This window comes from Melozone crissalis, unplaced genomic scaffold, assembly GCF_028551555.1.
Source record: "Melozone crissalis strain CALT ecotype California unplaced genomic scaffold, PUWL_Pcris_2 ptg000009l_1, whole genome shotgun sequence".
NCBI lineage: Eukaryota > Metazoa > Chordata > Aves > Passeriformes > Passerellidae > Melozone > Melozone crissalis.
In genome coordinates this window covers 16,250,573-16,370,429 of record NW_026535787.1, presented here as the reverse complement: position 1 = coordinate 16,370,429, position 119,857 = coordinate 16,250,573, and the positions used below count along the sequence as shown (strand labels likewise).

The 119,857-nt window shown below is 52.9% G+C and overlaps 3 protein-coding genes across 3 annotated transcripts; 2 read left to right on the top strand and 1 right to left on the bottom strand.

Annotated features, from left to right (window-relative positions):
* The first annotated feature begins 12,397 nt into the window (after positions 1–12,397).
* On the top strand, positions 12,398–54,310 carry PDE2A (phosphodiesterase 2A). Its single transcript, XM_054270503.1, has 31 exons — positions 12,398–12,598; positions 30,898–30,949; positions 42,122–42,211; positions 42,695–42,783; positions 43,219–43,328; positions 43,811–43,866; positions 43,941–44,000; positions 44,098–44,257; positions 44,345–44,397; positions 44,889–44,963; positions 45,074–45,115; positions 45,201–45,269; positions 45,384–45,514; positions 45,643–45,754; positions 45,841–45,880; positions 46,317–46,380; positions 46,471–46,549; positions 46,633–46,810; positions 47,907–48,019; positions 48,267–48,344; positions 48,544–48,666; positions 48,879–48,949; positions 49,306–49,428; positions 49,532–49,619; positions 49,729–49,776; positions 49,884–49,958; positions 50,115–50,214; positions 50,445–50,557; positions 50,816–50,854; positions 51,000–51,106; positions 51,315–54,310. Exons 1-31 carry the CDS (start codon positions 12,531–12,533, stop codon positions 51,538–51,540), a joined length of 2,832 nt encoding a protein of 943 aa, XP_054126478.1. The 5' UTR covers positions 12,398–12,530; the 3' UTR covers positions 51,541–54,310.
* Positions 54,311–56,258: 1,948 nt separating this feature from the next.
* On the top strand, positions 56,259–69,738 carry ARRB1 (arrestin beta 1). Its single transcript, XM_054270329.1, has 16 exons — positions 56,259–56,519; positions 61,812–61,842; positions 62,421–62,481; positions 62,883–62,927; positions 63,288–63,484; positions 64,193–64,252; positions 64,372–64,439; positions 64,879–65,014; positions 65,094–65,178; positions 65,269–65,341; positions 65,657–65,794; positions 65,990–66,073; positions 66,270–66,293; positions 67,139–67,209; positions 67,583–67,634; positions 68,269–69,738. The coding sequence occupies exons 1-16, from the start codon at positions 56,500–56,502 to the stop codon at positions 68,378–68,380; spliced, it is 1,257 nt and encodes a 418-aa protein (XP_054126304.1). The 5' UTR covers positions 56,259–56,499; the 3' UTR covers positions 68,381–69,738.
* A 3,494-nt stretch (positions 69,739–73,232) lies between these two features.
* WDR73 (WD repeat domain 73) lies at positions 73,233–79,132 on the bottom strand. The gene is made up of 8 exons (XM_054270468.1): positions 79,083–79,132; positions 78,942–79,009; positions 78,501–78,589; positions 77,717–77,805; positions 76,562–76,629; positions 75,742–75,915; positions 74,230–74,604; positions 73,233–73,643 (listed from the first exon to the last, which is right to left on the bottom strand). The coding sequence occupies exons 1-8, from the start codon at positions 79,121–79,123 to the stop codon at positions 73,405–73,407; spliced, it is 1,143 nt and encodes a 380-aa protein (XP_054126443.1). The 5' UTR covers positions 79,124–79,132; the 3' UTR covers positions 73,233–73,404.
* Positions 79,133–119,857: the final 40,725 nt, after the last annotated feature.

Below are 119,857 nucleotides of genomic sequence, written 5' to 3'. Positions count from 1 at the left end.
GAAGGTAGCTGGGACTCTGCTTTCCCTGGTTTCCAGGGATGTGGAATCCCCACGGATGTGGGGATGCAGGGCTGATGGGAGGCAGGGGTGCTGGTCCCCAGGGATGGAGGGATGCAGGGATAACTGCAGGGCTGGAGCATCACTCCCTGTTAGTTGTCTGTGGCAGCCCTGGGTGGGGGTGTCCCACGCCCCCTCCTCACGCTGAGCCACCACAGGGGCTGTGGGTGAGTCATGCGTGGGAGCAGGAGGGCTGTCAATCACCTGCAGGCGCTGCCAGGCTGCAGGGTGGTGGCAGCGGGGCTGGCACTGTCACCTGCACTGCTGCACGGGCTGGAGGAGCCACTGAGAGGGAGACAGAGGCAAGGGACCTGTGTCCCCCTGAAAACAGCACCCTGCAAGCCTCAGTTACACCAGTGTGTGGCTCAGGCCCCTCGTTGTTGTGGCAGGCTGAGGGGAAGGGCAGGAGAGCCTTCAGCACCCCTGGTTTCATGACCTCTCTCCCATTCTGCTGTGCCACGTTGCTCCATGGGGCTGTTAGTGGCCAGGACTCTGTGGGCCAGGAGCAGATGCCTGGCACCAAACCCCAGGGATGTGCCAAGAAATAACCATTAGTGCTCACCATTGTTAGATATTCACTCACTCACTCACTCACTCACTCACTCACTCACTCACTCATCCATCCATCCATCCATCCATCCATCCATCCATCCATCCATCCATCCCTTTCTCCTTCCCTCCTTCCCCACCTCTGTCTCTCCCCTGCTCCACCACCATTCCCTCAATTCACCCCCTACTTCAGCAGCCTACCTGTCTCTCTGGCCATGCCCTCTTACTCTCCTTCCCAGTCTTTCACCACTAGGACATCCAACCTCTTCATCTTGCCCTGCTCCAGGAGCTGAACAAACTCTGCAGCTCCCAACCAGCCAAGCTTCCAGCCAAGGCTGGCTCTGTCCTCCTTGCACCCCTCACCAGACCAGGGGCAGAGTGTGGGGGCAGCAGGGGATGCTGGGGGCACTTCTGGATCCCATGACCATGAGATTTGGGGTTCCCTTCATCTCTAACCACATTTTTTAGGGAAGGGATCAATAGGGAGCTGCTGGTGGCACACTTGAGGGAAACTGGGAGTGGGCAGGAGGGATGCAGGGTGCTGGCAACCCCTGGATCCCATAAGCATGAGGTTTGGGGTTCCCCTCACCTTCACACTGTTTTCTGGGGGAAGAGCTGGGCAGTGAGCTCCTGAGAGCCCATCTGAGGGCAGCCAGGCTGCAGTGATGATCACTGGGGACCTCCTGCCCTGCTGTCCTCAAGCCCAGCGAAGCCAGGAGGGGCCAGGGCACTGTGCACTGAGCTGGTGCAGCATTGCCCTGTGGAGAGGTGGATCCATCCAGGAGCAACATGGATCAGGCCTCTCTCCAGCTCTCACTATTCATAGTGCTGCGGAGGCAGTGCCATGTGACACCGCACATCGGCAAGTGATTAATTGCAGAGACATTTACAAACAACTTAATAAACTGACACTGGGGGGGTTGGGTGTGTGAGGGTGTCTGCTGGCTTCTCCACGAGCACAGGCTGGGACTCAGCTGGGACCCACAGCCTGTTCCTGGGGTGCTGGAGCCCTTGGCACTGTCCCTGTCCTTGCCCGTGATCTGCTGCTGGTGGTGGCATCAGTGACCTTGTGCACCAGACATGCAGATTAAATGGATGCCAGACTCGAGTCACGGTCATGGTGCCACCAAGGACAATGCTGCCATTCCCGAGGTGCTGCCTGCCCTGAGTGCTGCCTTTCCTGGCTATTGTGTCTTGTGGTGGGGACACCCCACATTCACTGTCCTCATCTCCTGAGGAGGAGCCAGGAGGTGGCTGGACAGCCCAGAATAATGCCACAATCACCCCGTGGCACCAGTACAGGTTGTCCCCAGGGGTTCTGCTCTGCATCCCACACCCACAGCAGCTCTGTGTCCCGCTGAATGGCTCCTGCCCCTGCGCTCCCCCTCCCCCCTCAGTAATGAACTCAGCAGATTATTAGGTCCTGGGTTATTGCAGAGCAGCCACACTCCAGCAGACTTTAAACTAGTCATTATTTCATCAACAGCCCCATTAAACTGTCACTGGCTTTTTCCAGCCTTTTTCCCACAATTTCCCCCTTTCCCTTGCCTCCTGCCTTTTCTCCATCTATGCTTTTTTTGTCAGAGCATGTGGCTGCCAACACACTCAGGATGCTCTCAGGGGGTTCACCTCACCCCTCAGCTATCAGTTTACCCACCCAGAAAATGGGATCAGGCTGGGGAAGGGTTTGAGGAAATCTACCACTCCCCAGACTGACACAGGAACCCCCCTCCCCCTGCTCCATTCCACTTTCAGCCTGGCCCAGTGATGGAAAATGTCTCTGGATGTTGGGGAAGGGAGAGAAGAGCCCATGGGAGGGCTTTAAAAGCAGAAAGTGAAGGAGCAGAGGAAAGGCCTAGCTTGCCTGAAGCTTTTTATTCTTCACAGTGCCCTCTCCCCTCCCCCTGCTGTGTCCACTCCCAGCTTGCCCCCTGGCAGTCGCACTCTCACTTTAATAAGAAAAATGAAGAAAATTTAAATATCCAGGTAAATGTTGGGCTGGTGGGGGGGGGGGGGGAGGAAAGGCTGCAGAGGTGGGTTGTGCCTAGGAGGGTCCCATGGGATGGGGGATCTGCCTCTCCCAGCTCCAGTGGGGTGCTGGCAGTGCCAGGCACTCGATGCCACATTGCAGGTGATAGATGTTGGGAGCTCAGTGTCTTGGGAGAATGGGGAAGGTGTTTAGGAAGGGATGTTTGCCCTTGGCTTTGCATGGCCACAGCTGGCCAAGGAGACATGGCTAACGCAAGATGGTGATGGGTGGCAGAGATGGGAGCCAGACTGGGATTTCGCCTGCCAGGGGGACCTTCCCAGTGGGACCAGTGGGCACAGCCAGCTGCCAGCCTTCTTCCCAGCAGAGGCCAGTGGTGCCATTGCATCCCAGAGCATGTGGGCCTGGCATGTGAACAAGGATGCTCTGGCTGATGGCTGTTTATCCATCACTGTCACAGCACTGGCTCAGATGAGGATCTGGGTTTGTCTTTCTCCATTAAGTAGATGTTAATTTGCATTTATTTAAAAATAACAGAGCTTTCAATCTCTTTATTAACATCGCAGCAGCAATGCTTCTGGGTTGTCAGCCCAGAGATATTCCTGATGCATCCCTGCCCGGGGCTGGGCACGGAGCCCAGCTAGGATCCCCTGGAGCCAGGATCCCCAGGGAGATGTGTGCAATGTGGGACAGGCAGATACATAGAATTGCTGAGTTGTCAGCATGCTGGCTGCTGCATGTCCCCTGGGTGACAGCCCTGCTCCCCTCTGTGCTCCAGGACTCCTAGGGGTGGGGGGAAACAGGGATGAGCTTTTCAGGGATGGTGGGGGGACTCAGTGTCCCTGTGGGCTATAGAAGGGATCTGAATAATCTCTGGAGCCTCCCTGGGGCATCCTTCCCCAGGTGAGGGCTCAGAGCTGCTCCCTGAGCTACAGACAAGACCCCAGCAGGTTCTGCAGGTGAAGGCAGTGAAGTCCCTATGGAATCAGTCTTTAGGAGCCCTGTGGCTAGTCACCACAGTGCTCCAGGCAGTTCCATGGATGTGCCACATGTCCTGCAGGCTGGCCACCCATCCCCTACCCAGCCCTGCCCCCGGGTGCACCAGACATGGGTGCAGCTGCAGAGGAGCAGGCACAGCTCTGCCCATCCACGAGTCTGGTTCAGCAGGACTCCAAAATAAATCTCAGTTTGCCCTTGTTCCACCTGCTGGGACATTCCCAAGGAGCCCATTTTGGGCTGTGACTCCAGATGTGTGCATGAGCATGCTGTATGCTTTCCAGATGTGTGTATGGCCTGCCTGGATCTGCAATTCCATGCATGACCATGCCTCCAAACACACTCATACAGGCTCAGGTGCACACATGAGTATTTATCCCACCTAAATTCGTACCCAGGTGAGCAGCAGCTCTGTGCACATGTGGCCCTGAATGATGTCACCCAATTCCACGTGGGCTGCCACTGAAACAGCAATGAGCTTTGGCTTATTGAAGGCAACAGAGATGTCAAACCTCACTGTCTTGAGTGTTCATGGAGGCCAGGCCTTGAATCAAAGGAAAAAATAATAAAGGAAAAATATAACAGCAGCAACAACAACAACAACCGACCAAAAGAAAAACCCAAACCAAAACAAAAATCTACAAAAAATAAAACAAAAACCAAAAAGCCCAAACCAAAAGAAAACAAATGACAAAATCAAGAAAAATAATACAATAAATGGAAACAATAAAATAAGCAAAGGTAAATCTAAAAAATCCCCGAGACTCTGTATATAAAAAAATAAACACAGGGGAAAAAAAAGCTCTTTGAGGAGAATCACTTCAAATTGGCTATTTATCGGCGCAGCATCCCGCCGGGAGGTTTCCATGGCTACCTGGCAGCCAGAGCCGGGCCAGCAGCGTGCCAGCCCCATGTGCCTCCCTCCCAGCGCGTCCCCGCCGTCCCCAAGCTCTGCGCTGCCCGATGCTGCTGCCGCTGCCGAGCCAACACCATGGGCCCCAGCCCCGCCCTGGGGGCCAGATCCCGAGGATTGGCTCCCAGCTGGTGGGATGTTCAGGCTGGCATTGGAGGAACAGTGGGAACGGGGTGTCCTCGCAGAACCCCCTGTGCAGGTCGGGGTCAGAGCTGAGCCCCCATCTGGGGGGCATGGGTGCCTCAAGGCACTTCTGCTCCCCAGAGGAGCACTGAGTTCCCCCTTTAGCTCTGGAAGACTCATCCCTGCTTCTGCCCACCCCAAGAAGCCCTGGAGCACGATGGGGAGTGCAGAGGACATGCTGTCAGCACATGGAGGAGCTGAGCTCTCCCCTTCCCTCTCACCAGCCACGGTTTGGGACATGGGGTAGGGAAACCTTTGGGAAGAGGCTTTTGAAGCCTCATGCTATGCCATGCTGCTAGATGTGGAGGGATAATGTGCTAGAGAGCTCCCATGATGGTCAGTGCTCGCATGGATCCCTTCCATGGCCCTGAAGGACCATCCCAAAGGCAGCCTCTTTCCATGGGGTCCCCATTTCCCTTCTGGGTGCACCCACGGGCCATGAGAAGGGGACACTGATTGACCCTGACCCCTGCTGAAGGTGCAGGGACACTTCTCATCTGCCCCACCGCTGCTGGAAGGCAGAACACTGGGACATCTCCTCCCAGGAACAAGGAGCTCCATCCTGCTCTTCCTGTGTCACCAAGACTCCTGATTCCTGCCCTGTCCCCTGTCTCCCACTCATCTGCCACCCACCCTGGGGACATGGGAATGTTGGGTACAAAGGAAAAGCCCCTCCACTCCTCGTATCCAGGGTAGGCCCCTGCCTCTGGGTGATGGGAATGGGAGGAGGGGATTTGGGACTTCTGGGCCACCCTGGGACTGGATGCCTTGTTGCCCCCATGCCTGCTTTGAGGGCTGGGAAGGGCTCAGGGGTGACAACAGGGATTTCCAAAATCTCGAGCACCTTTGGAATGAGGAATCAGTGGAGAGGGTCAGGTCTGGGTCCTTGGTATGGGGGAGGACTGTGGGGATGGTACCTGGGCTGTGGTGCCTGGCAGAGCCCTGGGAGCATCCTTATGGCTCCTGACAATTCCCAGGACCAGGGGCTGATCCTGCAGCCCTGCTTCAATCCCTGTTTGCCACTACCTGTGTGCTGAGTGTCACCCTTGGCATAGCCCAGGTAGGGAAGCTGCCACCTGGAGAAAGGCACTGCAGGGATATTTTCCCATACTTTGGGCTCAGGGACACATCATACTATGGGAGGATGGAAATATTTGAGGTACAATGAAGAGTGAGGTTGGAAAGTGGGGGCAGAGTGTCCCCCGTGCCCCTGGGTGTCCATGAGCACCTCATTCTCCTGGCTCAGCACTGGGAAGGTCACCTGCATGATGTCCTGAGTGTGACAGGGCCAGCGGGTCCCTGTCCCCTCCCGCAGCCAGCTGACAGCTGTGACCAGGCAGGGGACACTGAGAGGCTGGAGGGCAGGTGCAGGTGCTGGAGGGGCTGCAGGAGCTGTCCCCAGCCACCCTCCCTCTGCCCTGCCAATCCCAGGGGCCTGTGGGACCTCAATCCTGAGGGAGCTGTGGGTGGGGGGCTATAGGCTGGGGGGGCTGCTGAGACCAGCCTATGATGGTGTGAAACAGCCCTGGAGAAGGTGGCTGGCTCAGATCTCTTCCTTCTCCCTTTTCCCTTCCCCTTCCCTTTTCCCTTCCCCCTCTCCTCTTCTTTGGCTTTTTCCCCCCTTCTCCCTCCTCTCTTACACTTTTTCCTTTCCCCTTCCCTTCTTTTCCCTTCACCACCCTTCTTTTTCCTCTTCTTTCCCTTTCCCTCTCCAAATGCCATTTCCAAAGCCAAGGAAAGCCCTTGCCTCCTCAAGGAGCTACCCAAGGAGCTCCTCAAGGAGCTACCCAAGCTCCTTCCTGTGCTGTTCAGAAGCTCCATCCCAGCTCCAGCAGCACCAAACCTGGATGGCTGCAGCATGGGATGGGCTGGTACTGGTGACAGCATTGCCCCAGTGTGGGATGTGGTGGCCCCAAACATCTCCCTGGGACACCCATCCCAACCCAAAATACACACAGGGTGTTTCTCTCCATTCTGCCCCAATCACAGGTGAGCTGTTGGACCTCTGGACACAGGGAATAATTTTCTGGTTCACTGTGAATTTATTTCCTTTTGGTTTTTTTTATTGAGAACATCTTGTACCGATGTTGCAATAAAAACAAGGCTCCAGGTTCCTTCCTCTGTGTGTTTTTTTTCTGTTCTTTATCTGTTCCCAGGATAAATGTCAATGGAAATGGAAAAGCTTTTCTTTGTTTTGCTATTTTCTTCGCTCCCTGAAAGACTCTTCAGGTTTATGAGGGAAAATGGTGGAAAAATCAGAAAGAGGAAAAAAATATCCCCAAAACTTGCTGAAATGGAACTTTCTCATGTAGATGCCTTTGTGCATGGCAGGACCAAGAGGGATTAAACAGATATGTAGACATGGCACTTGTGGATGTATTTTAGTGGTGGGCTTGGCAGTGGTGGGGAGCTGCTGGACTTGGTGGTCTTTGAGGGCTTTTCCAACCTTAATGATTCTGTGATTCCATGATTCAAAGTAGGAAAATGCCTCAGAGCATCCCAGGAGGCTGGACTGGGAGTCTTCAGAGGAAGGGAGGTATCTCCCTGCACGCACAGCAAGAGAGCTCACAGCTCTGTGTGATGCGGAGCGCATTTCTAGGGAAGGTATTCAAGGTGCAAATTGCTTTGTATCAGCAAATACATCTCCATTAGCGCTGGAATTGGTATCCTGCACAATACGTGCTCGAGGACAAAGCCTGCCTATTCAGAGCCCACAGAATTCAATCATCTTGCTGAGGAGTATCAGCAGAAAGCAAAGCAAGGCTCGTTTCGGATTCACGCCACAAATATCGGCATGAGCCCACGGAGATGGAACGCTGCCTACGGAACCTGGCACCGCTTCGCTCTCCCAGCAGTAAATAAAGACATGCAGCCCATGCTGGTGCCCAGTGCAGGATCCCCAGCAGCTCCAGCAAAGAGAAACAAGTGAGATTTTTAGGAGATAATGTGGTATTTGTAGGACACACTGTGTCAGGATTCTGACTGTTGTCATGTCTCCCAGGACCTGCTCCCTCCATCCAGGAGGTCAGGCTGAGCTGCCCCTCTCAGGTGCACCTGGAGAAGGTTTCTGGGAGGATCTCCCTGGCCATCACTGGGGCCTCCCTCATGTCAGAAGGATCAGTGAAGCCCTGGTCTGAGCAGCTTTGTGCAGGAGATGGCACCAGGAATGTCCATGCTCTGTAGCAGCTCTCGGGGTCTGTAGCTGGTCAGAGTGACCCCGCGATGTGTTAGGAAGTCTCTTTTCCCAGCCCAGTGCTTGAACAAGGAGTCAGAACTCTTCATTTCTCATTCTCAAGGTTGTTTATTGTATCTTATCTATAACATTCTTTCTCCTGCCTGCCGAGGTCCGCCCAGCAGGTCAGACAGAGGCATGGCTTCTGCACTCTGCCTCCCATGGGGTGGTGTTATCTTTTTAAACTAAAAACTACATGTACAATATTTACAGTTCAGTACAATATTTACAATTACTTCCTAATACCTATCACCTATGTTAGACAGTGAGTTTCTACTCCAAACCAATCTAAAAGTGCCAGCATCACCCAGAACATGGAGGATAGGAAGAAGGAAGAAGAAAGAAGGAAGGACAGGGCACGCCCGAATTCCTCCATCTTAGGACCCCAAGCCCCTATTCTAAAAACCTCAAAAATCTATTTTTCACCCTGTGACAGACTAACTATTATTCTACTTAAACTTTTGTGGCTTGTAAATCTTCATATAAGGTAATTGTTTTTCCCATGGGTCAAGATCAAAGGCTCAGGGGTCTTGGGCTCTGTGCCAAGGTCTCTGGGCCCCCTTGGCAGGGTCTCGAGTCCTCCAGGACAGCCAGAGGAATTTCTTGGATTCCAACACATCCAGTGATGCCCACCCAGCAATATCCACGCAGCAATGCCCACCCAGAAATGCCCTGTGTTCTTCCAAGCATGAATTAGCAGGATTTATTAAAAAAAAAAACCAAAAAACCAAAACAAAAATCAACCTCAAACTGAGCATTTTAATTAAACACACCAAAACATTCCAGGAGGGTTTTTCCGATTCTTAGCCTCCATGACACCCCTGGGACTTCACACACTGTGCTGCCATTTGCAGGAGGACTCTAAGAAGCTTCTTGGATATGGGACAGAGTTTTCTCTTGAGGAGAAAATAGTACAGGCAGATGTGGAGCTGAGAAAACCACGTCTCTTAAATACCAGGAATGACATTTGGAGAGGGGAATGAGAAGGGAGAGAGCTAGGCATCACGCTGGCACCATGGAGGGAGACCCAGGGGGTTTGGAGCATGTGGGATGGTGGGAATCCATGTGGATGTGGCACTTGGGTCCATAGTGTGGTGGAGGGCTTGTCACTGGTGGGGAATGGTTGGACTTGATGGTCCCAAATGGTTTTTCCACACAAATTCCATGATTCCATGGTAATATGCAGACATGATGGTCCTTGCCCGGCATGTGGAGATGGATGGTTCCTTCTGGTGGTCTTTGCACCCACATCTGCTCTGATCTTCTCAGCTGCTTCTGACTGGGGACCACTGCAAGAGAAAAACATCTCTTGGGAAATAAGAGAGGCTGGGATTAACAGGCATGGAACCAGCTTTTCTGGAAAGGAGGGGACTCCTTGTAGATTACAAGGTGATGGGGGTTAGCAGGGTGTGGGATGGCCCCTACGTGGCTCCCACCATCCACTACTGCCACTGCAGTGTTGGGAACAACCTGGATGCCTTGGTGGGAGAAGATGGATGAGTGCTGGAATGGCTCTCAGTCCTCAGGGCACCCCATGGTGCCCCACAGCAGGTTCTCCCCCTAAAGGAGTGCAGGATATGATGAAAAACTATCTTTAAGTCATTAAATCTGAGGCTCAGGGTGGAAATAGGGGTTAGATTAAAGTGATGGTCCTTCTAATAATCTCAAATTAGTCCCAGCTCTACCCTCAGCTCTTGGGGGAAAATTTGGGAAAGTAATTGCAGCTCTGGGCCTCAGTTTCCCCTTGCAGATAACATAGTCAGAGGATCTTGTGTAAATGATACTCTGCCTATATCTGTAGGCCATGGGGATATTAATTCTGGTGAATTTGACAGGAACTGATGTGATTTGAGTGCTAATCCCTTAATATCTATTGCTGCTCTGACGTCCCAGCTGACGTCCCCGATCCACAATGACTTTAAAGCACATTCCTCCCTTCTCCCCACAGGCAAATGATGCTGGGGAGATGGAGGTCTGCAAGGCTAGTGAAGAGCAACCCAAATAGCTCTTTTTGGTGCAAAATCTCAACACACTAAGCCAAGTTCCCAGTTTGGGAGCGTGGTTTGGGCCTGTGGTGCAGCACACAGCATGAGGAGACAGTGCAGAGGATGCAGGTACCTGCAGAGGGGTGCAGTGGAGCCTGCAGACCCCAGACATGCTCCTGGATTCACCTGTGTGCCTGTGCTGGATGAGAACAAGGTCCATGGCTCCGTGCTGCCAGCGGCCCAGAGATGCTGAGGGTGAGGGAAAGAGCAGGGCAAAGAGCAGGGCAAAGGCATGGATCTTTGTTAGTGGCACAGGCAGTGGGATCCAGGGTACCCCAGCATGTTTACAGCAAGCTCTGTGGTGTGATCACCATGCTGGAGGGAAGGGATGGAACTGAGGGGGACCTGAACAGGCTGAAGAGGGGATATTGTGCCAGCCTCATGAAAATCAACAAGGTAAGTCAAGGTCTTGCACCTGGCTTGGAGTATTCCCAAGCACAAACACAGAATGGCTGGAGAATGGATTGAGAGCAGCCCTGGGGAGAAAGACTTGAGAGCTGAAAAGCTCAGGATGCCCTGGCCATGTGCACTGACAGCCCAGACACCTCCTGTGTCCTGGGCTGGTCCCCAGGAGTGTGGGCAGCAGGCAAGGAAGGGATTCTGCTCTGCTCTGCTCTGCTCTGCTCTGCTCTGGTGAGACCTATCCTGCCGAGCTGCTTCCAGCGCTGGGCCCCAGCATCAGAAGGACATGAAGCTGATGGAGGGAATACAGAGGATGCTGTGGAGATGCTCTGGGAACTGGAACACATCTGCTGTGGGCATCCCTCCTACGGCTGAGAGAGTTGGGAGTGTTAAACCTGGAGAAGAGAAGGCTCTGGAGAAACATTGGAGCCCCTTCCATTGCCCAACAGAGCTCCAAGGGAGCTGGGGAGGGATGCTGGACAATGGCCTGGAGCGACAGGACAGCAGGGATGGCTTTTGTCTGACAGACAGTTAGATAGGATACTGGGAAGAAATTCTTGGCTGTGAGGGTGATGAGACCCTGGTACAGGTTGCCCACAAAAGCAGTGGCTGCCCCATCCCTGGAAGCATTCAAGGCCAGACTGGATGGGGCTTGCAGATACCTGGTCTAGTGGAAAATGTCCCTGCTCATGGCAGCGGAGTGGAACTGGAGGAGCTTCAAATGTCCCTTCCAACCCAAACCATCCAGTGGTTCTGTGATCCTGAGTCAAGACCTTCATCAGCTGGATGATCTCCTCACAGTCTTTGTCCAGGACCTGGTCCCTAGGAGCTTCCCTTTTTGTCTCTAGTGCTTGCACTGGAAGAAGCTGAAATGCTTAAAATATCTTTGAAAGCTCAGGTTTCTGATGCTCCTTCTTGATTCCCTTGTGCCAGGAGGTTTCACAGAAACCTCTGACCTGAATTCAGTGTAGGATGGGTGTCCTTCCCCAGGGTCCCTCTTGGGAGTGTAGCTCCCATGCATGGGGTCATTGCCTGGAGAGCAGAGGCAGTGCTGGCACTGCAGTGACTTTTACCCTTCTCCAGCCATGCTGTGACACTGTTCCAGCCTGCTCTCCCCTCTGACACTGTCCCAGCCTGCTCACCCCTCTGTCACTGTCCCAGCCTGCTGGCAGCTCACACTGCCAGAACTCAGCCCATGGGGCCCAGGACAGGAGAGCAGCAGGTTCAAGCTGGGGACCACCCATGTGGCTGGGACTGTTTGCAGGGTGTCCACTCTCTGGCAGGGACCTGTTTGTGGTCCAGTGCTGCCCTATATGATAGAATCACAGAATCATGATTTGGGAAAGCCCTCTGAGACCTCTGAATCCAACCATTTTCCAGCATTGCCAAGCCCACCACTAAACCATGTCCCCAAGTATCACATTTACATGGCTTTTAAATCCCCACAGGCATGGTGCCTGCAGCGTTTGACAACAGTGTTGGGGAAGAAATTGTCCCGAATACCAAATCCAGACCTCTCCTGAAAAACTTGAGGCCATCTCCCTTACAAAAGAGGAAATATATTGCTCAGTGCTGCTTAGTGCCCTCGGGAAAGAAATCCACCTGTGGTTCAAATTTTGCCTAGTGCAGCTCATTGCCCCTGGGACAGGAACCTGTGGGACCTGTGCTGCTCAGTACCCTCTGGGACAGGGACAGGTGGGAACACTGCTGCCCAGTGGTGCTGCCGATGCCACCGGGGCAGTAACAGCGCACGGCAGACGGGACTTGCGCTCCCAGCAGGGCCAGAGGGGCGAGCGGGGAGGGCAGGTCCCGCGGGCGCTCCGAGACAAAGGCGGGCGCTCCCCGGCGCGGCGCGGCGCACGGGCGAGGCCGGGCGCGGCGCGGGTTGGGCGGCGGCGGGCGGCAGGTGCGGCCCCTCCGGCCCCTCCGGGCCCTCCGGGCCCTCCGCCGAGCGGCGCGGCCCCCGCCCAGCCCCGCGGAGCCGCAGCAGCGCCGTCAATCAGCGTCGCCCCCGCTCCGTCCTCCCCTCCCGCACGCCTCGGCGCGCTGCATCGGGCTCGGTGACAGCAGCGAGCTGAGCGCGGCGGGAGGCTCCGCTCGCAGCCGGCACCGAGAAGCGGGCGCGGCGGCGGCGGGGCTGGGAGGGCTGCCGAAGCATGCGGAGCCATGGGCCAGGGCTGCGGACACTCCATTCTCTGCCGGAGCCAGCCGTACCAGGCGGCCGCATCTGACATGTGAGTTCCCTCCCGCCGGCACCGGGGATGGGGGACCACGCCAAGAGGGAGGGATGCTCTGGGAGTAATGCCGGGCAGAGGAGCGAAGGAGACGTCAGGGACGCAGGAAAAAGTTCCTCCTGCCTGACAGCTGTCAGGGAGGGGGTGGCAAGGAAATGACAAGAGGCTGCGACCCCTCCCTGTTCCCCACTCGCCACCCGTGTTAGCCCCGGGGCAGGTCATCGCCGGTGTTTCTGTGCCAGAGGGCTGGTGTGAACTGAATCTCCCTGTCTCCCCATCACCCTCATCCCATAATGATTCCCTGCAAGGGTAGAAGGCTCCTGGCCCAGTGGTGGGCCGCAGGGGGGCCCGGGTGACTTTGTGAAATTCAGGTCAGCCTTCTGAATTGTGGTTTCGGCAGCTTCACACAGGGCAAGAGAAGCCAGCCCCTGCACGGCCACCCGCTCACCAAGCAGATTTGGGGCTCCCAGTGTCACAGTGCCTGTCTGTGTAAGGCCAGGTGGGGATGGGGCTCCCGGGGTCACGGTGGTCTCCTGCTGCAGCGGGCACAGCGGGCTTTGTGTGACAGCGTGGGTGACCTTGCTGAGGGATGACAGTGCTCCCTGGAAGCAGGGAAGGGTGATGCTCTGGAGAGCCCACGTGGCAAGAGGGGCAGCTTGCAGTGTGTGGATCCCCAGGGCCCAGAGGCTTGGCGGGGCTGGCAGAGCCCCCCGTGTCCGTGCACCCCCGTGTGCAGCGCTGGCTGTGCCGCAGCTGCTGGGAAGCAGGATGTGCACGGATGTTCACAGTGCATGGGTGCTCTGGGCACCAAGGATCTGGAGTGCTCCCAATCCCTCCTCCCCCTACTCCAGTGGGAGCAGATCCCACATTTTGAAAAGCCCTCTGGGAGGTTGGGCTGGACCACAGGAAGAAATGCAGGTCTAGGGCAGAAAGGAGGAAGGCTTCTCAGTGCTGGATTCCTTTGTCTGACAGTGCCAGCTCCACATGCTCGGGCTCTGGCTGAACTGCCTGGCTCAGCTGCTCACACCAGGACCACCAGAAGCAGGAGGGACTGGAATGTGCCCAGGAGCAGCCTGGGCTCTCCTGGAGCAGGTGCTTTAGGTGATGGCAGGACTGCTGGGGTGCAGGGAAGCTTCCATCCACTCCTGCTCCAGCGCTACACATTTCCCTCACCGAATTTTCACACCTTCATGAGTTGACCTTTGGGTGAGAACCTTCTCCCTCTCTGTAGAAAACACCCTCCAGCATCTCTCTTGCCTACATGCAATGTGTGCCTTGGATCTGTTTTCTCAAGGCCCCAATAGGTGCTGATCCTCCCACGCTTCCGTGGGTGCTGGGTCTGTCTCTGCAGGCAGCATCCTTCCCCCAGCTCTCCTGGCTCTCTCCCTGGTGCTGTGTGTGCTTTGTTCCCTGCAGAGATCCTTCCCTGGTGCTGCCTGAACACGTGCACGTGTCCTTTTCTTTAAGCAAAACACACAAAGGTCTTGAAATGCCATGCGAGCCCCATGTTCCCTCCTGACTCTGCTGCTGCTGTTTAAAGGCTTTTTTAAAAAAAGTAAATGACAGAAAAGCTTGGTGTAGCAGGGCTGGCTGTGCCCAGGTGGGAATTGGCAGGCAAGGTGGGAATGGTGGGTCCAGCTGCTTTACCCTTTTAACATGGGATATGTCCTTCATATTTGTCCCTGCTCCTGTGAACCCCACGGGGTGCAGAGAGGTGGAAAAGCTTCCCAGGAGTTGCCAGAGGATGATGCCCTTGGCCCTGCAGTGCTCCCTGGAGGGGCTGCAGTGTGAGGCTGGCGCTGTGGGGAGGATGCTGCTGCCTGCCTCCCCTCCAGCCCTGCCCTGTTCCATGGGCTGCCAGTGCTGCTGGGGCTGGCATCCAGAGGTGGCCCAGCTCTCCCATGTGCATGGTGCATTTTTTTTTTTTTGCAAGGGGATGCAGGTGCAGCATTATCCAGGTCACGTTTTAACCCATTTCCTCCCTTTCTCCTGCCGGGATGTGTGCTCCCGGGTGGGTGGACGCTGACCTGGTTAGAGGTGGGTGGGGTGCCAGGGTGCCTGGAGCTGCTGTTTTCACAGTATCTGACAGCAGCCGGGGCTGGGAAGGAGCTACTGAGCTCCGCAGATGGAAAACACAGAGGAGGAGATGCAGCTCTGAGCATCCCTGCGGAAAGGATCCAGCTCAGCGGAGGCTGGGAGGGGTCAGGGCTTCCTTCAGGGCACAACACTGTCTGGGACACAGGGAGCATGAGCTCAGCCGTCCTTTGGAAGCCTTGGAGCACCTGCAAACCCCTTGGAGACCCCCCCCAGACCCTTCATGGTTATTGCTGGTCCCTGAGCTGCATGTGTAAAATGCCATGGAAAATGCCCACCCCATCACTCCATTGTCCTGGCAGTCTGGCTGGATGGCTCTGCTCCCCCTCCAGGCACTGCTCCTCAGGGAAAGGGCTTCAGTGGAAGGAGGTTAACCTGGTCCCCCATTGTTGGGGTTCTTAGGTGAGGTTCTCCAGGTTTTTCAAAGCCTCAGGCTCTTCCTGTGTTTGTAACTGGGGCTCTTCAGGATCACCCAGTCACCCACCTGCCTGTGCACCCAGCCCTGGATCCTGGCAGGGAAAATAGAGGGAAAACTCCTGGTTGCAAGCTTCCTGCATTCTGCATATGCCAGGACCTTCCCAGCACCCTGCTCCTGTCCATGGAAGGTCTCCAGGGCGAGTGAGGAATTTCCCCTCCATCACCCTGGGGCATCTCCCTGAACATCTCCAGCTTCAGAATATCCAGTTGCTTGGAAGTGTTGGGAATTGGGCCAGATTCTGGCTCTGTTAGTGAGGACCCACACCAAGTGTGCCCTGGCCATCATCTGCAGCAGAGCCCTGCTCATCCCCTGTGAGCTGTGCTGCTCTGGGGGCTCTGGGGGGCTGAGCATCCATCTAGGGCTGAATACAGCATTCCCTGGGGGCAACGGTGGATGCAGCAGCAATTTCTGGGAATCCCTCTTTCCTCCTGTTGCCCTCTGACCCTGGTCCTTGCTTTTGTCTCATTGCCAGCTCCCACGTGGCTCAGTGGGAGCTGTGCTGGGCTCACAAATGCCGGCAGGGCCCGGAGCTGCCTGGGACTCTCTGCCTGTCCAGCTTTCTCTTGTTCTCCTGAATGGATGGGCCTGTCTGGAGGGGGAGTGAGCTGGATAGGGAGTGTTGGGAGAGGCTTTGTTTGCTGCCATGGCTCCATCTGCACAGCAGCAGCAGGGTCAGGCAGTGCAGAGGCTGCTGAGTGGGCAGCAGGCAGCCTGAGCTTGGCTTCTCCCAGCCCAGGTGCCAGGGGTGGGTGGAGGGTCTCATCTGCCTTAGCAATGGGAGATGACAGCAAGATTTGATGTTTCAGGAGTTGGAGCCTGAATTGTGGGATGATTGGTTTGGGTTGGAAAGAACCTTAAAGCTCATCCAGTTCCTATGTCCCTGCCGTGGGTAGGGACACCTTTCGGTACACCAGGTCCCTCCTCATCCAATCTGGCCGTGTAGAAATGTGTAGGAAGGTGTTTGGAAACACCTTGTAGGAAGCTGTCCCCAAATCTTGTCATCCACACAGGATCCCCTGTGGGGAAAGGACCTGTATGGCAGCACTATGGGACTTGCTGAGTGCCAAATGTCCCTGAAGCTGGTTATTTGGCAGCAGCAGCCCTTGGTCCTCTCCTGTCCCCAAATCCTGCTCCCAGCAGCAAATCCTGCTCCTGAGCCCTGCCTGCATCGCTGGTGTGTGGAGTCAGAGAGGAGGAAGGACACGGGAGAATCTTGGGTGGATTCAAGCCTTTTGGGCCTTTGTCAGTTTGTATATTCTATGATAAATTAAATAGAACAAAGAGAGGGATTTGGAAGTGGGATGGGGTGCATTTCCCACTGAAAATATGAAACCCAGACTTTTTTTGGCTGGGGCTGGGGCTGGGTTGGGGCTTAGCCTGAGTATTGCATCCATCGAGGACAGCCTCACTGTGTGTTTCAGCATCCCCAGAGCCCTCTGCTCTCCACCCAAAGAGGGAAAAGCAGACAGCAGCGCTGCCAGTGCAGCTCTGGGACAAAGTGCTGACTTAGCCAGAAGCCTCCTCTGCCTTCCAGTTGCTTCCCAGCCCCTTCCCAGGCTGTTAATAGCTTGCACGTTTCAGCTGGGTGACTCAGAAGACAGTGAGCAGATATTTATAAGGCGCATTTGAAAGGCAGAGACTGATGGAGGGTTTTTCTTCCCCCTTTTTTTTCTCTGGAGCTGGTGCCAGCTGAACGTGCCTGTGCTTTGCTTGGCTGTGGGGTGAGGTCTGGAGGCCGATCTGTCCATGTCCCCTGAAGTTCAGGATCTGCTTGCCACAGCATGAGGATGCTCATGCTCCAATGAAAACCTCCCTGCACATTTAATCTCACCCCATGGCAGCAGAGCCCTAATGCCAGTGCCTGTGAGGGCAAAAGCTGGCAGGGCAGCCAGAATTTGGGAATGCAGGGATTTTTTAGCTCCTGCTTGTTCTGATGGTCCCCAGCCTGGCTCTGAGGCATGGAGCCCTGCCAAGCAGTGGCATGGATCAAGCCTGGTGAGGATGTTGCTGCTTGGTGGTGATGCTGTGGGATGTCTGTGCAGCTTCTTGGTGGTTTGGGGTTTATCCTCACACCAGAGCTGCCCTGTGTCTCCACGGCCCTGTCCTCGAGCCAACACTTGGCTTGAGCCTGGCTGGAAGGACACAAGCTGTTGGTGTTGCTGTGTTTTCCCTTGCTCTCCCCAAAATGGGGGCTTTCCTCATGTTTTTTACTGGTGTGATCACAGACAGGGGGATGGCAGCATCCTTCCTGCATGGAAAAAGCAGGTGGAAGCCATGAAGGCTTTAAGTAAGAAATTGGGGTCAAGAAAGGTGGTGCTAGTGATGGGGAACAGTGCCAGAGTCCCTAACCTCCTGACTCAAGCAGGGTGGTGGAAATTTTCAAGAATTTGATTGTCAACTGCTCAAGCCAGGAACTCCTGCAATGAGATGGAACCCCTGGAATGGGATGGAACTCCTGCAGTGGGATGGAAGTCCTGCAGTGGGATGGGACTCTTGCTCCCCTCCTGAGAGGAGAGTGTTGGATCCTGAGCATGAACATCCTCGGGAGCTGCAGGATGTGGGGACCCCCTCGGTCCTTCTGCAGCACCTCAAGGGTAGAGCTTGGCCTCCCTTTGGAGGCTGAGGGGCTGAAGCTGGGCCTGAGGTTAGGATTAGGGTCAGGGTCAGAGCTACTGCTAAAGTTGGACTAAATTTAGGTCTGGGTTTAGGGCTATGGTCAAGTTCAGGGCTAGTTTGGATTAGGGATAGGTTTAAGGTTAAGGCTAAAGCTAAGTTTAGCTTTAAGGTTAGGTCTAGAGCTAAGATAAAAGATTTAGGGTCTGGTTAGATCTAAGAGTAGTGTTAAAACTTAGGTTAAGTCTAGGGCTGGTGTTTGGTCTATGGCTAAGTTTAAGGTTCAGATTAGTATTAGGAGTAGTACTAATTTTAGGCTTATGCTTAGGTTTAGATTTAAGCTTAGGTTTAGGGTTATTGTTAGCCTCAGATTAGATTTAGGGCTCGGGTTAGAATTAAGTTTCATGTTAGTTTAGTGTCTGTGTTAGAGCTAGATTTAAGGCTTAGTTTTTTGTTAGGGTTATAGTTAGGTTTAGATTTAGGGCTAGGCTGGGTCTGAGTTTAGGGTTACAGCTATGCTGAGGTGTAGGTTTATGGTTAGGTCTATGACCAGCCTTACAGTTAGTGCTTGACTAGAGTTAGTGTAGGTCTGCCAGGACAAAGGCTGCAGTGCTCCATTCTCCCTCAGCAGAATATGCTCCACTTTCCCCACCAGCACAGCCTTGGGGCCCTCCCATCCGTGTTTTTCCCCCTTTGGTTGAGCCAAAGGCTCTCTGGGACCCATCATGGGCTTTGGTTTGGTCTTGCACCTGTCCTGGCTTCAGTGGGAAGTGGGACAGATGCTGAGTCAGCAACGTTGCTGGATGAAACCCCCAAAACTGGGATGTTTTGCTAAAGCTCAAGTGAGGAAAAACAGTGCTGGCTGTGGACAATGCAGGTCTTGAGGCATGAGGAGTGTCCCTGTGGAAATGCCAGCCAAACTTCAGAGGAATTCCTCAGAATCAGCCCAAGGGCAGGCACTAAGGCACTCAGGTGCCCTTTGGGTGCTGCTTTCCTTTGGTCAGACCCAGGATGGATGCAGGATGCACCAGGATGGATGCTGGATGCAGCAGAGCCGGGTGAGCTCTTGCTCCAAAGGATGCCACAGGAAACAAGCTGCTCACGGTGGGAGCTGGGTATGATGAACCCTGGGAGGCTGAGGAAGAGGCTGAGGGGGCTGCTGTTGGGTGTGATGTCTCCAGGGAAATGATCCTCCTGGGAATGGCTGTGGGTCCCAGTCAGGCATCTGTGGCTGGTCCTGCACCTACCAGATCAACAGGACACAGCTGGAGCTGCCTGGGGCAGGGTTTGTGCTGTGTGTGCCATGCTGTGGGCTGGGCAGCATGAGAGGGGCCACCAGTGCCAGTAGCTCCACGTGGTTTGGGAACCCCGAAGTCAGGCTAATGTCCTTGGGGCCCCCCATGTCCCGTTGTGACCATCTCCCTTACCTCAAGGAGATGAAGCAACTGTGCCACTGTGCAGGGATGGAAAGAAGGGATGGAAAGAAGGTCTCCTTCCCCGAGAAGCAGCGTGGGAGCTGGCTCCTAGGCTGTGTGGGTGTGCTGTGCTGGTGGAGATGGAGGGATCTGTGAAGGTGGGGTGCTGCTGGAGAAGCCCCTCTCCCCCGCGGCGCGGGCAGGGACAGGGACAGCAGGGACAGGGACAGCAGGTCCGTGGGCTGCCGAGAATGCAGAGTCAGGCACGGGGTGTGTTGCTGTGCACAGAGCCTGCAGCGAGCTCCACGTGCCAGCTGACAGTGCAGGGAGCTGCAGCACGGCCGGGGGGACCCCAGCTATGTCCCCTCCCTCTTGCACCCCCAATCTGCAGGCACAGCAGAGAACCGCTGTGCTCCCAGGAGGGGCCATGGGGATACTCTGGGAACCCTGTTTCCATCCTTTCCTGTGCAGCTCAGTTGGATCCCAGCTCCTGAACCAGCCCTGTCATGGGCACTGTGGCACAGGGAAGAGGATGAGGCTGGGGACACTTTTCAGGTGGCCCCTGGCTGCCAGTCATCCTGGCAGGGCTCTGTCCAGGCACAGGGTGGCAGGGGAGCTGGAGCCAGCAGTTCAACCACAGAAAAGCCATTAATTAATGGAAAGCATGGTCGAGGAATAAAAGCCTGGCTGCTCCGGCACTGGTCCCAGTACCAGCGGGATCTTGGCTGTGCCAAGGAGCAGCCCAGAAGGGTTCACCAGAGGAGATTTAATTTGGATATTAGGGAAAATTCCTTCCCTGAAGGGGTGCAGCACAGGCTGCCCAGAACAGGGTGGAGTCCCCATCCCTGGAGGGATGTAAAAGTTTTGTGGATGTGGCATTTGGGGACATGGGTTCGTGGCAGGCTTGGCAGTGCTGGGGGAATGGTTGCACTTGATGGTCTTAGAGGGCTTTTACAACCTCAATAATTCTGTTTCCATATTCCATATGGCATCTCCATGCCAGTCCCAGGGCTGAGCTGCATTTCTCTGCCAGTTCCATCTCTCCCCCAGTACCCACACCAGCCCCACCACTGGCACTCCATACAGCCCATCCCCAGTTTCCCCCTCCTCTCAGGGAAAGCTGAGGTTTTGGAAGCTAGAAGCTCAACTCAGCTCTGGGAAATGGGTTGAAAGTGTCAGACAGAGCCACTCCTGCCCTGATGAGCCTCCAAGGCATGAGTGGCTTTGTCATCTCTTGTCCCTCCACAGATGGTCCCCACTCCCTAACTCTGCACTAACTCTGGCTCTGGGAATATTTGGATCATTTGAGAAGAAGTCCTGGCCCAGTGAGTGGCTCCCACTTGTGCCATGTTCACAGATGGATGATCCAGTTAGAAATCTGTGGTGTTGCTTGGGAGACAATCCCTGCTCCTAGGGCACTGTTATTCATGGAAAGCATGGGGTGTGGAAAGCACAGGCAAGATCCTGGCTCCTGCTCTATTCCCACTGTTTTAAAGGGAAAACAATGCTGGAAAGGGGAAAAAAAAAAAAAAAAGCAAAGTGAAAAAAACATGCTGAACCATGATCAACTGCAGCTTGCTTCCCTCCTCTAGTTATCAAATAAATGGACTAATTGAAAGATGAGTTGGCAGCATCTGTAGGGTTGCATTTATCCAAGGATAATTCCCCAGGGATTCAGGGTAACTGTGTGTTTTCCCTCTCACCTGGCTATGCTCCTGCCTGGTTTGGCTCCCTTGGGGTGCCGGTGGCTTTGCTTGGAGGTCCCCACGGTGGTGGGATTTGCAAGGATGCCATGCAGCAGGGATGGAGATTTGCAGGGCTGCCATGCAGTTGGGACAGGGATTTGCAGCCTTGCAGGGCTGCCATCACTGAGACCAGCTGCATTCCTGTGGCTCCTGGCACCCCTGGGAGTTTGCAGGGATGCCGTGGAGTGGGGACAGGGATTTGCAGGGATGCTGTACAACAATAATGGATTTACAGGAACGCCATACAACGGGGATTTGCAGGGTTGCCGTGCAATGTGGACAGGGATTTGCAGCCTTGCAGCGCTGCCAGGCTTTCTAGCCCCACCACCAGGGCCAGCTGCATTCCTGTGGCTCCAGGCAGCCCCGGGAGCTGCTCTCCAGCCTGGCAGCGGGGGCAGCTGCTTGCACGGGCCCTGATGCTCCAGGGCGGAGCACCCGGAGCAGCGTGTTTGCCGAGCAAACAGGGCTCAGCCTCCGCAGCCGGATCAGCAGCCTCCCCTCGTTTGCTCAGCAAACAAATCCCACCCGGCAAAGCTTTGGTGCCACCGCTGCCTTCCCGCAGCTCCTGCCAGCTGCCCTGGCACTGCCATGCAGCACCTGGCCATTATTGTGCAGGTCTGGAGTTGTGCAGGGCTCCTGATGGCCTCAAATGGAACATGGCAGCTCAGCAGCCCTCCCTGCCCTTCCTGCCTGCAGATGCCAGGGTGCTGCTGAACCGTGTGTGCCCGTGCTGGGATCTGTCCTGGGGATGTGCAGGGTGAGATCCTTCGGCTCCAGAGAAATGGTTTTGCTCTGCACGGAGCAATTGCAGGATTTTCTGTAACTGCTGGAGGCTGGGGGAGATGGAAACTGCATTGGCAGGTGTTGGCCTGGGAGGCTGGCTGCCCTGGTGATGGAGGAAAGATGTCTGGGTGTGTGGGGATCCTGGAGCACTGTGCCATGCCATTGCTGCTTCCCTTGCTCCAGGCTCTCCATGGCCCCAGACCAGGTTCCCTCTGGGGTCCTGATCCCCCCATAACACACTGCCCACAACCCAACTGAGGTGGGGACAGATGCCACCTTTGCCTGGAGACTGTGGGATGTATCCCAGCCATTTCATGGGCTGGTTGCCTGCTGCTCCAGCTGTCATCTTTCTCTGCTTCCCCTTTATTTTCCCCTCACAGATGCAGTCTTTAGCCCCTGCTGCCTGCAGAAACAGAGAAACTCCCTTTGCCCAGCACTGTTGGCTACCTCAGGGACCCATTTTCTTCCCTGAGGTGCTGGAGGCATATTCTTCTTTTTATCTTCACTCTCAGAGCAGCATGACCGTGGCTTGGTCAGGGTGTGACTGTGGGTACTGAGCCTCCCATCTCACTGCACCGTTCCTGGCAGAGTGGCCAGGCACTGGGGTCACCCCTGTCACCCCATGGGGACACTGCTGCTTTCCCCTCCACAGAGCTCTCTGGAGCTGGGGCCAAGCCACCCTCCAGCCTTCCAGCTTCTCTAAAGTCACCAGAGTCACTTGTGCACTTATAGGCCACTAAGTGCTGTAATTACAGATATGCTTTAATTAACATAATTGTGTTTCTACGCAAATAAAACATTTGGCACAGTTAATTCCAAGGCTGCAGCTCCAAACACAAGGCTTCCTGGCCCCCCTGTGGAGGTGGCAGGGGGGCTGGCAGACAGTGGGGCTCTCACCTCCCTGCCAGAAAATCATCCCAGTCCCAGCCAGGGCCTGAGCCAGAGCCCCCCTTCCCCTCTGGAGTGTCCTGCCCTGCTTTGGTGCAGACAGCTGTGCTGGCAGACACTTGGATCGCTGGGAGATGGCACTGGGCTTGCTGGAACGCTCTGTTGGCCTCAGTAGAACAGAGCACTGGCATTTCTGGGATGCAGCAAACCCAGTGGTTTGCTGGGACACAGAGCTGGACTTGCTGGGATGCAGCCCCAGGATTGCTCAGACACAGCAGTGGGTTTGCTGGGCCGTAGTGCCCAAATTGCTGGAGTACCACGTTGGGCTTGCTGGCATGCAGCCCTGGGTTTGCTGGGACACAGCTGGAGCCCAGCAGTGCCCTTGCAGCAGTGCCAGGGGTGCTCACCCTGGCTGGGCAACGGGCACAAAGGGTGGATCCAGCCCCTACATCCATCCCAGAACCTCCCCCTGAGCTGCCTCAGGGTGTTTTGCCCTCCCAGCACCCAGAGAGCTCTCACTCCCCTTTCCCTCTTTAGCAGACCCCAGAGCTCCCCACGCTCTTGGGAGTCTTTGGATGAAGACTGGAGCTGGAGGCAGCATGCCAGCCCTTTGCCAGGAAGATGCCAGGAAGAGCTGGGAAAATGGCTGGTGCTTATGTGCTAAAATGCCCTTTTCATTTGAAAAAAACAGAAGAAAAGGGGAAAAAAACATATTCCATTTTTCTCCAGCTGAAAATGAAAGTGATTATGTAACGAGCAATAAATTACAGAAAGGAATGAGTCATTGGAGCAAATCCCAAGAAAGGCACAGTATTTTTAGCTCCAACACCCTGTGCTGTACTGTGCATTAACCCTTGCAGGACTTGGGCCCCCACTGCAACCTGCCCCTAGGGTGCCCCCCCAGAGGCATCATAGTGGTTTCTGTGAGGATTTTGTCCCTGTGACATTCCCAAGGGAAGATGGAAATGATGTAAGCTGTGAGCCCCTCATCCCATGGTTCTCCTTTGTATGGGATGTTTATGGGTGGTCCAGGGAACACTGCTCACCCCAGATCCATGTCCCCATCCTGGGCTAAGCCCCTGCTTCTCTTCCCCTCTGCTCATTCCCACTGGGATAATTAATCCTGATCCCTTCCTGAGACCCTGGGCACCACTGTTGTTTCCTTGCCAAAGAGCCTGAAGAATTAATTAGGAAATAAAAGCGAGGAACAAATTAATTGGAAAAGAACTAGCGAGGGAGCAAGTGAGCAATGCTGCTTTAATCCAGGTTAAATTGGGGAGTGATTGCTTTGCTAGCAGAAGAGATGATGAGGGAGCATTGAAGCAGGCAGGTGCCAGGTGAGACAATGGCAACAAGCATCCAGGTGCCAAGGGATGCCCATGGAGAGCTGTGCTGAGTGGGGAGCAAAATCCTGAGGGTGCCAGTAGGAAGCTGGAAGAGGAATCTGGAAGAGGGACTCAGGGCTCAGAGTGTCCCAGGATCACCACTCAGACCATCCTGGGGAGCTCAGAGCTTGGAGCACCCCTAGAAAGATGGTCAGAACATTCTTAGGATTGAGGCATGGAGCACCCCTGGGATCAGGGCTCAGAGCACGCCTGGGATTTGGGCTTGGAGCACCCATTGGAACAGGGCTTAGAGCATCCCTGGAGTCAGGGCTTTCTGAAGTGACACTGTCACCCTGTGGGATCAGGCACCAGTGCAGGGACAGGGACCCTATTCCCTGTGTGCCACATTTCTTTGGGGTCTCCAGGCTGGTGGGAACCAGGCCTGCTTCTCTGTCTCTGAACAGATCCCTGGGTGCTCATGGTAGCACCACCACACTCCATTGTCACCTGGCAGCAACCCCACCCCTAATAAGGGGCCAAGGAGAGTGGCAGGGACCAGTGAGAGCAGGTGGCCAAGTCCTCATGGCCTGCAGCTGGAGTGGGGTCAGCTCAGAGTGACACATCCAGTGCCAGTGGATGTCATCTCCTCATCTTTTATTTAACCTGGCAGTAAATTCCTGTCCCCCATATGCTTGGGCTGGGCTGGGACCTTCCTTATTGCTGCTGGGCCACCTGGAATAGTGGTGTGGCACTGCATGTCCAGGGGCTGCTGTACCCCCAGTACACACTGTCCCTTCTCCTGCTGTCCCTTCTCCTGCTGCACACTCTCATTCTGGCACATAATTTCCCCAAAATCCATGTGACCCTCCAGAGACATCCTGTTCCTCCAGGCAAGCCCTGTCCTTATGGACATGTGCTGTCCCTTGTCAAACATGCTGTCCCTCTGCAAACGTGCTGTCCTCTCAGGCACCTGCTGTCCCTCATACACGTGCTGTCCCCAGGTGTGCCGTGTCCTTCCAGACACAGGGTGTCCCCCAGGATGTCACCTGTGCCCCTGGACATGTGCTGGTCCCATGAGTGCATGCTGTCACCCTGGAAGCAGGTTGTCCCTCTGGACACACGCTGTGCTGCTGGGTCCAGGCTGTCACCCACGGACACGTGCTGTCCTCCGGGATTCAGGCTGTTTCCATGGACACACTTGTCCCTGTGGATGCATGCTGTCCCCATGGATACACAGTGTCCTGATGGATACACGCTGTCCCTTTGGATACACGCTGTCCCTTTGGACACATGCTGTCCCTTTGGATACACGCTGTCCCTTTGGACACATGCTGTCCCTCTGGGTGCCTGCTCTCACCATGGCACATGCCAATCCCTGGATGCAGGCTGTCCCTATGGATATCCCCTCTCCCTCACCCCTCTGAGGGCACAGTGAGGGTGTGCTCTGTCCCTGCCCACGCAGGACAATCTCATGGGACAGGTGTGTGCAACTCAGGAAAGGAAATCCCACCAGCCAGGCTGAAGATGCTGGTGGCCACCATGCCCACAGCTTGTCCATGAGGACTGTCTGAGCCGGCTGGGAAAGCAGCCAAAGAATGGGGACAGAGGTGTGGAAGCAGAGCCAAGAGCTGTCTCGGCCCCATAGGGACCTGGCCACCACAGTGGGGCCAGCAGGGCTCTGCCATCCCATCTGTCCCCCCCATTAGCCCTGTCATGTCTGTGGGCTGCTGGTGGCCCCCCAGCCCCAGCCTTGCTCTGAAATGTCCCCACAGAGACCCTCCAAGGGCTCCATCACTCACTCATCAGTGGTATCACTTAATCAGCTGGGCCCTTCCTTATCCCTTTGTCACCCCTCCACAGAATCCGCTCAGTTGGAAGGAACCCACAAGGAGCATCCAGTCCAGCTCCTGGTCCTGCACAGCACCGTCCCCAAGAGTCCCATCACATGCCCAAAAGTACTGTCCAAATGCTGCTTGATCTCTGTCAGGCTTGGTACTGCTCTAGGGAGCCTGTTCCAGTGTCCAGCCACCCTCTGGGTGAAGAATCTTTTCCTAATATCCAACCTAACCCTCCCATGACACAACTTCAGACCATTCCTTTGGGAGTGTCACTGGTCACCAGGCAGCAGAGGTCAGTGCCTGCCCCTCCAGTTCCCCTCACAAGGAATTTGTACCTGCAATGGGGTCTCCTCTCAGTCTCCTCCTGTCCAGGCTGAACAGCCCAAGTGAGCTCAGCTGCTCCTCATACAGTTTCCCCTCAAGGCCCTTCACCACCCTCACAGCGTTTCTTTAGACTCTCTCTAGTGGCTTTAATGTCTTTTTTACTTTGTGATGCCCAGAACTGCCCCCAGCACTTGAGGTGAGGCTGCCCCAGAGCAGAGCAGGACAATTCCCTCATTGCTCAGCTGGTGATGCTGTGCCTGGTGCCCCCCAGGACATGGGTGTGACTCATGTCACTCCTGTTCAACTGTTGTCATGGAAAGGTCCCTTTCCACGACACTGCTTTCCAGCAAATCATTTCCCAGTCTGTGTGTACACCGGGGTTGCCCCATCCCAGATGCAGAATCCTTGTTGAGCTTCACACACGCGGCAATTGTCCAACCCTCCAATTTGCCAGCAGCCCCTCCCAGTTTTTTATTGTCTGTGAACTTGCTTAGTCTGAACTTCCAGTCTTGTGTCCAATTCATTTATAAAGACGTTGAAGGGTGCAGGGCTTCCTCATCCCTTTGTTATCCCGCTTTGAATGCAATGACAGCCCAAGCCCCAGAGCTGATGCAGCCAGGTCTCTGCAGCTGGCACCTCTGGGGGCCATCCCCACTGGGGGGCTGCTGCCAGGACACCCCATCCCTGCCCAGCCTGAGATCATTCAGCTCTTCCTTGCGTCCACACATTCCCAACTCTCCTGCTGCTCCCAGCAGCTCCATGCAGTGAACCCACCAGATGCCATGGAATCTTCTAGCACCCCCAGCCTGTGCCTGGCATTGCTTGGGTGAGGGATGCCACAGCATTCCCCGTGCCACAGCATTCCCTGTCCCTCAGCATTCCCTGTCCCACAGCATTCCCTGTGCCACAGCATTCCCTGTCCCTCAGCATTCCCTGCCCTGCCATATTCCCTGCCCCACTCAAGCGCTGCAGCTGCATCCTGGGCACTGAGTGGGATTTATCCATGGGGAAACCACAGAGCAGTAAATGGGATATCGATTGGGTGCCATTGTGGGGATTAGTGCAGAGAGGAAGAGCAGATGGATTGATTTCTGGTGGGGTTTAGAGCTGCCAGTGTACCTTGTGCCAGCAGCTCCAGACAATAACACCCCAATTCATTCACGGATCCAGCAGCTCTGTTCATGGCCATGTCCTCCAGACTCAGCTGAGTCTCTGTCATCTCTGTTCTTGGGCAGGACCCCAGCCCCATGTGCCACCTGCACTGGCCACTGTGTCCCCTCCTTTCCCAGAGGACAGGGATGCTCCAGAAGGCAGCACAGTGCTGTGCCTCCCCAGAGCCAGCATCCAGCCCTGGGTCCGCACTGGTGCCACAGTTTAATGGAGCACTGCTGATCCTACAGGGCTCACAGCACTCCTGGCCCAGCTGGGAACAGCCATGCTCCTCCTGCCCTGCTCTCCCATCCCAGTGCTCCCAGGATATCCAGTGTGCCCACAGATGCTGCACAGATGGGGAGAAATGGGATTTCAGGGTTACACAGGGTGTGAAGGCTCATCTTGGTGCCTTAACCCCCCCAAAATCTTCAACTTTGAGAGTTCGGTACCATTTGCTGCCAGCACCTCCCAGAGAAAAGCTGGAGTGGGGTTTATGTGAGTGTCTTTGGTGTGGAATATTCCATTACCATGGAATAAAGGTCAATATTTACTTGCCTGCATGAACTTTATTCCCACTGATGCCATCAGACACCCTCCAGATGGGATGCGGCGTGGCTGCTCCCCAGTTCCCAGAAAGAGACAGGAGGCACAGCATTGATTGATCCACTTCAGGCCAGGAACAAGGGAAAACTACAGGATGGATGGAAATGTGGGAAGCCCACACTGCTGCCTCTCCTGAGCACCTACAGTTACTCCCCAGCAGCTCCAGGGGTGGGTTCTGAGGCTGTATGTGTGTCCATCTGACCACTGTGATGTTCCCATCCAAGGAACGCCATTCCTGGGGCACACAGAAAAGCCAGGGATCAGCTCATAATTACCCCAGGACTGACTGGGAGATGAGCAATGATGTATGAATGCAACAGTGGTGCTGCAGCACAAGTCCCTGCACCCTTGCATCCCTGCACCTGTGTCCCATTCCCCTGTTCCCAGGTGCCCCTGTGTCCCTACACTGCCATGTCCCTGTGTGCCATTTCCCTGTGCCCCTGTACCTGTGTCTCCCTCTCTGTCCCCAGGCCTTTGTGCCCTGTGTCCTAACACTTGTACCCCAGCTCCTCCCCACCATGTCCCTGCACCCTTGTGTCCCTGCATCCCCTGTGTCCCACCCCCTGTGTCCCATGCCCTGTGTTCCACCCCCTGTCCCCAGGCACCTCTGGGTGAGCCCGAGGGACAGCTCTGTGCTGTGTCCTTGTGCCCAGCGATGCCTCTGTGTTCCCCGGGCAGCTGTGCTGGCTGTCAGCTGCTGTGGGTGGCTCTGGTGACAGCGTTGTGCCAGGTGGCAGGACATGGATCCTGCCAGCGCCCAGCTCCTTGGGGTGTTCCCACTGTCGGCCCCACAGGGGACCTGCTATTCCCAGCTGCTTTATTCATGGATCCCCGGACCCACATCCGTGCCAGCAGGACCTGTCCGGGCTGGGGCGACACTCGGCCACACCTGCAGCAGGGTGACCCCAGAGCGGGGGATTCCACAGCCTGATCTCGGGGATCTGGCGGCTCTGGTGGTGTCCTAATCGGAAAGATGGGCTCTGTGAGACGCTGCCCTGAGGGGTATCCATGATCCTGTGCCACCCCAGACGAGAGACGCCCATGGCCCTGTGTCACCCGCAGGGCAGAACCAGCCCGCGGCCGGGGCGCTGCGGCAGGGTCCGGGATGGGCCGGGAGCTCCTGGTGGCTCTGGCCGCTAGATGGCCCCGCGGCTCCACGGGCCGCCCTGAGCCTCCCCCGGGCTGCACGGCCCACCCCGAGCGTCCCCCGGGCTGCACGGCCCACCCCGAGCGTCCCCCGGGCTCCACGGCCCACCCTGAGCCTCCGGGCTCCATGGCCCACCCTGAGCCTCCCCCGGACCACCCTGAGCTTCCCCCAGGCTCGGCTCCGCGGGCCGCCCTGAGCCTTCCCCGGGCTCCTCGGTCCACCCTGAGCCTCCCCGGCCCACCCTGAGTGTCCCCCGGGCTCCACGGGCCACCCTGAGCCTCCCCCGGGCTCCCCGGCCCACCCTGAGCCTCCCCCGGCCCACCCTGAGCCTCCTCTGGGCTCCCCGGGCCGGCATGCCGGGGCTCGGGGAGCAGGGAGCCAGATGGAGGGTGCAGCATGCAGTGTCCCTAAACTCTACCCTGCTTGGCTCCTGCCTCGGGGTGGCATTTCCTTATCACGAGTCCTGTCCTAGCGAGTGTTCAGAGACCATGCGAGGAGTCCTTTGCCAACCCCCAGCCAAGCCTCGGAGCACCCTGTCCCTGAAGGGAACCCTGGGGGCAGGGACACAGAGGTGTAGAAACACAGGGGTGCCTGGGCAGGGAGTGGGACACAGGATGCAGGGACACAGGAACATGGAGGAGCAAGGGTACAGGGGTGCAGGGACACGGGAGTGTGGGACACAGGATGCAGGGACACAGGAATATGGAGGCGCAAGGGTACAGGGTGCAGGAACATGGGAGTGCCTGGGGACACAGAAGTCCCGGGGTCCGGAGGAAGAGCAGGCCATCCTCCCCCAGACTAGAACTTTCTCTTCTGCCCAGAGGAGGAGGAGGAGGAGGAGGAGGAGGGGGAGGGATGGAGATTGTCGCGCTGCCGATATCCCTCTCACCGTGTGGCATGTGGCTGTCGTGTGACGGCTTGAGCATGTCGACCCTCCGTGCAGATTCCCTGGGGCCATTGGGGTAGGGGCGGCATCCCGAAATCCTTGTAAGTGCCGGGGGGACGGGAGGAGGTGTCACTCCTCACTGAAGGCAATGGGGGGTTAATATAGGAGGGTGAGGGTGAACAGACCCTATAAGGGGTCCCCAAGATGAGGGTCCCTCCTTATCCAAGAGAGGAACACACTGGGTAGGACCCCCTGCAGTATCCTATAGGATGGGGGGGCAGGGGAGGCTTTCTCTACTGAGCCCTGCATCAGGGTTACCCCAGGGCGAGGGATGGGATGAGATTCGGCCCCTCCATCAGGGAGGATGAGGGGAAGACCGTCCCAACCCAAACGTGGGGCGCAGCCTTTAAGGTGACAGGGGTCTCTTTATTGGGAGGTGAAACATGCCCCAGAAGGGAGAAGGGGCAAGGGGAAACTCCTGGCCCGACCCCCAGGAGGGGAGGGTTTAACACGGAGGGAGGTTGTTGCCCTCCCGGATACCAGAGCCGTGACGGCACCCCCGGCACCTGCCCCGCAAGCTCCAGAGTGGGGAGTCATGCCCTGATCCTCTCCCCACATGGGCGCCCCCGCCCCACTCCCGTTTCCCCCTTCACCACCCCACACTGGGACTCCCACTCCTGTCCCCCTCCCAATACCGGGGAGTGACATCCCAATTCCCACATCGGGACCACCCTCTCGACCCCGGGGACCCCCACCCCCGGCTGGAGAGTGATGTCCGATCCCCCGGCCGCCCCACAGCCCCCACCCATCCTCGCTTCCCAGCGCCCCGCGGAGCCCCGCAGAGCAGGTGCGGGGCGTGTCGCGATCGGCCGTGTCGTGACGGGGCGTGTCGTTGCGGGGGCGTGCCCGCAGCCCGCGGGCGGTGCGGGGGTGCGCGGGACCGGGATGCTGCCGGGATGGTGCCGGGATGGTGCCGCGGCTCCTCATCGCGCTCCTTCGCTTTTTCAGCCGCGGGTTCCTGCGGGCGGGGGACGCCGCTCCCGGCCCCGAGGCGCTACAGGTAGGGACGTCGGGACCTGCACCCCGAGGGCTCCCCCGCACCTCCCTCCCTCCCTCTCGGGACCCTCCTCTTCTCAACCGGGATTTCCATCCCCCAGCCGCATCCCCTCCCATTCGGGACCCCCATCCCAGCTATCACCCGTTGCACCTGGGACCCTCAACCCACCCCCCCATTCCCCCGCCCCATCCCACCCGGGCGCTCAGAATCCCCTCCGCTCCTACCCGGGACCCCCACCCACGTCCCCCGGCACCTGGGACACCCGATTCACCTGCCCTGTTACTGGGGACCCCCGCCCCAAGCCCTTCTCCTCCCAGCCGGGACCCTCAGCCCTCCTCCCCTCCCAAACCACGACACACGATTCACCCCCTCTCCCACCCGGGACCCCATTCCCGCGGCCTCCCTTCCCACTGGGTCCCGGAGGTGGGGGGATCCCCGCGTTCATGCTGTGGGGCGGGGTTGGGAGTCGGGGCTCCCGATTCGCCGTGCTCGGACCCCCCATCCCTTCCCAAGGGCGGAGAGGGCTTTCTGCACCCTCTTGTCTCCCGCTTTTCGGTGGGGGGCTCTGAACCCCACGTGGAGAGCTTGACAGGGAAACTGAGGCACACATGGGGCTCCCGAGGCGGGGGTGACGGTGCCGTTTTGTGCCGTCGTCCCTTCCCCCCCGCCCCGACCGCATCCGAGGTTCGAGGACACGCAGGGAGGAGGCAGCGGGCTGGGGGGTGCGGATCCCGGCGGGATCCCGGGAGGAAATGGGCTGGACTGGCAGGGAGGGGGGCGGCTCGGTCCCGGGGGGACCCTCACGCCCTCCGGCAGCCGCGCCAGGAGCCGGGCCGCGCCATGGGGACTCTCCAGGACAGTGTAAGCCACCCTGGGGAAGGGGACACCATGGGGGTCCCGGGGGAGCTGTGTCCTCGGGCTGGGGGTCCATCCTGCCCTGGGGTTTTGGGGTGCGATGTGCTTGGGAATGCTTGGGGGTTTCGGTTTCCTGGGGGGTTGGAGTCCCCCCTTCCCTGTGTCCCCTCGCCCCTCTGGCAGTGGGAGCCTCAAGAGTTCGGCTGCGAATTCCATCCTGCTGCCAGACCTCGGGGTGGGTGTGCTGGGAAGGACGGAGCCCCTTCAGCACCCCCAGCAGCACCCAGCCCTGAGCCCCCCACCCTCCTTACACCAGCTGCACATTTTGGAGAGATGGAGGCTGCATCAGTGGGAAAACACTTGGTCCCTCCTGCTCCTGCGCTTTCGAGCACACCCAAATTTGGGGAGGGGGTGACTTGAGGGGGGTTCTTCCCCTCTGTTCGCCTGGATGGATCCCTGCCCTGTGTGCTGATGGTTTGGGGTGTGAGAACCGTGGCCTTGGTCCCCCCGGGGGTACAGCTGCTTGGGGGGCTCCAGGGGGCTGCAGGTCCGAGACAGGAGCGAGGACCTGGAGATTGAAGCTGGGAAGCGAAGGGAAGGAAACGCTCTCTGGGAAATTGCCGAAAGCTGCTGACGGAGAGAAAGAAGCTGAGCAGGGCCAGTGTGCCCCGGGCGGGGGGAAATGAGCCCCCCTCCCCCTCCGGATGGGAAGGTGGCGGCTTGGGGACATCTGAAGTGTCGCTGAGCACGGCGGTGGAGTGTGACCCTGCTCACCGCCCAGCGCAGGGACACGGGGGTCCCCGTGATCCTTTTCGGTGCCAGCCCTCCAGAACCCCACCGGGCCGGACACAGGAGGGTGCTGGCAGCTGGGCAGGCTCTGAACGCCGGGCACAGCCGCCCAAGGGGATCTGGGGCTGGGGGGGGTCAGGGAGCCACAACTCCCAGCCTGGGGGGGACAAAATGCACCCATATGGGGGGGTGGGCACGCTGGTTTTAACCCAGTGCTGGTGTGGCAATGGAGGAGGAGGAGGAGGAGGAGTGGGTCACACGGTGGGGCAGAGATGCAGCCCCAGCCCCAGTGTGTGAGGCCACGGTGGCAATGGGGTGTGATCCAGGATGTATGAGGAGTGAGTGGTGGGGATGGATCCTGCCCCTTCTCCAGCACATCCCAGCCCAGGGGGGATGAGGAACAGCTCATCCCCCACAAAATACCACAGCACCCCTGTCCCCATTGGTGTCCTGGGTACTGACTGCATCTGGAACTCCCATCCCCAAGCCTGGGGGGGCATATAGGGGGTATATAGGGCTCGGGGCATTATTTCCCTCCAACACCCTGCAGTGGGGTGAGGCTGAGAATGTCTGTTCCTGCTCTCCCTCCCTGCCACGAGCTGCAATGCAATTACTGGCAGACTGGCTCATGAATCAAACGGTAATTGATACATGTTCACAGCCTGGAAAAGCAGGAGGGGCTGTGGGGGACAGTCAGGCACCTTTACTGACCTGCCAGGGACTTGGGGGACTCAGCCAGCACCACGGGGCTCCTCCATCCTCAGTTTCCCCCCGTGTGGGGCCAGCCACGTTCAGTGGGCCCAGGGCCTGCTGAGGCCAGTGAGGGGACATGCGTACGCGGGCGTTTGTCCTTGCGTTTCCTCTGGCAGACACAAACACATCAGCAGGGCAATAAAGGGGAGGAAAGGGCCGTGGCGGCTTCTTTCCATGACATGCAGCAGGGCTGGCTTCCTCCCACGCTCACCAGGGTCAGGGGCAGAGCTGGATCCCCTAACTGGCATGGATGGGGGGAGCCCGGTGTTTCCCAGCCAGGCCTAGGATCCCCACAGGGCAGGGATCAAGCAGTGATCGAGGCTTGCAGTGTGGAGTCAGCCTGTGCTGGCACTGCAGTGCCCTGCTGCTGGTTTTTGGGGGGCAGTGATGTTTGGGATATGGGTTCCAGTGCTCTCATTCCCTGTGACATCACCCAGGAAGGAGGTCTGGAGTGGGAGTGCCCTGCTGGACCCCAGGCACGGGAGCTGGGATGGGGATGTTCCTGCTGCACCCCAAGCAGGAGTTGGAGGGGATTAGTCCTGCTGCATCCTGGGCAGTGAGAGCTGGGACAGGATGCTCCTGTTGCAGGATGACATGGTGGCATCTTCCCCCTGAATGGGATAGGCCCCGTGGGTGACCTTGGCTTTTTGGAGTGGAGCTGTGACATTTGGCAGGGAGGTGGTGGGCTGGGATCCCCTGCAAGCCTGGCTCTGGAGGGTGGTCCTCTGGGAGTTGAGTCCATGGATTTGGGGACTGGCCTAGGACCTTTGCAGCTGAATCCTGATGCATACCCACCCTGGCCACTCCATGGAAGTGGGGGAGAGGATCGTGGGGACCTGCCCAAGAGAGCCATGGGGTGGAAAATGCCAGGGAGCAGTGCTAGCTCCCAAGTCTCCCTCCTCTTGGTGCAGGAGAAAGCACTGCTCCTGGCCTTGCTCTGGCAGATGCAGGGTGTCTGGCACCTTTGGATGCCCTGACCACAGCTTTGGAACACCCCCAGACAAGGGGAAGCTGGAGGCCAGACCCCTGGCTGGGTGCTGACCCATTAAACACCAGCCCTGTGACCCTTTCTGCCATGTAATGGTCTTTGGTCTTCTCCTGGCTGTGCCTCAATTTCCCCATCTGAGCAGTGAGACACCCCAATTCCTAGACCCCTTCACGGCAATTAAGAGCTGCATCCCGCCATCAGACCCTCCCAGGCGTGGAAAATAAGAGCAGTCCCTATACAGACAGAGTGGAATCTCCTGGGGGGGCAGCTCTGGCAGCCCCCAGCCCCCCACACCCTGCTCCGGAGCACTGCCCAAATCGAATTCCTCCCCAGCTGCAGATGGCCAGGAATTCAATTTTCCCAGATCCCATCAGAGTCTGATAAATGAGGTCCCTAATCACTGTGCAGATCCCATTAGCACCAGCCCTGCCAGGAGGGGCTGCATGGATGGATGTGGGAATGCTGCATCCCCCTTCCCACCCCACTGATTCCTATCCCCCCAAGGGACTGACATGTCCCCTGAGCCCTCTCTGGCTGCATCCACAGAGCTTTGCCAAGATGGTCCCAAGCAGAGCCAGGCACGGAGAGCCCTGCATGGCTAATCCACCAGAAAACATCTAGGAAAGTCCTGGAAACCCAGCCAGCGTGGATGGGAAGGGGACTGTGTGCCAGGGAAGTTTTTCCAGCAATGCCATGTGCCAGGAATGCCCATCATGCCACCTCTCTCCCAGCACTGCCAGCACCCCAAGCTGGGTGCCAGGATGCCTCTGTCCTTTGGGGTCAAGGCAGCACCTGCATATCAGGGATTCCCCAAACCATGGAGCAGCTTCCCTGCAGCTGCTGCAGGAGGGTCCACGTGTCCCTCCCTGACATGAGTTAGGGACAAGTGACACCGAGCTGAGGGGGGTCCCTTTCCCCCTTTCTGATGTGGCTTAGAGACAGTGACAGTGGGACCCCCAGCCCTCACATCTTTCTGAGAATAGTGAGCTAATTAGTGACAAACTAGTGACAGATCATTAGGCTGGTGGCCGAGCCTGCTGTTCCAAGAAGGCCACGATGTTCTGGGGACGGAAATCCTTGAGGAGTGTGGCTGCTGTCCCGATTTGTCCCGCCCGACAAAGGGACATCAACAGGAAGCAACCTTGACTCCAGCCCAGTTCTCTTGGCCCCGGGAGGCCAGGCCAGGATGCGGGGGGACAGGCCAGCAGCACCCCAAGGGCTTGTGAGCTGCCAGAGGTTAGGAAATTTGCTTGGTTCAGCAAACCTCCCACTCAGAATGTATGGGGTCCTCAGGGAATGGCATCTGTCTGGTTCCAGGCTGTAGAAACTCCATGTGCAAATGGTCTGTGCAAATGTCCTGTGCAGTGTGAGCATGCCAGGCTCCAGCCAGGCCGATGTATGGGTGAGGAGGAGGAGGATGGGGTAAGGGATGCACTGAGCTCCAGGGAGACGCTGGGCTCAGCACGGCTCATTCCACCTGAACCAAACTCTAGTGCCATTCTAAGCAAGTCTTGCATGGCCATGACCCTTTTCAGGTGGGGAAACTGAGGTAGGAAACTCCACAGAAAGGGAAACTGAGGTAGGCACAGGCATGCAGGGCTACTTGTGTGATATTTTGGGATGGCTGATTCCACAGATTTGCGTCCTCCAGCCCTTGGAAGCCTCAGCCTGGATCACTGGGTGCCAGGGTAGCTCCATGGCAGGGTCCTGCACCTCAGCCCTTGCTTCCCATCCATACATTGCAACAGGACCCCCAGGCAAATGACCATGAGGAGACAAGAGATATCCCAGAAGTGTTTCCTTCCTGTTTGCCCTCATTATCCCCCTGGAAAAGATGAGGTAATTAAGGAGCTACCGTGTTGCAGGTTGTTGCTGCCTGATTAGATTAAAGCAATGTAATTTGGGACTAAGAGCGGTGCTGGGAGGAAATGGATGGATGGCTTCCCAACTGGAGTTGGGCAGAGCTGCCAGCTCTACCTTCCATCCATCCCTCCATCCTCTGCTGCCCTGCACCTTGCTCCAGGGACACTGCTGGAGGGTTATCAGGGGTGCTGCTTTGGGGCACTGGGGACACCACTGTTTTCTCACCCCTACAGAGAGATTTTCCGGGGGAATTGTGACTGTGGGGCAGAGGGAAGGAGCCTGGAGCAGTGTGGGGGGTGACAGAGACAGGGTGACAGGGTGTCAGCAGTGTAACAGCCTGTTGCAGAGCTGAAGGGTGTCAGGGATGCTCCTGGCAGAGTGGGAACAGGGATGCTGCCTCTATTTGCCCAGCTCTGTGGGGAGGATTCCCTGGGAAATCGTGGCCTGGGGGAAGGAGTGGTGCGGGGAACAGGGACAGTGTGACAGGGTTTGAGCAGTGTAACATCCCATAAGTGGGATGGCAGAGCTGAAGAGTATCAGGGATGTTCCTGGGGGGTGGGAACAGGGATGTTGCCTCTATTTCCCCAGCTCTGTGGGGAGGATTCCCTGGGAAACCATGGTCTGGGGGAAAGAGCAGTGTGGGGAGCAGGGACAGGGTGACAGGGTTTGAGCAGTGTAACGTCCCATAAGTGGGATGGCAGAGCTGAAGAGTATCAGGGATGCTCCTGGGGGGATGGGAACAGGGATGCTGCCCAGCTCTGTAGGGAGAATTCCTTGGGAAATCGTGGCATTGGGCCCGGGGGAAGGAGCAGTGCACGGAACAGGGCCAGGGTGACAGGCTTTGAGCAGTGTCACTCTGCCCACAGCACAGCTGGTGACCTGCTGCCTTCAGGAGCTGCTTCCCTGCTCCTTGGCTGTGTTTCCCCATCCATGCCCGGTGTCAGAGCTGTGCTCTCCTGCCTGGCCCTGCCCCTGGTTGTCAGCCCGGCGTTGCCACAGAGCCGGGCTATATTTAACCACCACGGCCAGAGCAGCCAGGGGAGAGCAGCCCCCCAGGGCTGGAGGGAGCTGGGGCGGCTCAGCATTGCTGGAGGTGGGAGAGGAGGATGAATCATGGCTCGGGGATATTTTGGGATATTTTTAATGCCGCCAGATTGCTCGGCAAATGCTTGGGCAGGGCGGCGCGGGCGCGGGCTGGGTGTTTGCTGGCAGCTGTGGCTCAGCTTGGAGGCCCAGGGGGATCAGCTGCTCCCCGTGGTGCTGTCACTCTGCAGCCGTGCATTGGAGAGGTGACAAAGGCAGGGACATCTGTCCCCGTGCACTTGGAAACAACTCGGGGTGTGATGGGTGGGGGCAAAAGGGGGTCCTGGAGCAGCTTCTTCCTCCTTGAAGGGGAGGCAGGAGGGGAAAATGGTTCCCCATCACTTTCCCTGGGAAGGGGAAAGGGCTGGGAAAAGGCAGAGAGAGGGTGGGTGTGTCTGCCTGCGGGGCTGTGGTGGATAGGGAGCCCTTGGACAGGGACAGGTATCCAGGCACCGTGTGGGTGGGACACAAGGAGTGGTGAGGGGCTCTGCAGGTGGAGGTAGGCTGCCTCCCAGGAATCCAAACGGGATTGTGCTTTTCACCTGTCAAATGTAACAAGATCCAGAGGCTGGTGGCTAAAAATGCACCCTATCTGAAGAGACCTCAGTGGGAGGGAGCCCTGAGCCCTTAGCACTGGCTCTCAGCCTTGCAATGAGGTGACCACATAGTCACCCTCCTCATCCAGGGCTCTGCTTGGGAGGGAATTCCCTGGGGAGCAGCTTCTCTGTCCTTGAAGTCTGCAAATCCTCTGTGAGAGACATTGGGGCTGGTGACACAGGCAGCAGGGGGGTCCTTTGCTGTGCCCCAGACCCCTACTTGCTGTGTTCTGCAGTCCCAAGCATCCCAGTCCCTTTGCAACCTGAACCTGTAAAATGCATTGAGAAGCATCTGCATGGGATGTGGGCACTGGGATGTGCTGCCCACTCAGCATCTTGGAAGCTCTAATTTCATTTGGGGCCCACAACTGGGGATGAAGTTGTCCAGACAGAGCGATGTCCAGCTCCATCCCAAAGGTCATTGCTCAGGCAGGGGCTAATAGACTAATCCACTGTCAAAATTAATTGGGCTCATTTTCCCTGTGCTCACAGATGGATAAGGTCCCATTGGAGGGCAGGAGCCAAGTGAGCTCTGAGGGCTCACTGTGCCGTGGATGCCTCAAGCTCCAGCGGTCACCTCTGGCAGATCATTTACTTGGAATCTTTACAGCAAAGCTGGGCTGGAAGCTCGGCAGGGAGATGATTCATTTCCTCGAGGTTCTTTGGGGAGGGTTGTGGCAGGAGTCTGCCACTGAAGCCTGGGCTGCTGCCAGCATTCCCTGAAGAATCAGCACCCATGGGTGCTGGCAGTGATGGCAGGATCCATCTGGGGCCTCTCCAGCCCAGCACTCCCTTGCCAGGCAGGCTGGGGGTGCTGCAGCCCTGCTCAGCACTCCGCTGGGATCAGGATGCTCCCAGGCACCTGGAATTGCTTCCTGGATCTCTGGGCCTGCTTTCCCATGGTTAAAGAGGAATCCAGTGGGAGGCAGGTCCCGGTTCTGAGCTCTGCTTCATGCAAACTCCACTCACCGAGTGTATGCTCAGGTGTGTACCCCCATCAGAGAAAGACCCCAAGGCCCAGGTACCCTCAGGAGGGCTGAACATCCCAGTGGGTGCCTCACTGCGTGGATCCAGCCTCTGCCTGCTGCCAGGGGGTTCCTCCTCACCCTTGGGGTTCCTCCATTCATCTCCCAGGAGCAAGGTCAGGAGAAGGGGTGCGAGCTCAGAGACCTGAGACCCTGTGGTGTCAGTGTCCTCCTCCTCCAGGCCCCCACCCTGCACATGGCAGGTGTGAAATGAACCTTTCTGGAGAGGAAGCTGGCCAGGATGGGATTTCTCTATTTCATAAACACCCAGAGAAGCTGGGGGTGCCAGGGAGGACAAACCAAGCTTCCACAGCTGGTGGGGATGGGGAGGGGGTCAGGGGACAGAAATTGCTGATTCTCATGTTTTCACTGCTGGTGAATTCCCTCTGATAAAAAAAAAAAAAAAAAAAAAAAAAAAAGCTGTTTTTAAATCCCAGCGGGATCTATGGAAGCCTGGGATAGGGGCTTGGGAGCCTGTGCTAGGGGGGAAAAGGATGCATAGGGACAGGATGCTTCTGCAGCTATCCAAAGGGAAAAAGAGGGGCAAAAACAGCAGGGGAGAGAAAGGGCCATTTTCCATGAGGGAGAGAGCAGGAGTTGGCCTGTGGCAGGATTTGGCTTTGCCAGAGTGGAGGTGTCCATGTTGGAGCAGAGACAAATCCTTACTCCAAGGAGATGAATGGTGTCATTAATCTTCCACTGGCTCCAGGGAATACTGAGGCAGATATGGCTCTGGTGCTGCACCCACCATGGGATGCTGGCCAAGGAGAGCTGGCAAAATTCCTGCCAGCACTGAGGTCCCCATGGGTCACCCTGTCAGCTCAGGGAGTCTGGCATGGTGACATCAGTATCCTTGTCCTCTTGGGCCAGAGATAAGGTGACAGCAGTCCCTGGGTAGGGGCTTCACAGGGCCATGAGTGTGCACCATGGGGACAGGACAGGGACAGGGTGCTGTTCACCTGCTCTGCAGGAGCAGCATCCTCAGCTCCTGGGGCTGTCAGCGATGCCATGCTATGCTGTGTCCCCTTCCCAGACCCTGTCCTTGGATCTGTTCCCAAAGCCCTCTCTCCATGCCCATTTCCAGACAGCATTTCCCTCCAGAGCTGCTGGGTGTGCAGCACCTGGGATGAGGGTGGTGACTCTGCTCCAGCAGCCAGGAATTGCAGTCCCTCTATGCTTTCCCCTGTTTTAGTGATGTTAATTCACCCCCTGTGCCTCTTTGGGAAATGTTACCATAGCTCTGCCCTCCATGGAAGCTGGGATGCAGAGCAGGTGCTGGGAGCTCTCCCTGGGAGAGCTCTGGTCTCCACTGGGTGCAGGTACAGGGCTGTGTGGATCCTAGTGACATTCCTGGTGACAGGCATGGGCTGCTGATGGTTTCATCTCTCCACTGGGGCTGGGGGTGTGTGTGCCAATGCAGCCTCATCCAAAGACCCTGACACTTGTGCAGTAGTGATGGATCTGAAGCAGCCCTCACCCAAACTGGAGTAGTGCCTGGATGGTGTGGATTGCTGGGAGTAGGACACAGGGGGCTCCTCAGCAGAGGGAAAGGCTGTTTATGGCAATAACTGGGATGTGGCTGTGGTGGTGGCTCTGGCTGTGCTGGCTCTGGGCCCAGGCTCTGTCCTGGCAGAGCCCCCAGAGTGGGTCTGCAGCATTCTCTGGGCTGGGGGACAGGGGGTGAGGGTGTTGGGGTGAACCTCTGCTCTGGGCTGGAGGATGTGGACTGGGAGTGGGATGAGTGGGACAAATGGAATTAGTGGGATGAACAAGTGGGATATGCAGGATGAGTGGGGCAAGTCGAAGAAGTGGGATGAGCCATTGAATGGGATGAGCCACTGAGTGGGATGAGTGGGTTGAGCTGGATGAAAGGAACAAGCCATTGAGTGGGATGAGTGGGATGGGCAGGACAAGTGGGACAAGGAGTTGAGTGGGATGAGCCATCAAATGGGATGAGTTGGATGAACTGGATCAATATAGTGAATAGGCTGGGATGAGTGGGAGAAGCAGTTTAGCAGGATGAGTGGGATAAGTGGAATGAGTGTGATGTCCTTCCTAGCCCACCCTCACTCTCTCTACCTTCTTGCAAGGCTGCAAACCCTTCTGCCAGCATCTGCTGCTGTCTCTTTGTCTTGGGAATATCTTCTTTTAGCTCCTGCAGCTTTCCCCTCGCCGTTTCAGGGATGGACCTGTATTCCCAGCCCTAATAAAGCCACCACCCATGTCCAGCTGCCACCTGTCCATCCCCACACCAGGAATGCCACTGGCATTTGGTGCCCCAAGCAGACCTACAGGACCCGCTCAGGCTCTGCCCCATCTTCCCCCACCCCAGGGGGGCCACTGTGGAGGATCTGGTGGGACAGAGGGACGGCAGGACAGCCACCTGGCTGAGGCCTGGCTGTATTCTACAGTGCATGTGTCTCCAGTGTGAGTAAGTGACTGGAGATGCGGCCCTGTTGGAATAACATCCAGTGCCCATGTCTTCAGCTGGAAGCACCCTCACTGCCAGCCACGCTCCCAGTGCCATGTGGATGTGGCCCCGTGGCCAAGAATGCTCCCAGGGTGGGTGGGTGGCATGGCCCTGCACAGGGCTGCTGTCCTGGATGGGGTCATGGGGGGCATGACAGTCCCCAGGTCTGGTTATCGGGAATGGAGCTGGGAGCCACCTGGCAAGGCTGGGACCAGAGGAAGAGCAAATCCCAAAGCCATTATCCAGAGTCTGATTCCAAGCACCTACTGTTTCCATCATAACATCATCCTTATCCCAGTCTCCCAGACAAGGCTGGAGGCAGGAGCAGAGCTGGGAGGGTCACACCACAGAGCCTCCTGTGCTCCCCAGCTTTTCCATGTGTCCCCCAGCTTTTCCATTTGTCCATCCTAACACCTCTTCCCTCCACGGGGTTGTAATCCCCAGATGAGCTTTAATCCATCTCCTTGCCCCATTTCTCTTTTCACTGGTGCTTTATGGTATGGCTAGCACTGAGGGCAGTGTGCCAAAGCCTCCTCTCCTTTTTTGTTTTTTGGGGACCTCCCACCTCCCCACATGATGGACATTGACCAGCACAGGAGGGTTTGGCTCCAAAAAGGGCATCAGGCAGACTGCAAGGGGTCTGGGAGCACAAGGATCCGTGCCATGGCAGGGGTCAGAGAGGGTGGGTGCTGCAGTGCCCTTCTCCATGGAATCAACCCCCAGTGAGCCCCTGCTCTGCTCTTGTCCCTGCAGGATGCTCTGCTGAGCCTGGGGGCTGCGCTTGATGCCGCCGCCCTGCGCGATGCCCTCCGCCATGCCCTTGTCACCCTGCTGCCCGCCGTGGTAGGTGGGGGATGCATCTGCATCCCCTGGGGGCTGGGAGGGATGGGGAGCAGAGCATCCTCCTCGGCTGGGTGGGATTATGCGGGTGCTGAGACTCCCTGGATTGGGGGAAGCCCCAGAGGGAGCAGAGAGTGGATTATCTGCTGGTTGATGCTGGGGTTCAGCCTGGGGTGGTGCTGGTGGTGGCTCTGGTGCACATGGTGACCCTGGGGTTGCTGGTGGCCCTGATCTGGTGACCCTGATGCTGGTGGTGGCTGGGCATTGTGCCAGTGCCATGCCATGGGCCCCCCCAGCCATGGGTGGATGGGAATGGGGCACACGTGCACAGTTACCTGTGCACACCTGAGCAGGGCTCAGTGCGTGGGCAGGGCTGGGTTTGTGAATGTGTGCATGTGCCACTGCAGCTGTGCACACGTGTTTGTGCACACCTGTGGCTGTGCTCACATGTTTGTGCACACATGTGTGGCTGCCCCTCTCCCCCAGGAGCATGTCTACATCTACCTGCTGGATGGGGACACGCGGCTGCTCTGCGATGACCCCCCTCACGAGCTGCCACCCAACGGGAAGCTCAGGTGAGCTCGGCCCCCTGCCCAGCCCTGGGCATGGATGGGCACACAGGGGGGGTCCAGCTGGAGTGCATGAACAGGCATGGTGTGTATGGAAGGCAGGAGGGTCTCCATCCCTGTCCCCATCTCCATCATCGTTCCATCTCCATGATTGTGGCCATCCGCTGTCCCTTCCCATCCTCTTCTTCATCCTGGATGTGCACACGTGCACAGGGGTTATGTGTATGTACAGGGACACATGTGTTGGCACGGGGCTGTGTGTGTGCAGGAGCACACACATTTGTGTCCAGGGGCTGTGCATGCCTGCAGGGACACACATATGCACACGTGTTGCACAGTCCTTGAGCCTGTCACTATCCCGTGGGTGTCTCTGCCCAGGGATTGCCCCTTCCTGGGGGTTCACCTTCCCAGGGGGTGCTCAAAGTATCCCTGTCCCCACAGAGATGCTGTGCAGAAGCAGAAGCGGCTGGAATGTGGGGGGCTGCTCCCTGCTGAGCTCCCTGGCCAGCACCTGGGACCCCTGGCAGCGCCCCTGGCCGCTGGCACACAAGGTGGGAGCTGTGGGAAGGGTGCTGTTGGTGCACCACCCATGTATGGGGGTGTGGGTGTAGGGCTGGGTGGTGGGACAGGGAGGGGGATTGAGACGTGAGTGGATGGAGGGAGGGTGGGATGGATGGATGGATGGATGGATGGATGGATGGATGGTCGGTCCATGGGTGGTCAGAGGCAGTGGTTGAGACAGCAGTGTGTGGGTGAGTGATGGGTGCACAGACAGGTGGGTAGAAACAGGATGGAGGCATGAGGGATGTTCTCAGGCACAAGGAAGCAGAGAGGGACAAGGAAGCAGAGAGTTGGGCAGATGGATCATGGAGGGATGGGAAGATGGAGAGATGGCTGGCTGACTGGCTGGCTGGCTGGGTGGGTGGGTCATGACACATCAGGATGAAATGGGGACGTACACCCCAAGAGCTGAGTTGCACAGCTCCGGGCTGGCCCTGGGGCCCACCTGGCACTGACCCTCTCTTGCTTGCAGTGCTCATCATCCCGCTGGTGGACAAGAACAGTGGGGCTGTGGTTTGTGTCATCCTGGTGAGTGCAGGAACATGGGCAGGGCTCTGGGACAGGGCCTGGCCATGAGGGTCCTGACCCCATTCCTGCTCCAGGTGCACTGTGGCCAGCTGAGTGACTCAGATGAGCAGAACCTGCGTGCGCTAGAGAGACACGTGAGTGACTCCTTCTCAACTGCGGACCTGCACCTGGGGACCTGCCAGCCTTTCCCCCAGCCCTGCTGCTCCTTGTCCCCTCTGCCCAACCTTGCAGGCCCTGGTGGCAGTCCGGCGCCTGCAAGCCCTGCAGAAGCTGCAGCCCTGGCCCCAGGTCAGCCTCTCCACCAGCTCCTCCCAGACCTCTCTGGCCAAGGCTGAGAAGGCACCTGACAGCAGCTACAGTGACCTGGACTGCAAGATCCTGCAGCTCTGTGGTACCTGGGGGGACACTGGGCAGGGAGGGGTGTGTGGGCAGGGTGAAGCCATGCTCAGCCCCTCACAGCACTGTGACCCTCATGCAGGTGAGCTGTATGACCTGGATGCCGCCTCGCTGCAGCTCAAGGTCATCAACTACGTGAGTAGCTGCTCCACCAGCCCCCTGTCCCCATCTGCCCCCAGCCCCAGGACACACCAGGGAGCCCTGTTTTATTTCAAAACAAGAAAATTCCCCAAAGCCAAGAAAAGCCTCAAGCATCACCCGTGGAGTCATCAGTAGTGACCAGAGTGAGCAGCCTCGTAACAACCATCAATAGTCTCCAGAGTTAACAGTGCCACTGTCATGCTAAAAGCTCCTTGAGAGAACATCCAGGTTCCTCTCCTGCTCTCTATCATTCTGTACCTCAGTATGACCCTCAGTAGTGTCCAGAGTGAGCAGCCTTCCCCTTGCCATCAGCAGCCTCCAGAGTGAACCTGCTGTGTCACGGGGAGGAGGTTCTGGGGAGGGGCACCCAGTTCTCTGTGCCATGTGTGGGTGCCTTAGGCACAGGGGGGCATAGGAGGGGCTGGATTCTGCCTGGGGAGTGCTCGGGGCAGGCTGGGGTGCTGACCCTCCCCTTAACTCCCCAGCTGAAGCAGGAGACCCAGTCCCTGTGCTGCTGCCTCCTGCTCGTCTCTGAGGACAACCACCAGCTCTTCTGCCAGGTAGGTGCCGCTGGGCCAGACCCCCAAGCCTGACCCCCACAGAGGACTACAGGTCACCCCCTGGCATGGTGTCTTCCTCATGGGCAACCCCTCCTTCCCATCTTTTCCAGGTGGTGGGGGACCGTGTCCTGGATGAGGAGATCAGCTTTTCAGTGAGCAAGGGGAGGTGGTGAGGGGTTGGGAGGTCAGGGGGTGGGCAGTGGGTGCTGTGCACTAACATGTTCCCTTTCCCCACAGCTCACCTTTGGGCGCCTGGGGCAGGTGGTGGAGGACAAGAAGCCCATCACACTGAAGGACATCAGTGAGGTGGGTACCAGCTGTGTGCCTTCCACACCTGGGGACACGGGTGTCACCCCAGTGTCCCATGGGGCTTCCTGGACTGGGCCAGGGGTTCCAGCCCCATCTTGCCTCTCCCTGCAGGAGGAGCACAAGCAGCTGAGCAGCATGCTGGGCTGCGAGGTCACCTCCATGCTCTGTGTCCCTGTCATTAGCCGGGCCACCTCCCAGGTGGTGGCACTGGCCTGCGCCTTCAACAAACTCAGTGGGGAGAGGTGAGCAGCGTTTTGGCTGGGACCCTCTGTGGGGCTGCACCCCCTCACTTTTGGGGTGCTGGAGCATTGTTCCCATGGAGAAGGGGGGGGACCAATGGCGACGGACAACTGAGGTGTGCCCCCGCCAGCTTCACAGACACGGACGAGCACAAGATCCAGCACTGCTTCTGCTACACCTCCACGGTGCTCACGAGCACCCTGGCCTTCCAGAAGGAGCAGAAGCTCAAGTGTGAGTGCCAGGTGAGCATGTGCAGGGCTGTGCCACATGCGTGTGTGCGTGCCCCATCTTGCACTGGTCACTAATGGCATTCTCTCTGTCCCCTCAGGCCCTGCTGCAGGTGGCCAAGAACCTCTTCACCCACCTGGGTAGGTGCACTGGAGAGCAGCCATGGTGAGGGATTGGAATGGGGAACGGATGGTCACTCCCCAGCCCTGGAGGGTGGTAGCAATGGGGTCTCTGTCCCCAGCCAGGGAGAACCTTGTCCCCTTGTGGGGAATGGTAACAGAAGGGTGAAATGAGCTGGCACAGAACCTGGCATGCACTGACGCTGCATGGCTGCCTGCATGCCTATATCATGACCACAGAGCTCTTAGAAATGTGTGCACATGTGCAGCTGCACTGCTGCACACATGTGCTACTCATACATGCACATGCCCCACACTGCCCCTGTCCCTCTGTGCCCCCCAGACTTCCTGCCGGGACCCTGAGCTAAACCCTCCCCCTGCTTTCACTGCATGAGTGGGGAAGAGGGGGCAGCGCTGCCTGGCTGGGGTCCCTGACCCTTCACTGCTACCCCTGCAGATGATGTCTCTGTCCTGCTGCAGGAGATCATTACGGAGGCCCGGAACCTCAGCAATGCTGAGATGTGAGTGGTGGAGGTGGGGCACATGGGTGAGGGGACACAGGGGACACCGAGCTCCCCAGTGGGTGAGAATGGCAGCGGGGTGTCTTGCAGATGCTCTGTGTTCCTGCTGGACCGGCTCAGTCACGAGCTGGTGGCCAAGGTGTTCGATGGTGGAGTGGTGGATGACGAGGTGAGCACAGCATGGAGCTGGGGGGCCTGGGGTTGTGTCCCTCCCCACAGGCCTTTCTGGTGATCCCCTTCCCCTGCCCACAGAGCTACGAGATCCGCATCCCAGCAGACCAGGGCATCGCTGGGCACGTGGCCACCACCGGCAAGATCCTGAACATCAAGGATGCCTACTCACACCCGCTCTTCTACCGCGGCGTGGATGACAGCACCGGCTTCCGCACCCGCAACATCCTCTGCTTCCCCATCAAGAATGAGAGCCAGGGTGAGCCAGGGATGGGGGCACACTGGGAACAGGGGGGCACAGGTCTGGCCCAGCAGGTGTCTTAGCACATGGTGGTTTGGTCACCCATCATGTGGACATGACACTGTCCCCAGCATGCAGCACGGCCACAGCATCATCCCCAGCCTACAGCCTGTGGGCATGAATCCTGTTCAAGCACAGGGGCACAATCCTGGCTCAGCTCTGTCCCCAGCATGTGAACCCCCTTCGTCCCCAGCATGTGAACACCTTTCTGTCCCCAGCCATGGGCACCATTCTGTCCCCAGCCCATGGGCTCCATTCTGCCCCCAGCCCGTACACAGAGCACTGCCCCAGCACATGGGCATGACCCTGTCCCAGTCCCATGGTCACAGTCCTGTCCCCAGCATCAGGGCAGCATTCTGTCCCATGAATGTGGGCATGGTCCTGTCCTGACCCTTGGGCTCAGTGCTGTCTCTGGGCACAAGGGTACAGTTCCTGGGTGTGGCTGTCCCCCTGCAGACAAACACAGCACTGACCCCAGCACATGGACATGACCTTGTCCTAGTCTGTGGGCTCAGCGTGGTTCCTGGACATGATCCTGTCCCCCTACAGACACTCAGCACTGTCCCCCAGCCCATGGCCATGGTTCTGTCCCAGCCCATGGGCACAGCACTGTCCTTGATCACATGGGCATGATCATGTACCCTGCATGTGGGCATGATCCTGTCCACCAACACATGAGCACAGTACTGTCCCTGGGCATGAGCCTGTCCCAGCCCCTGGGCACCGCACTGTCCCCAGAATGTGGATGTCATGCTGTCCCCAGCCCACAGGCACAGCACTGTCCCCAGAATGTGGGTGCCATGCTGTCCCCAGCCCACAGGCATAGCACTGTCCCCAGAATGTGGGTGCCACGCTGTCCCCAGGCCACAGGCTCAGCACTGTCCCCAGAATGTGGGTGTCATGCTGTCCCCAGGCCACAGGTACAGCACTGTCCCTGCTAGTTGGGCACAACCCTGCCCTAAGCCCATGGACACGGTGCTGTCCCTAGCATAGAAATATGACCCCGTTCCCAGCACAAGGGCCTGATACCCCTGCTGTCCCCCCTCTGCTCCAGAGGTCATTGGGGTGGCAGAGCTGGTCAACAAGATCAATGGCCCTTGGTTCAGCAAGTTCGACGAGGACCTGGCCACTGCCTTCTCCATCTACTGCGGCATCAGCATCGCCCATGTATGTGCTGGGGGGTCCTCCACTTGGAGGGGGTCACACACAGCGTGGGCTCCCAGCTCTGCCACAGCACAGAGCGATGGGGGGATGTGTGTGTGGGGTCCCCATTCCTTGGGGACAAGTGGTGGTGGCCCTGGGATGGGAAGGGAATTCACGGGCACAAAGATGTGCTGTGGTGCCAGGGTGGGCTGGGGGGTGCTGGAGGTGTCTGCCCACCCCCAGCACTCCCATCCCTGATCCTGCCCCGCAGTCCCTGCTGTACAAGAAGGTGAATGAGGCACAGTACCGAAGCCACCTGGCCAACGAGATGATGATGTACCACATGAAGGTGAGGTAGCATGAGGACAGGGACAGGGATGGGGACCCCTGCTGCCAGCATGGTGCCTCCACCCTTTATCCCAAGATGGTCACACAGCTGGGTGGTGGTGATACCCCAGGGCTCTCTGCTCTCCCCATGGTTCATGTGGCCTTTGGGACACCTGGTGACATCTGGCCACAGAGTGGGTGACTGGCTATGGCTCCTGCAGGTGTCTGATGATGAGTACACCAAACTACTGAGCGAGGGCATCCAGCCTGTGTCCACCATTGACCCCAACTTTGCCAGCTTCACCTACACACCACGCTCACTGCCTGAGGACGACACCTCCATGGTGAGGACCATGGGGACAACTCTCAACTGCCACCATCCCCTGCCTGGCCTCGGTCAGGTCATATATCCCAACCCTGGGGTGCTGGGGTGCTGGGGTGAAGGGTTGTGGTTGCAGCCCTGAGCATCTTCCTGCTGAGCAAGGGCAGGGGTGGCTCGTGGGGGACCTTGCTGGGCATTGTCATTCCTTGCCACTCCCTCTATCCCTCCTGCCAGGCCATCCTGAGTATGCTGCAAGACATGAATTTCATCAACACCTACAAGATGGACCGTCAGACGCTCACCAGGTGAGTCCTTATCCCTGTCCACCTTCCCTGTCTCCATCCTCATTTCCATCCCCATCCACCTACTTCATCCCCTCCATCTCCTTTCCTGTCCCTGTCCCCATCCTGGACATCCTCATCCCTGTCCACCTTCTCTATCCCCTGTCTGTATCCTCATCCCTATCCCTATGCCCATTCCCATGCAGATAACTGTCTACCTTCCCTGTCCCTATCCCCCTCCCATCAGCCATCCCCAACCCTTCCCCATCCCATCCCATCCCCATCCTGATCCCCATGCCCATGCCTGCCTGGTGGGCACCTGGCAAGGTGGAGGTCCCTGTGGGGTGAGACCCACCCTGCATGGCTCTGCCCTTGTCTAGGTTCTGCCTGATGGTAAAGAAGGGGTACCGTGACCCCCCCTACCACAACTGGATGCACGCCTTCTCCGTCTCCCACTTCTGCTACCTGCTCTACAAGAACCTGGAGCTCGTTAACTACCTGGAGTAAGGCCAGGTGCTATCCCTGCCCCTGTTCTCCAACCCCTGGCCTGGCTGGGGTGCTCCCTGCTCTCCTGCCTGCCTCAGTTTCCCTCCTCCCCCTCCCCAGAGACATCGAGATCTTTGCCCTCTTCATCTCCTGCATGTGCCACGACCTGGACCACAGAGGAACAAATAACTCCTTCCAGGTGGCCTCGGTGAGCCGAGCCCAGAGCTGGGATGGGCGAGAGGGGAGGAGAGGTATGGGGAGAACTGTGGGGGTCTTCACCCCCATAGTACCATCATCCTGGCTGCTCTACCTTGCAGAAATCGGTCCTGGCTGCGCTCTACAGTTCAGAGGGCTCTGTCATGGAGGTGAGATTCCCCAAATCTCTCATTGCCCATCTCTCCTGGGTTTTGGTTGTATGGCAGCATCCTTGCCTGCTCCTTGCCTGCTTTCATGGTCCTGCCTTCTCCCACAGAGGCATCACTTTGCCCAAGCCATTGCTATCCTCAACAGCCAAGGCTGCAACATCTTTGACCACTTCTCCAGAAAGGTGAGCCCCCCACCTAAACACCTCTCTCCTGCCACCCCCTGCCCATGCTGAGTCCCTGTGTCCTCTCCAGACCTCCTGCTCCCCATCCCTGGATCCCGGGGGGTGTGGGAGCTGGCAGGGGCACAGAGCTGGTCACAGCAGCTGCCTTGCCCACAGGACTATCAGCGCATGCTGGACTTGATGCGGGACATCATCCTGGCCACCGACCTGGCCCACCACCTCCGCATCTTCAAGGATCTCCAGAAAATGGCAGAAGGTGAAGATCCTCAATGGAGATTGGGATTGGAATTTGAGGGGTGGTAGGAACTCATCCCACCAAAGCTGGGAGGTGGCACAGGAGGTTCTTATGTCAGGGGTGATAATGGCTGGGACATGACACAGAAGGTTTTGGCTGTCCCTTAAATGCTCACAATGTGGCATGAGGGGGGCTATGGAGCTCTGTCCTGAGCCCCCCATCCCAAGCCCTGCCCCACACTGTGCCCACAGTGGGATATGACCCCAAGAACAAGCAGCACCGCAGCCTGCTGCTCTGCCTGCTCATGACCTCCTGTGACCTGTCTGACCAGACCAAGGGCTGGAAGACCACCAGGAAGATTGCAGTGAGTGCCACACCACCGAGCTAAACCCCTGAATGCCACCTCAGAACCCACCTAGGCCACCTGCATGTCCCTAGGCACACACCTGCCCCTTGTGGGGTGGGTTCCTCCATGCAGGATCCTGGACTATGCAGAACCCAGTCCCTCCAAGCCAGACCATATCCCTGCTTGATTCAGAGCTGTGGGGAGGGATGTGGAAGGCAGTGGGGATGGGGGATCATCCCAGGCTGCACCCCCTGTGCTGACACCTGTCTCTTGCAGGAGCTGATCTACAAGGAGTTCTTCTCCCAGGGTGACCTGGTAGGTACCAGCTGGCAGGGTTGGGCTTGGCCAATGCTCCTAGACAGCACCAATGGGATGAGGGGGTGGGCAGTGGGCAGAGAGCTCTTGCCTGGGAATGGGGGGAAAGCACCACTGGCACTGACCCTCCTCACCACCCATGCAGGAGAAAGCCATGGGGAACAGCCCGCTAGAGATGATGGACCGGGAGAAAGCCTACATCCCCGAGCTGCAGATCAGCTTCATGGAGCACATTGCCATGCCCATCTACAAGTGAGCCCCAGTGCTGGAGCTGGGATGGGGAGGACCCTCTGCCACCCCCACCTCCCTCAGGGTGGGAGCGGGGGCTGTGTGTGCCAGGTCTGGCAGATGTTGGGGAGCGTTCCAGGCTGTGGGGATGGGGGTTGCACTCAGCCAAGGGGGTTGCACTGAAGTAAGGGGTGCAGCCCTGTGCTGATGGAATGCATCCCCCACTCCCCAGATTGCTGCAGGATCTCTTCCCTAAGGCAGCGGAGCTCTACGAGCGGGTGGCCAGCAACCGGGAGCAGTGGACCAAGGTCTCCCACAAATTCACCATCCGGGGGTTGCCCAGTAACAATTCCCTGGACTTTCTGGATGAGGAATATGACCCACAGGTCCCTGACCCCCAGCTCAATGGCTGCCTGGAACCTGAGGTGGGGCAGCCCGCCGAGGCTGGGGCCGAGTGAAGAAGGCAACGGGGGGGCCACAGCCATGGCTGGGCTGGGAGCATCCCCAAGCCTCATCCCCCAGCTCATGGGGAGGAGGTTTGGGGGGATATCAGTGAATCTGGACTATCACAGCAAGGGCTGTGTGCTGCCAGCAGCCGCCACTGGTCCTTCCCCACCACTGAGTGACTATCTCCTCCCTCCGGGGCGGGTGTTCAGGTGTCCCGTCCACCCAGGAGTCCATGGGACACTGCCTTGGTGGCTGGGAGCACCAAGGGACACGGTGGGGCTGGGGGACGGATGTGCTTTAAGCTGCCTTAAGACTGCAGGTCCTGTCTCCATGGGGTGACAATAAGAACGATGTCCTTGGTGGAAGCACCCATGGAGGGCTCGGTCACCATGTCATGGGTGTGCATGGGTCAGCAGGACAGAGGGGGATCGTGTGGGGCAGGGTGATGAGGGACAGTGGGACAACTCTGGGATGGCTGTAGAGCGTATGGGGGGATGTTATGGAGATCTATGGGGACCATAGATCAGGTCCACGGAAGAAGGTTGGCTCCAGCTGGAGGAGGGAAGGGGCACCAGAGTGGGATGGCCACGGCCATGGGGATGTGCCTGCATCCCCTGCTGGGATCCATACTGGAGAACCAGCTGCAGCCTCTCCCTAGCAGCTGCTGAGCATCCTTTGGCTGAAAGCCCCAGCCCTCCAGGACCCCTGAACCCACTCACACATGGAAGGGCTCATATCTCACACAGCCCAGTCCCACTCAACCACATCCCCTACAAGGGCTACACATTTGCCAAGACTGGGGGTCCTGCTGCTGGTTTGCATGCACAGGGGAGGGAGGCTGTGCTCCACAGGGGGTCCATGTGATCCCACACATCACCTTCACCTTCTGGTCCCATACATGTCCTTGCCATGGGTAGAGGAACATGGGTGTTCCTCTGAGGTGTCCACCCGGAGCCTCCTCACTGCAAGCAGCTTCTCTGCTTGGTGACCATGTGAGTAACCCTAGCTCACAGTGGCTTCACAACTCCTGCATACCAACCTCTGTGCACGGATCCCGCCAACATTTGGGATCCTCTGGTCTTGCAGACCACTGGACATGACCCCCAATGGTCTCCTGTGGTCCATCTGGTCCTGCAGACCACCATGCATCGACCCTGCTATTTTCCTGTGGTCCCTCCAGTCCTACGTGGCACCATGCATGGATGCTGTTGGTCAGCCGTGGTTGATCTGGTCATGCATGGACCTTGGTGTTTTCCCATGACTCCCTTCTTGTCCTGACTGCCATGCATGCACCCCACCAATCTCCTGTGGTTTTTCTGGTCCTACAGACCACTGTGCATGGACCCTGCTGCCCTCCTGTGGCCTCTCCAGTCCCACAACCCAACCCATATGGACCCTCCCAGTCCCAGGGGCTCCACCAGCCCCCAGGGTCTGACCAGCTGTATGTGATCCTGGGCTCCATCACCCCAGCCAAGGCCACCTGAAACACCCATGAGCAGGGGAAGTGTTGGGACTGAGTGGGTGGGCTCAGCATTGGGGGATTAGGGTGCACTGAGCCTTCAGGCTGCATCATCCAGCTTGTGGGGGCTGGATGAGTCCACCACCACAGCAGGGAAAGGCGATGGGAGCAGCAGGGTAAAATTCCAGGACTGCTGGCATTGATGTTGGTTCTTTAGGGATCAAGAGTGCACGTGGGGCCCTTTGCCATCCCATGCCCACTGCTCTGCAGTAACCCATGGCACCATCCCCAGTGGGGCCACAGTGGGTCCCTCCTGGATTTGGGCTGCACGGTGGCTGCTTCTCTCCTTGGCTTGTCTGTGAGCGATGACTTGCTGGTGTTCTCGGGACACCTGGAGTGTGTGTCTGCAGGAGCAATGGGAGACCTCAACGCTGAGCTGCTCCACATGGCTGAAGTGGCCTGAATTCCTTTTGCCTTACCTACTCGGAGATGCCTTTAGTGAGATGCTTTGCCCGAAGCCTGGTGGGACCCACCTGCTGACTGAGTCTGTCTGCTGGCCCATGGTTTTGCCTCCAAGACCCCCTCAAGCCCTTCCCCCGCTCCCCACACTGCCACAGGGGGTGGGGATGGTCGCAGAAGGCAGCAAACCCCCAAGCTGCAAGAGGAGGACAGCAGCCCCATCCTGTTGTGTCATTGGCACAGCCCTGGCACCAAGGTGCCAGTAGGCACAACTGTTCAAAGACAGCCCCTGCATCCCAGTGCCGCCCAGGGATGCCTGACAATGCACAGACCTCCCCATCCAACAGATGTGGGGGTGTCCTGCACTTGGGTTCTGCATCCAGGGTACCTCACCGTGGTGGGGGCACCCAGGGGTGCCCTTTTCCCAGCCGTATCCCACTTCTCCAGCCCCTGCTGCTGGTGTGTGTAGGTAGTCAAAGCTTTCCCAGCTCCTGCCCCTGTATATATCCCTCTGGATAGTGAGGAGTGCAGCTCACAGCCAGCCCAGCTCACCCAGGAGTGTGCACAGGCGTGTGTGGGTGTGCAAACCTCCTCCAGCTTTTCTGTCCTTCTGTCTTGCGGCACTGGTTGTTCTGGACTCCAATGGAGCCTAAGGAGGAGATGGCTTCTCTTTCTTCCTCTCCTCCTCCTTTTCTTATTCTCCTTCTTTTCTTCCTCCTCCTCCTCCTCTTCCTCCTCCTCCTCCTCTTCCTCCTCCTCCCCCCACTGTTTCTCCTCCTCCTGCTCCTTCTTTATTATTATTTCTCTTTTTTTGGTGGGTTTTGGTTTTCCTAAATAAATTTCATATGTCAACCTTCCCGTGACAGGTTGGTGGGTGGCCTTGTTGGGGTCTGGGGAGCTCCAATTGAAACTTATGAACACCAAAATCACCCTCAGGGGGAGAATCCAGCTTGGGCCGTGTAGCTCTGACTCCCCAGGAAGCTCCAGCCCCTCCTTGGATGTTCCACTCTCATGGAATGCTCCAATGCTGGGCCCCATCTACGCAGCAGGGGGAGCTGCGCCTGGGGCAGGATCCAGCTTGGGCTGGAACTGCAGTGGGATCCTAGGCTGGGATGCAGGATCAGGCCTGTGTTGGGACCCCTCTGAGCCTGGGCTGGGGCTGTGGCAGAATCCAGCTGCTCCTCTGGCTCCTGCAGCCATCCTTGCACAGCCCCAGAGGGGATCCCCTAGCCTGCCCATCATCCATCAGTACTGCAGCTTTCATTCCCGCCATCCGGCTAAGGAGCAATTTATCATCCAAAATCAATGCAGCACTTTCATCCCAGCCCAATCTGACAGTTTTTGGGTATTTTATATCCAGAGGGAAAGTCCCCAGAGGCTTTGGTGCTGGCACGCTCTGCCACTCCGTGAGCTGCCAAAATGGGGGTGAAAAACCGTGAAAAACTGCCCAAACTACCAAATGCTCCAAACTACCAAATGCCTCCATCCTGCTCCAAGCGCCGATTCAAATCCTGGGATTAAACCCTTTAATCCTCCGAACTAGTCCCAGAGCAGGGTTTATGGTTACCAGCCAGGAGCTGCCCCACTTCTGCCTCTGCCACCGAGGGCTCCGTGCCCTTAGGTGACATTCCTGCCTGGATCCGTCAGGGTATCACGGCCTTCCTTCCAGTCCCTCACCGCAGCCTCGGCCCGTCATTGCTTCCTGTCCTTTCGTCCCGGCTGATCCCTAGGGTGGGGAGCAGGTTTCCCCAAGGATGGGGTAAAGCTGCCCCGTGGGTGGGGTGCAGGTGTCCCCACAGTGGGCACAGCAGACATCGCGTGTCCATCCTCGGTCCCCTCCATCCGCCCCACGATGGGGCGGGATAGGAAGGGATGCTCCAGCTGGGGATGCACCTAGCACCGGGATCCCCTGAATCCCCGTCCCCCACGGGCTGCTCCGCGACAGGAGGCGGGCGGGAGGGGGACACGGCCGACGGGGCGGGCGGGGCGGAAGGATGGACGTGTTCCTGCAGGGAAGGCGGATTCCATTGGAGAGGGGAGGGACACCTCGGGGGCGGGGTGTTCGCAAGTGCGTGTGTGTCTGTGTATGTGTGTCTGTCTGTCTGTCTGTGCAGGGGTTGTGGGCGCACATGTGTACATGTGTGTGCACATGGGGTGTATGCGCACGTGTACACACTATTTTGTGTGCACGTGTTTGTGTGAGCATGCATGTTTGTGCAAGTGTGTGTGCGTGAGTTCACGCGTGTGTGCATGGCGTCTGTATGCAGATGTGTGCGCGTGTAGGTGCAAGTTGTGTCCCTCTGCCCACAGACACTTTGTACTCACACTGCCGCGTGTGTGCTCACGTACGTGTGTCGGTATGCCCTCATACGTGTCCCGGCTGACACGCAGGTCTCCGTTCCCCACACGTGTCCCCACGGTCACACGCGTGTCCCCAGGATCACACGCGGGATTCTCCCCGCTGTGCCCGCGCGCAGCCGCTGGGGGGCGCCCCGAGCCGCGCGCGTCCTCCCGCCGCTCCGTGTGTGTGTGCGCGCGCACTGCCCCACACTCTCCTACCCCCTCACCGCCTTCCCGCCCACCCCGTGTCAGCCCGGTGCCCCCCCCCCCCCGCCTCCCCGTATCCTCTCCCCGCCCGTGCGGCCCTTGCGCGCCGCCGCCCCCGGCCCCGGGGCCGCGCCGCTCAGGGGCGGGCGGAGGCGGCGGCGGCGGCAGCGTCCGCACCGGAACCGGGACGGGCCGAGCCCTGCCGAGCGGCTCCGAGCGTGTCCGAGCGGCTCCGAGCGGTTCCGAGAGGCTCCGAGCAGTTCCGAACCTGCCCGAGCGGTTCCGAGCGGCCCCGAACCGGCCGGCGTGGCGTCCGCCCGGGCCGATCCGAGCGGTTCCGAGTGTTTCCGAGCGTGCTCGAGCGTTTCGAGCGGTTCCGAGCGGGCCCGAGCAGGGCCGCACCGGGCCCCGCGCCCGCCCCGCCGCCGCTCCCTCCACCATCCAGCCAGTAATTTTCCAAGCCCAGCCGGCGCTTCTCGGCTGAGCCCGCAGGATCGGCGGGGCCATGGGAGACAAAGGCACCCGGTGAGTGAGGACCGGGACAGAGCGGAGCATCCCGGGGGGCATGCCCGGCAGCGGCGGGGGAGGGGTGGGACAGGCGCTGCCCGTGCCCTGCGCTGGAGCTGGTGGTCCCCTGAGGTGGCCCCGCTGCTGGGATATGGCGCTCCCCCAGCGGTAGTGAGCACCCGGAGAGCGGGGGCGTCGCTGCTCCCTCCCCATCAGATTTGGAGCCTGCATGGATTTGGGAATGGGGGAGGCTGTTGTCATCGCGGTGACGCCGGGGGACCCAGGCCCTGATGTCACTCCCGGCATGCGGCACAGCTGGGGGTGTCAGGGAGCACGTGCCAGCCCGGGAACACCGGGACGCGAGGGCCTGCGACGCCTTCATCCCATGGGAATGCTGCCATGGGGATGCTGTCTTTTAGGGGCCCCTTTGCAGAGGTGGATGGGGACCCCCACTGTGCCCCCCAGGGCTCCAGGTGCAGATGGTGGCAGGACCTGCTGCACATCCTGCAGGGAACTGTTGGGATTTGGGGGAGAGCTGCAGGACCCGTGGGGCTGCACATCCTGCAGGGATCTGTTGGGATTTGGGGGAGAGCCTGATGACCCCTTCGTCCCGTGAGAATGCTGCCATGGGGATGCTGTCTTTTAGGGACCCCTGTGCAGAGGTGGATGGGGACCCCCCCTGTGCCCCCCAGGGCTTCAGGTGCAGATGGTGGCAGGACCTGCTGCACATCCTGCAGGGAACTGTTGGGATTTGAGGGGAGCTGCAGGATCTGTGAGGTTACACATCCTGCAGGGAACTGTTGGGATTTGAGGGAGAGCCTTTGCTCTCTGCCATGACCCCTGCCAGCCCTTGCAGGGAGGCCTGGGGGTGTGACATCCGCTCACAGGTGTGACATCCTGTGACATCCGCTTGTCGGCTGGCACTGGCAGAGTGGTCAAGGTGTTGACAGTCCCATTCCTCGCCCCAATCCCTTTCTGCCCCCTTAGCCATTAATCATGGAGGATCAGGGATTTCAGAGTGCTCCTGCTCACCCCTGACCACCATGGCCCTCCCTTTGCTCATCCCCATGTCCCCTGGCAGCAGGATCAGGGGCTTTGGTGCAGCCTCTGCTCCCCCATCCCACCATGGCCACGGCATGAGAGAAGGGTGAGGGGGTCTGGCCTGCCTGGGCAGAACCTTCCAGAAGCATTGCAGTGTTTGGGAGTGGCAGGATGGGAGCTATGGGTGCCTGTTGAACTCATCCAGCATTCTGGGAAGTGGCTGTTGCTGCTGCCGGCCTGCTGCTGGGTGTTGGTGCCCCAGCCATGGCTGACAGCATCCGCTTCCTCCTTGCTCAGTATCCTGAATTCTTGAGAATTTCTATTGCGCTCCTGGGGCCGGCGGGCAGCCCCACAGATCAGGGGGCTGGAGCAGCCACTGGATCCCCCCAATGTCTGGGTGCACACCCCAGGATGCAGCTAGTTTGGCCTGCAGGGTTTTTCAGGTGCCAGGGGGAGCTTGGTGAGCAGCATTCCCATCAGCAGGCGTGCCGGCAGGAGAGGCATGAGCTGATCTTCTCCCTGCCTACGCAGCGGGTACCGTGGGAGCTGGGGGAGGGTGAGGGGGGAAGAATTAGGCTGACAAATCCCTCTTCCTCTCCAGTTCGGATCTCCAAACCCAAATCCACTGGGTTTGATCAGGAGGTTCAGCTTGGGAGCTGATTTACTCTCTGATTTCCCCAAAAGCCCATTTTGGCTGATTCCTGCTGTGGCAACCCACTTTTCTCAGGAGTCACCAGTGGGAAGAGCTGGAGGATACAGCTGAATTGGTGGCTGTTGGCATCATTGATCACCTTTCCGTGCTTCTCCCACTCAGCACCCAGCCAGGGCAGCTGCAGCCCCACACAGGATGCCCAGCTACTGGAATTCCTGGCTGCTGGGATTCCTAGCCTGTGGCTTGAGGGTGGCTTCCTGGTGGCTGGGAAGTGCTGCAGTGCTTCTGGCACACCAGAGCCCACCTTGGCTGGCATTGAGCACCCCTGGCACCGTTCCTCTGGCCCAGCAGTACCATCCAGCCCCCTGCAGCATTCCACTACAGCGCCTTGCTGCTAGGGGGGCGACCCTCACCTACCGCCAGACCTGCTGCTGGTAGGTGAGGCGGAGATCCCCTCTACCACCCCATTCATCCCCCTAGGTGAAGCCATAGGGTGTGGGAGCAGGACAGGGATCTCCACTGGGAAGAGACAGAGCCCTAGAAGGTGGCCCAGGACTCCTGCTTCCTGGATGTTGTTTGGAGAGCAAACTCTGGTAATAACAGCAGGGTCCAGACACATCCCGGATCCCAGAGCTGAGGCGTTTCCTTGCCAAGGAAGTTGGTGGAGCTCTGAGCCAGCTGGGGGATGCTGTTGCTGACCCTGAGAGGGGATAGACAGATGAATGCAGCAGGGATGCAAAATGCAGCACTGGGCCTGTGGCATGCTCTTGCTTTGGGATTGGCTGGCATGGTTCTCCAGGCTTGTCCAGGCACAGCTGGCATGGAGCTTCTGGCCGCCACCACGGGGTTGTGCCGGTGTGTGTGATGTGGTTGCTGGTGGTTCCATTATCCCTGGAGGTCCCTTCTAACGTGGCCCTAGCTAATTAGATCTGCCAGCCAACCTTGTTAGCATGAGGGCTGGCAAAACCCCTGAATTCTCTGCCCGGGGTTCAAAGGCAATCAATGGTGTTGCCATCAGATCCTGTTCCGATGCCTAAGGGAATTAAATCCTCATAAATCTTCCAATCAAGATCCAACAGACCCCACTAATAATAGCCCTGGCTGGGTGCCTAACAAGCTCATTAAGGGATGGGATCCATGGCAGGGAGAGGGCAGGCGGGATGGGATGTGGCTGTGTGGCAGCGTGACAGGCTCAGGGGGCACGGGCACTGCCAGCCCAGGGCATGAGGCCCCAAGGCTCTGATGGGCAGCAGCAGAGGCCACTTCCTGCCTCGTGTCTCCAGGATTTCGACACCAGGAAGGGCTGGAGGGGGAGGGAAGGCTTCACACTTCCTCCTTTCCTCCCTCTAGATCCGGAGGCGGGTGAGGGTCACCCCGCTGGCAGCAACAGGCCAGCGTGTCCCCATGTGCCCCTTCCCTTCTGTCACCGGTGCTGCAGGGGAGGTGTGAGCTCCTGCAGCCGTGCTGTGGGGCCAGGCAGGGCTGCTGCACCCACAGGATGAGGGCACAGCACACTCATGTACCCACCGTGGGGAGCCAGCCTGGGCTCCTGCATGCACAGGGTGCAGCTGTGCAGCTCTTGCATTCTGTGGAGCTTCTGCACCCATAACCTGGGGCTTCTGCACCTGCAGTGTGTGTGTGGCTCAGCAAGGCTCAGGCTCCATGGGGCCTGTTCCAGTGTGGTGCCAGCACGAGTATGTGCCAGGCAGGGTGGTGAGGAATGGCTTCCTGCAGCACCTGCCTTCAGTCTCACTCGCACTGGCTTCATTAGCAGCTCTGTTAGTGCCTTCAGGGCTGGCTGGGAGCACCACCCGTGTCTCAGGGCTGGCAGTGGCACCCACTGAGCCTCCAGCCTTCCCAGCGCACCTCAGGTTGTGATCCAGCATGCTGGACCCTCTTTGGGGCTTCTCTTGGGAGCTGGACTGTGGGGTGTGGGGTGACAGGCTGTCAGGGGATGCTCCTTATCCTGCTCTGAAGTAATGCCTCATTAATTACCCATGAGAATCCTGCTGTTAGTTGCTCTGGGCTCTCAGGAGGATGCATTCATTGCCCCTCCATCCGTGACTATGGAGACTGATCCCCCCATGGCGTTCAAATCCCAGAAACTGTGGGGTGCTGATGCCCTTCCATGGCAAGTTGAGGCCTTTATCTCCCCAAGTTACTTAATTGGAGCAGCTTAAATTCCCATTAAATTCCCATTAATTCCACCTTTCTTTGCACCAGCACAGGATCACACCTTCATCAGCAAACCCTCATGACAAACATCCTACTGTGGAAGTGCTTTCCCATTTTGGCTGGGAAGAGTCAATCCCCCAACCCCCACAGGGAAAAGCCATCCAGGAAGGGCCAGCAGGATGTTCCTGATGTTCCCAGTGGCTTGGGACAGCCAGAAGGATGGCCCCAATATTTTATGTGTGTGGCAGAGGGTTCCTGTGGCTTATCTAGGGACAAGGGAATGAGGGCCCCCAGCCCCCACACTCCCTTATCCAGACCAGATCCTGCTTCCTGGGCAGAGCCTGGCCAGGCTGTGCTCGTCCCCGTGGCTCTCAAGAGAGAGGGATGTGGAGGCTTGGGCGTGCAGGAGCGCACAGATAGGACACAGGGAGGTGGGGACAGAGCATTTCAGGGCTATGGGAGTGAGGGGGGTGCCCACACATCTCCTGATGCACCCTCCCCCATCGCTGGGGTGGTGGTCACCCCCAGGCTGCAACCCAGCAGCTGCTGCCTCCCCTGGCTGCCCCTGGCTTGGTGTGGGCAGCTGCAGGCACTGGGGTGGCTGAGGGTTCATCATCCACTAGCAACCTTTGACATTTTGGCAGAGCCGAGCAGCTGCCCTGGGAAATTGGTTTTTTTCCAGCCTAAAACCACTACTAATCTTCCCGGATGGTTTTAATGGAATTTAAAGGCGAGGAAGGATTATCTGAGGAGAACCCATTATGGGTGGCTTTGTGCCAGGGCAGGCTCCAAAATATCTGGCAGCACCAGGCACCCTACCTGCCTCTGCCCACTTCCTGCCTGCAGCAGGCAGGCTGGGAATGCTCTGGCATTCCCCAGCAGTGGCATGTTGGATCCACATCCTTTCTCCCATATCTCTGTGGGGTGTTCCAGAAGGATTTTGGGAGTTGAGAGGGGTGTCTGGGGGCTAGTTCCATGGTTTGGAATGGGAATAAAAAGCACTGGGGACAGGAGCACCCAGACTTTTCTCCAGTGGCTTTGGGATGCATCCATGTGAGGTAATGGTGAGGTGGGTTCATCCCATGGGATGCTCCCATCCTGTGCATGCCTTGACCCCATGGTCCCACACGCTGTCCCCAGGGCCAGGTGGGTGCTGGGGTGCTGCTGCCTTTCACAGTGGTCTCTGGGCGCCATCCTCAGGTGGAGGGGTGGGCTGGGGTCCTGATGCCTCCGTTATCCAAAGCTGGGTCCTGGCAGTGGGTGCTGAGGGTTGGATGCACCTGGCACCATGGGGCTGTGCCAGTGGATGCTTCTTCCCCCAGGGACCCTTCCTGAAGGGGAGAGCTGGACAGCTCCATGGGCAGGGAGCCAGGAGCAGAGGAGGGTTCAGGAGTGGGGGGTACCCCTCGCTCCAGCACTCACCCCCCTTTGCTGTTTTGCAGGGTGTTTAAGAAAGCCAGTCCTAACGGGAAGGTAAGGGGGACATGGTGGGGGGAACCATGGGGTCACAAACATGGCTGGGAGTGGGGGATGGACATGTCCCTGAACCCTGTCTGCCTCAGCATCCTGCCAGGGTGGCAGGAAGGGAAACTGAGGCACAGTGGGGCTGGTGGGTAGCTTTCCCAAGGTCAGGGGTCCAGCAGACAGGTTTTGGAGTGCTGGGGTGCAGGTGACTCTGCCTGTGGGGGTTTTGGGTCAGGCAGCAGGAGCTGATGCAGAAAACCTTCAGCCTGGCAGCTGCCTGCCCTGTGCCTCAGTTTTCCCATCAGGAGAAAAGTGAGAGGGTGACACTGGGGGGCTCATCCCTGCCTGACAGTGGAGTACAAACCCCTGGGGTGCCACCCAAGAGTCCCCAAATGCAAAGTGTCTCCTGTTCTGGGGACATCTGGTTCCAGGCTTTCACTGGAATGGGGAGGGATTGGCTTTTGGCTACCACAGGGACAGGATGACACTGGGGATGATGAGAGCTATAGACCCCAGTGGGTGGCGACAACATGGGGGGCCGTGGGGGGTCTGCTCTGTGCACCCTGACACCCTGTTCTCCCCTGCAGCTCACTGTCTACCTTGGGAAGAGGGATTTTGTGGACCACATCGACGTGGTGGACCCCGTGGGTATGTGGTGGCAGGAAGGGGACCTCAGTTGTAGGGAAATGCATGCCAGGCTGGGCTGGGCTGTCTGGGAAGGATTTTGGGGAGCAGAAAACAGCTGATTTGGGATAATGTTCATGTCCTGCTGTGGCTTTGCAGATGTCCTGGGTGTGGTAGGTGCAGACTGTCCCTGCTAGCAGTGTGTTGCCCCCAGGCCCTAGCTGGCAGCTTGGAGGTGATGATTTGCTGCGTAAAGAGGGAGCATGGCCCCCCTTAACTGTGCTGGTGTCCCCCCAAACCCTGCCTGTACATTCCTATCTAACCCTACCAGCATGTCCTCTGACCCTGCCATCGTGTCCCCTAACCCTGCCAGTGTGTCCCCCCTGTCCCCATGGCACATTTCTGACCTGGCTGTTCCATTGCAGATGGAGTAGTGCTGGTGGATCCTGAATACCTGAAGGAGAGAAAAGGTAATGTCTACCCCTGGGGCCACAGAAGTGGCACTGCCACAGGGTGATGCCAGCATCCCCATGCGATCCTACCCAGGCATTGGCATCTCTGGGCTCTGTGGTGACAATTTCTAGCCCCTGTCCCCACGACAGATTCCCTGTGCTGTGGAGAATAGGGGTGCTGTGGTGGGCATCCGAAGGCACAGCTGGCTGCTGAATCCTCATCTTCTCAACATGGCCTGTCCTCAAGCCACCACTGCTTCCCAGTGCTGGTGGCACTGGCATGAGCCAGGACACCGCCTTGCCTTGGTGCCCCCATGCCATGATGGTCCCTCCATGACCCACACCCAGCTACCAACGTCCCCTTGTCACCCTCTCCAGTGTTTGTGACGTTGACCTGCGCCTTCCGCTATGGCCGTGAGGACCTGGATGTGCTGGGGCTGACCTTCCGCAAGGACCTGTTCGTGGCCAACTCCCAGGCCTTCCCCCCGGTCCCCGAGGACAAGAAGCCCCTGACCCGGCTGCAGGAGCGGCTCATCAAGAAGCTGGGCGAGCACGCCTACCCCTTCACCTTCGAGGTACGGTGCTCTGGGCTGCTTGAAGGGACAGTGAACCCTTTGGTGGGGACTGCAGGGTCCCATCTGGCCCTGTGGGGTCGTGCTTGGGGTTTATCTGTGATCAAGACACGGTTTTTGGTGGTGGATCTTCAAACTTGTGAGCAGAAAGTAGCCAGCAGTAGGGAAACTGCCAGTCTGTGTCAGCACCAGGGGGTCCATGGTAACACTGGGAATCCATGCCAGCACTGGACAGCTCTGGCAGGGAATGGGGTGGGGGTAGGTCCCCTGCTCCTCTGATTTCCCCAGCAAAGCTTTGGCAATGCTGGCCACTGTGGGATGTGAGCTGCTGGCATCTTCCCATTGTCATAACCGTGTAATGAGACTGATGCTGGAAAATAAAACAGCTCAAGGCACGTTCCACAGCAGCCCCGTCCTGTTCGTAATTTGTACATAGCCCCCGTCTGGCGACAGCCACCCCCTCTGGAGCTCTGTGACATTTTACAGTGCTCAATCCTATGGCCTCAAAAATGTCCCTGATGCCCTGATTTCTCAAAATCCCCAATTAATTAAAACCCTCTAAAATAATGTACTTTTGTAGCACTTCGGGATTTGGGAAATGCAATAGTAAAATGAGGAAATCCTTCCCATATTTCCCTCTTTCCATTGTGGATAGGATAGGGAAGTACTGGTAGCCCCCCAAAAAGCTCCTCACCCCCCTTTCCCTTCCAGATCCCCCCCAACCTGCCTTGCTCCGTCACACTGCAGCCAGGCCCAGAGGACACGGGGAAGGTAAGGTCCCCCATGTTCCCATGCCACGAGGCTGTGGTGAGTGGCCACTGCTGGGGTCACCTCTTTGGGGAGTGCAAAAGGGTTTCTCTGCCTCCTTCTCCCCCATTCCTGGTTTTCAGGCCTGTGGAGTGGACTATGAGGTTAAAGCTTTCTGTGCTGAGAATCTGGAGGAGAAGATCCACAAGAGGTAAGCAGAGGGGATCCATCCAGCCTGGGTGGGAGCAGCATCCTCCTGGTACTGGCAGCAGGAAAGGGGCACCGCAATTTGTTATCCACCTTGGGTGAGATGTTTTCCAGAATAGGATAGAGTTGTTATCCAGGACGGGGCTTGGATGGGGATATTTTCCACAATGGGGCTGGGATGGAGGTGTTCTCCAGGATAGGGATGGGTCAGAGAACATCTTGGGGCTGGGATATCCACCACTGTGCAAGGAGCCCAACACCTGCTGTGGACAACCTGGTCCAGCCATAGGGCTTTCCTCTTGTAGCTCTGGTGGGCATCCAGACAAGACCTTCCATGGCATCTTTCTGACCCAGCAGGCCAGAAGAGAAGAGGGATTTGACCCAGAATAGGCCAAGAAAGAGGGTAGCCTGTGGGCAGCCTGAGTTCTCTTGTCTTCCCCCAGGAATTCTGTGCGCCTGGTGATCCGTAAGGTCCAGTATGCACCGGAGAGACCCGGTCCCCAGCCCATGGCAGAGACCACCCGGCAGTTCCTCATGTCAGACAAGCCCCTGCACCTTGAGGCATCCCTGGACAAGGAGGTGGGCAGGGACTGGGCCGTGTACACTGGTGGGGTGACCCTGGGGACCTCACCATCCTCTCTGTTCTGCTGCCCTACAGATATACTACCATGGGGAGCCCATCAGTGTCAACGTGCACGTCACCAACAACACCAACAAGACCGTGAAGAAAATCAAGATCTCAGGTGAAGAGTAGGGCCCCACCCTGCTGGTGTTCCTGTTCCTATCCCTGTGGGGGCCTACCCTGATCCCCATCTCACTGTGTCTCTCCCCAGTGCGTCAGTATGCTGACATCTGCCTCTTCAACACTGCCCAGTACAAGTGCCCAGTGGCTGTGGAGGATGCTGAGTGAGTATTGGCTCCTTGGAGCCCTGGAGACCTCTGGGGGGTCTTGGAAGAGCATTGGAGGTCTCCTGCCCCAGTGCAGCCCCACTGGGATGTTGCACTTGGAAAGCAGGAACCAGTGGGAGGAACAGGGAGATTCTTTTTTCTGATAGCATCTTGGGGACGTCACCCTCTGCGTCCTCCAGGAAAGAGATGTTTATCAGTCTGTGGCAGGGATGGGAATATGTGGAGTTCACCAGGCTGAGATGGAGATATCTGGGGTGGCCTGTGGGGCTGTGGGTGGCTGGTGTTCTGGCTGACCTTGGAAATTATCTCCAGTGATATGGTGGCCCCGAGCTCGACGTTCTGCAAAGTCTACACCCTGACCCCCTTCCTTGCCAACAACCGGGAGAAGCGGGGGCTGGCACTGGATGGGAAGCTCAAGCACGAGGACACCAACCTGGCCTCCAGCACACTGTGAGCCCCTCTACCCCCCAGGGCTCCTGCCTCCCCTGCAGCGTGGGGGCAGGACCTGGCCCTGGGGAGCATCCAGCCCCTGCTCCAGGGGTGATGCTTGGGGTGGAGGAGATCCCACAAGGGGACCTCCAGGAGGACAGGGGGCTGGTCCCCATGGATGTTGCCTCACTTATGCCCACCTGCTCCTTCCTCCAGATTAAGAGATGGAGCCAACAAGGAGATCCTGGGCATCATTGTCTCCTACAAGGTGAAGGTGAAGCTGGTAGTGTCACGAGGAGGGTGAGTGTTGGACACCCCCCCACCGTGCTGCACCTCCTCTCTAACCTTGGGACTGGTCTGTGCTGCAGGTGGGGCCCCATCGTCCTTAAAGCTCCCCTGGGACTAAGCAGCATGGGTGGGACAAAAGGTGTGTGGGGGTTGTGTGTCCTTGGGAGGGGACAGTGACTAACGTGTTGTATCCTTTGACTCATGCCAGCCTGCTGGGAGACCTCGCCTCCAGGTAACACCGCACTCCCCCCAGCGCCCCCTGATCCTCACTGCACCCCCTCAGCCCCTCAGGGTGCTACCTGATCCCATGCCTGTCCTGGGAATTCCACTGTGTTGGGGATGCTGTCTCACCTAGAGCAAAAAGCCTGGCAGAGGTGGGGCTGGGGTGATGTGGCTGGGAATGCTGGCAGGGTTTGAATTCTGCATCATCCTACTTGTACTGGAGTGAGAGGCCTGTGGGTGCTGCTGGGGAGTGAGCAGGGCACAGAGGTGGCTCCGTAGGGCTGAGCATCTCTGGATGTGGGGAGGCAAATCTCTGGGGCTTCCTAGGTCTTCATCCTCACATCACTTCCCTCCCACAGGGAGGTCCCTACAGGGACCGTGGGACTACTCATCCTCTTTTGGGACACTTCTGTCTGAGCTCTGTCCTATGTGCCCCTGGGTGTGGCTGTGCTTAGGCTGTCGTGCCCTGATGCCACCATGGCCACTGAGCACTGGGAAAACTTGGTGCACCTCCTGCCATTCCCATGGCACTGCTGGTTGCAGCCTAAGCTCAAGGAATTTTGGATACCCCCCAACAGCTGCTAAAGACAGATTTTTGTCATGCAGCTCTCCCTCGTGATGCCCCTCTGCTTCCCAGGGGGCCTGTGCTGATCCCCCACCTTGGTGTCCATGCTCAGCCAAGAGGCATGAGAGCTGCTGAGCAGCTCCATGGAGATTGACACAGGGGTTTGCCCAGCTTTGTGGTCTCTATAGCAGCTCTAATGGGGGTGCTGTTCTGCTCCCCCTCTGCAAATTTGCCTTGCTCTACGTGTAAAGTGCAGGCAGGCCTGTGCTTTACCCTGGTGTCTCTTCCAGCGACGTTGCAGTGGAGCTGCCCTTCACGCTGATGCATCCCAAACCCAGGGAGGAGCCAGTACACCGGGACAGTGAGTGTCTGTCCCTGAGTGACAGGGGCAGCATCCCTGGGGGTGGGTGGGGCAGAGGGAGCCAGTGAGGCTGCATGGAGGGAGACTCTTGGCTCCTGTTGGCCCTGTTCATAGGGCCTCAGCATTAAATGAGGGTGCTCCCATCACCCCAGTGTAGCCAAACTCCAGGGGGGGTTGCATCCACACACTGGAAGTGGTGATGACTCCAGGGGAATATCAGCCACCCCAGTGGGATGGCAATGATGGCGGCGGGGGGGGGGGGTCTCGCCCACCCTGGTAGGAGGGCAGAGATGATCCTGGGGAAGGTGTCACCCACCTCGGTGGGATGGCACTCACCACCCTGTGACTAATCCTGTGTCATCCCTTTGTTCAGTTCCAGAGAATGAAGCGCCCATAGATACAAATCTGATAGAGCTTGATACAAAGTAAGAGACTAAAATACACCCCTCCCCCAATTCCCACATGTCCTGTGGGAATGTGAAACATGGCGGTTGCATGGCACCCCCCCAATTCTCTAACACCTGCTGTGCCATGGGATTGGCACGTGTGATTAACCCCACGCATGTCACCTGTAATGCATGACGCGTGCTGTTCCCCTCTCTCTTCTCTCCTCCTTCGCCCTTCCCTGCATGGCTTTCCAAAAAACAGGAGAAACTGCAGTAAGAGGCCGCCGGGATCGTGTTGGGGTGCGGGAGGTTGTTGCCACAGCGTTCCAAGGGCTGGTGATATGTTTGGGAGGTTTTAAAGTACTTAACCCACCCAGCTACTTCCTGCCGGTCTGTGGTTCCCCTGCAGTGGGACAAATGCCCACGGCCCTGGTAAAGCTGCACCTGCTGGAGAGCTTGGGGTCTCTTTTTGGGGTGCATTGGGCAAGTATTTAATAAGGCTTTGAAAACCAAGGCTGTTTGCTAGGGATGGGGAGTTTTGGGGCCCCCTGAGCTGCTGTAACATGGTGGCGGTGCAGGTTGAGCTCACTGGGCAAGCTGGGACAGCTTTGTGGGAGAGGAGGTGTTTCATCTTGCACCCCACCTAAACCCACTTCCCTTGTGTCCCCACTAGCGATGATGACATTGTGTTTGAAGACTTCGCCCGCCAGCGACTGAAAGGCATGAAGGATGACAAGGAGGATGAGGAGGAGCGGACAAATTCCCCACAGCTCAACGACAGATAAGCGAGCCCCCCCAGCTCGCCACCCTGCCCCAGGGACACCCCTACATTAGGCTGCTTCTCTTTTCTATAATTAATTAATTTTGTTTTCTACCTGTACTGGGAGCCTACCAATTGCCCGATGGCCACAGGACCTATAACCGTCTAGCTGTGCCATGTTGTCTCTTCATCCAGCTGCCAGAGCTGCTGTTTCCTGTGCAGGGCACGGCCAGGGAGGTGCTGGAGGCACTGGGGCTCACTATAACTCCGTCCCTGTCCAGCCTCCTGCCACTCACTAGAGCCCTTTACTATGAGATGCCCCTTTTATGAGTTTTATATAAGCCCAGTCTCAACAGCAGTTTGCTACAGGGAGGGAGGGTGCAGCAGAATTGGGGGGGGGTGTTTTTTTTAGGCAGCCTTCTCATGGGAAAAGGCACCTGTGCACTTTGGTGTCCCTTCCTTTCACCCATGGCCAATCCCCCTCTGTCCGGCCCTGCTGCATGTGTTCCCTCCCTGGGATGCACGAGCCTGGCTTTGACTTTGGCCCCTGCCCCAGCTGCTCCAAACAAAGGGGGTGGGCAGCACCTGCCCTTTTCTTCCCCCAAGTCCCCCCAAAGTGGCCAACCCCAGGGGTCCTCCAACCCCAGCTGCATCTGTTTTCACACCAGTATAATCTCCCTGCAGGAAACCAGTTCAGAGCTGGGAGCTGATGCCATGTTAAGGCAGCAGAGGGGACCCTGTGGGTCTGTGCCATCTGCCACACACTGCTTGCTCTGGAGAGGCCTCAAATGCCTCTTCACAGCCATGGCAGTGTTGTGGCAGATCAGCCTTGTCCCCCAGCGGGATGTTGCCAGGGATACTTTTGTCCTGCCAAGCTGCAAAGCCCCCCTGGTTGATGTTTCGCTCTGCCTGCATGGGATCCAGCACCTGTTTGGGGGTAGGGGAGAATCAGGGCTTTTGCCACCCTAATCAGTGTTTTAACAGATGCTTGTACCTCCCAGATTGGTGGTGCTTGGACCTCCTCTCCCCTCCAAGGGTCTCTGGTCCCCCACCATTCACTGAGAGGCCATTCCCACTATTTATTGTGCTGTTGCAGTCAGCGTTGTTATCTGAGAGCATTTTGTAGGGATAGCTCCATCCCCCCCACCCTGTTTGTGGGGTGCTGAGCTGAGCCCACCCCTCTCCCCCCGTAATTTTTGGGTAAAGCTGATGGGCAGCGTGGTACTTCTTTTTGTAAAGTGGTTCCTTTGTACTGATCATTGATACCTGCTGCTTTGGTTTCTCCACCCTGTCTGTGATGTTTCTGTGTTCTGTCAAATAAATTATTCTAGTTTATTAAACTCAGAAAAAAAAATAGAAAAAAAGAAGAAACAGTAAAACACAGTCCCAATGCCTGGACACTTTTCTTGGCTAAGGATGGGGGAACTGGCACAGGCAGCAAGTCACAGAACCATAGAATGGTTTAAGTTGGGAGGGACCTTGAAGCTTATCCAGTTCCATCCTCCCTGCCATGGGCAGGGACACCTTCCAGTAGAGCAGGTTGCTGAAAGATCCAGTGAACCTAGCCATGAATACTTCTAGAGATGGGGCAGCTTCTCTGGGCAACCTGTGCCAGGGCCTCACCATCCTCATTTTTTCCCTCCTGCACAAGGATCAGGGAGCAGCAGCTACCTGCCCTGCTCATGCCACTCCATGCCACTGATGACAGCCTCCCTGGTGTGCATGCAGAGGAGCCAAGGAGGAGAAGAAGGATTCTGTATCCCACAGCAGGGACTGGGCATTATTTTGGAAGTGAAATGCATGGTCACGCAGTACTTGATGAGCACAGGGCACTAACAACCTGCTTGTTAAACAAGCCATGTCCAGTCTGTGTCCTGCTGAGGAACTGCTCAGAGCTGATTGTTTTAATGATCACACAATCATGGAGGTTGGAAAAACCCTCTAGGATCATAGAGTCCAGTGGTTCCCAGCCCTGCCAAGGCTGGGACCATATCTCCACAGACCACATAAAACCACTGACCACGTAAACCATATCTCCAGGAGCCACATCCAAACATGTGTTAATGGTGCAGGGAGCTTCTCATCCCCTTTGAGAGCAGCAGGAGCCAGTACTGGGGAATGAGCCAAGTGACACCTCCATTTCTGGACCTGAATTTGGAGAGTCCCTCATGGAAGGGCTGTGGTTTGTCCCCTCACAGCCAAGGAAGGAGAAACCCCGCCTCAAGTTGTGCCAGAGGAGGTTTAGATTGGATATTAGGGAAAATTCCTTCCCTGAAAGGATTGTTCAGCCTTGGGACAGGCTGCCCAGGGCAGTGGTGGAGTCCCCATCCCTGAAGGGATTTAACAGATGTGTAGATGTGGCAATTGAAAACATACATGATTTAGTGATAGACTTGGCTGTGTGTGGGTAAAGATAGGACTCCATGATCTTAAAGAGCTTTTCCAACATGAATGATTCCAGGATTCTGTCTCCAGCTGTGTTACCTTGCCCAGGGGTTAAAAATCTGTGGCCTCAGTGAAGACAGGCCTTCTGGAGGACCTTTCCATGGTCCCAGGGAGAGCAAAGGTTGGACACATTCATGTCCCATGCAGCTTGAGCTGCCCTTGCCATGCTGATGCTATGGGGAGGAAGAGACTGTCCTAAGTTGATTCACTTCATGGGTGTTGGCATTTGTGCCAGAGGCTGTCCCAACCTTCCCTGCCAAAGACAAATCTGGCTCCAGCAAAGCCAAAGTCTCCACAGTCACACAACCAGACTCTGATTGCACACGGACATTGCCAGAGACTCCATGTGGTGCATTCCTGAGAGCAATGTCCCTCCTGCCCAGCACAACTCTCCAGATCACTCCTATGTGCATAATCCCTTCTCACAGCATCTGTGAGTACTTAGTATTTTTTATATCTCCAGTCCCCTGTCAAATCTGCTTCAAGCTGGACAAGAAGGCTTAAGTTATTTTAGGAAAGAAAAGGGAAGTTTAGATGGGTACAAACTGAGCTATTGCTTAAGCCCCATTTTGAAAGCCAAGCAAATTCAGTTCCCTGTCCTTGTTGCACTCTCTGCATCACTGTGATGAGGGAGGGGGTCAGCTGCTCCACATGTCCCAGCAAAGGAGGCAGTCAGGAAGAGGTAGCTGGGGTCCTGGGAAGGCTCCAGTGGTCTCTGCCTCAGAGCTCACCTCTCCAAGGTGAGACCCTCCCTCTGTGGGTGTTTCCCCCAGGAAGGAGGAGCTGCACAATCTGAGTGCACCTCTGCCAAATTGCCTGCTCCCAAGGGTGCTTGAAGAAAACCCATTGAGCTCCAAGATCCCTCTCTGGGAGCCTTTCATGTCTGTGTACCACAGGCTGCCCTTCCTGGGGCTGCCAGGGGTCCCAGCCATGGGGCAGAAAGGCCCCATCTGCTAAACACAGAACCCTGCAGGTCTTGGTGCTGGGGAAGGGCACGCTGGGCTCTACCAGAGCCGGAAGGAACTGACTCAAGAGCAGATGGAGAGACTCGAGAGCCAGGAGCCCTCCCTGCTGCCCACATGGGGCAGAAATGCTCCCAGGCTCTTGGTCAGAACCCATTTCCCCCAGTTCAGCTCTGGCTCAACTGCATTGGTTTTGCTGTGGACCCCTGGAAGCACAAAGGATGCTCAGGCACTCCTGCAGGAGAGCTCAGCTCCTCTAGGACTCAAACAGGCTTTTCCTTTTGTTGATTGCTGGTGACAGAGATCCATGCCTTTAGGAACTGAGAAAACATTGCCATCCCCAGCCTTGGGCAGGACACGTTGCCCCTGCTTCACATGCTGCCAGGCAGAGTTTTGGGACAAGCAGAAATGCTCATATGGCTTGTCCTGGGAGAAAAATGAGGCAGGTTCCCAGCTCAGCTGCCAGGCAGACAACTGTTGCCATGGCACAGAATGAGTCAGTACAGCACATTCCCAGTGTAAGGTTTCCTCAGGTGCTCTTGAAGTACAGATTTCACCCCCATCTCACCTGTCTTCAACCCCTCCTCACCTCAGTGACACCCAAGCAGAAGGGAGCCTTTATGCAGGCAGGTTGTTCCTCCCAATTAACACCTTGGTAAAAGTGTGAGTGTTGTACCAGCTGCAATGCAGCTCAGGAAATCACATCAGTTTCATCAAATCTAAACGTGCTGTTGGTGGGAAAAGAGCCAAAGGACACCAATGCCTTGTCTCAGACCAGGTGCTCTCAGGATTTAGAGGGGGAGGGCCAGAGTTTGCAGTAGGCTGTGGCAGGAAAGATTGTTCCTGTTCCTTTTGCAGGCTGCAAGCAGGAACACAAGTGCTCACACTGAAACTTCCTGAGCGGAGGTCACTGCTCGAGACATGTGAGCACGTGATAAATGTCAACAGCCCTCGGGGGGTGCAGCTTCCACTTGGTGCTCTGGGCCTGGAATCCAGTGGGTAAATATCCCACAGAAGAGCCTGTTTCCCCAAATTCTGGGTTTTTTTTCATAAAATTGGAGAATGGTTTGGTTTGGAAGGGACCCCAAAGCTCATCCAGTTCCAACTCCCTGCCACGGGCAGGGACACCTTCCAGTAGACCAGGTTGCTGAAAGATCCATCCAGCCTGGCCTTGGGCACATCCAGGGATGAGGCAGCAGCAGCTTCTGTGGGCAACCCGGGCCAGGGCCTCCCCACCCTCACAGGGCAGAATTTCTTCCAATATCCCATCTAACCCTGCCCTCTGGCACTGTGAAGCCACTCCCCCTTGTCCTGTCCCCCAGGCCTTTGTCAAGTCTCTCCTTTTTGCTCCTCTCCCTTGCTGCAGACATGACACAAGCCTATGATCAAACAAGAGCAGGATGTTTTCTGCCAGCAGCAGAAACACAGGCAGAACCACAAGCACAGCTCTCATCTGAAGGCTGGTACACAGGAGAACAAATAACACAGGCAAAAATTTTTACTATTATTAAAATAGAAAATTTACAGTTGTTCTGCTCACTGCAACAGTCTCCAAACAGTATCTGCAGGCAAACACACACACACTGCAGCCCACACAAACTACAGCAGAGGCAGGAAATGCCCCATCTCACCAAAACACCACCTACCCACACGTCCCACAGGGCTGAACCCAGTCCCAGACGTGCAAGGAACCATCACTCGCTGCTGACAACAAAGTTCTGGGTTTCTGCAGATGCCACGTGTGCACAGTGACCAGGGGAGGGTCCCTGCTGCCACCTGCTCCACCAAATATGTGGCCTTTGTGAACGAAGATGGGCTCTGCTTCCCTGCCAGAGCTGTCCCAGCTCTGTGTGTCATACACATGCACGGTGCCATCAAAACCTTGGATAAAAGGGAATTAAAAGGATAAAGAAGCAATAGAGCATGCAGAAATTAACTGCTTTGGTCTAGTCCAGCTGGGCTCAGGATTACCTCCCAGCAGGAGCAAGGAAAAATGGCCCAGACTAGAAACCTGTGAGAAGAGAGCAGCTCTGCCTCTGAGGAGAGTGTCTCAAAGAAACAGCTGCTGTGGAGAGCCCAGACCAGATCCCCAAAGTTTCTGGACTCATGGGTGTGAACGTGCAAGGCTCTGGTCAAGAGGCAGCCTTGCTGCCCAGCTGGAATTATCAATGCTGTAGCCTGCAGCCAGGCTGTGACTGGCACTATCACACAGTGCTTGTGGTCAGCTTGGGGCCTTTCATCTCACAGAAGGGCAGCAGGCATCTTCCAGAACCCACCCAGGCCCCTTCTGGAGTTGCTGGAAAGAGGCAGCTGCAGAGGACAATTACCTGGCATCTCTGCTCGCTCCAGAGGCAGCACTGAAAAGCCACCCTGTCACTGGGGGGTTTTAGGTGAAGTGAACTGGCCTTCACAAAAATACAAATCAAAAAAGCACCCAGAAAAGGAGATCTCTGCCCTAAGCACCTACCTGAAACGGCAAGGTAGCCTTCCAGAGCAGGAGCCCAGGAGACGCACAGGAACTCCGCACCTGAGCCGGGAGAGGGGACTCTGGCCTTTGCCACAGCCAAGAACTCCGAGGTTTTCCTGAGGTCTGTCAGGGCCAGCAGCCCCCTGCTCGAGAGGCGAGCCACGGGCTGGGAGCTGGGCTGGGAGCCCTGGGCTGCATGCGGGGTGCCCATGCACCAGTGCTCACTGCTGGGCACCGAGGGCGCTGGCACGGCCTCCGTGAGGCCCTGCGGCTGCCGCGTGTCGGCCAGGCACAGCCGGCCCGTGGCACTGCACAGCAGCAGCAGGTTGCAGTCCAGGAAGGCCAGGCTGCTCAGCTCCTCGCTGCCTTGGGGAGCTGCAAAACAGAGGCAGGGCTCAGGTCCAGTGAGGAGCATTTCAGGATTTCTGTGCTGCAGTATTGCCTGAGAGAGAAAGCAGGATGGATGCTCAGCAGTAATGCGTCCAGCTCCAGGGCCTCCAGCATCAGAAAGAGTGGAGCTGCTGGAATGAGTCCAGAGGAGGCCATGGAGAGGCTCTGAGGGCTACAGCCCCTCTGTCCTAGTGACAGGCTGGGACAGCTTGGAGTGTTCAGCCTGGAGAAGAGAAGGAGCCCCTGCCAGTGCCTAACAGAGCTTTCCACGAGCTTTCCCTTGTCCAAAGTCCCTCTCCACCTTTCCACAAGAACTGGAGAGGGACTCTGGACAAGGGCCTGGAGTGACAGGACATGGGGGTATGGCTTCCCACTGACAGGGGGCAGGGTTAAATGGGATACTGGGCAGAAATTCTTGTATGTTACAGTACTGAGGCCCTGACAAGGCTGTCCAGAGAAGCTGTGGCTGCCTCATGCCTTCAAGATGGTTGGGGCTTGGAGCTACCTCATCTAGTGAAAGATGTCTCTGCTCATGGCAGGGAGTTGGAATGAGATGAGCTTTAAATGTCTCTTCCAAGCCAAACCACTCCCAGATTCTGTGAGTCCCTCTGGCACAGGGACAGTGACAAACAGACCTTCCTTTTCCTCAGTGCTGTGATACTGGACACACACACCCCTCTTCCCTCCCCAGCAATGAGCTCTGTGGGGACTGAGTCTCACTGCACAGGTGAAAGCAGAGTCCCCAGATCCCCAAGGAAACCAGACCTGCACCCACCACCTGTTGTAACCAGGCTGTCACCTCCCTTGTTTGGGACAGCACACACAGCTGTCCCAGTTCACTCTGTGAACCCAGTTCTCCACACTGAAACTATCTGCAGGACTCAGGTAGTGCCCAGATTTGGAGCAGAAATGTGAGAAATCAGTGTAATGTGAGTAGTAAGCAGCTAGAGATGGACCTGACCATTGTCACCTCTTTCCTCAAGTCAATATACTTGTGGCAAATATCTTTATAACCACTTGCACATGTCCAAAAGTACCTGCTCAGTGAAATGTTTGCTACTCAGGCAATTAGCATTGCTTTACCCAAACTCCACCTTTCCAAAAACAAGACATTAGACTTGCCTTGAATACCTGCTGTGTAGACATTTTTCCTTGATTCAACCTCTGTAATTTGGACTCTGTCAAGTCTTGAACCATGAAGGACCCATGGGGCTCTGGCTGAAATGGTGTCAATTTTAGCCCAGGACTGCCCAGTGCCATTTTCTGTTGCTATGGTGCTTACAGATTTAATAACATCTATTAGGAAAAGATAAAAACAGATGTAAAAGACATTGAGAACCAAGTAATCCATCCAATTAAGCTGCTTCACAACAATACCTCACAAAGGTAAAACTGACCTGCCAGACCAATAAGAAATCTAATTATGCCTAACCCCTTCTTGAGGGTAAAACCCCTTTCCAACTCATCCAGCATGGCTGACAAAATGCTGAGCAAACTGAATGAAAATTTGTGAATTGAGATGTTTATGTTCAATGAAGAAGTTTTCTCCTTTTGCACCTCCTTTCTGGTGGTTTACAAGTATTTCCCAGTAGCAGCCTCTCTCTTTTTGAGAGAAGGTGGATCACAGTCCATCCCAAAAGGCAATGGATGGGGCTAACCATTGGAGTTACAAGGGGACAGCATGCCAACTACATCAGTACAAGGATGCTGTGATAGGCCTGAACATATTAATTCTCTGACAAGGTTTGTGCTGTTAACTCCAAACCACCAAAACTGGTGTGGATCCTTGTCTTGTACCCTTCTCCAGCCTGTGCCACACAAGTGTGGTCACTCAGGACAGGGAAGTGGCACTCCTCATTTTTGACACACAGGAAGAAGGGGAAGCTAGAGATGTGAGATACAACAACTGCATTGGGAAATACTTGAGCTCAGAAAGCCTTACCAGAGTCCTCTGCTGACACCTGCCAGACCTGGAGGGAGCTGTCGGGTGGGCCACTTGTCACCAGCAAGCTGAGGAAACAGAAGAATCTCACAAAAGAGTCTCCTCAGGAGCAGAGAACAGCCTTGTTTTCCCCAGCCTGGGACAAACTGGTCTGCTGCTCCTGTCAGCAGGACTCCTGCCTCTGCTTGGAGCAGAGTGGTGGCTGGAAGGACCATAATCCCAGAACTCCTCATGCAGGGTGTGCTCCATGCAGCCCAGGCAACAGCATTTATGAGGATATTTTATGAGGATCTGCTGAGTAGTGGCTGAGGGAGCTGGAGATGGTGCTCAGCCTGAAGAAAAGGAGGCTCAGGGGGCATCTTTTTGCTCTCTACAGCTCCCTGACAGGAGGGTGCAGCCAGGTGGGAACTTGGGTGCTCCCAAGGAACAAGGGACAGGACAAGAGGAAATGGGCTCAAATTGCACCAAGGGATGTTTAGGTTGGACATTGGGAAAATTCCTTCCCTGAAAGTGTTGTCCAGCTTTGGCACAGGCTGCCCAGGACAGAAGTGGAGTTGCCATCACTGGAGGGATTTAGAAGCTGTGTGTGGCACTTGGGGACATGTGTCAGTGGTGGGCTTGGCAGTGATAGGGGAATGCTTGGAACCAATGGTTTCAGAGGGCTTTTCCTACCTAAATGATTCCATGATTTAATTATCACACTTTCCAGAAGGACTAGGCTGAGAATGATCCAGACAGCCCAAAGTAGTCAATGAGGACTTGTGTAGGAAGAACAAGAGATCAGCCAGCAGTATTTGTTTGGTCTAAATCCAGAGCAGGACAAAAGCTCCTGAACCTGCACACACAGGGTCCTGCAGAGCAGTGGCACCAGCCACCAGTGTCCTACTCTGTTGCTGAGCAGCTCTAAACAGTGTCAAATGCCAAAGGAAGGGAAGGTAGAGCAGGAAAACTCAACAGGGCCCTGCTGCTCAGAAGTGGGGTAGGGAGAAGCAACATCAGTTCTTGGTATCTAACTGGCCCAGCCTCACACTGGTCTCAGAGCTGGCAGGATTGACCAGCTGGGTTGGGAAGCAGGCATGGAAAAGGAGCTTGCTCTCAGTGGATAAGTCCCTTCTCCATTTCCAATACACCCTGGGAAGGAGCTGGTGGTCATACCTGGTGTCTGGCACGTATTTCAGGCTGTACACTGGGCGCTCTGAAAATCCACCACATTCGACCTTGAAATCTCTCTCTGGACACAGGCCCTAGAAATCAAAGGCAAAGCCATTTCTTCACACAGTGGTGCACAACTTGTGCTCAGTTATCACACAAAATGACAGAGACATGAGGCAAACTCTTGCTTGGTACAGCTCTTCCCTGTGCAGCGCTGCCTTTTTCAACAGGAGATACAGGACTGAAGGATTCCAAAATAGTCAGAGAGAACAGAAGCCTGGAGAAAGGTGTTGCCAAGAGCTCTGCCTGTGTTTGTTGTCCTCAGTGCACATCTAGCTCAGGAGCTTTCTACTTACCCAAACAGCACCTTCTACTCTAGTGCAGAGGTCACCCACCCAAGGGCCAACCTTGGTGCTCTGTTGCGGTGTGTCTTAATATTCCAATAGTGCTCTGCAGGGTGGTCCCCCAGGCCTGAGCTGCTCAGCAAGCCCCTTCTTCACCTGGCTTGCTGTCCTCATCTGTTCTCTTTCTCCATGAAATGCTTTCATTCACATACCTGGAGATGAAGTGTCCACAACCCAAGCTGTCTGCAGAGCAGCTGCAGGATAACATGACTGGACAACACACAGGTGACTTATGTGCTTTTCCTTTCAACCAAAGCTGCTCAATCCCTGGTCATGTCCTTGTCACAGCAACAGGTAACAGCTCATGAAGGCCACCAAGCCCTGCCTTAGCCTCTGAAAACATCAGGCCAAGGAGATCAGAGAGGTCTGGCTGCGACACCCACCTGGGTCTCCTTTGTCAGCAGCGTTGGCGGTGGGATCAGCTGCAGGATCTCGTTCCCATCGGACTCTCCATACCCGGCTACACAGACACCTTGGTGGGGTGGGCATGAAGAGCCAGGAACACGGTGAGGGCTTCCCCCTTGCCCAGCCCACCCTCCCTGAGACAAACCCGAGTTACCGCACAGTCCATGGAGCGCCAGGCCCTGAGCTGGAGCCCAGACTGAGCCCGGAGCAGCTCCAGCCACTCAGCCCCACTTCTGGGGTCCCGCACCCTGGAATCCCTTCGGGACCCCAGACTGGCCCATGCCCAGAGCCTCCTTTCCCCCTTCTCCCGCCCACGGGCCTCCGCCCGGTCCCTGGGCCTCCTCCTTTCCTCCGGTCAGCCCCGGGCCCCGCACCCCGCCAGCCTCTCCTCCCCTCAGCGCTCCCCGCCTCGCACTCACGGTCCCCGCGGGCCCATTCGATGAGGCGGGTGGGCGCCTGGAGCTCGAAGGTGTGCAGGTCGCGGTACCTGCGGGGAGAGGGCGGCGGTGAGGCGGCGGTGCCCGGTTCGGTGCCGGGGCCGGGGGCCGGGGGTCCCTCACAGTCGCAGCGACTGCAGCAGCCACTCGTCCGCCGCCTCCATGGCAACGCCCTCACGGCGCGACCGTGACGTCACGCGCCGACGCGCGACAGTGACGTAACGCAGGCTGAGGGCGGGGAGTGGCGGTGCAGCAGCCGCGGGAGGCGGAGCGGGCTGGGATGGCGGGGACTCAAAGCTGGCATGGGAAGGGACATCCTCCACAGGACTAAATTGCTCCAAGCCCTGTCCAGCCTGGCCTTGAATACTTCCAGGGACTGAGCAGTCGCAGCTTCTCTGGGCAACCTGTGCCATTGCCTCGCCACCCTCACAGCCAAGAATTGCTGCCCAATATCCCATCTAACCCTGTCCCCTGACAGTGGGAAGTGTGAAAAATGCGTATTTTATGATTGGCTTTTTGCAAATATTAAAATGAATATTATATGTGTTGTGTTACAAAGTGATGCTGTATTAATTTTCTTAAGTAGTGGGTTATATATTTAGGTTATAATATAATGTTAAAATAGAAACTATGTATGTAAGATACTTTTTTTAAAAAAAGGACTCGCAGCGAGATAGCAGCCACAGGACACCTAAATCTTTCAGAGAAAAATAATTATTGCTGCATTATGAGAAGAAATTAACTTCTTCCCACCTCACTCGGGCAGCATTGGGATCCCAGAAGATTCTGTGTGCTGGGCTGCATCCAAAGCCCTGTGGGCAGCAAGGAAGGGGGAATTCTGCCCCTCTACACCACGCAGGTGAGACTCACCTGCAGAGCTGCATCCAGCTCTGGGGTCCCAGCACAGGAAGGACATGGACCTGATGGAGCAGGTCTAGAGGAGGTCATGGAGATGGTAAGAGGGTTGGAGCACCTCTGCTGTGAGTAAAGGCTGAGGGAATTTGGAGTGTTCAGCCTGGAGATGAGAAGGCTCCAGGGAAACCTTAGAGCCCCTTTCAGTACCTCGAGGGAGCCTACAGGAAAGATGGAGAGAGGCTATTTACAAGGGCATGTAGTGACAGGATAAGGGGTAATGGCTTCACATTACCAGGGAGCAGGGTTAGATGGGATCTTGGGAAGAAATTCTTGGCTGTCAGGGTGGGGAAGCCTTGGTACAGGATGCCTGGAGAAGCTGTGGCTGCCTTGTCCCTAGAAGTGTTCAAGGCCAGGTTGGTCAGGGCTTGGAGCAACTGGTCTAGTGGAAAGTGTCCCTGCCCATGCCAGGGAATTTGGAATGAGATGATCTTTGAGGTCTGTTCCAAGCCAAACCGTCTTGTGATTCTGTGGTTCTACTTCCTGAAGACCACAACAGAACTTTAAAGCATTTTCTCATTTCCTTTTTTTTTCTTTTTTTAATAGCAAAAGTTTTTCCATCCTGCGTGCAATAGTCTGGTCTTTGGAGTCATTGGATCCTGGTGTGTCTCTGAGTGGCTGCTCACCTGCCTCTGGCCTCACTTCAGAGGCCATTTCCTGCCATTTCTCACCATGCAGAACTCCACCTGCAGCTTGCACACTGAGATACCTGTTCTAAATGTGTTCCTGAACAGTTCATTTCCTAGTCTGGGATTTTAAACATTCTCCTGGTCTACAGCCACATTTCCATATTCTTTCAGTTAAGCTTATAAACCCATTTGACCTGCAAAAAATGCATAAAACGATAAGAGGATAAGAGAGAATTTATCCTTCACACACTATTTTAAAGTTTTTTTGTTTTCAACATTTGTTTACATTTTTCAGTGAGGGATAGAGTGGAAATCAAAGAAATACCACTTGGGTTCCCTCCCAAGGGAACAGAGGTGAAATGTCACCATGGGTTGATAACTGAAGAATGACTGATTTGATCTACAGACTGTTACCTGCCCAAAACAGTTGTCATTCTGCAGTGCCATGGGGCCTCTTCCTGCCTGAGCAAGTAAACAGCAGAAAGATCTAAAAGCTCTTTGCCAGTAGACAAATGAATGAGCAGAGGGTTGAGGAAGAGGTGGAAGGATGTCAGCTGTTGTGTGCAACGGGTTTGTGGAGCACTGCTGAGTGACTTAAAACACCCAATGTATAGGAAGGCAGCAGAATATCCCTGTATGTCCTGTCCTCTCAGGACTGGAGCTCAGCTCCATATCCATGTTAAGAGAAGAGGAGAATTTTCCCAAGAGGGTTTTGATGAATTCAGAACAACGCCTCATAAACCTTCTTAATGAACTATTTGCTGGCTGCTTGGCCTCTGTGCTTAATTGAATTGATCTGCAGCTGGGAGAGTAGTCTGACAGGCAAGAAAGGCACAACTGGAATGATATAAAAGGGAAGAGAAGAGGACATATAGATTTCACAGCAGCCTCCCCGCTATTAAACCTGACATGGCCAAAAGCAAGGGACAACGGGATACCTAAATAAAGCCTAAAGTGATCCAAAAGTGTAGATGGGGAAAAATGAAGCTGAGGCAGGCAGTATGATGTGCCACCAAATTGTGCTGACTCTGCAAAGGAGGAGATGCTCCACTGTCAGCACTGCCTTCAAACTCTTCCAGCCTGCGGTCCAGAGGGGCCCATCCAAAATCGCAGTGACAATCCTTTTGGTCACACACCTAAAAGAAAAAACGTGCTTTGCAGGGTGAAAAATAAATCCTGAGATGGGCATGTGTTCATTTGGGGAATAGCACTGCAGAGAAAGGCTGGATGAAATCCATCTCCCAAGATAAATTTGTTACTCTGCTTTAGCTGCCACTCTAGTAATGTTCAACCTGTTGGGTGCAAAGGTGACAGTCTGATGCCCCTGGTCATGGGCTGCCGTGGGCTGTGTGGCTTGTACTGATCTGTTGGTGTTTGCTGTGTTGGCAGTGGGAATTCCCAATCCATCACTGAGGTCATGGTCATGTTAGAAAGTGCTACAAAGGCAGCAGGGAAGAGAGGACAGCATATAGAAGGTGAAATATAGTTGTAGTTGTCTTTTTGCAGCTTAAAAAAAGTGCTTTTTGCATTTCTCAAGCCATTTTCACCTCAAAGCTGAAAACCACTTTTGCACTCTTTATTACTTGCAGAGCAACCATGCTCTTGTAAATGTTCTGTTTCTGCCATGACAATGTTCACAAGTATGTTCAAAATGAAATTGTCACCTTCAGTTTCAGAATTACAGGTTTTCCTGCAAGATAGGCTCATGACTCCCTCAGTTGCACATTTATTTTCCCTGTCCAGGCTGGACTACTCAGCTCCTGCGTTCCTTGTTTCTCATTCATGGTTTGTAACAGCTAAAAACTTCTCACGAGGTGAAGTGAAGGTGTGGCCCATAAAACCACTCTGTCACTCCCCTCCCCAGCAGGGCAGGGCTGAGAAAATCTGCCAAAAGTCTGATGAATCAAGATAAGGGCAGAGAGAGATCACTCAGTCATTACCGTCTCAGGCAAAACAGATTTGATTTGGGGAAATTGGTTTAATTTATTATCAATCAAAGCAGAGTAGGATAATGAGGAAAAACCCCCAAATCTTAAAACACTCTCCCTGTATTCCTGTCTTCTTCCACTCTTCCTAAGCTCAGTCCGGGCTCAGTTTGACTGGCATGGAGTCCTGCAGCTGCTGCAGGTGGATCTCTGCTCCCCCCTGCGCTCCGTCAGCTGCAGGGCACAGTTGCCTCCCCATGGGCCGAACTATCAGCTGCCAGGGAATCTCAGCTCTGGCACCTCCTGCCCCTCCTTCTGCACTGATCTTGGACACTGCAGGGCTGCTGCACTCACATGTTCTCACTCTGTCCAGCTGCAGTTGCCCAGTATTCTTTACTTTCCTGAATGCTTTGTCTGAGAGGTGCTCCCAGTGTGGCCAATGGGCTCGGCCTTGGCCAGCGATGGATCTTCCTTGGAGCTGCCTGTGATTGCCTCTGCCAGACATGGAGGAAGTTTCTGGCATCTTGTCACAGAAGCCACCCCTGTAGCCTCCCTGCTCTCCAAACCTGGCCACACAAACCCAATACAGAGGGGCTGTCAAAGAGCCTGAATGTCCCCAGAGCAAAGGGAAGAAGGGAAGACTTCCCCCAGGAGAGCTGCCCTGGTTTTGGGTCGTGCTGCTTTGTGGGTGTGCACTCAGCCTGTGCCTCTGGCGTGCCTTGAGGTGCTGCAGAAGTGAGCCTGTCTCTTGTTGCAGGTTAGTTTGGGGTTAGAACCCTTCTTTCCAGGAGAGAGCAAAAAGCCAGCATTGCTCCAATGACTTTGAGGACACTGATGCCAAGAACATAACTTTTGCTGACCAAGCAGAAGGAAAGCATACCTCAGATCCTTCCAATTACCAGTTACTTTTCTTACTGGCCCTCAGCAGTAATAAAGGACAGATGGATGCCAGTCTTCCCACTATTCTGCTGCAGCATTCACACTAACACCCACACAGATCTGGCCATCTACAATAATACTTGTCTGGGAGGGGGCAGGTACCTTGGAAGTGATGTCAGAAAAAAAGCTCCACCGGTGAAAAAGTGTTGCCAATGTTAATATCTGAAAAGTAGGGTTTATATGAGACTATGTGCAGCCTGTGGTGTACAAAATGTGTCATTTCCATCGCATTTGTAATGAAAACAGTGACAGATCTGAGCATGCCCTTTTAATAAGATCTCTCTGACTCCACCTAATTTAAATCCAGTAGCAATGATGGACGCAAGGAAGGATGAAGTGTTATGTTGTGGAAGTTGGTTTTCACAGTATTTGAGGGAACAAGGAAGAAAAATGGCACAAGTAAGCAACAAACACTGCTCTGAAGAGCTGGGGGTAGCCAGAGAAGGATCTGTGAGGACAGTCATGGGTGAAAACCAAGATAATCCCTGTACTGCCAACCTAGGAATGGTGCTTGACTTCTGAGACTGCTTTTGAGGGACAAATTTACACTTTATCCACTCTCCTAGTCAAAGGATACTTAGGTGGTTTTGATTTAGCCCTTTGCCATCAAGCTTTATTCTCACTACAGTTGTTCATAAGAACTGCCCTGATATACATCCTGTATACATCCCTGATATACATCCTGTTCCTACAAATCTGCAGAAAGAGGCAGATTTATGTTAATGAAATGATTCCATGACAGATGCTATGAAAGGACATTGCCTGCATACAAGTAGTGTGAAACAGCAGACTGAGTCTCTTCAGTCATTCCTTTAATTATATAATTTTATTCAAGACTTTTCTTTCTCCAAACAAGCACGTCTTGATTTGTAAGACAGGTGTCTGCCAAAGGAGAAAAATTCTGATTGCAAAGTAGATAACATTAATATTATCATTTTAAGCTGTTGTTATGTCTTGGCTTGAAAGACAGGTGTCTGCTACGGGAGGTGGGAATCTCCCTTGAAATGGAGAATATGACACTCTTCCCTCTGAAGGGAAATTAAGGGGCTTTCAGGTGAAGATATAGGAAAGGAATAACAGTTCTTTACTAGTATGTATAACAGGCAAACAGCAAAACCAGTAAACAACAAACAAAAGTAGAGACCCGGCATCAGCCTTCTCTTGGCTGCGGCACTTTCCCCTTGGGTGCAGTTCAGGTCTGTCCTAGGGTGACATTATGATGCTTGTATCCCCATCCATGTGTTCTGTTTATGCTGGATATCATGTTCTGTGCTTTCAAGACTGTCTCTGAAGAGCGAAGTTTTGTTTTGGTTTTGCTATCAGCTGCTCCCCCACGGCTGGTGGGACACACAGATGGGGCTGCACATAGTGCTGCTTTTGCTTTTTGCTTGGCTTTTCGCTTTGCTCTTGCTCTTGTTTCTGCTTTGCTCTTGCTTTTTGCTTCTGCTCATTAGTTAGTAGCTAAGCAGTCCAATTTTTTTCCTGGACTGTTTTTCCTTTCCCTTTTTTGAACCACTCGAACCTGCTCCGGACTGGGACCTGGGAACACAGAGAGTTTACACCTTGTGGCCTGCAGCAGCTGCCCCAGTGCCGGAGGAACTGATAACAGAGCGACCACCCCCGAGAGAGACTTTCTGAATTTGTCATCTTTTTCAGAGTGGTGCCATCCAGTATTGCTCATTTTGTGTGCTGGGGGGTGCTGTGCCTGTTAAATAAAGAGGTTCTTTCCACTTCTCTCCGAGGAATCCTTCCCGAACCGGTTGGGGGAAGGTGCCGTGTGGGTTTGCTTTCTGGAGGGGCCCTCTTTTGGTGGTTTTCTCCCAAATTTGCCCTAAACCAGGACGCGGTCACAGCGGGAGGGGCGCTGGCGGCTCCCGGCCGGGCGGGGCCGTGCAGTGACTCCCCCGCGGCTGCAGGGGGCGCTGCGGCGCGGGCTCGGCCGTGTGGGCAGGAAGGGATGGAGACGGAGCTCTCCTCACAAACCCCCAGGCACGGCCGATCCGCTGCCCCCTTTGGATGGGGAAAGGAGCTGTGGCAGGAACCTGGAAAGCAGCAGGCTGGAATGGCAGGGCGAGGTCAGCCAGGGCAGCGAGCAAGAGGCAGCAGAAACTCTGCAGCTGTTGCTGGAAGCTCCCGGCAGGCAGGGAGTGCAGGGCCGCAGTGCAGCAAAAAGCCACAGCAGGCTGCTTCTGTCTCTCCTGGGTAGCCGGTTGTTATTGTCTCTAAGCAACAAAATGGGATGTGAAAAACGCCAGTCACTCGTTCTTAAAATTTTAAAAGTTTAATAGTAATAAAATGGTTATAAAAATAGTAATACAATTAGAGTAATAATAATTTGGACAATTAGGATTAGGACAATATGAGACAATAGAAACAAAGAGTTACGGACAGTCTGGGTACCTTTTCCCGGGCAATATAAGCCCAAAAACGGACCCACGTTAATACGGGATTAACCCTTAAAAACAACAGCCTGTTGCATATTCATACACCTCATACATGATGCATAAATTCCATTCAAACACAGGATTCTGTCTGGTTATCGTCAACTTCTTCCTCTGAATCTTGATGGCACCATTCTGCCCAAGCGAGGTGGGAAGAAGTTAGTTTCTCCTGATAAGAGAGCAATAAATTCTCTTTCTCTGAAAAATTTAGGTGTCCTGTGGCTGCTATCTCGGTGCGAGTCCTTTCTTTAAAAAGTATCTTACATAGCATAATTTCTATTTTAACATTTTGTTATAACCTAAAACTACATTTAACATCCTACTTAAGAGAATTAATACAGCATTACTTTCTAACACAACACATATAATATTCCTTTTAATATTTGTGAAAAGCCAATCATAAAATACACATTTTTCATGGGGAGAAACTTCCCTAAGAGAAAGAAAATAAAAGGAAAAACCCTAACCTTCAACTAGCATAAAATGATGATCTTATACTCCAGGTTCAAGACAAACCAAAGGGGAGACTGAACTGGGTTGCAAAATACATAGAAAACACTTCTCCCTCAGGAACTGAGTACTTAAGAGTTGAAAATAGTTGAAGGTAGTGTCAGTATTAGTAGAATGTACCCTATCTTCCTGCTCTATTCATATTCTTCTTGAGATACCTGCCTAGACTGGTGGGGTACTGGGGCTGGGTGGACTCTTGGGCTGACCCTGCACAACTATTCTGAACTGGTATAGAAATGCAATACAGAAATGCAACACCATTTCCCCAGCTCCCACGAGTCAGAAACTCTGTTATTGTCCTGCCCAGATCACAATGTGAGCAAGACTTTGGAAGAATAGTTATTTGATGTGTGCAGTGAATAACTTGGGGTCTGGGAGACCCAAATACATCTCCTCTGGGCAGCAGGAGCATGAAGAAAAGAGATTTTCAACTTTTTGCCGTGCAAATTAGTTATTTTTGGAATTGTTTGCAGTTGGTGCTGTGAAATCCATGTCTCCTGAAAGGAGAACTCTACTAAAACCACTACTGATCAACTCCTTCCCTTTTGGTGGAACTCAGCCCCTCTGTTTTCCTTAGGAATCATTTCCCTGCTGTATACAAGCAGGAAAGTCATCCTTAAGTAGGTCACTGGCTTGTCAGGAACTTGGTCTTCTGTGTGGGTTAAAGGGAAGAAGTTAATCTTAATCTTATTCCTGGGATTACACCTCAAATTCGTTTGAATGTACAACAAATAAACTTCAGCTTTGGTTGGTTGCCTCAAAAGAAGAGCACAAACTTTTTCTTTTCCCTTCTAATGGAGAAAAAATTAGCAGCAGGAATATTTGAACATTAAAGAAATGCAGAACAACTTTGCTTTAATAATGTTAAGCCTCACCTAAATTACAGCTGTAAATAAGGGGTTTGAGTAACAAGGAGATCCTTTCATGGGGAGAAACCCAACCATCATCCATTTCTCCTCTGGGAGTAGCCAGGCAGGTACTCACAGGCCAAGTGAGCAAGCAGCAGCAATGCATCCTGCTAGCAGGGATCTTAAGGGTTATCACAGGCTTCTTCTCTGCTTAAAAGAGAAGGGTGTCCTTATAGGATATTCAGTAAAATATAATTACTCAAAATTCTTTCAAAAAAGATTTTGCTATTCAATAAAATAGAATTATTCAAAAGGTTTTTTTAGAAGATTTGACAAAATAATACATTGAATTTGAAAAAATAAATGTTCCAATAAATTCTGAGTTATTTTACTATGCAGAAAGTTTTCTTCCCCCAAAATGAAGGGAAAAGGAGCAGAAAAAACCCATCCCAAACCAGAAACAAGGTCCTGAAAAAACAAGTGAGTGAAATAAGTGATCGAACACAGAATCACAGAAGGGTTAAGGTTGGAAGGGACTTTAAAGATCGTCTCATTCCATCCCTGCTGCCATGGGCAGGGACCTCTTCCTTTAGCCTAGATTGCTGCAAGCCCTGTCCAACTTGGCTTCATCCTGTCACAAAGGTTTAATCGAAATCTCAAGTTGTGAACCACATGTATAAATTATTATATCTTAAAAACAAACAAACAAGCAACCAACCCCAGTGGCTTGTATATATGAAAATGAATAAAGCTAAAAATGAGATGGAAATTAGTCCATTACAGACCACTGTATCAAAATCAGAAATGAGCTGTGCCCTCTGTGTGTGTTCATGAGTGGAAAAATACAAGAGAGGACTCTGAAAGGGAAAATTGAATTCTTGTAACAATTTACATGACAAATATGTGCTGATTAGTACATGGGCTCATTAAACTGTTACATTTTTTCCCCCACATAAGATATTACTGGGACAAAAGACTTATCAGCATATACATGTAAAAACTAGTGAAAGATGAAAGAAGATGAAAATATTCTTGCTCCATGCTGAGAGGAATAGTGGATTTGTCTTTACTAACAAGCTGTGGGTCTGCTGGTAGGTAAAACTAGCACTGGGAGATAAAAGAAACAATGGGAAGGATTCCACTGATTTATGAATGGAAAAAGATATTTGCTTTTACATATAAACTTTACGTTTGCTGATAAATGAAATTAGACATTGAAAGATGAAAGAAACAATGGGGAAGAAAAACCCCTAAATTCCATAAGAATTAAAAGGGAGGGTTATACATTAGAGGGAAATCTTTGGGATCAGGCATTCCGGGAAGTCTGTACCTCTCCAGTACCTCAGCCAATGGGGAAAGAGAGAAGGGAAATGTGCCCAGGAAATCAGGATAAAAACGAGGCTGCATCCTCCAAAAATTTGAGAGATCCCAGGGGAATCTCTCATGGCCTCTCCCTTTATTTGAATTAAGTAAAAGGACTCCTCTGTCTCCTTTCTGGACACAAACCTCTGGTGTTTGTGGATTGATTTTCCTAGCAGTCACAATTACTGTGGCTGACAGCATTCTGGCACCTGGCAGCCAAGGCCTGCAGTGCTGTGGCAGGAGGTGCTCAGAGTGCTGGAACCTTCCTGAAGAGGGGTCTTGGAAAATACACGTTGGGGGCACAGGTGTGTCTATGCTCATGCTGGGTGATCTCAGTTCTTCTGGGATCCAGGTGGTGCAGAAGAAGAGATGGGGGTCTTTGTGTGAGGTCCCAAGGAGAGCCTTTTTTGAGCTTCTTCCTTGCAGGGATCCAGGGAGAAAAGAGCCACTCAGGTAGGGGAAGCAGGGCTTTATAGAGGGATCTCGAGGGTGGGATGGAACACAGGAGTGAATGGGATGAGGGCACAGAGGCAGAGCAAAGGGGAAGGGCCAATGGGGTAGAAGAAATCAACATACACTTACAAATGTAGAGAGCATTTTGAGCAGACACTGGGTAGAAGCAAGCTGCACAGCCCTGCATACGTGCCTGATAGCAGAGACATGCTGCCCTTGGGCAAAAAATGTAAAGAAATTTGCCAAGATGTACCAAAGGAAAAGGGATGTGAAGCAGGATGTTCTGAGGATGTGAAGAGAAGATATAGGGCAAGATGTTCTGCTGACACTTTTGCCAAGCTACGCTACGTAACCAAAGATATGTTAGCTCTTTGTCTTACACATAGTACTTTGTAACCAATCAAATGTGTTCTCATGTCTCTGAACCTTGCATTACCATATAAATGTACCCTCAGATTTGCAATAAATTGAGCAGTGATCATCCCTCCATAAGGATTGATCTCTGACTTTGGGGGCTCCTCTCTATCTATCTATTTCTCCCCCTCACCCCCTCTCCCTCATATTCTCTCTTTATACAAAGGACTCTGGGGGCAATTTTCGTGCTCTCCCTAAGTTCTTAAGGGTTGTAGCTCACGGGGTGGCCTTCCAGGGGAGTGCAGCAGGCTTTCCCTTTGCCACTTCTCTGGCCCCCACATGTAGGGTCCAGGCCAGGGGGGAGTGCACTGCACCTGCCCTGTCCCAGTCCCTGTCTTGATGTGCTCACCACGGTCTGCAGTCTCATGCACTTGCACACCTGGAGGACCCCAGCTTGCAGAGCTGCCTCCAGCTCCAGGACACCCAGCACAGGAAGGACATGGAGCTGCTGGAGTGAGCCCAGAGGCCAGAGAGATGCTCCAAGGGCTGGAGTCCCTCTGCTCTGGAACCAGGCAAGAAAAGCTGGGGTGTTCAGCCTGGAGAAGAGAAGGCTACACGGAGACCTCAGAGCCTAAAGAGGCTGCAAGAGAGCTGGAGAGAGACTTTGTGGAAGGGTCTGGAGTGACAGGACAAGGGGAAATGGCTTCACACTGCCAGAGGGCAGGGTTAAATGGGATATTGGGCTGAAATTCTTCCCTGTGAGGGTGGTGAGGCCCTGGCACAGGTTGCCCAGAGAAGCTGTGACTGCCCTGTGCCTGGAAGTGCTCAAGGCCAGGTTGGTCAGAGCGTGGAGCAGCCTGGTCTAGTGGGAGGTGTCCCTACCTGTGCCAAGGGGAATGGAACGAGATGAGCTTTGAGGTCCCTTCCAACCCAAACCCTTCTGTTATTCTATGATTTTATGAAGACAGTGAGGGCTGCATCCCTGGCAGCCCATGGGATGTGCAGAGACCCTGGGCTCCATGCTTAGCCCTGCTTTGTTCATGCAAGAAACAGCTTCTTGCTTAAGCTGAAAGAGCTGGGCATGCCATTTATTTTCGTGCTTTACAGTAATTTGAGATTTGTGTCAGTCACTTCTGAGTACTTTGTGGCTGATGCACCAGCACCTTATTGGTGCATTTACTCAGAAACAGCAGAAGATGGAAAGTTATGTGGTGCTTTGGAAGATTCAGGGTAAGAGGGAGGTGAAGAGACAAATCAGCCTCAATTAGCTACCAGGAAGCAATTAGGAACAATAATATGTATTCCCAAGCAAGTGTTTTAAAGGTGTAGTGTCAAAATTATCTTTACGCTTACTTCAGTCATATTTGAGGCAATTGAACTGTTGAAGTGTGTGAAAAATGCGTATTTTAGGATTGGCTTTTCGCAAATATTAAAATGAATATTATATGTGTTATGTTAGAAAATTATGCTGTATTAATTCTCTTAAGTAGTGTGTTAAATATAGTTTTTGGTTATAACATAATGTTAAATTGAAACTATGCTATGTGAGATACTTTTTTTAAAGAGGGGATTCGCACTGAGATAGCAGCCACAGGACACCTAAATCTTTCAGAGAAAGAGAATTTATTGCTCTGTTATTGAGTTCTTCCTGCCTTGCTCAGCCCTGAAGACACCATCAGGATTCAGAGGAAGAAGCTGACACTGACCACACAGAATCCTGTGTTTGAATGGAATTTATGCATCATGTATGAGGTGTATGAATATGCAACAGGCTTGTTGTTCTTAAGGGTTAATTCTCTGTTAATGTGTGTTCTTTTTTGGGCTTATTTTGCTCAGAAGCAGGTACTAGGACTGTCTGTAACTTTTTATTTTTATTGTCTCATGCTGTCCTAAATCCTAATTGTCAGAATCTTTATTACTCTAATTATATTGCTGTTTTTATAGCCATTTTATTACTATTAAACTTTTATAATTTAAAAAAAAATGTGAGTGGAATTTTTCACAAGTGGATGCTATAGCATTGAGGAACACATTGGTTCCTGGTGAAGTGACTTCAATCAGGCACAGACCATTCCTCCTTTTCCCAGGAGAATGGTTTGGACAACCAGCCAGTGGTGCAGAATGGTGATTTTTATTACCACGTCATTAAAACTCTTTGTTCAGGAGTTTTTTTTATGGACACGAACTGATGTAGCATCATGGTTTTGTTGCAGGTATTAGCTTTAAAATGAAAGGGGATAGGGCTACATTAGGGTAGTGTCCAGTGGGCACAGGCAGGATCTGGGGATCAGAAACCTCCTGGAAGTGAACAAATGACTCTGCAGCTATTGACGTAGGTTCAGGAGCTTTAAAGCTTACACCGCATTGCAAAAGCCCAAAGTAGTGTTACTCAAGCTAATCCAGGATTTCCCTTAAGTACAAGAACACAGAGCAATTATGCATTAGAGATGGATTAATGAGTATAATGGGTAATCAGCATGGAAACAGAGAAATCCAGAGACAGAGCACAGTTGTAGATGGAGTTTTCTTGGCAGCTGGGGGATTACCTGGCACTTGCCATGCTAAATCAGCTCACTGCTGCAGGCTCTTGCATGTGCTTACACCATTTTTTAATCATTACATTTGACACCACAAAAACTATGTCAAAGGGAGAATTGAGTGGAGCCAAGTATTTCTTGTTTGTGTCCTTTGCACATTTATCTGCCCATGGGCAGCTCCAGGCTTAAAATTTGCTCTTAAGTGTGATGGGCCTGGGCTGAGTAGAGCTGATTGACTTCTACAGTTTGTACATCCAGCATGTTAATTGCTGGTAGCAGTTGGATAATGGGTGATCTGAGGAGGGTATTCCTAAAGTCAAAGGATCACTGAAGAGTTTGGTTTGGAAGGGACCTTTAAAAGGTCATCCAGTCTAACACCCCTGCCATGGTGCCTCAGCATAGAGAAAAATTTTAGGAGAAAAGTGCCCTGGAATGAGCATTCTGTCCAAAGAGAAGGGCTTCAATAATCCCTATTTGCTGATGAGAGGACTGAATACCTGTGGGTGAAAGTGAAAAATAAAGTAAAACTGTTTATTAACAAAGCAAGATACCTGCAAAGCACAAGGGTAAAAGAGCACCTCATTGCATGGCCAGGATGCAAAGATGGCAACTGCCCTTCTTTGTCTCAGGGAAAGGAGGAGGAAAAAAAGTTCACACAGCAGCTGGGAACCTGTTGGATTTCTGGTGTGGTTTTGCTCCTCACAGCAGGTGAAGTTGGTGGAGTTGAATGTCCTTTCTTTCACTGTCTCAGTCTATCCCAGGATTGGGACTGTCTGTGGCCGCCTCCCCAGGCTCCTCAGGTTGAAGAAAAACAACAAACTGAGACAGTTCAAGGAAATAAAAACTGCTGAAAGGATTTGCTGGTGAAAAGCCTCCAGGCCAGGGGAAGGAAAAACCCAAAATACCAGAACTTTCTTGCCTAAATTGGTGAAATTGATCTAGCAAAGGCAATGAAGTAACAATACATGTAGCCACCCACCACGCCAGAGAGAGCAATTGAACAGAGCCCGCACCTGGGGTTCCCGGTCTCCCTGGTTCATCTAAAATATACAGCAGCCATTTCTGGGCATAAAGCAGATGATTAGGGAATAAAGTATCATCATAAAATCACCCCAAGATACACAGGCAGAGACACCCTCCACTGGACCAGGTTCTCCAAGAGATATCCAGCCTTGAACACTTCCAGGGATGGGACAGCCACAGCTTCTATGGACAACCTATTCCAGTGCCTCTCCACTCTCACAGGGAAGAATTTATGCCCAATATCCCACCTAACCCGGCCCTCTGGCAATGTGAAGCCATTCCCCTTTGTCCTGTCACTCCAGGCCCTTGCCCAGAGTCCCTCTCCGTTATTCATGGATCCTTCTCTTAGCCCATTGAGGGCCCTGGCAGGGGCTCTGAGGTCTCCCTGGAGCCTTCTCTTCTCCAGGCTGAACACCCCCAGCTCTTCCTGCCTATTTCAGAGCAGAGGGATTCTAGCTCTCAGAGCATCTCTCTGTTCTCCTCTGGACATGCTCCAGCAGCTCCATGTCCTCCTTGTGCTGGGGGCCCTGGAGCTGGAAGCATTCTTTTCCTCCCAGCACGGTGTTGTTCAGTGGCAGCATTGTCCTCTCTCTGACCAGGTGAGTGTGCACTAACACTGTCCAGGTGGCATTCCTGAGCTGCAGATTTGGCACCAGCTGGGAGATGGAAATGAGGAAGGCATGTTAGCATTCCCCTTGAATGGTTCCTGGGTGCTTTGGTGGTAGAAAAGAGGAGGAGGGTTTGCTGTCTCTCAGAAACACAACTTTCTAAATGCTTTGGCTTTTGCATGGCTAAAAAGATGCTATTGCTAAAAGTCATTTTAAGGATGGAGACTCAGCTATCTCTTGAACAAATAGCATATTATTATTATTATTATTATTATTATTATTATTATTATTATTATTAATTGTCCTCTTGCCCAGGTAGGTTCTCAATAAATTCAGTGAAACTGCAGCAATTTATAAAACTGTGTGAGTGCTGATAAGTAAATTTTTTTCATCTAAATGCTTCATACTGTTATCAGGAGGCAGCATCTCTGAATGTCACTCCTTATTTTGTTCACCTAATGCAGTCACAGTGCACTGGCATAGGCCAGGCTGTTGCTATTAATATTCCACACTGAAAGGTACAAAAATAACATTTTATCTCAGCTCTGTTGAAAGCAGGAATAGCAATGACAAAATCCTCACTAACTTCAAAAGCATTCATATAAATCAAAGCAAATATATTATTTTTTTTAACTAAGGTGTTTCTGAAAACACCCTTATCAGTCATATCCAATATCAAATGATATCAGAGCAAACTCATTTCCTTTGAAAACATAGAAACTGAGTTTCTCAACAGAAAAGAAGCAGCAGAGATATGCATTTTGGCATTGCTAAAGCACTTTTTTTTGGTATGTTTGTATTTAAGCAAACTATGGTAGCAGAATTTAGATTTACCTTAGAATTTAGATTCACTATAAGGTGAATATTAAAAAGAGACAGAGCAGTTGTTGATCTTTATGGCCAAGATGCAAAGATGCATTAAATGAAGTGCTTTTGCTCTGGCTCTGTTTGCTTCCCAGAGCTGGTAATAGCCCTGTTTCATTTCAGGGGCAGTTAATAGTGGTGGGCAGATGTTTTCAGAGAGCTCCCATGGTTGTCTTCATGCCTTTTCCCAAGTGTTAACACCTAATTTCCAACTCGGTAGTGCATGCCCTGTGTAAATCAAAGTCAGCACACAACTGCTCTACACTACAGGTTCACAGCAGCTCTTCCCAAATCAATTTTGATACCCTTCATATTTGTGTCATGGGAAATTTCCCTCCTTTTTCCTTTTCCTTCTTTGCCAGAAGCATGACAAACTACATGGATTCAAAGCAGACTCCAAATGTCTTCCATTTACCTTTTGTCCTTGTCAACAATGTCTCTATTAACCAGGTACAGAGAGGAGACCTTTTTTAAACCCATGGTAGTTTTGTTCCTTTTTTTTTTTTTTTTTTTGTGTTGGTAAGAGTCAGAAAATGAGGATTATTCACGGAGGAATTGCATACAGAGATGTGTGAAGTGGATGGAGTAAAGTTGACAGGCTTCTGTATATTCTCTGTCTTGGTTTAAAAGGCAAGTGTCTGCCAAGGAAGGCAGGAACTTTCCTGGGATGGAAAATATTAACCCCTTCTCCCCAAATTATTATAACTTTGAAATTATGGGGCTATCAGGCAAAGATATGGGAAAAGGAATAACAGTTCTTTACTAGAATATATCCGTATATATATATATGAGACAAGGCAAGCTAACAACAAACTGGGTCAATGCTAGGAGGAGAGTGAAGGTGGAGCAGGTAGAGGAGGGTGGTTTTTGTTTTTTTTCAAATTTTCTCTGTCTGTCTTGTGTCCCATGTGACATGCTGGTGATGGCAGCAGCAGCCAGGCTCCTGCAAGCACCCAGGAATGCTTCCTCTGGAGAGAGGGAGGGGGTTGGTGGTCCTGGGGTTCCCCTGAGGCACCCAAGCAGATGGTAAGGGTCCCTCCCAAGACTCTTGAAATGTTCAAAGTCCCAGTTCAAGGACCACTCCTGGGAGCAGAGGCTCACTCACAGTAAGGAGAAGCAGTGAAGGACAAAAAACTCCACAGCAGCAGTGAATCCTCTCTGCAGCAACAGTCCAATACCACAACCATCTCCCCTCCAGTCCCATAGAGAGAGAGAGAGCTGAGCCCAGTCCCTTGACCCCCAGCCAAGTCTTGGTTAATGCCCTCCCCCACCTCTTGTGATATCTCTGCAGTTTCCAAGAGAAAACCCCTCCAGCCAGTGAGCTCACTCCCCAGCTAAGAGACTGCAGCAACTGCACCCCTTCCCTCCTTCCCATCCTTTCTACATCTTTTTCTTTTAAGTATTGTCATTCAGAATCTCTTAGGCAAGAAATGGGAAAAAAAATTCCCTGAGAGAAAGAAAAAAAAAGAAAGAAATTAACTTTCAACACCCATATAAGATAATTTAAAAAGCATAACAGCCAGATGTAGATAGGAGCTAGCCTGGGGAGATGGACCAAGGAGAATGATCTCAGCAGCAAGAGGAGGAGGGGAGTGCTCTGTTGATCAGGTCAAGTGGAAGAGGAGCTGTCTCATCTCAGACACAGCATCATCCCTGCTCTGGAAAGTCAGGTCACCCTCCCCAGATATGGGAGAGGTGACATTTCAAATCAGAGGTATGCAGGGAAGAGCAAAGATTTCATGACCTGGAATGTCTGAACAGAAGGGCTGACACTGAAAGACCCTGTAAGATGCTCAGCTCTCCCTGGGCATTGCACAGACTTTGGAGGAAGAAATGGAAGCTGCAGTAAAGCCTGGTTTGGGACTGGCTTCCCAGTTGTTCCTGGGCTCTCTGGGGTTCAAGTAATAAGGGTTTTCTTCTCTGCAAAAGAAAAAAGCCTTACCCTCACTTCTCAACTGTTTTCAGACTCTCATGGTGTGGTAAATTCACAGCAAAGGTCACAGAGCTCCCTGGGAGGGGAGGGAGGCAGACAAAAGCAGAATAATACATGCAGATAGCACAGGGTTAGAGACAGATCTCTGTGTCACCAAGTGCTGCACTGTTGGTGTAAATGGATGAAAAATGGTGTTAAACCACCAACAGAATGATGAGTTCCTTCTCCATACTCTGGGAGCTCTGCTGTGGCACATCCTAGTGCAGAAGCTGTGTAATGAGGGCTCTGCTTGCAGGTACACTCACTTCACAACCTGCAGCTTTACTTTTTTATATTTTAAAACCTCAATAAATCAAAATATGTATCCCTCTACTGCAGATGTTATGACATTTCCAGCCCAGATTTTGATAGCTCCTAAATTTAGAAACATCCTTGGAAACCTTTGTGTTTCCCTGCTGTGGTGCTGCAGGAGTTGAACAGGACTGATCTGCCTTAAGGACGGAGGTCTCCAGCCCACTCACCCTGGTGACTCCCAACATTTCCAGGTACACACCCTCCTGCATGGAGAAATGCAGGAGGCAAGATGACTTAGCCATGTGGATAGCTCTTTTTTCCCTCCCTTGTTGACTAAGGAGGAGCTCAGCTGGAGAGCTTGGCTCTGAGGGATGAGAAGGGGAGACATCAGTGAGGGGGATGTTCCTTTTGGCACTCTTCACAGACTTCTGAATGACCCCAGTGAGAACTGTGTCTCTCTTAGAGGGAAGGAGGTGCATCAGGGTACCCTTGGGTCCATTCTCATGGCATGTGGTAGTAGGTGAGGCAAGCTTTCAACTCTTGCCTAGCAAAACCAAACAAAAACAACAAAATAAATGTGTTTTGAAGTCCTTGTGTTTAGTTGTGAGCCTGAAGGAGCAATGGAAAAAAGATTATCTGCTTTTACAAGAAATTCATGCAGAAAAAATCTGATTGCAAAGTAGAATTAATATTATAATTTTAAGCTATTGTTATGTCTTGGCTTGAAAGACAGGCATCTGCCAAGGAAGGTGGGAATCTCCCATGGAATGGAAAATATGACCCCCTTCCCTCTGAATTATCACAACAGTGGCAGCGAATCCTCAGGGCAGCAATGGTCTGGCACCAAACTCCACCTGTGTCTGCCCCAGTCCTGAGAGATTGAGAGAGAGAGAGAGACTGGAGCCAAGCTCAGTCTTTCACCCTCCAACCAAAATCTCCAGGTGTGAAAAAGCACTAATTACTTGCGTTTAAAATTTTAAAAGTTTAATAGTAATAAAATGGTTATAAAAATAGCAATATAATTGGCGCAATAAAAATTTGGACAATTGAGATTGAGGACAATATGAGACAATAAAAACAAAGAGTTACGGATGTCCGGGTATCTTTTTCTGGGCAACATAAGCCCCAAAAAAGGACACCCGTTAACAGAGGATTAACCCTTAAAAACAACAGCCTGTTGCATATTCATACACCTCATACATGATGCATAAATTCCATTCAAACACAGGATTCTGTCTGGTCATTGTCAGCTTCTTCCTCTGAATCCTAATAGTGTCTTCAGTCCTGAGCGAGGCGGGAAGAAGGTAATTTCTTCTGATAATGGAGCAATAAATTCTCTTTCTCTGAAAGATTTAGGTGTCCTGTGCTGCCATCTCGGTGTGAGACCTTTCTTTTAAAAAAGTATCTTACATAGCATAGTTTCCATTTTAACCTTATGTTATAACCTAGAACTATATTTAACACCCTTCTTAAAAAAATTAATACAACATAACTTTCTAACACAACACATTAATATTCATTTTAATATTTGTGAAAAGCCAATCATAAAATACACATTTTTCATAGTCCATCTCCCTGCTATGAGCAGGAACACCTTCCACTACCTCACACTGCTCCAAGCGCTGTCCAGCCTGGCATTGAACACTTCCAGGGGTGGAGCTGATTCACTCCAATGCTGAGCTAAAAGTCACCTCAGAGACTGGTTCAGTGAGGTGGATATTTGCTTTATTCAGTACATGGGGATCATTCCTGCTAACATGCACACCCAGCACTTTTACACTGTACAATATATGGTTAAATTTCATGTGTATTCATGGCATTCCTTGGGATAGGTGTGGTTATACAAATTACTTCTGGGAAATCATTAATATAATTAGCATACATGATGAGCCAGGCTCAGTGTTCTCTGGTGGTCCCACTGAGGAAGGCTCTGAGTCTTCCTCAGCGGTTGTTCCAATGAAGGCCAGCAGTCTTCCTCACTTTGCACTTTTCACCACTCTGAAATCACTGGCTGATTTAATGTTTTCTGCTGACAATGGGTTTTGTTCCTCTTACCTTGGCAAGGTGCGTTCTGTTTCTCTCATCTTGACAAAGCTAAGGTGCTTCTTAAGCTTGTGATTAATATTTGCTGACTCTTAAGAGTTAACTCATGGTTACATGAGTTAACTATTGATCAACTCCTTTCTTTGGGCAACTTGTGCCAGGTCTTACCCACCATCACAGGGAAGAATTCCTTCCCAATAGCCCATCTAACCCTGCCCTATGGCAGTGTGAAGCCATTTCCCCTTGTTCTGTCACGCCAATGCCTTGTGAATTGTCTCTCTTCATCTTTTTGTAGGCTCCATTGAAGAAGCCTGAGCTTCTGGAATGGGGAGGGAAGGCAGAAGGGTAGAGTAAAACAGGGCAACCCTGAAGGGGAGAAATGACACATCTGACTCCACTGTTATCAGAAGGCTAATTAATTACTTTCTTACATTATATTATTCTATACTATATTACATCTAAACTGATTCTGCCAAGCACTCAACTCAGCTGCACAGAATCTCATGACTGTGAGCCAGCAGTCCTGACACACACACTTGGATTCAATTGGTCAATGAATATAAACACACCAGAATCCAGTCACCAATTCCCTTCAGGTAAACAATCTTCCACAAAGCATTCTACTTGTTTTAAACCATAGGAGCAGTAAATGAGACAAGAATTGTTTTTTCTTTCTCTGAGGTTCAGAGCTGCGATTCCCAGAAATATCCTTGGGAAGTTGTGCCTTGCTTTTCTCTGTGGAGAGAAATGCAGCTACAGAAGGGGGGCTGACATCCCCAAAGATGAGGCAGAGTAATTTAAGTGCAAAAAGGAGTAATAGGTAGGAAAATTTGCTGCTTGGATAGAGAATAAGGTATTTTGCAGTGCTGTTCTGGCTCACACAATATTAGGGTATTGTAAGTATTTGGGGGTTTGTATTCATCAGCAGAGTGCTTCTCATGGTTCAGTCATGCCTGGAAAAACTGACACTCAGAGCCTGCAGCTTCTTCTGCTTGTTGTAATTCTTATTTTTTGTTTCATATGTAACTGAGATGAAGGTGTGGAGCAGAAAATGCATTATGGGAATGCAGTGTTTTGTACAAGGCAGCTGAGTGACCCTGTGGATATTGGGATTATGCGATTGCTGCAGATAACAAACTATATTAGTTGGAAATGGTTTCTAGCTGCTAGGCAAAGTTATTATATTGTCAGATGTAATGAATATTGTCAGGCTAAAAGTATTTAGCATCCCATCTTGGCAGTTCTGTTCTGTGATGGTATTCTTCATTGGTTGCAGGCCTCTCAGCCCTTCCTGCTCTGACCTTCCCCCTCAATACAGGTGTTAGGAGCCAGCTGAGGTGTTTGCTTCCCTTTGAAGTGCCAACAGCACTTCCAGGTGAAAAAGTCCAGTTCCTCAAAGTGAGGGAACAGGTCAAACTGTGAAAGGGGAAAACTGTTTCAAAACTATGTACGATCCTCTGGTTGGATTTTCTTCTTTTACATAATGTGGTGGTTTAAAACCAGCTGGGAATTAAACTCCAAATAAGCTGTTCCTCCTCTCCCCTCCAGTTAGAGAGGGGCAAAGGCAGAGACTATGGGTTGAGATAACAATTTACTGGAAGCAAACAGCAATAGGATGAACATTGTGAACAGTAACAGCAATATTAATAACATGAGGGTGTATACAAGAGAGAAGGTGCTTTACATATCAAAGATGCTCATTGCCTTGGCTCAGTTCATGTGGTGGCCCAGGCAAAGACAAGGTGGTGGTTTCCACGGCCTGGCAGGGACATGCAGGTTTTCGTGAGACAAAGGCAATAATATTGTGTGCAGTTTTGGGCACCACAAAACAAGGAAGGCATTAATGATGAGAGAGAGTCCAAAGGAAGGTAACAAGGATGGTGAAGGGCCTCAAGGGGAAGCTGTAGGAGGAGTGGCTGAGGGCATGTTCAGCCTGGAGCAGAGGAGACAGAGGGGTGACTTCATTGCAGTTACAGCTTCCTCATGAGGGGAACAGGAGGGGCAGTTCTCTGATCTCTGCGCTCAGGTGAGCAGTGACGCTCCTGAGGGAATGCTCTGAAGTTGTGTCAGGGGAAGATTAGATTCAATATTAGGAAAAGGTTCTTCACCCAGAGGATGGTTGGTCACTGGAACAGGCTCCCCAGGGCAGTGGTCACAGCCCCAAGGCTGCCAGGGCTCAAGAAGTGTTTGGACAATGCTCTCAGGCATAGGGTGTAACTCTTGGGGGTGGTGCTGAGCTGGGCCAGGAGTCAGATTCAATAATTCTTATGGCTTCCTTTGAATCCAGCTGTTCCCTCAGTACTCTCAAGCTCGCCACTTATCCCCAAGTGCCACATCCACAGGCTTTTAAAATCCTCCAGGGATGGGGACTCCACCACTGCCCTGGGCAGCCTTCTAAGATGTGCTTTTTTTTGTCAATGTTCTTTTTTTTTTTCTCCTCCCACCCTGTTTTGCCCATGGGTGTTGGAAGGAGAGGAGTGCTGCTGCTAAGGTGTCTTAGCTTTTCATTCCTGTGCCTTCAGTGGCTGATTCCCCATTTTGCTCTATGGTTCTGAGCCTTCCCCCAAGACCGCCATGGGGTTTTTATGGCAGCTGGTAACATCCTCCCTGCTGGCACTGGAGAAACCCAAATGTGTCCTTTCTCCTTGATTTAGTGTTTCTTTCCTGGTGACTAGCTGTGGGAAGAGCACAGAACTCCCAATTTCTCACAGGCCATGTTCTCTCTCCCTCTGGATTACAGTGAATTTTTAATTCTTTTCCAGAATCCCATCCTAGAGTTTTGGGAGGAGTTTGCTAGCTGTGGGTGAAAAATACATGCAAGCAAGATGGGATACTGGGGAAAATTCCTTCCCTGAAAGGGTTGTTGGGTCCCAGGACAGACTGCCTGGGGCAGTGGTGAAGTTCCTGTCCCTGAAGGGATTTAATGGATGTGTGGATGTGACACTTGGGAATAAGGTTTAGAGGTGGCTTGGCAGTGCTGGGGGAATGGTTGGACTCAGTGGTCTCAGAGGGTTTTTCAACCTGAATGTGAGAACCTGTGCCCTGATGGCTTGGGAGACAGCCCTCTGGGATAAGCACTCCACAGTGCTGGACTTTGCACAGCTCCCTGTTTGATCTGCTGTCTGTTTCCCATCCTTGGGGCACTTATAAACATTCATGCATTAAAATAGCAGCTGAAATTCATATTTATAGGGCTTTTTCCTCAGGAACACTTGTCTCTGAGAAGTGACTTGTTGAGAAGAGTCAAATGATCCTATATATATCAGGAGGGAAATGCTGGAACCTTTCTCACCATGCTGGGTAAGGATAATCTCTGTTTTATGATGCTGCAGTGAATACAGGATTATTATGCTGAGTTTTTATGGATATTCTTTAACAAGGATGTTAAAACATAAAGAGGGTTGGAAGAAAAACCCAGAGAATTGTTAAAAGTTTGGAAAGTGTGTCTTAACAGTCTGGGCCTCTGGGCACTCATTTCATATGGAAGAGTTGGATCATCTTGTGTGAATTTACATGGGCCACAGGGATCTGGTTTCAGACAAAAAATAAAAAAAGGTCTTGTGGTGGGAAATTAATTACACCAAAGGGGGAATAAGACTTTAGTTTTTTAATAGTGAGAGAAAAACAAAAAGAACATTTTGCTGGTCATTATGAACCATTCTTCATTGTTAAACACTTTGTTGGGGGAAGAATTTAAACTGAAAACTATTGAAGTAGATCAAACTATATTGTTGTGCTGCAGGGAGATGTCAGCTCTTCTGGACACAAAGGTCACAGCATGCAGAAGCTGGGACCAAGGGTGAATTTATGATACATGGCACCTCTAACTCAGGCTAATTCTGCAATTCCTCCAAGCTCATTGGAGACATCCTTGTCCCATGAAAGCCCTTCAGGCACCTCAGTGTGGTGTGCTGTTAGTGTGCCAGCAAGGTCCCTGGTGGTTCTCTCTCCTCTGACATTTGTGCAGGTCTCCTCTCTTGCAAATGGGGCACCAGTGCTGATTTTTGTGTGCTAACTGATACACTGGCCTCTGCTGCTCCCTGGCTGGATCCCATGGTGCCTCTTCATGTGGAAGAAGAGCATGGTTGCCACTTTCAGACAGCCAAGATGATGCCATGGCACTGCCTGTGGTGGCTCTTACACAGCTCCTGCTCGCATGCTTGTGATAGAGAGGATGCTCTCTACACTGGGGACTCAACAGGAAACAGTGAAAGTCTGTAGAGATTTAAAACCCAACATCTTCCACCCAAATCAACCACTACGATTAGATTAATTCTTTCTCATCCTTTTTTCCACAAATTCCCATCTATGTGTACGTTTTTGGTAGTGGACAGTGCAGGAAAGTCCATGCCATAGCACATCTGGCTGTTCTGTCTGGATGTGCAGGATGTCATAGCACATCTGGCTGTCCTCTTCTCCAGCACCCTTGGCTGCAGGCCCATTGCTTGGAGGCAGGTAAAAGATTGATCTCAGGAGGGTGGTATCACTGCATGGGGGAACAGAGACCCTTCTAGGCTTACAGGGACTGGTGAAGCAATGGGTTGAATCTGGACTGAATCATCATCTCAAGTTAAAAATGTCAATGAATGAGCAAGGAGATAGCACAAGGCTACTCCCATATCTCTGTTGCACACCCCAATGCCTTTAATGAGCTTTGAAAGGTTCTGTTAAACAGATCCCATGGGAAAGACATAAATTTCAGTCTGCTAATGTCAGAAAAATCCAGGTATGTCTCAAAAGGGCAGAGATTTGCACTAGACTAATGGCCTGCTCTGGGAGAAAAAGGAACTGAATAAACAATGAACAATCCCCCTTTCTGATGCTTGATAGTGTTGACAATTGGTGGTTCATGGTGGTTTATTGTCTGTTGCTTCATATTGGCTTCCCCAGTGCAGGAGCCTGTGACTCAGGCTGTTGGATGTAAGAAGGAGTTGATAGCCCTGTATTGCACACAGACATGGTTTCATCCAGCTGTGACTCCTCTCTTTTTTATTATCTTTTACTTTCTCCACAGCTTTGCAGTCCTGTGAAGTGATTTTTAAAGTTTCCTTACCTGGGAACAATGAAGTCCAGGGTCACCTCTGTCATTTGTAGGGAAAATAACTTCTGTCACCCAAGAAAGTATTAGAGGATTGAAAGAATGCATCCCTCATGGTGGAGAAAAGTGTTAAGAAACATGGTAATGCTCTAGTTCAGCTTTATTTAGTGCATTGGTGATTTAGTCACTGAAGGATAGAGAACAAACTAGAAAATTATAAATATTATAGCAAGTTGATTAAAAGAATCATGGAAATAGGCTGAAATATATTTATTTTACCAGCATGTGCCCTCATTTGGGGAAACCACACAGAATGCCTAAGGCAATGATGTCTTAACTAATCAGAGGAGTGAAGTAATAAATAAAATAAAAGTTTCATTCCTCCTTTGGAGTTGATTTGTAGTATTGAAGGGATGACATGGATAAATGACAGTGTGATGAGGCCAAAGGGATGACCAACGCTGTCACAGCAACAGGGAACCCCAATGTCTGGAAATGGGCACCAAAGTCCAAGCATGTGGGTTGTCCAGCTGCCAGAGGGTCCCAAAGGCAGTGGTGATCCATGTTTTTGTGGCTGTGAGCTAGTGAAGGGGTCAGTGTGATGATAGGCCCAGGTGATCACAAAGGCAGTGGTGATCCATGTTTTTGTGTCTGTAAGCTAGTGAAGGGGTCAGTGTGATGATGGGCCCAGGTGTTAGCAGAGCAGGGATCCAGGTGCTCACTGCTGGCAGGATGCTCACTCTTCTTGTCACCTTGGCTGGGTAATGGGGGTGCCTGCAGGGGGCAGGTAATGGTCAAGAGCCTTCCAGTGCTTTGAGAGTGCTGGAAAGGGATTTCGGACACGGGCCTGGAGTGACAGGACAAGGGGAATGGCTTCATGCTGACAGAGGGCAGGGTTAGATTGAATACTGCAAAGAAATTTTTTCCTGTGAGGGTGGTGAGGCCCTGGCACATCTTGCCCAGAACAGCTATGGCTGTCCTATCCCTGGAAGTGTTCAAGGCCGGGTTGGATAGGGCTTGGAGCAACTTTGTCTAGTGGAAAGTGTCCCTGTCCATGGCAGTGGGGTGGAATTGGATGATCTTAAACCTCCCTCCCAAGCCAAATCATTCTGTGATTCAATGATGATTCCATAAAACAAGCTGATGTTCAGGATATTTCCCTAAGGAAATTTGCCGAGCTTCTGTAAGGAAAACCCTTATTTTGGACCAAGGCTCATATGCAAGATACAGCTTAGCCCCTCTTGTCTCTATCTCATAGTTAAGATGATTTGGATTCTCTGTTGGAGATGTGGAGTTTGTCTGTAGATAGGATGTTCTTCAGCCTTGGGCACAAAAGTCAAATAAGGTCAAGGTCAAATCCACCTTGCTTTGGGCATTCTCCACTCACAGGCTCCCCATGTGGACTGGTCATTTGGGATCCTTTTCTGCTCTGTGGGGAAAAGGCACATTTGGGGCCATGCAAGTCCTTTGCCTCATTCTGCACTGAGGAGAAGTTGAGCCATGTTATGGAAGTGCCAGCTTCTCTAAGGGAATTCAGGGTATTGGCTCAGGAGCAGTCCATCAGCCTCCTTTTTCTGCTAGATCTTTGCTACCCAAAGTCCTCCTCACTGTTTTTCATACTCCAGCTGCCACTAGCTGGATACTTGCAGCATTTTCCATGGCTATTTCAGTTGTGTTCTGCTGTTGCTGAACTTCAGAGGAAAATCTAGAATTTCTTTTGACTTCCATGTTGTTTCCTGGTACATAAAATACTAATGATAATAATTTTCACTGTAATTCTTTTGGCTGATGGAGGCCATCATCATGTTCTTTACCATAGTAAGAAATGTTTCATGGCATTCAAAGACAGAGTAACAAAAAGTCAGAATGAGCAAGTGACTTCAGCTGAGATGGAGGGGAACACACCCTGGCAGTTTACAGCCCTTACACATCTTTATTTTAAGCAATCTACAGTTGTATTATTCATATAAACTTATGATGCTTTTTTGATTTGTCCAGGAAGGTTAAGACAGTGTGTGCAACTCTTTCTCATTTATTTTACAATTAAAATTCTCAAGGCACAAAGATTTTCTTCCTTCTCAACAGAAATACTTTGTTGCTCATAAAGATTTAATGCAGAAAGGACTGTTCTCCCAAACCCTATAATATATGCTCTTATTTGCTGCAGAAAAAAATAGCATTTTGCAAACTTCCAACAACTTTGATTCAAGCCACAAAAGAGCTGCTGCCCTTTCATGGGCAAAATTCCTTGGGAATTTATCTCTTTTCTCTAACAATTATTTCTTACAAGACAATGCTTGTAAGAAAAAAATGCCCTTTTATTTGTTAGGTTTAAGCTAAAAAAAAGGGAGAGATCAGGCTAAATTAAGGTTTTATGCCGTTCCTTTGTTTCCTTATCCCAGTTTAAGAGAGGGGAAATAAAACTCACTTGGAAATGTTTTGTGCATGGCCATGAGTAATGGTTGATCTCATATAATTTCCGAACTTTATTAAATCTCTGGTAATTTTCAGATAGCTTTACCTTTCACCTAGAAACTCATCTCTATAACCATATAGGAGAGATCCATTTAATATTACAAATAAATAGATTTTCTGCCACTCCAAGATTTAAATGCAATTGATATTTTGTTTACTTTCCACCTCTCACCTAATCTAACCTTCTCCACTTCTCACCCTTTTTTTTTTCCAAACTGGTAAGCTTTGAGGGTGTAATTTATACAAAAAATTCTGTGCTATTAAAGAACCCAAGGTAGTTTATTGTCCTAAAATAAAATTCCCAGCATGTGAAGTCCTTAAAATTAGCATTGATTTGAAGTCATTTTCAGATGTATTAGATCAAATTCTCATCCCTTGGAGCTTGTTGACATGGATTACAATCATGTTTTCCATCCTGGTCCCCAACAGAAAAAAGTAAATCAAAATGAAACACTTAATTAGTCTGAAACATGCTTTCCTATTAACTGAATAGTCACAGCAATAACTCACTGGTGCTTTGGAGTTAACATGGTTTTACCCTTCCTCAGTGTTATCCTTAGTGGGAAGTGCATAACTCCTGCAATAAATCAATGGGCGCAGCTACTGCTGATCTGATCTCGTTTCAGCACGCTGCCTTGCCCTCCAGAGATGCTCTCCAGGAGTTTCTCTTGGCTTGAGCCCACACATCTATTTAACCCACATGTTTTTTTCCCAAAGGAGCACCTCAGCAGTTTTGAATCCCCCTCCCAGCAGAGTGGGATGGTACAACCACAAACTCCAGAGCAGCAAAAGAGGAATTTCCACCACCCAGCATTTGTCATGCTGTGCAAGTGGGCTGTTGAGTCAAGGCCAATGGGAATCTCTGAAGGAAGATGGGTTGTTCCTTCCCAGCTGGTATCTTTGCTGTAAACCTGCCCTCTCACAGTGGGGAGCCATTACCCCTTGTCCTGTCCCTCCAGGCCCTTGTCCAAAGTCCCTCTCCAGCCCTTTTGGAGCTCCTTTAGGCACTGGCAGGGGCTCTGAGGTCTCCCTGAAACCTTCTCTTCTCCAGGTTGAACACCTCCAGCTCTCCCAACCTGTCTCAGGAGCAGAGGAGCTCCAGCTCTCAGAATATCTTTGTGACCTCCTCTAGCCCTGATCCAACAGGTCCATGATGTTGTAGCCAGGTGGGGATCAGTCTTTTCTCCCAAGTAACAAGCAACAGGACAAGAGGAAAGAGCCTCAAGTTGTGCCAAGGCTTGGGTTGGATATTGGGGAAAATTTCTTCTTGGAAAGGGCTTTTAAGCCCTAGCACAGTTTGCCCAGAGTCCTGGTGGAGTCCCCATCCCTGGATGGATTTAAAAGCCACATGGATGAGGCATTTGGGGACATGGGTTGGTGGTGCGTTTAGCAGTGCTGGGGGAACAGTTGGACTTGATGATCTCACAGGGCTTTCCCAACCCAAATAATTCTGTGATTTTATATCCTATGATTGTCAGAACAATTTCCCACTTGAATTTCTGATTGCTTACAAGTGGAGATGGTGCTTCTCATGGTGGAGTCCCTGGACACTCATATTAAAAATCTTTCCTGTAAACATTTGAGAGAAATTGTATTTCCAAACGTGGTTGGTTTGAAATACTAATTCTTACACTTGGGGGGCAATACCAGTAAAAACAGTGCAAATTGGTCTCTCAGTGACTAGGAGCTCATTGGAGTTTTAGGGATGGTTTTCATAATAATTAATATCCAGGGACAAACACAATCAAGGCTTGCACAGCTAGGGCTGGAGCGTGCTGGAGCCTCAGGCAGCCTGAGCATCAGATGGCCTGGGTCCTGGAGAGCCTGCAGTGGGACTTCTAATGAGATTAAATCCTTTCAACTCTATTTTATTTTGCAGCTCTGCCCTGTGAAGGATCTCCAGGGGACTTGGGCTGTAGAGAAAGGTCACACTTCAGGCTGTTTTGCAGATGTGGGGCATCATCCTAGAGCATTTTTTTTTGTCCAGCTGTAAGTAAACTCATGAACACCCCTGTGTTCTGTGGATGTCCCAGGATACATCAAGGGTTTTCAATCTCCTAATTATGACTTGCTGGGAAATACTTTAATTTTTACATAGATCCTGGAGTTAAAGAGAAAAGATTCAGTGAAGCATTAATTTATGTTAAAAAAAATCTTACATTGAGGCTATCTGAATTAATTTTTACTCTCTTTATTTAATTTTTTCTTAAAATTAAAATAACATGTCTGCATGTCTTTTTTTAACTATTCATAGAATCACAGAATCACAAAAACATAGAATCACAGACTGGTCTGGGTTAGAAGGGGCTGTTAAACATCATCTAGTCCAACCTGCTGCCATAAGCAGGGACATCTTCCACTAGACCAGGCTGCTCAGAGCCCTGTTCTCTCCTTCAGTAGATTCCTTTACTGATTTTGTAGAGCATCCCCTTCTCCACCCTTGCGGGGAGGGGGTGGGGGGTTCAAATTCCCCAATTTGTACATTTGGGGAGTTCAGATGTCAGCTCTGCATTCACCTTATCTTCTTCCCCTTCACCCTGCTCCTTACTAGAGCTGGGCATGATCCCATATAGGACCAAACAAATGCCTCAGGAATAATGATTCCGTCTTGTCCCAGTTTAAAAAATTACTTACCACATGATTGATTTGGAATTTCAAAAGTTCTGGGTAGGAAAATGCTGATTTTTTTTTTTTTAAATGGAGATAAAGCACTTGGTATCACTCTTCAGCTCCCCAAACTCCCCACTCTTCAGTTTTACCAACGTACACAATCAGTTCTTAACTCAGAACTGGCTGTTTAGTTTTTTATTTTGCTTAGCAAAAAATTTTCAGTTAAAGTCATTATTTTTAATTTTCTCACTTTGCCCAGAGATATGCATAGAAATAAAACTAATGTGGAGGCCCAGGACTCTCTGGTGAGCTGCTGGGCTGCAGGATACAGGATGTTCATGTCTTCAGGCATTCCAGCTCTGGGACTTCACAGGCTCCCGACTGGCGTGGAGGAGTCTCCTCCTGTGCTCTAACACTGCCACCCCCTGGCACATCGACACTTCCAGGGACGGGGAAGCCGCAGCTTCTCTGGGCAACCTGTGCTGGTGCCTCACCACCCTCACAGGGGAGAATTTCTTCCCAATATTTAATCAGAGAATCAGAGCATGGTTATGGTTGGGAAGGGCTTTTAAAGCTCATCTCATTCCAAGACCCCTGCCATGAGTGGGAAAACTTTCAATAGACTGGGACAGCTTCCACTAGACCAAGGTGCTCCAAGCAAACTGGCCTTGAATATTTCCAGGGATGAGGTATCTACTGCCTCTCTAGGCAACCTAAATTCCCAAATTTTATACTGTGACTCCAGGTGCATCCAATAAAGCCACCAGTGCGTGCATCACAACGTGTGTTTTTAAGGGCTTGCTTTACTTCTCATTATTCTACTCTGATTTTGTTAGCAATAAATTCACATTATATCTCAAAGTTGAGTCTGTTGTGCCCGTGATGGTATTTAGTGAGTGATCTCTCCTAGTCCTCATTTAAATTTACAGGCCCTGCATTAAATTTTCTCTCCACTGTTCAGCTGCAGCAGGGAAGTGAGTGAGTGGCTTTTTTTGAGTTCCTGGCATCTGGCCAGTGTCAACCCATGACATGTGGAATATCACTCTGGCCAGTTTGGGTCAGCTGTCCCAGCCATGCTCCCTCCCAGTTCCTTGTGCAGCTCCTCACTGGCACAGCATGGGACAAGGAGAAGTCCTTGATTTAGAGTAAGCACTACTGAGCAAAAATGTCAGTGTGTTCTCAACCTCATTCTCGTACTAAATCCAAACCCCAGCACGTTGCCAGGTACTGGGAAGAAAATTAACTCTATCCCAGCTGAAACCAGGACAATGGAAAATGTTGGCAGCACAGGAAAACATGGGGCCTGCCAGGAGAGGAGTGGAGGGGCTGCACAAATCCTTGACCACCTGAGCATCACAGGGAAGAGAATATGAGGGGGCTGAACTGGGAGGGATAAAACAACGTTGATGGAGAAGCATAGGCTGCTGTGTGTAGGGGAATGGCAAGGAACACAGGCAGAATGAAGGGAGGTAGATGAAGAAGACCTTCATTCATTCACTGCTCAGCAGGAAAGAAAAACAGAGGAGGATGCAGAGAATGTAGAGGAGTTTGGTAATTTCTTTTTTTAGCTTTAATCTTCATAAAAATGCAGATAATAAAAGGGGAGGTGAGAAAATGGGCCACAACAGGAGAGGTAGGATAAAGGAGAATGTAGATGTATACCATGTATTCAGTGTGGGGTGCCTGGGAGAGATTTGAATTTGCTGGAGAGAACAGGAGGAGGAACAAGCCCAACCAGAAAAAGGTAGTTTATCAACCCATCTTCAGGGTGATATTGAATAACTATTCACTGGATGCTTTTGTGTTTGAGACCATTTGTGCCACAGGAGATGATCTCAGGAGGTTTTTGGCTTGCATGTCTGGGTGTTCCTGTCAGATGAAAATCCAGAGCCCTAACAGAACTATTGCTAAAACCTGGACAGAAAAGAGATCCTAGAGTTGTGCATGTATAGCAATCAGTGCATTGCTATGATTGGTGTATAAACTCTGGCTGCTTGGGCCTGTGCCATGTCCCCAGCCCCAGGGCCTCCACACTCCCTCCAAGGACCAAATCTCCACTGGCTCCTGAAGAGGATGATAATCTGGAGGCCAAGTTTTGGGGCATCTTGCAGGAGTTTGCTGAGGGCTGGTCTGAACCAGGGGGCTGGGTTAAATCACAGTGCTGAAACTGTGGACAGTTACCTTCAGGAGCCAGCTCCATGCACACAGGATTTCACATGGAAGGGGTAATTTTTCCAGGCTAAGGAAGTGCAACTACAGAATGAAAATCTACAGTTATTCCCTTAGTGGAGCCAAAATAGAGTATCATTCCCCACTGCAGCCCACAGCATCAGCCAAGGAAGACTTTCTCTCCTCATCCTTAGACCTCTTGTTTTCAAGTCAGTCCCAGAGAGAAGTTGGGAGATTGGGCTCAGTCCAGTGGCAGGTTCTGTGAAAATGAGGGGCTGCAGGGCCTGGCAAGAGTGCTCAAGGTGGTCAGACTGGATGTGTGAACTGATGTGAGCTGGTCATGGCAGGTACCCTGAATGGTCCATGGGGAGAAGCAGGAGCTTCCCTGAGTTCATTCAGTCAAAGCAGATACAGGGTCAAGGACTAATTCTGACATATTATATCCTCATAGGCCTGATGGCCAAATGAAGGCCACAATACGGTGCTTGAAATTCCAGTTGGTCTTCAGTATTTATTAAGGATTAAAGCTTTTTTTGACTATTGTTCAGATTTGCCAAGCTGCAGATGTTCTGCACTTTTCAAGTGGAAAATCGTTCTGGTCTTCAAAGCTTGTTTGCCAGACACCTCAGCTGCCTGCCCTCTGGGCTATCACAGTCACTGATTCCAAAGCAACCCTGGAGACAGTTTGCTGACATCCAACCTCCACATCTGATTTCCTCCTTTATTTGTTTTTATGTTCAACAACTTGTACTGAAATAACGTTTCAAAATCTTGAAATGCTTCAGGAAACCAACTAAATTTTCTCCACTCCAGTCAGAAAACTGTGGGCAGGAAGAGAAGGCAGCAAACTGACTCTGCAGGGCTGAAGCTCCGGCCTTGAGGCCTTCACTCACCAGAAGCAATGTCTGAGCATTGCAGAATAATATCTGATTGCAGATGTACTGAAATTAACATCTTTAATAACCATGCTTATTGAAGATTTCTTCTGCTGTAGTATCAGATGACTTAAAACATGGACTGTGAGTCTGGTGCTGTAAATCATAGAATCACAGAATATCCTCAGTTGGAAGGGACCCACTCAACTCCAATTCCCAGCCCTGTACCGGACACCCCAAAAATCACACCATGTGCCTGACAGTGTTGTCCAAACAGTCCTTGAGCTCTGGCAATCCTGGGGCCATGACCATTCCCTGGGGAGCCTGTTCAGTGCCTGACCACCCTGAGTGAAAAAGCTTTTTCCTGATACCCAGACTAAACCTCCCGTGACTCAGCTTCAGGCCATTCTCCTGCATCCTGTCACAGGTTACAAGAGGGAGGAGATTGACACCTGTCCCTCTGCTCCCCTTCATGACAATGTTGAAGATTGTAATGAGGTTTCTCCTCAGTCTCCTCCAGGCTGAACAGACCTCAGCCGCTCCTCATACAGAGCCTTAAGGCCCTTCACCCTCCTTGTTGTTCTCCTTCAGATGCTCTCTAATGACAATGTCTTTTCTATTTCGTGGTGCCCAAGCCTGCCCCAGCACTCGAGGTGAGGCTGCCCCAGAGCAGAGCAGAGAGGACAATGTCCCCTCCTGCCTGGCTGGCCATGCTGTCCCTGATGCCCCCAGGACATGGATGTCCCTCCTGGCTGCCAGGGCACTGCTGACTCCTGTTCAGCTGGCCATGGACCAGAGCCCCAGGTCCCTTTCTGCAGCTGCTCTCCAGCCTCTCCTTTCCCAGCCCATGCTCACAGCCCTGTCCCAGCTGCAGAATTTACTTGTACACAGGATCACAGAATGAGCTAGGTTGGAAGGCCAGTGGGTCATCTGGTCCAGCCTTTCTCCTCAAGCAGGGTCATCTCAGAACATGTGGCACAGGGTTGTGTCCAGACAATTCAGGAATATCTCAAGTGAGGGAAACTCCACGCCCTTTCTGGATGATCTGTTCCAGTGCTTGGTCACTGCACAGAAAGAAGTTCTTCATGTTCAGGTGGAAATTCCCCTGCATCTATTTCTGCCCATTGCCTCTTGTCCCATTGCTGGGCACCACTGAGCAGAGCTTGGTCCCTGCTCTGACCCCTCCCTGCAGGCACTGACAGACACTGAGGAGGTCCCCTGTCAGTCATCTCCTCTTGAGGATGAACAGCCCCAGCTCCCTCAACCTTTCCTCATAAGAGAGAAGCTCTGGTCCCATTATCTCTGCAGCCTCTGCTGGACCTGCTCTAGGACCCCTATGTCTCTGCTGTCCAGAGGAGCCCAAAACTGGACACAGCACTCCAGAGGTGCCTCACCAGGCCAGAGCAGAGGAGCAGGATCAGCTCCCTTGACCTGCTGTTAAGGCTTTATCTTCCTAAAGCCCACAGGGATTGCCCCTTTGGCCAGTGCATCCGGGCTGGGAAGCAGCTGGGGAGAAGGAACCAGCATCAGCTTTCATGCCTGTCATCTCGATTGCACGGTCACAGAATCACAGAATGAACTAGGTTGGAAAAGACCTTTGAGATCATCAAGTCCAGCCTATGACCAGTGCACCCCAATGCACCCAGTGGCCTCCTTGGCCCCCAGGGCACTGCTGGCTCAGAACATCATGTTGTGCACCAGGACCTCGAGGTCCTTCTCCACAGAGCTATACTCCCTTGCATGTGAACTCTGCTTTGGTACATTATTGCTTTAAACAACAAATCTGAAAACTGTTAGTGTTTCAGGTTTCTTTTAAATTTTTAATTTAAAAAGAAGTTCAGGCTTGTCTCTGAGCATGCATTTTGTGACTTGTGGCAGTTTGCAAAAAGAAGCATCACAGGAGCACAGCACTCCTTGCCAATCCTTGTTTTGAGCTCTCTGTGAAATCCTGGCACCATGTCCCAAGAGCACAGTATGGAAATAAAGCTTTTGTTTAACCTACTTATGTGGGCTCACCTCCCATGGAAGTGATTGTCTTCCTGGTGAAATATGTAACTCTGGTTCCCTGAACACCATCATCACACAGAAAGTGCTGGAGGGAATAACTGCAGGTGATTATCCAAATAAGGTGCCAGAGTTTATTCATGGAGAGATGTCATTGAAGATGCTCTGATTGACTGCAACACAGCCAGGACAAGAGGGAAATAGGACCCCCTGCTCATGGTGGGTTCAAGCCTGGGGTCCTGTTTGTAGGCTGACCCCAGGAACTCCATTTTTCACACAAGGGAGGAGAGGGATCAGCCTGAAAACCTTCTCCTCTTCACTCCTGCTGCTGTAGCTTTGTCCTTGGCTGATATTATGAGGACTGCAGACTGTGCACACTGGTGTCTGTGGGTGTGGAGAGAAACAGGAAACATGAGAATAATGTCCTGACCAGGTGAGGCTAGAAGACAAAAATTTAGTTAGGATGAACCTGCCTTGGTTCCCCACCCAGGCACTGTTGTCCACATGTGCCCAGCCAGCAGAGAATGGGCAGGAGGAAAGAAAATGAGTGAAGAATCTCTCCAGACAGAAAATCCTCCAGCTGTAATGAGAAAGGAGGTTTCACATCCTGAGAGGTCTCCAGCAGATCATTCCCCATATCTGGAACAACAGGAGGCCCTAAGCAATGAGAGAACAAGCCTTGCATGTTGCTTCTGTGGACTCAGAAAAGGAAAGGCACAGATGAATGCTCCTCAGAAAGCACTGGAGATGCCTTTGTGATTAAATGGCATCTGCTTGGTACCTTTCCCTGGCCAGCTAATAAACTGCTGTCCCCTTCCAAACACACAAACTCCATGTTCGGAATATCCGTGGCCCCAGATGTGCTCCAAGGTTGTTTAGGGTGGTGCTTGTTGGGCTAGGGACCCACTGTCCATATTTTATGGACAGTTATATGAAAAATCCTTTCGTTAGGATTTTTTCTCCTGAGGAGCTGAGGCCTCAGAAACGAAATGTAAACAACAATTATCTGCTGCTGTGGAATGTAACAGGTGCATCTTTGATTGGTCTCATGTGATTGTTTTTGATTAATGGCCAATCACAGTCTGGCTGTCTTGAACTCTGGTCAGTCACAAGATTTTATTATCGTTCCTTTTCTACTCCTTGCTAGCCTTCTGATGAAATCCTTTCTTCTATTCTTTTAGTATAGCTTTAATATATAATTTTCTTTTCATATAATATATATATAATAAAATAATAAATCAGCCTTCTAAAACATGGAGTCAAGATTCTCATCTCTTCCCTTGTCCTGAGACCCCTGTGAACACTACCACAGTCACCACAGACAAGGCAAAAAAATACTGCCCTGTCACTGGACAATGTACAATAAATGGTGGGTTTGGACAATATGGAATCATAGATTAGAATCATGGAATATCCTGAGTTGGAAGGGACCCACATGGATCATCAAGTTCTTCTCCTAGCCCTGCACATGACCATCCCAAGAACTCCACCATGAGCCTGAGAGTGCTGTCCAAACACTTCTCCAACTCTGGCAGGGTTCCTGTTATGACTATGTCCCTGGGGAGCTTGGTACTTTGGACATAATCTCCATGTTGCCTAAGGCTATGGAAGTCCAGAGACACAGTGTGCTGCTCCCTGTACATGGCTTCAAAACAAAATACCAAGTAAATACGTAGTCAGAATGATAATAAATTCACTGAGTAGTGAATCAAGGTATTGTTGAGAAGTTCTCTTGTTCACTTTCCTCTGGACATAGACAAGGCCCATCAGTATGGACTGTGATCACTGTAATAGGTGGTCTGAAGAGAAAAGGCTGAACACCTTGTTTAGGCAATACCTCTGATATTTATGTGACAGGAGATGCAGTGTTGAACACATTTACCCTCAGTACCTCACACCCAGCGCTGGACACATTTCTAGGAGGTGTGACAAGCTACATGGCTGCTCTCTGCAGCTACTAGGGGAAATGAGTTTAAAATTACTTGAAAATAAACTGCACCAAAGGTGAAAGAATATATCTTCTCCAAACTTTCCCCTTCTGAGCCCCTCTGCTATCCCATACTGGCATTGTGTGGGAAAAGGCACATCCACAAAAACAACTGTGGCAGTTGTTTTTATGCTGCCCTGTATTTGCCATAACAATTGGTCCTAGAAAAACATTTTGCTTTTGATTTTGTACAGCTCACTCAGTTCCAGCAGAGCTTATAGAGAGAAAGGGAACACATGGAGGCGTCCCTAGTCTCTCCAAGCTGGAAAAAAAAAATCATTATAGTCTTATTACTTTCATGCTGAAATATTTTATCTGAACTAAATTGTAACCAATCACAGGAAAATCTTCAGCATTAAAAAGAGCAGTTACCACCAATGGGATAATTAACTACTGCTCACTTCTGTAACATCGAACACAAGGTACAAATCTGACTAAAGTGTTTTCTGCTGTATATGTCACTGCACACATATATATGTACATATACATCCATATGTGTCTATAGAAATGGATATGCATGCATACACTTAATCAGCACCCATTCACCACGAGAGGGCAGGCAAAGAATATGAAAATCAGTTTTCCTGTGTGTTTCCTGGAAATGCCAATAAGCAAATAATTCAGTGGCCAGAAAATATCACCACTGTTTTCTTTAATCATCTCCAATGACTTTCTTATTACAGAATCATAGAATAGTTTGGTTTGAAAGGCACCAAAGTCATCTAGTTCACTCCCCCTGAAATAAGCAGGGACATCTTCAACTAGACCAGGCTGCTCAGAGCCCTGTCCAGCCTGGCCTTGAACACTTCCAGGGTTGTGACAACCAGAGCTTCTCTGGGCAACCTGTGACAGTGTTTCACCACCTTCATCAAAAATGTTTCCTTAACATCTAAACAAAATCATCCATCTCTTAAGTTAAACCCATCACCCCTTGTTCTAGCGCAACAGGCCCCTCTAAAAAATTTTTATCCTGAATCTCAATCCTTACAACAACCTCATAGGGCACAGTTTGATGGCTATTTTTTGTTTTGTTTACTTGTTTAGAAAGTCTGTGCATTTTTCAAGGCTGAAATGGTCTGAGCTAAGAGTAGCTCATCATGGGTTAAACCCAAGAAATGTCACAAGTGAAAGGTGAGAAACTTCCTCAGTGCTGTGGCTAAAACCTCTTTCCTGGTTGGAATGGGTGTTGGCATGTGTATATGTGGAGAAAGGGAGAGGTCAGTAGGAGCTGTACATCTACTCACTTTTCATTGGGCATAAGTGGATATTCACTTATGTGTGGTAAAAGGACTGGTCCCTTATCAAGAGTGTCTTGCCTGAGACCTGAAATGACTGAGATCCAAACCTAGCATGGATAGGTTTGTCCATTCTCATAGTCCTGAGTCCTGGGAACAGCTGATTCCATCCATTAAGTTGTGAAGTGTGCTATCAGCAAGAGGGACCTTTTGGAAATGTCCAGTGAGAAAAGAAGAGCTTCTCTTCTTTTCACTCATGATATGGAGAGAATAAAAATGCAGTAATCTTGATGCCAGAGAGCAAATCCAAAGAAGCACACCCCTTCATCCAGGAGATGCTTATAATATGGCGTGGACAGACCTTCCAGATGGGCCCTGAGATCTGTAAGGATCACTGTCCAAAACACAGTGCCTTTGACCTGAGGAGGAAAAGGGGTGTACAATCTAACCCCAGAAGCTGGATCCCAATTTCTTAACGAAGTTATTTACATTTTTATATGAGTACATGCTTTATGGAGGTACTGAGGCTCTTCATGGAGGAATCCTGTTCAGGGCTTTGCTCAGTGGGATGAGGGATGTCAGACCCTCAAAGCAACAACAGAATGGAAGAACCACTTATAGCATTTGTAACACATCCAGAGATACCATCATCAACTGGCTTCTCTCAAGGAAACCTGAGAATTATCATAAGGAATTGATATATCCAACCTGGGCTGAAAAGCTGGGGTTTACACCAGCTAGAGGTATACCCACAACCAGCAAAAAAAATCCCCAAATTCTCTGTTTGCTGACTACAAGAGGGACTAATTTCCCTTAATTTTGAATCTATGTCTGTGTTAGTCATTCACCACTCCCTTATTCACAGGAGAAAGTTGGAGCTCCTTGTGGGTGATGAATCTGCCGGAGAATGAGATGAATCACAAGCAAGAAGAGCTTCTATTTCCCTCCATGAGCTGTGGAGGTTATCAGAATCAGTGTCCTTGGATAGGTACTAACCTTGTACATGTCTGTATTTGATCAGAAATATCACATCATTTTCACCTATGACATCATTCTGGGGTTACAATTTTCTATGAGAAAAAGGAGACCAGGAGTTTACTCAGCTCTTCAAACTTGCTGCCATCACTTCTACCTGTCAGGGAGCTGATACATATTTGAGCATAATTTGAGCATAATTATCTATGTTTCTGTGTTGCCCATATTTCACCATTCCAGTGCACTAAACTTCCTAGTGGAAAAGTTGCCTGTTCCCTGCCTCTGCAGTTTTTGCTGAGTGCATCCCACCTCTGAAATCAAGATGTTCCGCAACAAATTAGGTTTCAATGTTTGGAAAAATCAAATAGATGAGCAGGATTGTTTCCTTCAGTTTACTGCCCTATGTCTGCTTTCCCAGCCCACTGAACTAACTCCAACATTCCCCTATGTCTCCCAGTGCATCCCCAGCTTCATTCTTTGGTCCAAATGGGTTGCTATGATGCCTTAGGATTTTGGCCTTTATATTTTTCAAATCCTGTACTGCACTAGTGCATAACTCTAAAGTTCATATAAAGTGTTGGTTAACTGTCTTCACATTTTGGTCAGACAAAACCATCCCTCTAGGCCTGAAATTCAAGGACAGCCTACAGCCTCAGGCCCTGAAAAGTATAAACTAAATTGAGTTAGGGAGGGAAGCAAACTCCGGGAATATGACTTCTTTACCTGAAACTGTAATTGGGAGATTAACCTCTGATATGTAAATGGCCCCAAACTTATAACTGTGTGAAAAACTTGTGACCCTCGTCCAACTTGGGTGTAGCCTCTCTCAGAGGCTTTCCCCTACCAAAGGTGTATGTATTTACACTCAAAGGTGTACCTTTAATAATACCTACTTTTCATTCTCCTAATCATGTCTAGCATCTGTTCTAGGTAGTTGTTGGAGGTTGGGTTTTTCTGTTCTTCCCCTGTTATCTATGGAATTTTGTTCCCATGGAGTTGCCAATAAGCACTGATGGGGGGGAGGGGGAGCTCCTTTGGATTTTTTGGGAGTTTCTCTGGGGGTGGAGAGGGAGGAGATATTGTGAAAACGGGGGCAGGTAAAAAAGGAGACAGGGTTGGGGGTGTTACAGATGGATAACAGATAGATGGTATGATTGGCTCTCACAATTAAAGGATGGATATCCTGTGTTAAGAGAAGCTTTATTGATGTATAGCTACGTTATTGTAGTTTGTTGTTTAGATGTCCTCTGTTCTCCCCACAGTTCCCTTCTCCCCCCTGTGCATTATTGCCATCAGACAGCCTTGGTTATCCAGGACAGGTAGAAAGAAGAGGTGTACAATGGGTTGTGTTGGGGGCCCTGGCATGGCAACACCTGACCTCCAATCAAGGTACAAGAAAGCAGTCTCCAACAATAAACAGCAAAGAAGAGCTGACTGACAGACTGTGGGAGTGGCCAGGGCTGGCTGATGCACACCCTCACCCCCGTGGTATAAAAGGTGAAGCATCCACCTTGAAGATGCGCCATGGGGTAGGCAGCCATGAGAAAGGCTCCAAGGCCTGTTTCTCCTTATTTAGTCCTTTTGATGTAATTTTTATTAAGGTTTTAATAAACCTTAATAAACCTTTTAAAACTTTGAGAAGTGAGCAGTCCTTTCTGTGAAAAATGTGTATTTTATGATTGGCTTTTCTCAAATATTAAAATGAATATTAAATGTGTTATGTTAGAAAGTTATGCTCCAATAATTTTCTTAAGTAGTGTGTTAAATATAGTTTTAGGTTATAACATAATGTTAAAATAGAAACTATGCTATGTTAGATACTTTTTTAAAGAAATGATTTGCACTGAGATAGCAG

Coding starts and splice junctions, on each gene's coding strand:
- PDE2A (XM_054270503.1), top strand. CDS start 12,531: ATGGGCCAGGGCTGCGGACACTCCATTCTCTGCCGGAGCCAGCCGTAC. Junction 42,784..43,218: donor CCACCCAACGGGAAGCTCAG/GTGAGCTCGGCC, acceptor CTGTCCCCACAG/AGATGCTGTGCAGAAGCAGA. Junction 46,811..47,906: donor CATCAAGAATGAGAGCCAGG/GTGAGCCAGGGA, acceptor CCTCTGCTCCAG/AGGTCATTGGGGTGGCAGAG.
- ARRB1 (XM_054270329.1), top strand. CDS start 56,500: ATGGGAGACAAAGGCACCCG. Junction 65,015..65,093: donor AGGCATCCCTGGACAAGGAG/GTGGGCAGGGAC, acceptor GCTGCCCTACAG/ATATACTACCATGGGGAGCC. Junction 65,179..65,268: donor GAAGAAAATCAAGATCTCAG/GTGAAGAGTAGG, acceptor GTCTCTCCCCAG/TGCGTCAGTATGCTGACATC.
- WDR73 (XM_054270468.1), bottom strand. CDS start 79,123: ATGGAGGCGGCGGACGAGTGGCTGCTGCAGTCGCTGCGACT. Junction 79,010..79,082: donor CTGCTGCAGTCGCTGCGACT/GTGAGGGACCCC, acceptor CTCTCCCCGCAG/GTACCGCGACCTGCACACCT. Junction 78,590..78,941: donor CGAATGGGCCCGCGGGGACC/GTGAGTGCGAGG, acceptor CACCCCACCAAG/GTGTCTGTGTAGCCGGGTAT.